The sequence below is a fragment of the Mobula hypostoma genome, chromosome 20 (assembly GCF_963921235.1).
Source record: "Mobula hypostoma chromosome 20, sMobHyp1.1, whole genome shotgun sequence".
NCBI lineage: Eukaryota > Metazoa > Chordata > Chondrichthyes > Myliobatiformes > Myliobatidae > Mobula > Mobula hypostoma.
The window spans coordinates 54,774,194-54,904,778 of record NC_086116.1 but is presented as its reverse complement, the minus strand read 5'-3'; the positions used below and the strand labels follow the sequence as shown (position 1 = coordinate 54,904,778).

Sequence of the window (130,585 nt, the reverse complement as noted above, 5' to 3'; positions counted from 1 at the left end):
CTTGGAGGAGCAAATTTGTAAGGAGATAGCAGATATTTGGAGGAAGTACAAGGTTGTGATTGTGGGAGACTTTAATTCTCCACACATTGACTGGGAAGCCCATTCTGTAAGAGGGCTGGATGGTTTGGAGTTTGTAAAATGCCTGCAAGATAGTTTTTTGCAGCAATACATAGAGGTACCAACTAGAGAAGGGGCAGTCAACAACAGGAATTCTGCAGATGCTGGAAATTCAAGCAACACACATCAAAGTTGCTGGTGAACGCAGCAGGTCAGGCAGCATCTCTAGGAAGAGGTACAGTCGACGTTTCAGGCCGAGACCCTTCGTCAGGACTAACTGACGGAAGAGTGAGTAAGGGATTTGAAAGTTGGAGGGGGAGGAGGAGATCCAAAATGATAGGAGAAGACAGGAGGGGGAGGGATGGAGCCAAAAGCTGGACAGGTGATTGGCAAAAGGGAATACGAGAGGATCAAGGGACAGGAGGTCCGGGTAGAAAGACAAGGGGGGGGGGACCCAGAGGATGGGCAAGAGGTATATTCAGAGGGACAGAGGGAGAAAAAGGAGAGTGAGAGAAAGAATGTGTGCATAAAAATAAGTAACAGATGGGGTACGAGGGGGAGGTGGGGCCTAGCGGAAGTTAGAGAAGTCGATGTTCATGCCATCAAGTTGGAGGCTACCCAGACGGAATATAAGATGTTGTTCCTCCAACCTGAGTGTGTTGGATCTGTTAGGGAATGAGATAGGGCAGGTGACGGAGGTATGTGTTGGGGAGCACTTCGGGTCCAGTGATCACAATACCATTAGTTCCAATATAATTATGGAGAAGGATAGGACTGGACCCAGGTTGAGATTTTTGATTTGAGAAAGGCTAACTTCGAGGAGATACGAAAGGATTTAGAAGAAGTGGATTGGGACAATTTGTTTTATGGGAATAGAGAAATGGAGGTCATTTAAAGGTGAAATTTTGAGGGTACAGGATCTTTATGTTCCTGTCAGGTTGAAAGGAAAGGTTAAAAGTTTGAGAGAGCCATGGTTTTCAAGGGATCTTAGAAACTTGGATTGGTAAAACAGAGGGATCTACAATAAATATAGGCAGCTTAGAGTAAATGAGGTGCTCGAGGAATATAAAGAATGTAAAAAGAATCTTAAGAAAGAAATTAAAAAAGTTAAAAGAAGATATGAGGCTGCTTTGGCAAGTAAGGTGAAAATAAATCCAAAGGGTTTCTACAGTTATATTAATAGCAAAAGGATAGTGAGGGATAAAATTGGTCCCTTAGAGAATCAGAGTGGACGGATATGTGCAGAATCAAAAGAGATGGGGGAGATTTTGAACAATTTCTTTTCTTCGGTATTCACTAAGGAGAAGGATATTGAATTGTGTAAGGTAAAGGAAACAAGAAGGGTAGTTATGGAAAGCATGATGATTAAAGAAGAGGAAGTACTGGCGCTTTTAAGGAATATAAAAGTGGATAAGTCTCCGGGTCCGGACAGGATATTCCTTCGGACCATGAGGGAAGTTAGTGTGGAAATAGCAGGGGCTCTGACAGGAATACTTCAAATGTCATTAGAAACGGGGATGGTGCTGGAGGATTGGCGTATTGCTCATGTTGTTCCATTGTTTAAAAAGCGTTCTAAGGGTAAACCTAGCAATTATCGGCCTGTGAGTTTGACGTCAGTGGTGGGTAAATTGATGGAAAGTATTCTTAGAGATGGTATATATAATCATCTAGATAGACAGGGTCTGATTAGGAACAGTCAACATGGATTTGTGCGTGGAAGGTCATGTTTGACAAATCTTATTGAATTTTTTGAAGAGGTTACTAGGAAAGTTGACAAGGGTAAAGCAGCGGATGTTGTCTATATAGACTTCAGTAAGGCCTTTGACAAGGTTCCACATGGAAGGTTAGTTGGGAAGGTTCAATCGTTAGGTATTAATATTGAAGTAGTAAAATGGATTCAGCAGTGGCTGGATGGGAGACGCCAGGGAGTAGTGGTGGATAACTGTGTGTCAGATTGGAGGACGGTGTCTAGTGGTGTGCCTCAGGGATCTGTACTGGGTCCAATGTTGTTTGTCATATATATTAATGATCTGAATGATGGGGTTGTAAATTGGATTAGTAAGTATGCAGATGATACTAAGATAGGTGGAGTTTTGGATAATGAAGTAGGTTTTCAAAGCTTGCAGAGATTTAAACCACTTAGAAGAGTGGGCTGAAAGATGGCAGATGGAGTTTAATGCTGATAAATGTGAGGTGCTACATTTTGGTAGGACTAATCAAAATAGGACATACATGGTAAATGGTAGGGCAATGAAGAATGCAGTAGAACAGAGGGATCTAGGAATAATGGTGCATAGTTCCCTGAAGGTGGAATCTCATGTGGCTAGGGTGGTGAAGAAAGCATTTGGTATGCTGGCCTTTATAAATCAGAGCACTGAGTATAGGAATTGGGATGTAATGTTGAAATTGTATAAGGCATTGGTGAGGCCAAATTTGGAGTATTGTGTACAGTTCTGGTCACCGAATTATACGAAAGATGTCAACAAAATTGAGAGAGCACAGAGGAGATTTTCTAGAATGTTGCCTGGGTTTCATCTCCTAAGTTACAGAGAAAGGTTGAACAAGTTGGGTCTTTATTCTTTGGAGCGTTGAAGGTTGAGGGGGGACTTGATAGAGGTATTTTAAACTATGAGGGGGATAGATAGAGTTGATATGGATAGGCTTTTTCCATTGAGAGTGGGGGAGATTCAAACAAGAGGACATGAGTTGAGAGTTAAAGGGCAAAAGTTTGGGGGTAACATGAGGGGGAACTTTTACTTAGAGAATGGTAGTTGTGTGGAATGAGCTTCTAGCAGAAGTGGTTGAGGCAGGTTCGATGTTATCATTTGAAGTTAAATTGGATAGATATATGGACAGGAAAGGAATGGAGGGTTATGGAGTGAGTACAGGTTGGTGAGACTAGGTGAGGGTAAGAGTTCGGCACGAACTAGAAGGGCTGAGATGGCCTGTTTCCGTGCTGTAATTGTTATATGGTTATATATGGTTACATCTTTTCTAAGATGAGGGGCCCAAAACTGTTGACAATACTCAAGGTGAGGCCTCACCAGTGCCTTATAAAGCCTCAGCATCACATCCTTGCTCTTGTATTCTAGAACTGTTAAAATGAATACTAACATGGCAGTTGCCTTCTTCACCACTGATTCAACCTGCAAGTTAACCTTCAGGGCATTCTGCACAAGAACTCCCAAGTCCCTCTGCATCTCAGATTCCTGTATTTTCTCCCCATTTAGAAAATAGTCCACACATTTATTTCTACTACCAAAGTGCATGACAATGCATTTTTCAACATTGTATTTCATCTGCCACTTTCTTGCACGTCCTCCTAATCTGTCTTAAGTCCTTCTGTATCCTAACTGTTTCCTCAACACTACCTGCCCCTCCACCAATTTCGTATCATCTGCAAACTTGGCAACAAACCCATCTATTCCATCATCTAAATCATTTATATACAGCATAAAAAGAAGTGGTCCCAACACCGGCCTGTGTGGAACACCGCTAGTCACTGGCAACCAACCAGAAAAGGATCCTTTTATTCACACTCGCTGCCTCCTACCAATCAGCCAATGCTCTAACCATGTTAGTAACTTTCCTGTAATACCATGGGCTCTTAACTAGGTCAGCTGCCTCATGTGTGGCATCATGTCAAAGGCCTTCTGAAAGTCCAAATATACATCATTCACTTCAATCCCTTTTATCTATTCTACTTGTAATCTCCTCAAAGAATTCCAACAGGTTCATCAGGCAGGATGTTTCCTGAAGGAAACCATGCTGACTTTGTATAATCTTGTCCTGTGTCACCAAGTACTCCATCACCTCATCCTTGACAATTGAGTCTAACATCTTCCCAACCACTGAGGTCAGGCTAACTGGTCTATCATGTCCTTTTTGCTGTCTTCCTCCTTTCTTAAAGAGTGGAGTGATATTTGCAATTTTCTAGTCCTCGGGCACCATGCCAGAGTCCAACGATTTCTGAAAGATCATTTCTAATACCGCCACAATCTCTACCACTACCTCTTTCAGAACCCTAGGGTGCAGTTATTTTTATTATTTACTATTGCCTTGTTTATTATTTATTGTAATGCCTGCACTATTTTGTGCACTTTATGCAGTCCTGTGTAGGTCTGTAGTCTAGTGTAGTTTTTGTGTTGTTTTATGTAGCACCATGGTCCTGAAAAACATTGTCTTGTTTTTACTGTGTACTGTACCAGCAATTATGGTCGAAATGACAATAAAAAGTGACTTGACTTGAGTTCATCTAGTCCATCTGATCTAAACGTTCTCTTAGAGTGTATCATTTATCCCATTACTGAACCGACTATAGCCAAGCACTCTCTTCATTTCAGCTATACTGCTACATCACTTTTAAAATATCAGCAAAGATCGTTTCTGCTGGCTTGGTTGAAACCATCAAACTTCGAAGCAAACTGTATACAGTCGGCTCTCCTTATCTGCGAGTTCTGCATGAGTGAATTCAACCAACCGCGAATCGGGAAAACCCGGAAGTTCTCTCTCCAGCACTCGTTGTTCGAGCATTGTTCGCCTCTCGTCTCGTTCATTCACTACTTTGTTTCTATGAAAAAATGGCTCCTAAAAAGCAATTATGTGGTCAAAGCAATTCCTCAAAGGCTAAGAGGGAGCGTAAAGTGCTCTCTCTTGCCGAGAAATTAGAAATATTAGATCTTTTGAAATGTGACATGTCACATTCCAAAGTGAGCCGTAAGGTCAGTAAGAATGAATTGTGCATTTGTACAATAAAGCAGAAATTCGTGGAACTGTTAGTGTTAGGGATGGCTGGCTGGCTATGTAAAGCGCTAAAGCCTCAAGAACTTAAAGATCACGGGAGAATTGGCATCAGTGTTCCCAGAAGAGCTACGATGGTTGCATCTGTACTGAACATGTACAGACTTTTTTTTCTTGTCATTATTCCCTAAACAATACAGTGTAACAACTATTTACATAGCATTTACATTGTATTAGGTATTATAAGTCAACGGAACAGAAACACTGAGGGCAGCGGGTCCTGTGCTGCCCTGGGTCCTAAAGTCTACCCGCACTGAGACAGGTTAAATAAGGGACTTGAGCATCCGCGTTTTTTGGTATCTGCGAGGGGTCTCGGCACCAATCCCTCGCGGATAAGGAGGGCCGACAGTACCTTTAAACCCAATGAACTCAGCAAAATTGGTACTTGTTTCTCATTGGCTATTTCATTTGCTTCAAACTATTGCTGAATTAGATCAGTATACATATTCCAGTTATCATTCATGTAATCAAATGATTATCATCACCTGTTACCCACTCTTTATGAACCCAGAAATTCATCCATTTACTGCCATTTTTTAAAACTTGTGTCTTCCCTTCCAAAGAACATGTGCTGCACTACTTATTTAAAACTCTATGTTCCTCGCTGTGTTTTATTTTAGTTTGAATGTCTTGCTGCACTTCAAAATGCTGGTAGTTCTCTCAGGTCCACTTTAAAAAAATACTTTGTTGCCAATGTTATGTTTTGTAACTTCAATACATTAACCTAATTCAAATGAAGACATAGGAGTCCGAAATGCGGATCTGTGAGGCGTGCACATGTCATGTGGTAGTGTGATGACATATGCAATCAAATTATTTAAGTCTGACAGAGTGATCAGCAGCACTGGGGCACCACAGGGGACTGTCTTGTCTCCCTTTCTCTTCACCATTTACACCTCAGACTTCAACCACTGCATAGAGTCTTGTCATCTTCAGAAGTTTTCGGATGACTCTGCCATAGTTGGATGCATCAGCAAGGGAGATGAGGCTGAGTACAGGGCTACGGTAGGAAACTTTGTCACATGGTGTGAGCAGAATTATCTGCAGCTTAATGTGAAAAAGACTAAGGAGCTGGTGGTAGACCTGAGGAGAGCTAAGGTACCGGTGACCCCTGTTTCCATCCAGGGGGTCAGTGTGGACATGGTGGCAGATTACAAATACCTGGGGATACGAATTGACAATAAACTGGACTGGTCAAAGAACACTGAGGCTGTCTACATGAAGGGTCAGAGCCGTCTCTATTTCCTGAGGAGACCGAGGTCCTTTAACATCTGCCGGACGATACTAAGGATGTTCTACGAGTCTGTGGTGGCCAGTGCTATCATGTTTGCTGTTGTGTGCTGGGGCAGCAGGCTGAGGGTAGCAGACACCAACAGAATCAACAAACTTATTTGTAAGGCCAGTGATGTTGTGGGGATGGAACTGGACTCTCTAACGGTGGTGTCTGAAAAGAGGATGCTGTCTAAGTTGCATGCCATCTTGGTCAATGTCTCCCATCCACTACATAATGTACTGGGTGGGCACAGGACTACATTCAGCCAGAGACTCATTCCTCCAAGATGCAGCACAGAGCGTCATGGGAAGTTATTCCTGCCCGTGGCCATCAAACTTTACAACTCCTCCCTTGGAGGGTCAGACACCCTGAGCCAATAGGCTGGTCCTGGACTTATTTCATAATTTACTGGCATAATTTACATATTACTATTTAACTATTTATGGTTTTATTACTATTTATTATTTATGGTGCAACTGTAACGAAAACCAATTTCCCCTGGGATCAATAAAGTATGACTATGACTAAACATGTAACTCATAATGAATTATTTTAAACAAACAAGAATGCTAAATTACCTTAAATATTACTTAAACATTAAATACAGAACAGGGAGAGAGGGTGAGAGAGGGGGTTCAGGTCAAAGGGATACGCATGAGAATTGGAAAGCTTAGAGCGATGAAAAAAACTTTGCAGAATGTTTGATAGAGGTGAAACCTTTGTGGGAGAGACAGACATTGTGTTTGGTGATCAAGAGAGATGCAGAGGTGTTGAAGAAAACTGGAACGTGGATGAGAAATAGAGCATGTATACTAGAGAGCTGGGACTGGTATCTGAAGGGGAATATCTGAGAGTAGAATAAGTGTGTGTAAGATTTGAAGCAAGATTTGTTAGAAAAATAGAAGTGTAAGCAAAAAACAGGACAGATGTAGCATTTGTGAGAGTGACGTGGAGATGACATACAAGTAATGAGCAACCATCTTTTGCCTTCTATTACCATGCAAATTTTCAATCCAATTTGCCAGTTTGCCTTGGATGTCACAGAGCTCAATTTTTTGGACTAGCCTACAATGCAGGACCTTGTCATAGGCATAATTCCAGTTCATGCAGTCAATATTTACAAGGACTTGACTAAGGCCTTTGACAAGATTTATCACTCTTTCTTCATCAGATATTTAGTTACATCTTCAAAATCCAATCAAATTGGTAAAATCAGTTTTTACACAAGCAAAGCATGCTGGCCAATCCCTGTTTTTCTAAATTTAAAGAAATCCCATTCCTTGCAATATTTTTCCAGTTAACTTCCTACTACTGATATAAGACTCGCAGGCCTGTTGTTACTGGCTTATCTCTGTTACCTCCACAGCTCCTCTTAAATAAAGGAACCACATTATAATCATTCAGTTACCTGATACCTCACCTGTGGCAAATGAGGATGTAAAGGTCTCCATCAATCCCCATTAATTTCCTTCCTTACTTCCCATAGGTGCCTAGGATACTGGACCTGGGGGTTTATCCACCTTGTCTTTCTTAGTGGTCATATGCTCCAGAACATTACGCCCATCTCACTGGACCCTCCATCTACTACCCTTTTCTTCTTAGTTAATAGAAATGAGAAGTATTCTGTTGGACTTCACCCACATCACCAGGTTCTGTGCAAAGATTGCCTCTTAGGTCCTGAAGGGGTCTTAGCATTTCCATGGCATCCCATCTTCTTCATAAACTTCCTTTGGAATTCTCTATAATCTAATCTGTGAGTGAAACTTCATAGCCCATCTTTGTCCTCATATATTTTTAAGTACTCTCTTATGCTCTCTATTCTGTTCAATGTTACAGGCATTCAGTTGTCTGTAGCCACCAAGTGTTTTTTTTCCTTGATCTCCCTTGTCATCTGGTGTCCCTAATCTTGTTCTGTGGTGTGGACTCACTTTTGGCTACTCTGGGGTTCATGTTCTGTGTGTTACTTGTTTACCTCTTTTAATTGTTTGCACAATTTGTTTTTTTTCCTCACATTGGGTGTTTGATGGTCTTTGTTGTGTGAGTTTTTTTAGTGTGATCAGAATCAGAATCAGATTTATTATCACTGGCATGTGAGGTGAAATTTTTAAACTTAGCAGCAGCAGTTCAATGCAATACCTAATCTAGCAGAGAGAGAAAAAAAAATAAAAGTAATAATAAATAAACAAGTAAATCAATTACGTATATTGAATAGACTTTTAAAAATGTGCAAAAACAGGAATACTGTCTATTAAAGAAAAAATGAGGTAGTGTCCAAAGCTTCAATGTCCATTTAGGAATTGGATGGCAGAGGGGCAGAAGCTGTTCCTGAATCACTGACTGTGTGCCTTTAGGCTTCTGTATCTCCTACCTGATAGTTACAGTGAGAAAAGGGCATGCTCTGGGTGCTGGAGGTCTTTAATAATGGACGCTGCCTTCTGAGACACCGCTCCCTAAAGATGTCCTGGGTACTTTGTAGGCTAGTGCCCAAGATGGAGCTGACTAGATTTACAACCTTCTGCAGCTTCTTTCAGTCCTGTACAGTAGCCCCTCCATACCAGACAGTGATGCAGCCTGACAGAACCATAATGCGAATCTATTATTTCTTTGTTTTTTCGACTGCCTGCAAATTGATGGATCTCTGGTTGTATGTGGTACACAAACTTCAATCATAAATGTATTTCGAACTTTGAACATATCTTTCTATTTAACCATATAAGTTCTAAAAGGAAAAGACTATCAGAAGGCCATTCAGCCCCGCAATCACTTTCCAGCATTGATTTAGATTGTGGCTCATCTATATACTTCAGCTGCAGTTAACAGCATTAGTTCCATGCCCCTTGATATTCTTTTAAATAAAATATGGTAAACCCTAATCCTTAAAGATCACACTGAATCCCAATATCCACATCCTGCTCAGGAGAAAATTTTAGGTTTCCATAATGATTAAATAGCTAGGCTGTAATTTTAATTTGCACCAATATTTCATTCCTGTTTAATGTCATAAAAGTTCTTCATATTTGATCAATATTCTTGTCAATTTCCTCAATTAGATTTTGAGTCTCTTAAACGATTAGAATTCCATCTGCCTTTACATTCAGTGGCCACTCTATTAGGTACACCTGTACACTTGCTTGTTAATACAAACATCAGCAGCAGCTCAATGCATAAAAGCATGAAGACATGGTCAAGTGGTTCAGTTGTTGTTCAGACCAAACATCAGAATGGGGAAGACATCTGATCTAATTTGATTTTGACCATGGGTTGATTGTTGGTGCCAGACAGGATGGTTTGAGTATGTCAGACACTGCTGAACTCCTGGAATTTTCACATTCAACAGTCTTTTTAGTTTACAGGGAATGGTGTGAAAAACAAAAAAAAACACATCCAATGAGTAGCAGTTCTGTGGGTGAAAATGCCTTGTTAATGAGAGAGGTCAGAGGAGAATGGCCAGACTTGTTCAAGCTGACAGGTAGGGGACAGTAACTCAAACAACCACTTGTTACAATTTTGGTGAGCAGAACAGTATCTTTGAATGCACAACACATTGAACCTTGAAGTGGATGGGCTACAGCAGCGCACGTTACAAACACACACTCAGTGGCCACTTATAAAATGGCCACTAAGTGTATGCTTCCTCTTTATCCTGTCCAGTAGCTTTCAATGTTTAGTGTAATATCCCTTCATTTTTCACAGTTTCTAGTCGCTCACCATAAAGAGCATCGCACGGCTCCCATATTGACTGAAAGGTCTACTTCTGCTCCTATTTCTTATATCTATAGTGGCCTTTGCAGATTTGCATTTTCTATCTAGTCAACACACTTCGTCATTATCAAAACAAACACAGAAAATGAGACAAACAGGTGTTTCAGGAAAATGTTAGCTTTGGAAGAGATGTTGCAGTTATGGGAGGAATAGAGTGGATTTGATGTGAATAATGGAACACCTGTGTGTGAGTATGGGAGAAATGTGAGGATGTGAGATGATATGAGGAAGAAATAAAAATGGAAAGTGCAAGAAATACTCAGTAGGTCAAGCAGATTCTCTGGAGGAGAGAAACAGATTTAACATTTCAGATCTATGACCTTTCCTGTTTGTGAAACCACTGGTGACGGAATTCCAACGATGGACTTCATCTCAACACGTCCCCAAAATCACAGCTTAAAAATGAAGGATCATCAATGAGACAGCGATGACGTGATTTTTGAGGGCCATGAGACTTTGGAGCACTCTTCCTGCAAAGGCATTGGGAGCAGACTTATGTTTTTTTTAAGGCAAAGGTTGAAAAAGATTTAACAAGAGAGAGAGTGACAAGTTACCAGAGAGACGGGAATACAGAGTAGGGGTTACGGTCAGATAGGCCATGATATAAATAAATGGTGGACCAGGCTTTAGGAGCTAAGTACCTTATTCATTCAGAGTCCTAATTCACAGAGTTGTAGAGCACTACAGCACAGAATCAGAAATCAGAAATAACCGAGGACCAAGAACTGATCCTTATTGCACTCTACTCATTATAGCTGCTATTTCCAGCCTGGAAAAGAACCTCGTTATTCTGACTTGCTCTTTTATGTGATAATTTGTCTTCAGTCCATGCTGCACACTTCAATCCATGCTCTACACTCTTACCTTGAGCCTTTTTTAATACCATGAAAATTCTTCTGCAAATCCAAATACAAATACAGGTTCCCCTCTGACTATGCAATTTGTTACATCCTCAATAAACTCTAGCAATCTGTGAAACACGAGATACCTTTCACATAATTATGTTGTCTTGGTTTAATTATATTAAACTTTTCTAAATGATTGGCCAGTTGGTATTTTCCTTGACATCCTTTCTTAACTATGTATGGTTCATCTTTCTCATGGGAACTTTCTATCCAAAGGTGAAAAATTTGTGTTGAGCATCATATACCAGCTGTTTAATTCTTTATCGACTCACCTATCTTAGCCTATTCACACCGTCTACTCTAGGCAGTAATGACTTCACATTTTGCCAGTATTTCATTTGCAGGCACTGTTTTTCTTGAAAGGCTAAGCCTCAGAAAGATGATATCCATCATTAAGAACTCCCACCACTCAGGACATGCCCTCTTCTCATTACTACCATCAAGGAGGAGGTACAGGAGCCTGAAGATACACACTCAACATTTTAGGAATAGCTCCTTTCCCTCTGTCATCAGATTTCTGAATGGATAATGAACCCACGAACATTACTTCACTATTTTGGCTCTCTTTTTGCACTACCTATTTCATGTGTTTGTGTGTGTGTGTATATTATATTTTCTGTAGGGTCCTTTGTTCTATCACAGCCTCTAGTATGTCCAGTTTGTATGAGGAGGCTGGGGGAGATGAAGATCAGGATGATACCTGTTGGTATGTGAAGATGTAGATGGTAGGTGCAGGGCAAGGAGGGGACATAGACAGTGGGAGCCTGTGTTCATCCATGTGTTGAATGGGGGGGTGGGGAGGGGAGGCATTGTTGCCTCAGCACCTGGACTGGTGTGATGAGGGGGGTGTGAACAGGAGTGCAATTGTCAAACCCATTGAAGAATTGGTTTAACTCATTAGCCCATTCATGGCTGTATTCTGAGGTTCTACAGCTGGGCTGACTGAAGCCGTGATGTTCTTCTTGCCTCTCCATACATCAGCTCTCTCCTGTATTCTTCTTTAGCCACCTTGATCTTCTCCTTTAGCTCCCTCTCACATGTTTCAATTCCTCCCTGTCTCCTGATATAAAGGCTCTCTTTTTGTGGTTGAGAAGAGCCTTTAGATCACTGATGACACATGGTTTGTTGCTAAGGAAGCAACAAACAGCCCTTGATGGTATTACAGTGTCCACACAGAAGATGATGTAGCCAGTGATGCAATCAGTAGGTCCATTAATGTTCACAAAGCACGTTCCAGTCTGTAACCTCAAAGCAGCCCCTCAAGGCTTTGATGGCCTCTGGAGACCATTGGACTTGCAGCATTCCACATTACCAATGTCTAACAGAGTCTTGTAATCATGAGAATAGCAACTGAGATGACCACTCGCTTTTAGATGCACACCACCTTTATGTATTGACTCTGATGCCTCTCTGACGCAGTCAGCAACACAATCTGCACCAAGTTCAGCTTCTTCAGTTTCTCTACCAACTAGCAACTCATTAATGTGCTGGATCTGCATATTTAAGTTTTCAATGTCCAGCACGGTCTTGTGATCATAAAAAAAGGTTAAAAAAGGACAATAACTCCTTTGGTTGGCCTCCTAGAAGCTGCTACATCCGAGTGTGCTGCCACCTATCCACTTCTCAGCAGTGTGCTTAGTTTCTGTGATTAACAAGAACACCCCTCTTCCTCTTCTTGGTTGCCTGTTGTTTTGGAACATATAGTAAAATAATCTAGAATATTGAGTTTCCAATCCTGGCCACTCTGCAAATATGTCTCCGAATTAAATATTGATCAGACTCATTTATTGTTAAATGTGAATTTAATAAATCTAAATCATTATAAATGCTACATGCTTTCCTACAAAGAAGTAGAATCTTATAATTGTTACAAACTCCAGATTCCTTTTTTGTCATGCGCTTTTTCTGCCCCTTCATGTCACAGCCTGATTTTCCTTTTCCCCCTCTCTAAACTGTACTACTGATTTATCAAACTTCTCATCATTAGAACCCACCTAATGGGTTTAAAACCATTCACTTCCCTTCATCCACAAATCCACTGAAAAACTGCTTCCTGATTTATCTCAAGGGTTGTCCCACTCACTGGATGGCCTTTCAGGTTAAAATTGAGGGCAACAGCTGTCTAACTGATATTAAATATCATATGCCACAATTATGGCCAGAGCCCCATTGAAGACCTAAAGATTATAGTAATTGCTTCTGTTGCTATGCAATGCTGCTACGGGATACTTTATGGACAACAATAAAAATGTTGACCACTCATAAAGAAACGGAAGACATGGAGTTCACTCTGTGTTCAAAACTATGGGTTGTTTCTAACTTGGGTAGCTAAGCTCCGCTTGATCAGCAAACAAGAGAAAATCTGGAAGTGTTGGAAATCTGAGAAACACACAAAATGCTGGAGGAACTCAGCAGGCCAGACAGCATCTATGGAAAAAAGTACAGTTGACACCTCGGGCCAAAATATCGACTGCACTTGCTTCTATAGATGCTGCCTGGCCTGCTGGATTCCTCCAGCATTTTGTGTGTGTTGTCCCACTTAGTCAGTAACAGGTTGCATTTTATTATTGCAGAAAACCAACTAAGCCAATTATGCTATATTATCATACTGGAGTAATAGGAAGAATATTCCATCATTAACAACATTAGAATCAAAATCAGAAACAGTTTTATCATCACTGACATACAATATGCTGTAGAATTTCTTGTCTTCAAGTTCAAGTTCAAGTTTGTTATTCAACTATATACATGTATACCACCAAATGAAACAATGTTCCTCCAGACGAAGGTGCACCGCACTGTAGATATAACTCACACACTAGTAATATTATCACTAGTAAATTAACAAATAATAACAACAGGAATTCTGCAGATGCTAGAAATTCAGGCAACATACATCAAAGTTGCTGGTGAACGCAGCAGGCCAAGCAGCATCTATAGGAAGAGGCGCAGTCGACGTTTCAGGCCAAGACCCTTCGTCAGGACTAACTGAAGGAAGAGTGAGTAAGGGATTTGAAAGCTGGAGGGGGAGGGGGAGATGCAAAATGATAGGAGAAGACAGGAGGGGGCGGGATAGAGCCGAGAGCTGGACAGGTGATAGGCAAAAGGGGATACGAGAGGATCATGGGACAGGAGGTCCGGGAAGAAAGACAGGGGGGGGGGACCCAGAGGATGGGCAAGAGGTATATTCAGAGGGACAGAGGGAGAAAAAGGAGAGTGAGAGAAAGAATGTGTGCATAAAAATGAGTAACAGATGGGGTACGAGGGGGAGGTGGGGCCTTAGCGGAAGTTAGAGAAGTCGATGTTCATGCCATCAGGTTGGAGGCTACCCAGACGGAATATAAGGTGTTGTTCCTCCAACCTGAGTGTGGCTTCATCTTTACAGTAGAGGAGGCCGTGGATAGACATGTCAGAATGGGAATGGGATGTGGAATTAAAATGTGTGGCCACTGGGAGATCCTGCTTTCTCTGGCGGACAGAGCGTAGATGCTCAGCAAAGCGGTCTCCCAGTCTGCGTCGGGTCTCACCAATATAAAAAAGGTCACATCGGGAGCACCGGACGCAGTATATCACCCCAGTCGACTCACAGGTGAAGTGATGCCTCACCTGGAAGGACTGTTTGGGGCCCTGAATGGTGGTAAGGGAGGAAGTGTAAGGGCATGTGTAGCACTTGTTCCGCTTACACGGATAAGTGCCAGGAGGGAGATCAGTGGGGAGGGATGGGGGGGACGAATGGACAAGGGAGTTGTGTAGGGAGCGATCCCTGCGGAATGCAGAGAGGGGGGGGAGGGAAAGATGTGCTTAGTGGTGGGATCCCGTTGGAGGTGGCGGAAGTTACGGAGAATAATATGTTGGACCCGGAGGCTGGTGGGGTGGTAGTTGAGGACCAGGGGAACCCTATTCCTAGTGGGGTGGTGGGAGGATGGAGTGAGAGCAGATGTATGTGAAATGGGGGAGATGCGTTTAAGAGCAGAGTTGATAGTGGAGGAAGGGAAGCCCCTTTCTTTAAAAAATGAAGACATCTCCCTCGTCCTGGAATGAAAAGCCTCATCCTGAGAGCAGATGCGGCGGAGACGGAGGAATTGGTCCTTATTCTTAATAATTTCTCCTTTTGCTCCTCCCATTTCCTCCAAACTAAAGGTGTAGCTATGGGCACCCGTATGGGTCCTAGCTATGCCTGCCTTTTTGTTGGGTTTGTGGAACAATCTATGTTCCGTGCCTATTCTGGTATCTGTCCCCCACTTTTCCTTCGCTACATCGACGACTGCATTGGCGCTGCTTCCTGCACGCATGCAGAACTCGTTGACTTTATTAACTTTGCCTCCAACTTTCACCCTGCTCTCAAGTTTACCTGGTCCATTTCCAACACCTCCCTCCCCTTTCTAGATCTTTCTGTCTCTGTCTCTGGAGACAGCTTATCCACTGATGTCTACTATAAGCCTACTGACTCTCACAGCTATCTGGACTATTCCTCTTCTCACCCTGTCTCTTGCAAAAACGCCATCCCCTTCTCGCAATTCCTCCGTCTCCGCCACATCTGCTCTCAGGATGAGGCTTTTCATTCTAGGACGAGGGAGATGTCTTCATTTTTTAAAGAAAGGGGCTTCCCTTCCTCCACTATCAACTCTGCTCTTAAACGCATCTCCCCCATTTCACGTACATCTGCTCTCACTCCATCTTCCCACCACCCCACTAGGAATAGGGTTCCCCTGGTCCTCACCTACCACCCCACCAGCCTCCGGGTCCAACATATTATTCTCCGTAACTTCCGCCACCTCCAACGGGATCCCACCACTAAGCACATCTTTCCCTCCCCCCCCTCTGCATTCCGCAGGGATCGCTCCCTACACAACTCCCTTGTCCATTCGTCCCCCCCATCCCTCCCCACTGATCTCCCTCCTGGCACTTATCCGTGTAAGTGGAACAAGTACTACACATGCCCTTACACTTCCTCCCTTACCACCATTCAGGGCCCCAAACAGTCCTTCCAGGTGAGGCATCACTTCACCTGTGAGTCGACTGGGGTGATATACTGCGTCCGGTGCTCCCGATATGGCCTTTTATATATTGGTGAGACCCGACGCAGACCGGGAGACCGCTTTGCTGAACATCTACGCTCTGTCCGCCAGAGAAAGCAGGATCTCCCAGTGGCCACACATTTTAATTCCACATCCCATTCCCATTCTGACATGTCTATCCACGGCCTCCTCTACTGTAAAGATGAAGCCACACTCAGGTTGGAGGAACAACACCTTATATTCCGTCTGGGTAGCCTCCAACCTGATGGCATGAACATTGACTTCTCTAACTTCCGCTAAGGCCCCACCTCCCCCTCGTACCCCATCTGTTACTCATTTTTATGCACCCATTCTTTCTCTCACTCTCCTTTTTCTCCCTCTGTCCCTCTGAATATACCTCTTGCCCATCCTCTGGGTCACCCCCCCTCCTTGTCTTTCTTCCCGGACCTCCTGTCCCATGATCCTCTCGTATCCCCTTTTGCCTATCACCTGTCCAGCTCTCGGCTCTATCCCTCCCCCTCCTGTCTTCTCCTATCATTTTGCATCTCCCCCTCCCCCTCCAGCTTTCAAATCCCTTACTCACTCTTCTTTCAGTTAGTCCTGACGAAGGGTCTCGGCCTGAAACGTCGACTGCGCCTCTTCCTATAGATGCTGCTTGGCCTGCTGTGTTCACCAGCAACTTTGATGTATGTTGTAACAAATAATAAGGTGCTTTTGTGATACAACTTAAAAAGTAAACCGTATAATGCCACTGGTGCTTCATGTGTGACGAGACCTAGGTCATGGCAGTGAGTTCAGCAGTCTTACGACACGAGGGAAGAAGCTTTTTCCCATCCTAACAGTTCTTGTCTTAATGCTACTTTAGCTCCTGCTTGATGGTGGGGGAAGGGTGCAGTCAAAGAGATTGTTGGACAGATGGGAGGGTTCATTGATAATACTTGGGGACCTGTGTTTTTCCTTTCCCTAGAAATTACATTGTATTGAATGTTTTGGGTGGGGGTGGGGATGGTGGGAGATGGTCCAATGGTCCTACTATCTTAAGGTTTAGGAAGGTTTAGCTTTTGTCTAAAGACCAGCTTGAAGAAGCCTCTGAACAACTTCCACCAACATATCACTCTGGAAGCAGAGGAGCCAACAGATGTGACCATCGTTATACCACCAACCAGGATGGTTTACCGTGCCATGCCATACCCCTGCTTTGTAAAGACCGTTCGCCTGGCTGTACTTCTACTCTGAGTGTGCAAGCAGCGACTAAAGACCGCAGCACCAGTGGAGAGAACTACAAAGGTATGGTTAAAGGAGGCAGAGGAGCATGTACAAGACAGCTTTGACTCAGTTGACTGGATAATATTCAGGGATTCATCTTCAGATCTGAATGAATATGCCACAGTTGTTATCAACTTCATCAAGACCTGTGTGGATGAGTGTGCGCCTTCGAGAACATATTGGACATACCCATAGCAAAAGCCATGGATGAACCAGGAGGTTTGTAGTTGGCTGAGGGCTAGACAGGCATTCAACACCAGTGATCCAGAAATATACAAGAAGTCCAGGTGTGATGCAGGCAAAAAACCAATTCTGATTGAAGTTAGAGTTGTAATTGGATGCACATCAGCTCTGACAAGGTTTCAAGGCTGTCACTTCCTACAAAGCAAAACCCAATATTGTGAATAGCTGTGATGCTGCATTTCCAGATAAGCTTGTGCCTTTTACGCATGCTTTGAAAGGGATAATAAAACCACACCTGCGTGAATCCCTGCAGTATCTGGTGATCTTGTGACCTCTGTCTCGAAGGCTGACACCAGAGCATTTTCAAGAGGGTAAACCCTCGCAAGGCGTCGGACCTGATGGTGTACCTGGTAGGGCTCTGAAAACCTGTGCCAACCAACTGGAGGGAGTGTTCAAGGACATCTTCAATCGTTTACTGCTGCAGTCGGACGTTCCCATCCGCTTCAAAAGGGCGACAGTCATACCGGTGCCCGAGAAGGTTCTTCAACAACTATTGCCCAGTAGCACTCACATCTACTGTGATGAAGTGCTTTGCGAAGTTGGTCACGGCTAGAATCAACTCCTGCCTAAACAAGGACCTGGGCCTACCGCAATTTGCCTATTGCCACAATAGGTCTACAGTGGATGCAATCTAACCGGCTCTCCACTCGGCCTTGGATCACCTGGACATAAGTAATACCTATGTCAGACTGCTGCTTATTTATTACAGCTCAATGTTCAACACAATCATACCGTCTGTACTAAACAACAAGCTCCAATACCTGGGCTTCTGTACCTCCCTCTCAAACTGGATCCTTGACTTCCTCGCCCAGAGACCACAGTCTGTGTGGATCAGAAATAACGTCTCCTCCTCACTGACAATCATCACTGGTGCACCTCAAGGATACGTGCTCAGCCCATTGTTCTATTCTCTCTACACCCATGTTTGTGTGGCTATACACAACTCATATGCCATCTATAAATTTGTCGATGACACAACTACTGTTGTTCAGATGGTGATTTGGAGGCATACAGGGTGAGGTAGATCAGCTGGTGAGTGGTATTGCAACAGCAACCTTGCACTCGATGTCAGTAAGACCAAGGAACTGATAGTCAAATTCAGGAAGGGGAAATCGAGGGAACCAGTATACACCAGTACTCTTCAAGGGATTAGAACTGGAAAGGGTGAGCAGTTTTAAAGTTCCTGGGTGTCAATATCTCTGAAGATCTATCCTGGCCCCAACATATTGATGCAATCACAAAGAAGGCATTTGAGGAGAATTAGTATGTCACCAAAGACACTCACAAATTTATACAGATTTACCATGGAGAGCATTCTAACAGCTTGCATCTCCATCAGGATCGAAGTAAACTGCATAAAGTTGTAAACTCAGCCAGCTCCATCATGGCACTAGTCTTCCCAGTGTTCAGCACACCTTCAAAAGGTGATGCCTCAAAAAGGCAGCATCCATTATTAAGAACCCATCACCATGCCCTCTTCTCATTGCTACCATCAAGGAGGTACAGGAGCCAGAAGGCACACACTCAACAATTCAGGAACAGCTTCTTCCCCTCTGCCACCAGCTTTTGAAACCATGTACACTACCTCAGTATTTTTCCTCTCTTTTTGGCTACTTATTTAATTTAATTTTTTATATATAAATAATTTACAGATTTTATTATTATGAATTGCAATGTACTGTTGCTGCAAATTTCACAACATCTGCCAGTGATATTAAACCTGATTCTGATAGTGTTGCTCAACAATTTCAAATATTTTGAGGAAAATGTAACAAGAGAATATTGCATTTCAACTTAACTCCAATCCCAGGAAAACTAGCACAAGTACTGACCCTGCCTGAAATCACATTGATCAGTTTGTCCTGGCAGGACATTACCTCTCTCATCATTGCCCTCTTTGGCAATATTTAGTCAAATTATTAACCAGTTCCTTTCTCTGCCATATCAATGCTTATCACCCATCAAAAGAGTTTTATTTATTTGTAAAGAGCATCAGTAAAACAGATTATCTAGTCATTAGCATATTCCTAAGAGCTCGCTGTGGGCATAAGAAAACAGAAGTAGTCCATTGTTCCTGCTCCATCTTTCATGAAAATCATGATTGAACTTTACCTTTAGTATCACTTTCCTGTAATAACCCAATATCAACTGATTCCTTCAATATCCCATTTGCATACATACTTGCAAAGGTAACTCTGCTCAAATTCCTTACTTGTTTGCAAAGCACTGTTGGATGCCCTGAGTTTAAAAACAGCAAAACTATAAAATATAAGCGACCATAAGAGATACCAGCGGAATTAGGCCATTCAGCCCATTGAGAATGTTCCATTTCATCATGGCTCATCTATTTTCCTCTCAACTCCATTCTCTTGCCTTCTTCCCATAACCTTTCACGGCTTGACTAATCAACAATCTATCAATCTTCGCCTTAAATACACCCAAGGACCTGGCGTCCACAGCCACCTGTGGCAACAAATTTTACAGATTCACCACTGTCTGGTTAAAGAAACCCCTCCTCATTTTCATTCCAAAGCAAATCCCCCTATTCTGAGACAGCGTCCTCTGGTCCTGAACTTCCCCAACATAGGAAACACTCTTTTCAACTCCGCTCTATCGAGGCCTTTCAACATTATATATACACACTTTGTAAATAAGACCATAGGAGCAGAGTTAGGCTATTTTGCCCATCGAGTCTACTCCACCATTCAATCATGGCTGATTTTTTTCTCCACCCCTCCTCAGCCCCACTACCCGCCCTGCTCAACCATAACCTTTGATGCCATGGCCAATCAAGAACCTATCAAGCTCTGCCTAATGACTTGGCCTCCACAAATTCACCACCCTTCGGCGAAAGAAATTTCTCTGCATCTCTGTTTTAACTGGACGCCCCTCTGTTCTGAGGCTTGTCCTAGACTACCCCACCATGGGAAACATCTTTTCCACATCTACTCTATCGAGGCCTTTCAACATTAGGTTTCTTCTCATTTATTTATTCTACCAAAGTGCATGACCATGCATTTTCCAACATTGTATTTCATTTGCCACTTTCTTGTCTATCCTCCTAATCTGTTTAAGTCCTTCTGCAGCCTTCCTGTTTCCTCTACGCTACCTGCCCCTCTACCAATCTTGGCAACAACACCATCTATTCCGTCATCTAAATCGTTGACATACAGCATGAAAAAAAGCAGTCCCAATGTTGAAGGGACTAGATAGGGTGGAAGGGGAGAGGATATTTCCTATGGTGGGAGTATCCAGAACTGGGGGGCACAGTCTCAAATTTGAGAGGTGACCCTTTAGGACAGAGGTAAGGAAGACTTTTTTTAGTCAGAGAGTAGTGAATCCCATATCATGAAGACCCTGGAGAGACTTGTTCTGGAGCTGCTCCGGCCTATGGTTAGGCCACACTTAGATCCCCTCCAGTTCACCTACCAGTCACATATTTATCTGCCAAATCATCCCGATTCTACCCTCACTGGCGCGAGGCACAGGTAGCAATCCAGAAGTTTCTAGCCTGGAGGTCCTGCTTCTCAGCTTTTTGCTTAGCTCTCTAAATTCTCTCTTCAGGACCTCTTTGCTTTTCCTTCCTATGTCACTGGTACCAACATGTACCAAGACATCAGGCTGCTTCCCACCCCCCCAAAATGCTGTGGACGCGATCCGAGATGTCCCTAACCCTGGTACCTGGGAAGCAACTCACCATCTGGTGTCTTGTTCATGTCCATAAAATCTCCTGTCTGTTCCTCTGACTATTGAGTCCCCTATCACTACCACTCCCTCTTCTCCTTCTTTCCTCTGTACCACGGGCCCATGCTCAGTGCTTGTAGCCTGGTCTCTGTGGCATTCCTCTGGGACGTCATCTCCCACAACAGTACACAAAACAGCAGTTCTACTCTCTCGCTCTCAGAATTCCAGGTCCATTGGTATGAGGAGGTGTCACAGCTGGGTCTTTCCTTGGTCGCAGTGGATGGCCGTGATTTCTTCTGTGACTTCTAATGCCCTTTTCTCGCTGTGAAGCTTTATAGAACTGCCTTCCTGGCCATTGGATCTCACTGTAGGCTTCATTTGCCCATCCGCTGGAGCTGACTTTACATGGTTGGACAGGCTGGTCCCTATCTCATGATTGTATGAGATCCGCCGTCTACCCTCACCTGGTTTATCCCACCTGTTGAAGCGGTGTACAGGAGTGTGGCCACTGTCACATGCAAACAGCTACTTGGAGCCACAGATGTGTGCAGATTGTCTGATGGAGACAAAATGTAATATTGAGAATGATTGTCAATACCTTCAAATTCTTCATAGTTCCTAACTTGTTGAAGAAGTGAAATGGTTTCATTTTCACTCCTGGCTCTTTGGTGTTACCAAGCCTGATGTTTGAAATCACAGTGAGCAAAATAGTTCTGAATTGTCTTACTGGTTATTTGTCGCCAACTATCAGTGACAAAAGTCACTGCTTTTTGATCACAATCACATGCAACTGATGCTATTTAAATGCTGTTCGCACTAAGCATGGTGCAGTGTCTAATAGCCACACAACTGCATGAGTAGCACGCTGGTTAGAAACTGTACTGGGAAGATAGAATCTCTCTGTCAAGATATACCAAGAGTGTTTTAATATTTTTCTCATTGATAACAATCTTGTGATCTTTTAATTGCATGATGTACTTCATTTTAACTTAAAACTTCTGGAATATTTTTGTTAATGTACAATGTATATGCATGTGGATATTTCCATTTTGTATGCCTTGTTCCTCCATTTGCTAATTTTTCTTTTGTACATTATTTCTGTAAACTCAGGATTATTGTTTCTTCACAGTTGAGATTAAATTGGAACTTTAATTTGTATCTTGTGTCTTGTTCTTTTGAAGTTTGCTTTTTGAAACTGAGATACATATTATGTCCTAGTTTGTGTTGGAATGGATTGGCAGGTAACTCACTGATATTCTGCTCACTGATTCTTGGAATTTTCATTCTCTCCCAATTGTTGCGGACTTATTTTCAGGTCCTTAATTAATGTTAACATTAGGAGAATGATATTGCCTATGACCTTATTAACAGAGAAGCTGCAATCTGTTTTAGTTCCTTTCCAAAAGACTCTCTGTCCATCTGAGGACTCTTTTTGTCTGACACTTTATTTCTTTCACTACTAACACCTTGTGCAGACTCTCATTTTTATAACTTTATGGCAATATCTCTGTTTCTGTTTGCCAGCTTCAACACATTCCCTTTAATTGTCTTTTGATGCTATCTCTCTTTTTTCAAAACTCTGTCTTCTGGTTTTCTTTAGTTATGCATGCCAATCTCTCCCTCTCTCCCTCCCTCTGCCTGCCCATCTGTCTGTCTGTCTATCTGTCTCTCTCTCTCTCTCTCTCTCTCCCTCTCTCTCTCACACAGACACACACAAATGTGGTTTTGATTATTCATATATATCTCAATTTCAAATGTTCAAAGGTTTATTACCAAAGTATTCGTCCCTATACAACTCTGTATTCTCCACTTAGCCATGTGAAACCCCGGTTTCCTTGGGCTGCATATGTCTAGGGAATAAACACTCCGGACCCACTAAACCAGTGAGATTGAGACGGCTCTCTCACCCCAAACCCCGGTTTGTGTGGTGCTGTGTAATTTGTTACAACTTGGTGCCAAGAAATAACAGACAGCACACTGTATAAGATTAAAGGAATGATATCTATGAATGTTAACATAACTAAAGGGTTAGTAAAGAAAAGAAAGAGAAAAGACAAAAAGGGCCCATTATAATTAAACAGTCAAATGTGCACAACTTGGATCTAAACTCTTCCAAAAGTCATATTCACAGCTCCTCGGTAGATCTCCCCACACCTTGCTCCTTCGAATCACTGTCCCCCACCATGTCGAATCTTACAACAGGTTCTCTCAAGCGTCTTCTCTCTTCATCTCCCACTGAACCAAGAACAAACTCCCCTGATTGGACGGCTCACATTCCAAAGTGCCCGTTATCACTAACCATAACCCAAACACTGCTTCTACAGAAAGACCATTACGTTAGCAGTGAAACCTTTTCACATGAAAGAAAGAAAGAAGAAAGAAAGAAACAAAGAAAGAGAGAAATATCAAACTCCCCCCGCCATACAAAATGGAGCAGGAACATTACCCCCAAAAGACAACCCCTCCCTGCACAAAAAAACTAACAGAACATCGACCTCCAAACACCCTCCGCTTATACAACAAAAGGGAAAAGGAACAGGCAATGAAAAACACAGAATATAAAAACCATATGCCTGAAAAAAGTCCACAGTCCAGAAACGCAATGGTCTAATCATAAGTGCAGAACCACTGTACCATCTTACGATATCATCCACATTCATTGAAAGAGAGGGACACCACATGAGGCAGAGAGGCTACCTGCCTGCCACAGCGAGACACACCGCGATAGGCCGCTCACAGACTCCTTCTCGGCAGCGAACAAAAGGCAGGCAGTCGTGCTGAAACTCTTTGCACTCACCTTGATACCTAAATCTTCCCTGACACTTTTATTGGCGATTAGTGGACACTTTAAATGGTGAAATGGAGTTGAACATCGGTTTATGTCCCATCTTGAAGTTTCTTCGCTTCAAGGCAGTCTGAGTAGAGACTCGCTTTCTGGAATCTTCTGGGAGACAGCAAAGTGCTGGATGACTCAAACAATTTTCAAACTGTAAATCAGAGGTTCTAACACTCCCAGAAACACATTTAAGGTGAAAAACAGCCATAAAAAAAGTAAAAAAGATATTATCGTTTACTATCTGGATGATGTCGACTGAGGGAGCATTATACACTGGCAACATCTTGGCCAGAAGATGATGATCTCTTTTGAGATTAATAAATGAGTCTTTCCTTTCATTTGCTTCTTATCTGCTTTTCCTTTCTGTTTCTTGGTTTTGGTTTATGTATAATGTTAGGACAACAAAGAAATGGTCACGGGAGGCACAGGAGCAGCTACAGATTGTTTTGAGTCAGTGGATTGGCCCATGTTCAAGGACTCATCTGTGGATCTGAATGAATACAGCACGGTTGTCATGGACTTTATTAAAATAGTTGTAGACAAGTGTGTCCCAACAAAATTATTCAGTTTCCCACAACCAGAAGCCCTGGATGAACCTGAACATGAGATCTCCTGAGGGCCAGTCACCAAGAAAGTTACAAGACGTCCAGGTATTATCTCTGGAAAGCCATCTCACAGGCGAAATGCCAAATCCGAACTAATCTTGAATCAATGAAGGATGCTCAACAGTTGTGGCAGGGCTTGAGCTATCACCTCTTACAAAGTTAAATCAAGTGACGAGTGACAACAGGGCTTTGCTTCCAGATGACCTCAGTGTCTTCTTTGCTCATTTGACTGTCAAAACAAGGAGGAACCATCACAAACTCCCACAGCCCTCGATGATCCTGTAATTCAGTCTGAGGCTGAGTACTAAGGACCTGTGCTGATCAACTGGCTGGAGTGTTTACTCAGATCTTTAACCTCTTGCTTCAGCACTCTGAGGTATCCACCTGCTTCAAGCAGACCTCACTTATACCGGTGCCTAAGAAGAACGCATTAACCTGCCTCAATGATTATCATCCAGTAACAGTTACATCCAATGATGAAGTGTTTTGTGAGGTTGGTGATGAAACATATCAGCTCCTGCCTGAGAAGCAGCTTGGATCCACTCCGATTTGCCTACCGGTGTAACAGGGCCACAGCAGATACCATCTCATTGGCTCTTCACTCAACACTGGAACGTCTGGACAACAAAGATGCAGACATCAGGAACCTCTTTATCGAATACAGCTCAGCATTCAATACCATCATCCCTCAAAACTAACCAATAAGCTTCAAAACCTTGGGCTCAATACATCCTTGTGCAATGGATCCTTGATTTCCTTACTTGCAGACCCCAGTCAGTTTGGACTGGCAGCAGCATCTCCTTCACGGTTTCCGTAAGCAAAGGTGCACCACAAGGCTGTGTGCTTAGAGCCCCTGCTCTACTCACCTTACACGTATGGCTGTATGGCTAAGTGTAGCTAGCTCCAATGCCATAATCAAGTTTGCTGACAACACCACTGTTGTAGATTGAGTCAAAGGTGGTGACAAATCAGCGTATAAGAGGAAGATTGAAAATCTGGCTGAGTGGTACCATAACAACTTCTTACTCAAAGTCAGCAAGAACGAAGAGCTGAACATTGACTTCAGGGGAGGTCGTTGAACCAGTCCTCACTGGAATTTCAGAGGCGAAGCGGTTCAGTACTTTAAATTCCTCGTTGTTATTGTTTCAGAGGACCTGTCCTGAGCCCAGCACGTAAGGGCAATTACGAAGAAAGCACAGCAGCGCCTCTACTTACCTAGGAGTTTGCAAAGATTCAGGATGACATATAAAACTTCGACAGACTTCTTTAGATGTGTAGTGGAGAACATCATGCAACTTCATTTGCCCCATCATTGAAATGTTTCCACAACTTATGGACTCACTTTCAAGGACTCTTCATCGCGTGTCTTGATATTAATTGCTTACTTATTTATTATTATTTATATCTTTTTGTATTTGTGCAGTTTTTTGTCTTTTGCACACTGGTTGAATGCTCAACGTTGTGGTCTTTCATTGATTTTATTATGGTTATTATTCTATTATGAATTTATTGAGTATATCCACAAGAAAATGAATCTCAGGGTTGTATATGGTGATATATATATACTGTATTTACCTTGATATTAAATTTACTATGAATTTTGAGAAATTGTCCTCCGTCATTCCCTTGCTCTTCCATTCCGTCCTCTCCACTCATCTAATTCTGCCAGAATTTATCTTCATTACTCTCATTTTTGGGGGGTTTATTTCCATGGAGTAAAAGCAGCAGTGACAGTTCTTCACTGTGTGCAGACTGGCTACAGATGATGCCTGTCATCCCACTGTAAGGCAGTCAAAGCCAGGTCATGCTGATTTCCCATTTTCGGGCAGTTCCAAGATGCTGAGTGACAGATGGGCAGTCACCTTTTCCAATACAGCAGTAATTTCTTCAAATTATGTTTACAGTGACCTTGTAATAACATCACCAGAAACAGAAAATATAGACCTCTGGGTGCTTCTACATGCTCACTGCCAATGAAGTACTACTGAATTGTATTCATCACTCTGAAAAATACAACAAACACTTTACACACAGCCAAGTTCTATAATTAGCAAGCAAGCAGGCCAATCATCAAAAACACTGATTGACAAGACGCCACACAAGAGGCTGCTAAACAAGAGCCCACAGTATAACAGGAAAGATGCTACCATGGACAGAAGATTGGCTGATTGGCAGGAGGCAAAAGAGTGGAATAAAGGAGCACTTTCTGGTTGGCTGCTGGAAATTAGTGGTGAGCTGCAGGGGTTGGTGTTGGGACTGCTTCTTTCCATGTTGTATGTCAATTATGGAATTGGGCTCTGAGGCCCAGTTTGTGGGTGATGCAAAGATAGGATGAGGGGCAGGTGGTGTGGAGGAAACAGGGAGTCTGCAGAAGATCTAGATAGATTAGGAGAATGGGCCAGGAAGTGGCAAATGGAATACAGTTTCGGGATTGTATAGTCATATACGTTGGTAGAAGGAATAAAGGCAGAGACTATCTTCTAAATGAGAAGTAAATTCAGAAATAGGAAATGCAAAGGAAATTGGAGGAGTCTTAATGAAGGATTCACCAGAGGTTAACTTGCAGGTTGAATTGGAAGCAAGGAATGTAAATACAATGATAATATTTATTTATTTTTGAGAGGACTAGAATATAAAAGCAAGGATGTAATGCTGAGGCTTTATAAGGCATTGGTCAGACTACGTTTGGAATATTATGAGCAGTTTTGATCTGTGAAAGGATGTGCTGGCATTGGAGTGGGTCCAGAAGATGTTTATAAGAATGATCACAGGAATAAAAGGATTAACATATGTGAAGTATTTGATGGCTATGGGCCTGTACTTACTGTAGTTTAGTAGAATTAGGGGGATTTTCATTGAAACCTGTCAAATATTGAAAGGCCTACAGAGAGTGGATGTTTCCAATAGTGGGAAAGTCTAGGACCAGAGAGCACAGCTTCAGAAGAGAACAACATCCCTTTAGATAGATAGATAGATAGATAAATACTTTATTGATCCCTAGGAAATTACAGTGTCACAATAGCATTACAAGTGCAAAGTTATACAAATATTAGAAGAGTAGTAAGAAAGAAAAAATAAAAGTTACCTCAAACAGTCTAACAGGCGAGGAGTCATCACTTCCCCGGCTATAGGATGACTCATTATAGAGCCTAATAGCCAAGGGTAAGAATGACCTCATATAGTACTCTTTGAAACAGCACAATTATCTTAGTTTATTGCTAAAAGTGTTCCTCTGTTCAGCCAAGGTGGCGTGCAGAGGGTGAAAAACGTTGGTAGAATTGCCAGGATTTTCTGTAGGTCCTTTGTTCTACCACAGCCTCCATTGTGTCCTATTTGACTCCTATAACAAAGCCAGCCTTTCTAAGAAATTTATTGAGCCTGTTGGCATCACCCATGTTGATGCCATTGCACCAGCACACCATTGCATAGAAGATTGTACTGGCGACAGCAGACTGGTAGAACATGTGAAGGAGAGGCCTGTGTACTCCAAAGGACCTCAGTCTCCTCAGGAAGTAGAGGTGAATCTGGCCCTTCTTGGACACAGCCTCTGTGTTGCTTCACTCAAGTCTGTCATCCAGGTGCACCCCCAGCTACTTGTTGGTCCTCACCACATCCATGTCGTCACCATCAACAGTAACAGGATGCAATGCAGGCTTGGTCTTCCTAAAGTACATCACCATCTCCTTGGTCTTATTGATGTCGAGCTGCAGATGATTCACCTTGCACCATTTGACCAAGTCTTCCACCAGGGCCCTGTATTCATTCACCCCTCCTCCCTTTACACACCAAACTATTGCTGAGTCATCAGAGAATTTCTGCAGATGACATGACTCAGTGTTGTATCTAAAGTCTGAGGTATACAGGGTAAACAGGAAGGGAACCAATACAGTCCCCCTGTGGGGCTCCAGTGCTGCTTATAACCATCTGTTTAGAACAGAAATGAAGAAGAAATGTCTTTAGCCAGTGTGTGGTTAATCTACGGATATCATTGCCACAGACAGCTTTGGAGACCAATTCAGTGGGTGTATTTAAAGTGGAATTTGGTATGTTCTTGCTTGGTAAGGACATCAAAAGTTACAGGGGAAGGCAGAAGAGTGGGACTTTAGAGAAAAACAAATCAGCCAAGATGGAATGGCAGAGCAGATTCAATGGTCCAAATGGCCTAATTCTGTTGCTATGTCTTCAGCTCTTATGGCCTTGATTGAAGGATAATGATCCTGCAGGGCACTAAGAAGGAGTTCGCTCATGGTCTATGAAATAGTGCTATGTCATTATTTACATCCACAAAAGAGAGAGAGAGAGGAGCTAAGATGAACTTCTGATTTGCAAACAAGTATTTCTGAAGTTACAATGCAAACCCTTACAAGTAACAGTTATTTTATCTTCCAGGTAGCAGCCTCATGATCTCTCCTTTTAGGGAAAACTGGTTTGGCGATTGTGCTCATGAAGAATCTAACAACTATACGCACAGTACACAAAGCACAGATAAGCACATTTGGGCCACATAGTTCAATACTCTACTGAGTGGTGATTGGACTGTACCTTGAGCATTGGCTAGAAACACCCATTAAGAAACTACAGTAACTCAAGATTCTTAGGAACATCCTTCTATTCCTGTGGGGGCCTTTGAGAGTTCTCCTTGGAGTTACCAGGAACTACACTACTTAGAATAGACATCGCAGGAAAGGAACATTTGATCCAAACAGTTCATGAGAGCAATTATGTTCAACTCAATTCTTCTCTTCTCCTTCCTTATCACCCGATGCCAATTTTCTTCTCCCTTAGCTGCTTTTCTATCTTCTCTTTCAATACATCCTTATTATTTATTTCAATTATCTCCTCCGATAACGATTCTGCATTGTCACCCGTCCGGATGAACATATTTCTTCTGAATTCTTCCTTTTTCTTTGGTCATCTTTTATTACTGACATGGATGGTCCTTAGTTTCTTCCTTCCCAAAAGTGAAAGAGTCTTCACCGTGAATATTTTGTTACTGCCTTTCATTATTTCAAGTCTTCTATTTGGTCCCTTCAACTTTTTTTTTATTAAGGGAAAAGAAACTAAGTCTGTTCATATTTTCCTGAATAGTATAGTCTTGCAGACAGATCTGATTTTATTTGGTAAACCATCTTCATATCTTTTTCCATGCTTCTATACTCTTCTTGCTGAACAGAATAACAGCAGAATATATGCTGCAATTATCTCATCAAAAGTTCAATGGAAGATTAACATATTGCATGAGAAGAGGCCCAGCAGTTACAATGGCGAGTTATAAAGACTGACATGCCTTTTTTTGGAGAGGAGAAAGTTGGGGTGGGCGGGGGGAGGAATTTGACAGTATTTAAATAATGACAGGACTGGGCAAATGGATAGTAAAAGGCACTTCTCATTGGTGGAGATGTCAAGGACTAGAAATCAGAGATATTAAATAAAGGGAAAGAAAATTAAGAATGAGATGAGGGAAAACTTACTTATGGTTAGAATCTGGAATGCTTTGCCTGAAGACCATATTCTAATTCACACAATTCAGGGAATGTCACATCATTAAAACAAAACTTGCTCTTGGGGTGTTGGGGATACTGTGGAGGGCTCTCAGAAGTTACAGCGGGACATCGATAAGATGCAAAACTGGGCTGAGAAGTGGCAGATGGAGTCCAACCCAACTAAGTGTGAGGTGGTTCATTTTGGTAGGTCAAATATGATGGCAGAATATAGTATTAATGGTAAGACTCTTGGCAGTGTGGAGGATCAGAGGGATCTTGGGGACCAAGTCCATAGGACACTCAAAGCTGCTGTGCAGATTGACTCTGTGGTTAAGAAGGCATATGGTGCATTGGCCTTCATCAATCATAGGATTGAGCTTAAGAACCGAGAGGTAATGTTGCAGCTATATAGGACCCTATCAGACCCCACAGAGTACTCTGCTCAGTTCTGGTCACCTCACTACAGGAAGGATGTGGAGACCATAGAAATGGTGCAGAGGAGATTTATGAGATTGTTGTCTGGATTGGGGAGCATGCCATACGAGAAAAGGTTGAGTGAACTTGGCCTTTTCTCCTTGGAGCAATGGAGGATGAAAGTTGACCTGATAGAGGTGTATAAGATGATGAGAGGCATTGATTCTGTGGATAGTCAGAGGCTTTTTCCCAGGGCTGAAACGGCTATCACAAGAGGGCACAGTTTTAAGGTGTTTGGAAGTAGGTACAGAGGAGATGTCGGGGTAAGTCATTTTACGCAGAGAGTGGTGAGTATATAGAATGAACTGCCGGTGACGGTGGTGGAGGCGGATATGATAGGAGCTTTTAAGAGACTCCTGAATATCTACATGGAGTTTAGAAAAATAGAGGGCTATGGGTAACCCTAGGTAATTTCGGCACAGCATTGTGGGCCAAAGGGCCTGTATTGTGCTGTAGTTTTTCTATGTTTCTATGTTTTGTAATCAATGAACTTTCTTTAATGCATTTTTTGGTTCCTGCTGATCTATCCTTCAATAGGTAGATTTAATGTCAGAGAAATGTATACAATATACATCTTGAAATTATATTTCTTCGCAAAAATCCACGAAAACAGGAGTGCCCCGAAAAATGAATGACAGTTAAATGTTAGAACCCCAAAACATCCTCCATCTCCCCCCTCCCACACATAAGCAGCAGCAAAGCAATGACCCCCTCCACCCCACCAGCAAAATGTATCGGCACCCCTACCGAGCACTCAAGCGTGCAACAAAGTATCAATAAAGACACAGACTTGTAGTACCCCAAACACTACTCATTCACCCGGTAATTTGGCACACCACAGGTTCTCTCTCTCTCTAATAAGGGAAAAAGAGGTGTCCTATCTCACAGCGAGAGGGGAAACATAACAAAACAACTCGCTGATTTATGGTGTTAAAGGTCTGTTGCGTCGCTTTTTCCGAGCTCCGTGCCCAAAGAACTCAGGTCTCTGGGCACACAGGCAGCAACCAGCTCGCTGCTTTCGATATTCCGTGTACTCCCCCGATACATCAGGTGGTAGCACTGGCCTTGAATCCGTCTGCCTCCACAGCCACGAAACTCCACGAAAATCCAGCACCTTGAAATTGCGCTCGTCTCCCAGGGCGATAGAAGTAGAGCTGTTTCCGAAGAAGCAAGCATTAGGCGCCATCATCCTCCTTTCCCTTTGGTGGAACTATACAGTACTGTGCTAAGGTCTTAAGGCACATGTATATAGCTCGGGTGCCCAAGACTTTTGCACAGTACTGTATTTGTCAACGTGAGTCTGTAAATCTGGTGGGAGCAAAGGAGGTTGGGAGTGGTGAGGGTGGAGCTCTGGAGGAGGGTGTGGAACAGGTGGCAGAGAAGGAATGCCAGGGGCAGGAGCGGAGGGGGAGCAGTGCTGGTGCAGACACATCCAGTCCTGAGACACCAGGCAAGGTCACTTGATTCCAAATAATTGGTCTATTGATTATTACAGAATGTCTCTCTAATGCTTCCGGTTCCCGCCCCTCTCCCTTCCCCTTTTCTCAACCATGATTCCCCTCTCTCTGCCCTCTCCCCACTCTCAGTTCACAACAGAGACCCGTATCAGAATCAGGTTTGTCCTCACTCACATGTCATAAAATTCATTTATTTTTGTGTGGCAGTACGGTGCAATACATAAAATTACCACAGAACTTGCAGAAGGGAAACTATGAAGGTCATTAGGAAAGTAAAAAATGAATTATGAAAGGAAGCTGGCGACTATACCAAAGAAGATACTAAAAGCTTTTTTAAGTATATAAAGGGTAAAAGAGAGTTGAGGGTAGATATAAGGCCTATACAAAATGATGCTGGAGATATTGTAATGAGAGATGCAGAGACAGCAGAGGAACTGAATGCATATTTTGCATCAGTCTTCACAGTGGAAGGTATCTGCAGTATACCAGACATTCAAGAGTGTCAGGGAAGTGAAGTTTGAGCAGTGAAAATTAAAACTGAGAAGGTGCTCAGGAAGCTTAATGGTCTGAGGATGGATAAGTCTCCTGGACCTGATGGAATGCACGGTCGGGTTCTGAAGGAAGTAGCTGGAGAGATTGCAGAGGCATTAACAATGATCTTTCAAGAATCGATAGATCCTGACATTGTACCAGATGACTGGAAAATTGCAAATGTTACTCCGCTATTTAAGAAAGGTGGGAGGTAGCAGAAAGGAAACTATGACCTGTTAGCCTGACATCAGTGGTTGGGAAGTTGCTGGAATCGATTGTTAGAGATGAGATTACGGAGTACCTGGAGGCACATGACAAGATAGGCAAAAGCAAGCATGATTTCCTGAAAGGAAAATCCTGCCTGACAAAGCTACTGCAATTCTTTGAGGAAATTACAAGCAGGGTAAACAAAGGAGATGCAGTAGACATGGTGTACTTGGATTTTCAGAAGGCCTTTGACAAGGTGCCGCACATGAGGCTGCTTAGAAAGATAAGAGCCCATGGAATTACAGGGAAGTTACTAGCATGGGTGGAGTATTGGCTGGTCGGCAGAAAACAGTGGGAATAAAGGGATCCTATTCTGGCTGGCTGCCAGTTACCAGTGGAGTTCCACAGGGGCCGGTGTTGGGACCGCTACTTTTTACAATGTATGTCAATGATTTGGACTACAGTATTAGTGGATTTGAGGCTAAATTTGTCAATGATACAAAGACAGGTGAAGAAGCAGGTAGTGTTGAGGAAACAGAAAGCCTGCAGAAAGACTTAGATAGTTTAGGGGAATGGGCAAAGAAGTGGCAAATGAAGTACAATGTTGGAAAGTATATGGTCATGCACTTTGGTGGAAGAAATAAACGGGCAGACTATTATTTAGATGGGGAGAGAATTCAAAATGCAGAGATTCAAAGGGACTTGGGAGTCCTTGTGCAAGATACCCTAAAGGTTAACTTCCAGGTTGAGTCAGTTGCGAATAAGGTGAATGCAGGGATGTGATGTTGAGGCTCTATAAGGCACTTGTGAGGCCACATGGAGTATCGTGTGCAGTTTTGGGCTCCTTTTTCAGAAAGGCTGAAATGGGAATATTTAATCGTATCCATTGAGAGTACTGCTGCTACTCGAGTCGCACCTAGGTGCCCCGGAAGTAGTAACGTATCCTCTTCCCTGACAATCAACACTGGCACACCTTAGGGGTGTGTGCTTAGCCCACTGCTCTACTCTCTGTATACACATGACTGTGTAGCTAGGCATAGCTCGAATAGCATCTACAAATTTGCTGACAATACAACCAGTGTTGGTAGAATCTCAGGTGGTGACAAGGGGGCATACAGGAGTGAGATATGCCAACTGGTGGAATGGTGCCGCAGCAACAACCTGGCACTCAATGTCAGTAAGACGAAAAAGCTGATTGTGGACTTCAGGAAGGGTAAGATGAAGGAACACATACCAATCCTCATAAAGGGATCAGAAGTGGAGAGAGTGAGCAGCTTTCAGATCTTGAGTGTCAAGATCTCTGAGGATCTAACCTGGTCCCAACACATTGATGTTTTCATAAAGAAGGCAAGACAGCGGCTATACTTTATTAGGAGTGTGAAGCGATTTGGCATGTCAACAAATACACTCAAAAACTTCTATAGTTGTACCGTGGAGAGCATTCTGACAGGCTGCATCACTGTCTGGTATGGAGGGGCTACTGCACAAGACCGAAAGAGGCTGCAGAAGGTTGTAAATCTAGTCAGCTCCATCTTGGGCACTAGCCTACAAAGTACCCAGGACATTTTTAGGGAGCGGTGTCTCAGAAAGGCAGCATCCATTATTAAAGCACCCAGGGCATGCCCTTTTCTTACTGTTACCATCAGGTAGGAGATACAGAAGCATGAAGGTACACACTCAGCAATTCAGGAACAGCTTCTTCCCCTCTGCCATGTGATTCCTGAACGGACTTTGAAGCTTCGGACACTACCTCAATTTTTTAAATATACAGTGTTTATGTTTTAGCACATTTTTTAATCTATTCAATATACGTAATTGATTTACTTGCTTATTTATTATTATGTTTTATTTTATTTATCATTTTTTTCTCTCTGCTAGATTCTGTATTGCATTGAACTGCTGCTGCTAAGGTAACAAATTTCACGTCACATGCCGGTGATAATAAACCTGATTATGATTCTGATTCTGAAAGGATATACTGACATTGGAGAGGTTTCAGAGAAGATTCGCGAGAATGATTCCAGGAATGAAAGGGTTACCGTATGAGGAACGTCTGGCAGCTCTTGGGCAGTATTTTCTGGAGTTCAGGAGAATGAGGGATGATTCCGTAGAAACATTCTGAGTGTTAAAATGCCTGAACAGATTTGATACGGCAAACTTATTTCCCATGGTAGGGGATTCCAGAACAAGAGGGTTGAAGGGCATCCATCTAGAACTGAGATGCAGAGAAATTACTTTATTCAGAGGGTGGTAAATCTGTAGAATTGTTGCCATGAGCGGCTGTGGAGGCCAAGTCACTGGGTGTATTTAAGGCAGAGATAGATAGGTTCTTGATTAGCCAGAGCATCAAAGGGTCAAAGGGTATGGGGAGAAGGCGGGGGAGTGGGGATGACTGGAAGAATTGGATCAGCCATGACTGAATGGCGAAAAGAACTCAACAGGCCAAATGGCCTACTTCTGCTCCTATAGTTTATGATCTTATTGTGCAAAAGTCTCAGGCACCCTAGTTAAGTGTGTTAGTTAACTGATATATTTATATATATATATATATAGAGAGAGAGAGAGAGAGAGAGAGAGAGAGAGAGACATAGAAACATAGAAAATAGGTGCAGGAGTAGGCCATTTGGCCCTTCAAGCCTGCACCGCCATTCAGTATGATCATGGCTGATCATCCAACTCAGAACCCTGTACCAGCCTTCTCTCCATACCCCCTGATCCCTTTAGCCACAAGGACCATATCTAACTCCCTCTTAAATATAGCCAATGAACTGGCCTCAACTGTTTCCTGTGGCAGAGAATTCCACAGATTCACCACTCTCTGTGTGAAGAAGTTTTTCCTAATCTCGGTCCTAAAAGGCTTCCCCTTTATCCTCAAACTGTGACCCCTCGTTCTGGACTTCCCCAACATCGGGAACAATCTTCCTGCATCTAGCCTGTCCAATCCCTTTAGGATTTGATACGTTTCAATAAGATCCCCCCTCAATCTTCTAAATTCCAGAGAGTATAAGCCTAGTTGATCCAGTCTTTCATCATACGAAAGTCCTGCCATCCCAGGAATCAATCTGGTGAACCTTCTTTGTACTCCCTCTATGGCAAGAATGTCTTTCCTCAGATTAGGGGACCAAAACTGCACACAATACTCCAGGTGTGGTCTCACCAAGGCCTTGTACAACTGCAGTAGCACCTCCCTGCTCCTGTACTCGAATCCTCTTGCTATGAATGCCAGCATACCATTCACCTTTTTCACCGCCTGCTGTACCTGCATGCCCACTTTCAATGACTGGTGTATAATGACACCAGGTCTCAATGCACCTCCCCTTTTCCTAATTGGCCACCATTCAGATAATAATCTGTTTTCCTGTTTTTTCCACCAAAGTGGATAAGCTCACATTTATCCACATTAAATTGAATCTGCCATGAATTTGCCCACTCACCTAACCTACCCAAGTCACCCTGCATCCTCTTAGCATCCTCCTCACAGCTAACACTGCCGCCCAGCTTCGTGTCATCTGCAAACTTGGAGATGCTGCATTTAATTCCCTCATCTAAGTCATTAATATATATTGTAAACAACTGGGGTCCCAGCACTGAGCCATGCGGTACCCCACTAGTCACTGCCTGCCATTCTGAAAAGGTCCCGTTTATTCCCACTCTTTGCTTCCTGTCTGCCAACCAATTCTCTATCCACATCAATACCTTACCCCCAATACCGTGTGCTTTAAGTTTGCACACTAATCTCCTGTGTGGGACCTTGTCAAAAGCCTTTTGAAAATCCAAATATACCACATTCACTGGTTCTCCCCTATCCACTCTACTAGTTACATCCTCAAAAAATTCTATGAGATTCGTCAGACATGATTTTCCTTTCACAAATCCATGCTGACTTTGTCCGATCATTTCACCGCTTTCCAAATGTGCTGTTATCACATCTTTGATAACTGACTCTAGCATTTTCCCCACCACCGATGTTAGGCTAACCGGTCTATAATTCCCCGGTTTATCTCTCCCTCCTTTTTTAAAAAGCGGGGTTACATTAGCCACCCTCCAATCCTCAGGAACTAGTTCAGAGTCTAAAGAGTTTTGAAAAATTATCACCAATGCATCCACTATTTCTTGGGCCACTTCCTTAAGCACTCTGGGATGCAGACCATCTGGCCCTGGGGATTTATCTGCCTTCAATCCCTTCAATTTACCTAACACCACTTCCCTACTAACATGCATTTCCCTCAGTTCCTCCATCTCACTAGACCCTCTGTCCCCTACTATTTCCGGAAGATTATTTATGTCCTCCTTAGTGAAGACAGAACCAAAGTAGTTATTCAATTGGTCTGCCATGTCCTTGTTCCCCATAATCAATTCACCTGTTTCTGTCTGTAGGGGACCTACCTTTTTCTTAACCAATCTTTTTCTTTTCACATATCTATAAAAGCTTATCTACATATATAAAATTCCTTTTATTTAGGCTTTAGCTGAGATGATCTGGTGGTTATTTGTGACCTTCTAGAGCAAGGGTTCCCAAACTGGGGTCCACAGTCCACTCAGTTAACGGTAAGAATCCATGGCATAAAAAAGATTGGGAACCCATGTTCTCTAGGGAATTGTTTAAACTTATGATAGAGAAAAATGCAAGCAGCAAGGACCAAGGTTGGAACTCCTGCTGGAGTGCTGGCAAGAACATCTTGCCTATGTGACTTCCTGATGGTCCATAAGCATTCTATGATTCTATCATCTCTACCTTCCACTTCCATACTTTCAGAAACAAATCAAAATATTTGTTTTTTTTATTAATGCCTTATTCACCTGTCACAACTTCTGGTGATTTTTGTACAATATTTGCGCTCCCTGTTCTTTTTGCTCTAGAACCCCACTTTGATTCTCATTTCCTTCTCAGAATACTTCACATTCTGCCTCAGGACAGCGCTTTGGCACAGTAGTTAATGCCGCCTCCTCCCTTGACTCATGGTCGCCCCTGAATTTAGCTGCGGCCCATGTGAAACTTTTATGTTGTCCTCTTCACCACATGGGTTTTCTCTAGGTGTTCATTACCTCCCACATTCCAAAGATATGCTGTTAGGTACTTAGTGCAGGTACATGACTAAAGAATTAACAATTAAGAAAAAAAAATTTAAAAACATTGATTTCTCTAACTTATAATTTCTCCCAACACTCCTCGCTTTTTCCACTCCATATTCGAGTGATCCTTAGTCCTTCTCTTCTACTCACCTTCTCACCACCTCCCACTGGTCCCCCCTCCTCCTTCACTTTCTACCATGGTCCTCTGTCGACTCCTGTGAGATTTCTTCTTTGGAACCACTATCCTCTACCACATTTTTAAATCATCTCCCCTCCCTATCACCTCCCTCACCTGGTCTCACCTAGCAGCTTGTACTCCTTCCTTGCTCCCGATGTCCTTATTCTGCCCCCTTCCTTTCCATATGACATAGGAGCAGAATTAGGCCATTTGGCGAGTCTGCTCCACCATTCAAATGTGGCAGATGCTTTTTTTCCCTTCCTCAGCCCCGCTCCCAGGCCTTAAATACACCCAACAACCTGGCCTCCACAGCTGCCTGTGGTAATAAATTCCACAAATTCCACTGGCGAAAGAAATTTCTCAGCATCTCTGTTTTAAATGGATGCACCTATATCCTGAGGCTGTGCCCTCTTATCCTAGAGACCCCATCATGGGAAATATCCTTTCCACATCTACTCTGTCTAGGCCTTTCAACATTCAAAAGTTTTCAATGAAGTCCCACCTCTTCCTTCTAAATTCCAGCAAATACAGATCCAGAGCAATCAAACATTCCTCGTATGATAACCCTTTTATCCCTGGAATCACCCTTGTGAACCTCCTCTGAACCCTCTCCAATGCCAGCACATCTTTTCTTGGATGAGGAGCCCAGAACTGTTCACAATACTCAAGGTAAGGCCTCACCAGTACCTTATAAAACCTCAGCATCACATCCCTGCTTGTTTATTCTAGAGCTCTTGAAATGAATGTTGTTGTTTCACTTGCTTTCATCACTAGCAACTGTACTTGCAGGTTAACCTTCAGCGTGTTCTGCACAAGGGCTCCCAAGTCTCTTTGCATCTCAGATATTTGGATTTTCTCCCCATTTAGAAAATAGTCTGCTGATTTATTTATTCTACCGAAGTGTATGACCATGCATTTTCCAATATTGTATTTCATTTGCCACTTTCTTGCCCATTCTCCTAATCTGTCCAACTCCTTCTGCATCCTACCCGTTTCCTCAGCACTACCTACCCCTCCACCAATCTTCGTATCATCTGCAAACTTGGCAACAAAACCATCTATTCCACCATTGAAGTCATTGATATACGGCATAAAAAGAAACAGTCCGAACACTGATCCCTGCAGAACATGACTAGTCACTGGCAGCCAAGCAGAAAATGATCCTTTTATTCCCACTCGCTACCTCTTACCAATCAGCCAATGCTCTAACCATGCCAGTAACTTTCCTTTAGTACCATGGGCTCTTAAACTTGGTAAGCATCTCATGTGTGGCACCTTGTCAAAGGCCGTCTGAAAATCCAAATATACAATATACACTGCATCCCCTTTATCTATCCTACTTGTAATCACCTCAAAGAATTCCAACAAGTTCATCTGGCAAGATTTACCCTTAAGGAAGCCATACTGACTTTGTCCTACGAGGGGTGATTGATAAGTTCATGGCCTAAAGTAGAAGGAGTCAAGTTTAGAAAACCTAGCACATTTATTTTTCAACATAGTCCCCTCCTACATGTACACACTTAGTCCAGTGGTTGTGGAGCATACGGATCTTGGACCTCCAGAAAGCATCCACAGCAGGTGGTGATAGATAAATTCGTGGCCTAAGGTAGAAGGATATGGGTTATACAGCTCTCGTTACATGCACATGCAGTTCAATGCTTTAAGTGATTATGCAGAAAGTTTGAAGTTAATATCTCCTTCTACCTTAGGCTACAAACTTATCAATCACCCCTGATCAGTCCTGATTAAGGGTCTCTGCCTGAAATGTCGACTCTTTATTTCCTTCCATTTACGCAGCCCAACTTGCTGAGTTTTTTCAGCATTTTGCGTATGTTTCTAAAGAATTAAGGGGAGTTTTTGTGCAAGTGAAAGGAAATAGGTTGCAGGGTTAGAGAAATAAGAAAAGGAATGGCAACAGACATAAAAGTTGCTGGTGAACGCAGCAGGCCAGGCAGCATCTCTAGGAAGAGGTGCAGTCGACGTTTCAGGCCGAGACCCTTCGTCAGGACTAACTGAAAGAAGAGTGAGTAAGGGATTTGAAAGTTGGAGGGGGAGGGATGGAGCCAAGAGCTGGACAGGTGATAGGCAAAAGGGGATACGAGAGGATCATGGGACAGGAGGTCCAGGAAGAAAGACAAGTGATGGGGGGGACCCAGAGGATGGGCAAGGGGTATATTCAGAGGGACAGAGGGAGAAAAAGGAGAGTGAGAGAAAGAATGTGTGTATAACAATAAGTAACAGATGGGGTACGAGGGGGAGGTGGGGCATTAGCGGAAGTTAGAGAAGTCGATGTTCATGCCATCAGGTTGGAGGCTACCCAGACGGAATATAAGGTGTTGTTCCTCCAACCTGAGTGTGGCTTCATCTTTACAGTAGAGGAGGCCGTGGATAGACATGTCAGAATGGGAATGGGATGTGGAATTAAAATGTGTGGCCACTGGGAGATCCTGCTTTCTCTGGCGAACAGAGCGTAGTTGTTCAGCAAAGCGGTCTCCCAGTCTGCGTTGGGTCTCGCCAATATATAAAAGGCCACATCAGGAGCACCGGATGCAGTATATCACCCCAGCTGACTCACAGGTGAAGTGTTGCCTCACCTGGAAGGACTGTTTGGGGCCCTGAATGGTGGTAAGGGAGGAAGTGTAAAGGCATGTGTAGCACTTGTTCCGCTTACACGGATAAGTGCCAGGAGGGAGATCAGTGGGGAGGGATGGGGGGGACGAATTGGACAAGGGAGTTACGTAGGGAGCGATCCCTGCGGAATGCAGAGAGAGGGGGGGAGGGAAAGATGTGCTTAGTGGTGGGATCCCGTTGCAGGTGGCGGAAGTTACGAAGAATAATATGTTGGACCCGGATCCGGGCTGGTGGGGTGGTAGGTGAGGACCAGGGGAACCCTATTCCTAGTGGGGTGGCGGGAGGATGGAGTGAGAGCAGATGTACGTGAAATGGGGGAGATGCGTTTAAGAGCAGAGTTGATAGTGGAGGAAGGGAAGCCCCTTTCTTTAAAAAAGGAAGACATCTCCCTCGTCCTAGAATGAAAAGCCTCATCCTGAGAGCAGATGCGGCAGAGACGGAGGAATTGCGAGAAGGGGATGGCGTTTTTGCAAGAGACAGGGTGAGAAGAGGAATAGTCCAGATAGCTGTGAGAGTCAGTAGGCTTATAGTAGACATCAGTGGATAAGCTGTCTCCAGAGACAGAGACAGAAAGATCTAGAAAGGGGAGGGAGGTGTTGGAAATGGACCAGGTAAACTTGAGAGCAGGGTGAAAGTTGGAGGCAAAGTTAATAAAGTCAACGAGTTCTGCATGCGTGCAGGAAGCAGCGCAAATGCAGTCGTCGATGTAGCGAAGGAAAAGTGGGGGACAGATACCAGAATAGGCACGGAACATAGATTGTTCCACTAAGAAAAGGAATGGGATTGTTTGGATTGCTCTGCTGAGAGCTGGCATGAACCTCATGGTCTGAGTATCTTACGACTGTTTGATAATGTCTAACAAATACTTAATCACCTATCTAGGTGCCCTTGCTGCAAGTTTATCAATATATCCTTTTAATACGCTGTAGTCCTCCATAAATCTTATCCCTCCCAATTTGACATTATTTACATATTTAGAAAATGGGGGTTTCATTCAATGTGTGAATCACTAAATCAAATCTGGAACCACACTGGCCCCAGGAATGACCTATCTCTCTTACTCTGAAAAGATGATATTCCCCATTGTGTGTCTGTACAACCAGATTTCAAATAAATAAAGGCACACAATTGGAGAAGTTAACATGTATATTCACTTTGGGGAGAGATGGAGAGAGTGAGAGAGAGAGAGAGAGATAGAGAGAGAGAGATAGAGAGAGAGAAACAAATCAATGTGCATGCGAGGTTCTCAGTCAACAATTCGTGTTAAGGGGAGCCACTGCGCTAAAAGAAATAGATCCATACATCACACTTCCTCTCCCTTTAGATTAATATAAAACTATATGTAACAAAATATTCAACTTCCCTTTCGCAAACCTTATTCAAATAAACATGTTTGCACAATACAGTGTTTTCTTGATTTTCTCTTTTTAACTAACCGTCCACAACTAACTTCACTATACTAAAGATTCAGTCTTTTCGGTGGTGCTCTGTTTCTTTCAGGGTGGTACCTCTGGACCTGTGGAGTGGCATCAGGTTTGGTAGATGTCTTGTGAAAGACAATTTCCTCTGTTGTAGATATCACGTTACTGTTAGTGACATGATCATCACTGAGAGGTAAGTCCGGTGGCTATAATGTGTCCATCTTGTTGGATGCAGTTGACTCAGGTGTGTTCTTCAGCTGAACACCCAGTGTCTGGTCCATATGATGTCTCCATGTATCATCTCCAGCATCCACTGTGTACATTAGTGTCCACTTACAGCTATCTTACCGGGTGTCCACTTGTCTTCTTGGTAATCACGTGCTAGACCTCCTGTCTATCCTCAAAACTCCTTGTTGATTCACTTGGCAACTAGCTGAACTTTTTCTTCTGCACTTCCCTCCATAGGTCTGGTTTCAGGTCTATGTGAGATCTTAGATTCCTGCTCATGAACAGCATTGCAGGAGTTTGATTTGTTGTATACTGATACACAAAAAGGAAGTTGTCCACCTTGTGCTATAGAGAAATATCCTCCTTGTCGATAGCTTTAATGGACTTCTTGAAGGTTTTGATAAACTGTTCAGCTAACCCATTTGTTGCTGGGTGGTGAGGAGCTGACTTGAAATGTTTGATGCTATTTTTCTTCATGAATAGTCTGATTCCTTCTGACTTGTATTGTGGTCCGTTGTCACTCACAATTTGATCTGCTAAGCTATTTCTGGAGAAGATAGTCCTCAGTGTGGAAAACAGATTTTTTTTTAAGGTGGTTGACTTTATTGGTTTGACTCCTGGCCACTTCAAATGAGAATCCACAGCAATCAGAAACATAGAGTCCATGAAAAGCCTAGAAAATGTCAATATCCCTCTTTACCATGGTGAAGATGGTCATTCCCATGGGTCTAACATGCCTGTGCCTATCTATTCCCATAGCTCCGGGTAAGACTCTTCATCTTGAACTGTACTCAGGTGTCCTTCATGCAGATTCTGGTGCTCAGTTTAGAAGGAACCAGAATATGAGATGCACACATCAGCGCTCTTTGACATACAGACAGTTAGTGCTATCTCCTGAGAACTCTGGAAACATAGAATTACCATGAGCTGGCTGTCCTTGCATGGCAATGTCATAGACTCTTGACAATGTTGTGTTATTCCTTGCCTCTCTTTGTATTTCAGTATTTATTACCAGCAGCTGGTCCACAGCTCTGTTGGGTCACAGAATGAAGACCTCTTCTTCAGTTGTCAACAGTGGAAGACGTGACAAGCCATCAGTATTAATGTGTTTTTTTGGTACCCTTGAACTCTATGTCATAAGTGTGGGCTCCTTGGAAAACTGCCCAACATTGCAACCAGGTAGCAGACATCACTGGGATTCCCCTCCTGGGACTGAAAATGGACATAAAGAGCAGGTGGTCTGTTACTAGAGTAAACTTTTGTCTGTAGAGGTAGTGGTGGAACTTCTTTATTCCCAATACTAGACTAATGGCCCCTCGGTCGATCTGTATGTACTTGCGTTCTGCGCTCGTCAGTGATCTTGAAGCAGATGCAATTGGACATTCAGATCAGTCTTTCATAGTGTGTGCCTATACGGCACTAATGCCATAAGGGAAGGAATCACACACCAGTCTGACGGGCAGCGATGGGTCATAATGGGTAGCAGTTCATAGAATGTTATTGGTCCCTTTGTTTCCTTGAATGCTCTTTCACATCTTTCTTACCATTCTCACTTTGCTCCTGTCTGTGCATTCAAAGGGGGCAGCACAGCAGCAAGGTTTGGGAGAAACGTGTCATTGTAGTTTACAAGGTCAAAGTATGACCTGATTTGTAACACAGTTTCTGGTTTGGGTGCCTGCAGCACTGCTTCAATCTTCTTTTGTGTCTTATGTAAGCGATGCTTGTCAATAACATATCCACAATATGAGATTTCATTCTTGAAAATCTCACATTTGTCTTTCCTTGCCCACAGACCATAATCACTTTACCAAGGTTCTGGAGGTGCTGTTCATCACTGTTGCCAGTCACAAGGTAACATTGTGTTCCTGGGATATCTTGGAGAACTTGGTTCATTACTCTTTGCCAAATTGCAGGAGCTGATTCAATGCCAAAGATGAGACGATTATAATGGAATCGTCGTTTGTGTGTGTTGATTATGAGAAACTTCCTGCTTGACTCCTCAATCTCCAATTGCAGGTAGGCTTGCGACAAGTCAATCTTTGAAAGCCTCTCCCCGCCTGGCAAAAATGCAAAAACTGTGTTGTATTCGCAGCACGAGATGCTCACTTTGAAACCTCCAAATATGTCAACATCTCCAACCTTCTCTTTCTTAATCACCAAGACAATAGGCATAGCTCAATCACTCCACGCAACCTTGGAGAGAATGTCAGATGCCTCTGAGCTCTGAAGTTCAGCATCCACTTTAAGAAGCAGTGTGCAAGGGACAAGACATACTTTACGGAATCTTGGTGTTGCTGCCACATCCATTTCAATTTTAGCCTTCATGCCTTTCAGTTTACTAATACGCTTCTCAAATACCTTCTCAATAGCATTAAGCAGCTGTGACAGTCTCTGGTTGGTGCACTTGCCTGTTGATGACACATTGAGAGTTTTGATTGGGTTCCAGTCTAGTTGGAGTTTTCTCAACCATTCTTATTTTCAGAAAGCATTTGATAAGATTCAAAAGATTCAAGATACAAAAAACTTTATTGTCATTCTAACCATACATCAGCTCTGCAGGGCAGAATGAGACAGCGTTTCTCAGGGGCAGTGCAATCATAACATAACAAACACAACACTAAATAATAAACATAACAATAAATAGTAAAACACAACAGCCACATGTCAGTTAAAATCAAGTTATAAGAGTCCAGTGCAAGTTAAAAGTGTCCAAAGCAGAGTCAGGTGGAGCAGCTATTTAGCAGTCTGACTGCCTGTGGGAGGAAGCTGTTTAGTAGCCTTGTGGTTTTAGTTTTGATGCTCCTGTAACGTTTGCCTGATAGCAGAAGAACAAACAGTTCATGGAGAGGGTGTGAGGGGTCTTTAATGATGTACCGTGTCTTCTGGAGGCATCGACTCTGAAAGAGGTCTTGGACAGAAGGTAGGGAGACCCCAATAACCTTCTCTGCTCCCCTAACCACCCTCTGCAAGGCTTTTTTGTCGACAGCACTGCAGCTGGAGTACCAGGTTGTGATGCAAAAGGTCAGCACACTCTCAACCACGCCTCTGTAGAACGTAGTTAAGATGTTAGTGGGGAGTGATGCTTGTTTAAGCTTCCTCAGAAAGTGCAATCTCTGCTGGGCCTGTTTCACAATCCCAGTGGTGTTCCTGGACCAGGTGAGATTGTCCAAGATCTGCACCCCAAGGAACTTGATGTTTTCTACTCTCTCCACTGTGGAGCCGCTGATGCTGAGGGGTGTGTGCTCAGGCTGAGACCGTCTGAAATCAACGATCATCTCCTTGGTTTTGGTGACATTAAGCATCAAGTTGTTATCCCTGCACCAGCTCTCTAGGTGTTTGACCTCCTCCCTGTACATAGTTTCATCATTTTTGCTGATGAGCCCCACCACTGTGGAATCATCTGCAAATTTAATGATCAGGTTCTCCTTGAATCTGGCTGCACAGTCATGTGTTAGCAGTGTAAACAGCAGTGGGCTAAGCACACAGCCTTGTGGGGATCCAGTGCTCAGTGTGATGGAGTCAGAGATGTTCCTGCCAACACGGACTGACTGTGGTCTCTCTGTCAAGAAATCCAGAATCCAGTGACACATGGCAGTGCTAAGGCCAAGCAGCGACAGTTTCTCCACTAGTCTCTGTGGGATGATGGTATTGAACGCTGAACTGAAATCAATGTACAGGATTCTGGCAAAAGTGTCTTTGTTGTCCAAGTGAGAGAGAACTGTGTGCAGTGTGGTGGATATTGCATCCTCCGTAGAGCGGTTTGGACAATAAGCAAACTGTAGAGGATCCAGGAATGAGGGGAGGCTGGCTGTGATATGAGGCTTGACAAGCCGTTCAAAACATTTCATCACTATGGGGGGTCAGGGCAACGGGACGGTAATCATTCAGGTGCCAAATACGAGGCTGCTTAAGATAAAATCCTATGCCATTAGGGAAAGATACTGGGTTGGATAGAGGAATGGCTGACAGGCAGGAGGCAGTGAGTGGGAATAAAAGGGGCCTTTTCTGGTAGGCTGCCAGTGACTGGTGGTGTTTCTCAGTGGTCGGTATAGGGACCGCTACTTTTCACATTACTTGTCAATGATTTGGATAATGGAATTGATGGCTTTGTTGCAAAGTTTGTGAATGATACAAAGATATGTGGAGTGGTGGATTGCTGAGGAACCAATGTGATTGCAGCAGGACTTAGACAAATTTGAAGAATGGGCAAAAAAGTGGGCAGATGGAGTAGTGTTGGGAAATGTACGGTAATGCAGTTTGATAAAAGGAACAATAGAGTGGACTATTATCTAAATGGGGAGAAGGTTCAAACATCAGAGGTTCAGAAGGACTTAGGAGTCGTCATGCAAGACTACCAGAAGGTTAATTTACAGGTTGAGTCTGTGGTAAAGAAGGCAAATGCAATGTTGCCATTTCTTTCAAGGGGAATAGAATGTAAAAGCAAGGAGATAATGTTGAAGCTTTAGAAGCACTGGTCAGGCCGCACTTGGAGTATTGTCAACAGTTTTGGGCCCCATATCTCAGAAAGGATGTGTTGTCATTGGTGAGTCCAGCAGAGGTTCACAAGGATGATTCCAGGAATGAAGGGGTTAACATATGAGGAGCATTTGGCAGTTTTGGGCCTGTACTCAGAAGAATTTAGAAGATCTCATTGAAAGCTGCTGAACGTTGGAAAAACTAGATAGAGTGGATATGGAAAGAATCGTAAACACAATCTTAGGGCCTCTGCCCCTTCCCTCTTCAGTCCTGACAAAGGGTTCCGGCCCGAAACGTTGACTCATCGTTTCCACGGATGCTACCCGACCTGCTGAGTTCCTCCAGCGTTTTGTGAGTGTTGCGTAGATATGGAGAGGATGTTTCCTATGGTGGGGGTATCCAGACTAGAGGATATAGCCTCAAAATTGAGGAGCGACCTTCAAGAGCAGAGGTAAGGAGGATTTTTTAAGCCAGAGAGTAGTGAATCTGTGGCATTCTCTGCCACAGACTGTGGTGGAGGACAAATCCACGGGGATATTCAAGCCAGAAGTTGACCATCTCCTGATCGGTCAGGGCATCGAAGGATATGACGAAAAGGCAAGTTATGGGGGTTGAGGGGATCTGGAATCAGCCATGATGGAATGGTAGAGCAGACTCGATAGGCTGAATGGCCTAATTCTGCTCCTATGTCTTATAGTCTATTCATGTCCGAAAGGTGCTGTCCCTCCACTTTTCAACACATAGAGCTCCAACTGTTGTGTTTTGCCTCCGTAGGTCACATTCGCTTTCAGTTTGCCTTTGGGAGACACTTTTTCACCTGATTAGGTCTTTAGCATCACCAAGGTATTTTCTAACGGTAGCTAAGTCTGTTGTAATCAGCCGCTGAAATTACAGACAAAGCTGACCCTGTACCCAGCTCAATTTTCAGTTCTACACCAGACATATCTGTTGTGATCCACATGATTTAGCGATCTGCATCAGGAATGATATTTAGTTCTAGGCATGACAGCTCACCTTTATCAGACTCTGTGTCATCTGATTCAGTTTCACAATCAGTCCCTTATTGCATTTGTTTGGTTTTGTATTGGAAATTTTTCCCTCTGTATGATTTTTCTCTTTGTGCTTTTTGTCTGACTTGCACACTCTCTCTACGTAGCCTTGTCAGTGGCACTTTCTGCAAACTTTTCCTTTGAACCAACAGTCAATTGCCTTATGGAGAATTTGCCACACAATAACATTTTTAGCTCTCTGCACCATTCAGGGACATTTTGAGCATTTCACATTCTAAACTTGTTTTGTGTAGTTCTGCCGCATCCTTTGCTGCAGTCTCTAACAATATTGCAATGGTCAAGATACGTTCGAAGGTTAGGTCTCTTTCTGACAGTAGCCTCTTTTGAGCACTTAGACTGAGTGTGGTACATACCAGCCAGTCCCTTAATGCATCAAAAAGTCCATCTCCAAAGTCATAGTATTGGGAAAGTTGAGAAAACAAATGCTTTCATCCTTCGACTGGTTCCTTTTGTGAAATCTAAATATCTCAGCTGTTATTGACTGGTTCCTTTGGTGAAATTTAAATCTCTCAGCTATTTTGCACTCAGGTGACTGTAAAATTTCAACAATTTTGTTGCATGTTTTGCTTGCTGGCTTTTCCGGAGTTAGTAAGTTGTGTAAGAGACTGTACGTTCTAGCACTCATTAAGCTAAGAAGTGTGGAGACCATCTTTACCTCAACCACGTTGTTAACATTACAATACAGTTCAACCCTCTCGATATACGATTCCGAGTTCTCATTAGCATTATTAAAATTCGTCAACTTTCCCGACTAAGGATATCGGCACATTATTTTAACGTTAGTTTTGTTTGTTGTGTGTCTTTCACTGTGTACAGTGCACTGTTACTCAGGTACCTTTTTCTAGCATCCATGACTGCCTTCTCGGTATTGGTCCACACTTCCCCCTCACCCTTCCTCCAAACTGTTGTCTTGTAACCGTCAGTGCAGTTGATGATATTTGCTGACATTTAGATTCATACTTGTTGCCTAATTATTGTGCCCGTACAAATACGTATCAAATAAATAAAGGCATGCACTTGGAGAAGTGTGTGTGTGTGTGTGAGAGAGAGATCAATGTGCATGCGTAAGTTATCAGTAAATAATTAGTGCTAAGGGGAGTCATTGTGTTAAAAGAAATAGGTCCATACATTACACACATCATCTCTGATTTCTGTTTACAGCCTGATTCTACATTCTGATATTCAGATATTAATTAGTCAGTTATGCTTCAACTTATAGAAGGTGCTTTAGAAATATAAACGTAGTGTATAAATACAATCTTATGTACTTTATTTACACTTTATACTTTTAGCGGTTCACAGAATTCAGGAAATGTCGCGTCAGTCAAACAAAACTTGCTCTTTTAAAATTAATGACCTTTCACCTGTGAATTTTCGTTTCCTACTATTCTTTCGTTTCTGGGAAAAGGTTATTTTTGTTAAGACTTGTCTATGAATTTTATTATGCTGTCATACGTAAAATTCTTAAGTACTACCCAATCCTACATACATTAAACCAGGGCTACTCTGCTGGACATTATTTGAAGTGTCCAATTCGCATCCATCAACTATACCACAAACATTGTTTAATGAATTATAAAGGGTATAAATTGCCCAAGAAATGAAATTAACGGGAGCTGTTGCATTTCCTGGGTGGGCACATAATCCTCTAAAATCCCTAGGAATCTCCGAGGGCCCCGATTTCCATCCGGCGTCGGTGGGAGGAAAGGACAAAACCCTGCATCAGGATGAAGTGCGGACTATCTCTTCCCTCCTACAGACGCTGCCCGACCCGCTGAGTAGTACTAGCCCCACCACGTGTCTCCACAGAAACCAATGTGCTCACCTTACCACAGCGGCGGCGGCGATCGGGCGCCTGCGCACAATTGCCCGCCTGCAGCCGGTGCGCGAGCACGCCGAGTGTGGCGGCACGTTCGGGGAGCGTGCGCGCGCCCCAGGCGGAGGCTCGTACCCGAGCCAGTGGCCTGGCGCCCGCCCTCGGTCTCCCCGCCCCCCTCCGGGCTCCGCTCATTCACTCACTGCTCCTCTCCTTTCGTCTCTCTGCAGCATGGCCGATTACCTGATCAGCGGCGGCACCGGCTATGTGCCCGAGGATGGCCTCACCGCACAGATTCTCTTCGCTTCTGCCGACGGACTCACTTACAAGTAAGAGTTGTAGCGCCCATGGGTGCTTCCCGGCGAGACACGTTGCAGAGCGGGCGGATGCAGTCTGTGACCCATGCTATCAGTCCCCGCCCCACGGCGCCAGGACCTCGTTTTCTGCCCGAGGAGAGCAGGACCACACCAGTCGGCTCCGCCACCCATCCAGTCCTCTCAACAACGTTCCTATCCTCAGCCCCACCCGCGGATCCCCTCCACCCTGTGATTTCTCCCCGTGACCCCCCCACGTGTGACCCTCTCCCTGACAGCCTTTCCCGCCGAATCTCCTCCCCCATGATCCCCCTCCTGCGATCTCCCTCCTCTGAACCCTCTCCAGTGATCCCCCTCCCCTGTGAACTCCTCCCCAGATCCCCCATCCGCCGCGATCCCTTCCCCTGATCCCCCATCCCCCGTGATCCGCTCCCCTGATCCCCATCCCTCGTGATCCACTCCCCTGATCCCCTATCCCCCATGAACTCCTCCCCTGATCCCCCATCCACCATGATCCACTCCCCTGATCCCCCATCATCTGCTCCCCTGATTCCGCCTTCCCCCGTGAACTCCTCCCTGGATCCCCATCCACCGTGATCCCTTCCCCTGATCCCCCATCCACTGTGATCCACTTCCCTGATCCCCCATCCCCCGTGATCTGCTCCCCTGATCCCCCATCCCCCGTGAACCCCTCTCCCATGATCCTCTCCTCTGTTATCCCTCTTCCCAGGAACCTCCTTCCCCATGGATCACCCCCTCCATGATCCCTCTCCCCATGAACTGATCTCAGGATCCCCCTTCCCGAGATCCCCCTCACCCTTGAAACAACCTCCCCCATGATACCATCTCCCTTGAAACCACCTCACCTGTGATCCCGCTCCCCATAATCCCCCTCACAGGGATATCCCTCTCAAGTGGTCCTCTCTCCCGTGATCCCCTTCCCCATCCCCCAACCTTCTCACCGCTTCATCCCACATCCCCCACCTCCTCCCACCCCAACCTGACCCCCTGTAACCCCATTGCCTGTCCCCATCTGCTCTCCGACCCCCTCTTCAATCCACCCCTCTACCCCTGACCCCAATCCCCTGTCCCTCTCACTCCTCCAACCCCCACCGAGAGCTTGCTTTGGATGCATAACTTTGAGACCCAAGTGTGCGTGCCACTAATTGAGTATGTTGTGAACCATCTTTATTGAGAGACGTAATTGTTTAAAAGTTTATCACATGTTCAATGTTGAAAGGTTCATTTTTAGTTTGACTAGAATGATGATAAATTAATTTGAGGTAATTCAATAAAAGATTTCATTTGCTGTATTTGGATAAATTGGATTCACAAGAACTTTTAATGATCAAAGATACGGGCTGGGGTTGGTGAAGGGTTGCTCCAGTAAGGGATGTGGCCTGAGGAAGAGGTTGGGAAAGATTTCATATATTAGTTGGAAGATAGACTGAAGAAAATAGAAATACTGAACTTGTAGTAATCATATTAGAGCAATTACTGATAATTGCACAGTGACATGTTCTCAATTTCCCACAAATTGAAGTCAGAGCTGTCTTTCCTTGCACACTTGCAATTTTTCTTCTGAACTTCTGATGAATGTCATGAATTTCCTGCTAGTCAGTCTTATAATTCCCAATTTTGTAAAAACAACTAGCATTTATATTTTGTTTTTCACAATTACATGATGTGTTTGGACTTATAAAGTCAGTTATAATTTCATAAGCATAGCAACTTATTCAAGGCAAGTTACTAAAAACAATATAGAGTTGATGAGCAAGTGCTTTGTTTTTACTCAAACACGAAGAGGAAGCAGGATCTCCCAGTGGCCACACATTTTAATACCACGTTCCATTCCCATTCTAATATGTCTATCCACAGCCTTCTCTACTGTCAAGAAAGATGAAGCCACACTCAGGTTGGAGGAACAACACCTTATATTCCGTCTGGGTAGCCTCTAACCTGGTGGCACGAACATTGACTTCTATAACTTCCGTTAATGCCCCACCTCACCTTTGTACCCCATCCCTTATTTATGTATTTTTTCTCTCTTTTTCTCCCTCTGTCCCTCTCACTGTAACTCCTTGCCCATCCTCTGGGCTTCCCCTCTCCCCCTTTCTTTCTCCCTAGGCCTCCCATCTGTCCCATGATCCTCTCATATGCCTTTTGCCAATCAACTTTCCAGCTCTTGGCTCCATCCCTCCCCCTCCTGTCTTCTATCATTTCGGATCTCCCCCTCCCCCTCCCACTTCCAAATCTCTTACTATTTCTTCTTTCAGTTAGTCCTGACGAGGGGTCTTGGCCCAAAATGTCGACTTCCTTTTCCTATAGATGCTGCCTGGTCTGCTGCATTCACCAGCATTTTTTATGTATGTTGCTTTGTTTTTGCTGGTGCTTATTGAGGAATGAATTTTGGCCAAATGATGACACACTGAGATTTCTTGCATCCACTTGAGAAAGTAGAATAGACCTCAGTTTAATGCCTTGTCTTCAAGTTTAAGTTTATTGTCATAGAATACACACACAGGTAATGTATACCATGAAAATTAGTTTTTCGCAGCAGAGGTTCAATATTGTTACAAACGTGACAAGTATCAGTTAACATAAACTTATTTTAACATAAATGTAATGGCGTTACTGCTTGTTGAGAGAAGGAAAAGCATAGTCTGAGGTAGTGTTATGGGTATTTAGAACTAGGTAGCAGTGAGGAAGAAGTTGTTGTTGAACCTTGAGATTTGGCTGTTAAGGCTCCTGTACATCTTGTCTGAAAGGCAGTATTTAAGAAGAGGATACGTCCTGGATGGTGGGCATCTTTGATGATGGATCTCACCTTTTTGAGACCTTGTCTTTTGTAGATGCCCTCGATGGTGGGAAGAACTAAAAAGAGATGGAGCTTGCTGATTCCACCAGTCACTGTAGCCTCTTGTGTTTCTGTGCATGGAAGTTTCCATACCAGGCCATGATGCAACTAGTCAGAAAGCCGGATCTCCTTAACTTTATAAGAGAGTAAAGACATTAGCATGCCTTCTTATGCTGAGCCCATCTGTGCATTGTGAGATGTCCTCACAACAGTGTGGTACTTCCCCCGCTGATATACCGGGCTAGATTTTTGTATTCTTTCCTGGTATCGAATGTTAACCAACACAGTCCGAATAATGGAATGCTTTGTTCTCAGGAAAGTGTTAAAATCTGAACAGATTACTTTCCATTGATGTGAGCATCAGCCTTTCTCATTATTGTTCCCTTCCAGACTATTGTGCAGATCAAATTATTGTCCCGGTTATGTCTTGGTTACTTTGTGTACCAGCAAATGTAGTTAACAATTCACATTCCAGATTAACACTTCCGTGTTATCTATGATTTTAAAAGTTCAAAATAGATTTATTATCTAAGTACATTTATGTCACCATATACAGCCCTGCGATTCATTTTTTTGTGGACATACACGGTAAATCCAAGAAATACAATAGAATCAGTGGATTATTGTATCCAACAGGACAGGCGAACAATCAATGTGCAAAAGACAACAAACTGCAAATACATAAAAAAGCAATAAGTATTGAGAAAATGAGATGAAGAATCCTTGGAAGTGAGTCCATAGGTTGTCGAAACAGTCCAGTGATGGGCAAGTGAAATTTTCCCCTCTGGTTCAATAGCTTCCTGGTTGATGGATAGATAGGTTATTGATCCCAAAGGAAATTGCAGTGTCACAGTAGCATTACAAGTACACAGATATACAAATATTAGAAGAGAATTAAGGAAGAAAAAAATAAAGTTACCTCAAACAGTCTAACAGGAGGGGTCATCACTTCCCCGGCTATAGGTTGACCCATCTGAGAAGCTGATGGCTGAGGGTTAGAATGATGTCATATTGCGCTCTTTGGAGCAGCACGATTATCTTAGTCTTAGTTGAGGGGTAATAACTGTTCCTAAACCTGGTGGTGTGAGTTCTGAGGCGCCTGTACCTTCTTTCTGACGGCAGCAGTGTGAAGAGAGCAAGGTTTGTGTAGTGGTGGTTCTTGAAATGAATGCTTTTCAGCAGCAGTGCTCCCTGTAGTTGTGCTCAGTGGTGGGGAGAGCACTTATGCAAGAAGCTTGTGCATTAAATCCAAACATACCTGCCCCTTGAAGATATTGTTCCAGAACAGTTGTTTTCCTCGGTGCATACCTTTCCCACAAGAACCTCCAGTGAATCTGCAGGAAGTTTTGTAGGTTTTATTGACAAACGTTTGTATAAATTAGGCTTTAAGACAATAGCAAGTGGTTGTATTTTGTGAGTTGATTTCTGAGAATGGGGACAAGGTTTCGCCTAAAATCTGTAAAATTTATTACTTAATCTACAAGCATGATATTTGGACCATTTTTGTTTTGTCCATTTAAAATACTGTTTGAAGTAATTCTCATTGATATGGCTGTGCCAACTAGATTGCCAGTGAGAAGATGAGTGACCCAGTGGCTCAGCTAGTAATGCTATTGCCTCCATCTCTGAGGTTCAGTCCTCACCTAGGTAGAATTGGCATATTGTTCCTGTGTCTGCTGGGGGTTCATGCTCATCTGCAGGTTAACCTTTGAACTTAGGGTGGGGCGAGCTTTAATGAGTACTTGCAACACACTGGTGGAAGTAGAGTTAGCTACTTTGGCTGGTCCACAAGATGAGCAAGCCTAGATAATGACGTGATTCGGACAAAGGCCTGGAAAGGTACAAAAATGAGATAGATTACAACTGGTGGATAGCATTTGAGAAGTATCTAGACGAACCCTTGAATCGTCAAGTGTCATCACCTTGAAGACTAAGCCAAGTACTGCAAGATGGGATTCATATGGACAAATGCCCATTGGTCATTGTGGAGATGGTAGGCCAGATGGCCTGTTTTCCACTCTGACTGAGATGTGTGAGCTGGTAGGGAAATTGACTTCTTTCAAATGCTTTTCCTGTGTATTTGAGAAGTAAACCCTAAGGGAGTTTGATAGGATTGTGAGAGTCTGAAATGGGATTAATGTGACTGGATGCTTGATGGTTAGTGTGGAGTCTATGTTCCAAAAGACCTGGTGCTGTTCATTGTGGTGCAGATGATCAGACAGGTGGGACATTTGAGTTAACGAAAATAGCCTGCGCACGTCCACCCTGATAAAGTATGAAACTATACCTGGTACTCGTTTCAAAGTTGCTGGTGAACGCAGCAGGCCAGGCAGCATCTCTAGGAAGAGGTACAGTCGACATTTCGGGCCGAGACCCTTCGTCAGGACTAACTGAAGGAAGAGCTAGTAAGAGATTTGAAAGTGGGAGGGGCCCTTTTTTTCTTTTAGATTGTGATAATCTGCAGTGTATTGAAGAATGTAATTATTCTGCTCTCAATCTGTGTATGTGTTTTGTTTTTGAGATTTTTTTATATCTGTCTTAAATTGTCTAATCACCAATGTGCTGAGATAAAGTATTGATCTGAAGTATTGGCCTCATCGAAGGTGGCGATGAATTAGCATGCAGGAGGGAGATTGAAAATTCCCTCACTGAGTTGTGTCATAACTCAGTGTCACCAAGACCAAGAAACTGATTGTAGACTTCAGGAGATGGAAACCAGAGGTCCAAGAACCAGTCCTCATCAGAGGTGGAGAGGATTAGCAACCTAAATTTTTGGTTGAAAATTCTGAGCTACATAAGACACTAGTCAGGTCGTACTTAGAGTATTGTCAATAGTTTTAGGCCCCTTATCTCAGAAAGAATGTATTATCATGGGAGAGAGTCCAGAAGAGGTTCACGAGGATGATTCTGAGATTGAAGTGGTTAACATATGAGGAGCCTTTGGCAGCTTTAGGCCTGTACTCACTGGAATTCAGAAGAATGCGTGGAGATCTCGTTGAAACCTACTGAATGTTGAAAGGACTAAATAAGTTGGGTGTCGAGTAGGTGGGGTAACCAGAAATAGAGGGCATGGCTTCAAAATTGAGGGGCAACCTTTTAGAAGAGAAGTAAGGAGGAATTTTTTTTAGCCAAAGAGTGGTGAATCTGTGGAATGCTCTGCTACAGACTGCGGTGGAGGCCAAGTTATGGGTACATTCAAAGTGGAAGTTGATGGATTCCTGATTGGTCAGGGCATCAAGGGATATGGTGAGAGGGCAGGTGTATGGGATTGAATGGGTGTATGATGAACAGACTCGATGGGCTGAATTACCTAATTCTGCTTCTATGTCTTATGGTCTTACTAGAGATTTTATGTCAGAAGTGATTGTAAATTTTAGTTGTGAATAATGTGTGTTCTGTAATCTCTGCAAAACATAGATTTTTTTTAAAACTAGAAAATAATCTGTATTTTATTTCAAGACTGTGAGGGAATAGAAGCAGATGGGAAGGGGCACCACTTTGAAAACCCCACAGTAGTGATGTGGTAGCATCAAGCCTGTGGTTTTAAAAAGCTGAAGACTGTAGCAATTAGTGAAAACAAGACTAAGGTCCCTGATTAGTTTTATTGATGTGCCGTTTCCCATAGCTCTGCCTAAATCTGCTCTTTAAAAACACTCATCTCTTTAGGAAGCTGCATTTGAATCTTCTTCTAGCATCCTCTGGCAGAACATTAGAACTTGGTAATGCTGAATCCTCTTTGCCTCCCCATAACTGCACTGCTCATAGTGATAAGGACAGATTTTTGTGGTTATTTTGATCTTGGTTTTATAACAATAAGTGGCTAGAGAACGTTGTAAATTGAAGGTTACTACATTACAATGTCCCTGAGTTTCTTAATGTTTTGAACAATGCAAATCATTTTATAATTACCAGTTCAGTTCTGCCTCCTGAATCTGTTGAATTTAATTCTTTGCCATAAACTTATTCTTTCCAAGTACCTCATGGAAATCTTCACCCAAGTCCACACTACTTGACACCCTGGCGTGAGTTGTTTTTTTTTCCCTTCTTGGAGAGTCAGGATAGTGATTGGTGTGGCTCCATCTGGCAATGTTGTAGTTCCAACACATAACGTGTACCCCACAAAAGTTTTGTTGTTCTCAAAGGTGAGTCACAGATTCTCATCCTGTACCTGTAGCACTCATAACTGCATTCACGAGGGGAAGAAACGATCTCTTCAAGTTCAATCCCAGCTAAAATTATGTCCTTCTACCATATCTCCAGAGCAAGAGCAATCTCGGTGTATCCAGCTGTTTTTCTACCCATGTCATCACTTGCCCTCGTTCTCATTTTCCTTGATCTTCTCACTATTGACTGCCATACTAAAGACAGTCAAGTCAATATTCTTCTGTCTTATTCCCAGAACAGGTACATACAGTATAGCATGGACTGGATGAAGAGCGGCTATGAGCGCCTCCTGAAGCATTAATACCACCATCACCCATTTGGGTTGAAAATCTCAATTTGTTGTTGTGTGCCATGGTAACGTAGCATGGCACTATTACAGCTCGGCATTCTGAAGTTTGGAGTTCAATTCCTGCACTCTCTGTAAGAATTTTGTATGTTCCCCCCGTCAATGAAAAGACATAAGAGTTAGTAGGTTAATTGGTCATTGTAAATTGGCCTGTGATTGAGTTAGTGTTAAATAGGTGAGTTGCTGGTGGTGCGGCTTGTTGGGCTGGAAGGGCCTTTTCCACACACTATCTATAATTAAAATTATAAACAACGTTGATCACTTGAGAGGGGAACTGACTCCCAGGGACGACAGCGTACACAGTCCTGAATTTGCCACTTATTTGCCCTAATGAACCTCAACAGTTAACAACCCTATCAATTTGTGATCAATTATGCAATGAATGTTGAGTACACTGGCTTATTGCTTCTGTCAGCAGCAAACACTTTGATCACAGATGTTGGAGGACCTTGTCGGAAAGCCATTTCAGCAGCGGGCAGCTATGATTTGCTGTTATTAATTGGATGTTTGTTATCTGTTGTGAAGATACTGATCCATTACAGTTCCTTTTCTCAACCTGCTACAGTTTGTTAATGGAGCAAATCTCTTCAGTTGAGGATACAGTTAACTTGTGCCTTCATTACATACTTCAACATTTGGGCTCCCTCAACACCTATGTGAGAATCTTGTTTGTGGAGTTTAGCTCCACCTTCAACACTGTTGTTCCAGATTTGCTCCACAGATAGCTAACCCAGCTAGCTGTACCCTACAGTATCTGTCAGTGGATCACAAACTTCCTGGAAGGAAGCAATATGTAAAGCTTAGCTCCTATTTATTTGATCCAATGTGGTTCTTTCATCCCTCTTGTTTTTACTTTATACAAAAGACTGTACCTCCACAGGCAAATCCATTAAAATCCTAAACTTTGCAGATGACACAACTGGAGTTGGTTTCATCTCTAATGATGATGTGACCTGCTATCAAAGAAAGGTAGACTACCTTGCATTGTGAAACACTGATAGCAATTTGGAACTTAATGCTATCAACAGTGAAAATGAGGATTGACTCCCGCGCCCCCCCCCCCCCCTTTGGAAATTAATGGTCAGGCTCTGTCCATGGTTGAGTCATTCAGACTGCTGGGGTCTGCCATTACCAATACATTGAAGTGGGACAAGTACATTACGCTCATTACTAGGAAAGCCAAGCAGAAATTGTTCTTCCAGTGCCAGCTTAGGATGTATCCTGATGAATTTTTACTTAACCATTATTGAGAGTGTTGTGACCACCTCTATCACCATTTGGTTTCTGCTGCCTCTTCCCTTTCCAAGTTCAGGTTACAGTGAGTGGTCCACTCAACAGAGGACATTGGCGGTTGGCTACCGACACTAAAAGACCTGTTCATCACCAGAGCAAAGAAAAGCGCTGAAAAATTCCTGCTGACTCCACCCACCCTAACAGTCACCTATTCACCAAATTGTCATCAGGGAAATGCTAAAAATCCATCATCACCAGGACTATACGTCATCTCCAAAGCTTCTTTTCTGTAGATATTCAGCTTCTCAACAAAACTCATTCAGGTGTAATTTCCTAACTCCCTGCACAACATCTGTTAAATGGTCTTTCCTGCTCTCCTTGTTCTGTTGATACTTATTTAGTCTGTTTGTATGTTCACATTTCTTTAAGTTTGAATATTGATGTTTGCGCATGTGACCGTTCTGCTAATTATTGATTGCTCATGGCTGTTTGCACTGTTGTCTTGTAAATTATTGGTTGCTATTGTCTAGTCTGTTATGGTCTTGTACTGTGTTTTAAGCTTGGCACCAAACCACAATCAATTCTGGTATGTTTTACATACTGGCAGTAAAGTTATTTCTGATAATGACACTAGTCACAGAAGTTCACACGGTGTATTGGGAAGATGAACGTGCTTAGCAAAGAAAAAACATTTATTTTGGTTCCAGACCTGGCCTTGACTGAAAATTTTGTGTTTGTGTTTGGGATGAGTGCTGAATCCTGTGGCTGTGAATTCCAGCCTTTTGGTAGATTCTGTAGTTAACAGCCCATGTGCAGAAGGCTAACATCCTGCTGTAGCCAATTCAACACCAAATCCATGTTAACGTTCAATGTAGAACTAAGGAAGTTTACACACTTCAATCCACAATACTAAGGGAATGTTGCACCCTCTGGATGCTGGTACTTAGAGGATGTTATGCACTTAGGACCCTGGTGAGGAAGTGATCTCAGCCCTCTTTTACACCTTGGTTCTGTGGTCTTTGGTAACACATTTCCCTCTACATATGTGTGCATTGCTGTTCTGCTAACATGCATGGGCCTGGGCTTCAGGCATTGCTTTTGTGTAGGAAAAACTGGGGCTGTCGGACACTGCTGCACTGACCGTCATGCCAGAAAATTTCTAGCAACCATGTACTCCAAATCTGCCATTTTTGCTTGCAGCTCAAACCCGTAGTCAGTGACTTACATGCAAGCAAATCAAGCATCTGTTCTGTGTACAGTAGGAACCCAAAAGATACAATCAGATGAATGATTCATTTGTCAGATTTTAGGAAGAATGATAAATATGGAACCTAGGAACCTCACTGCTCTTTTGGATAGTTCTATGGAATTTATAACATTCAGTTGAGAGAGTAGACAACAGGAATTCAGTGTTCCCTCTGTATAGCTATAGTATTAGCCTGGATTGCATTGTAGACTCCAGTGTGGAGGAAGATTTGAACCCTTAGCTTGATTAAATCATGCACTTGGTATACTTGCTTTATCACAGTGCCCTTGCAGAGTTAGATTCATTCTGAGTCTAAACCTGCTCCTTCACTTTCTTCATATTTCTCTCTTTTGTGAAGCTCATCTACCTAGGCTTCTGGACACAACGGATCTTCATTTCAAAACTGCAAGCTTATTCTCAAATTCTCCTTCCTGTCCTCCTATCTACTGATACCTCCACCTCTCCAATATCTGTGTACTGATAGTGATTTGGGCATTTCCAGTTTTCCTTATTCCATTATTTCATTATTCCACATGTGCTAAAACTGCCACTACACCTCCTCCCTCACCACCATTTTGGACCCCAAACAGTCCTCCCAGGTGAAGCAACACTTGTGAGTCTGTTGGGCTTATCTGTTGTATCCACTGCTCTCTGTGTAGCCTCTACATCAGTGAGATCCAACACAGTTTGGAGGACCTTCGCTCTGTCTGCTGCAAAAAAGCAGGATCTCCTGGTGACTACCCATTTCAATTTGACTTCCTGTTCCCATACAGACGTGTCTGTTCATGATTCTTCTACTGCCTTGACGATGCCAAACTCAGGTGGGGGAGCAACTCCTCATTCCATCTGGGTGGCCTCCAACTTGATGGCATGAACACCTGATTTCTCTAACTTCCAGCAATTACTCCCCTCTTCTCCTTCTCTTTTTTTTCCATTCTCCATACTGGTTACTCTCTCGCCCGTTTCCTTTTCCTCATCTGTCCATCACCTCCCTCTGGTTCCTCCTTTAATCCATGGTCCATTGCCCTCTCCTATTAGATTCCTCCTTCTTTAGCTCTTTACCTCTTATTGCTATCACCTCCCAGCTTCCTGCTAGGACTTCACCACCTCCCCCCCCCCACCTGGTTTTATCTATCACCAGCTTGTATTCCTGATATTCAGATTTCTGCACCTTTCCTCTCCAGCCCCGATGAAGGGTCTCAGCCTGAAACATCAACTGTTTATTCCACTCCAGAGATGCTGCCATCCAGAGATCCTTTTCATTTCGTTATTCACAATTTTTCTCTGTTGTCTTTGAGAGTTTTTCAAAGCTTGTTCTGCTTGTCTTGTACTGTGGGTACTGGGTGCAATGTCCTTGTACAAGCCCTCACAAATTCTTCCTGCAAATGATGTCTGATTGGTTTAATTTTTTTCTTGTTATCTTTCCCCATTTTTTCTCTATACAGTGACTTCCTGATTCTTCCCGGTTTCATTGACTTCGCTGCAGATGAAGTGGTGAGTTAAAAGTCCTACATTTCCAGTCAGGTGCAAGGAGCAGGACTGGTGAATAATGAAGTCAGCCAACATTAGGGGCGGCATGGTAGCATAGTGGTTAGCGCAATGTTTTACAGTACCAGTGACCCGCGTTCATTTCCCATCACTGCCTGTAAGGAATTTTATATTGTAGGAATGTTAACAAAAATCAACACGAGTGAGTTACTTCTAATGTACACTTTATTACCCACAAACAAATAGATAGATAGATAAATATACTTTATTGATCCCGAGGGAAATTGGGTTTCGTTACAGCTGTACCAACCAAGAATAGAGCATAAATATAGCAATACAACAACCACAAACAATCAAACAACAATATGCAAACTATGCCAGCTGGAAATAAGTCCAGAACCAGCCTATTGGCTCAGGGTGTCTGACCCTGCAGATGGTGACCTATCAGAAAAAAAACGCACTCCCAAAATGTAATAACGTACAACGTAACTCATAACATACACGGCGAACTTAACCCTTAACAATCTGGGTGAATGCTACCTAATGAAATTAAGCAGCCCCTACACATGCACCCCACCTCCTCCCCCAGAATGCACCCTAGCAGACAATGTCAGGCGAGCAGAGGCCCGCAAAACTCAGCCGAACGCACTCCTGTTTTCATGGGCTAGTGTTGAGGAGGAAGAACGAACAGTCAATATCAGAAGGTCTGGAGGTGAGAGGCTGGTGCCTCTGTGGGGGTTGTGCTACATCCATTGGAGAGTCCAGGTCCAAATGGGCAGGTTAGCCGATCCACTGAAACACTGTCTGGAATTCCAAAGTCCAGCATAAAAACTTGTCCCCTGCTTCTGTCAGGTGGAACGGGCCATCATAAGGTGGTCGCAGGGGGCCCCTAAGTCCATCATGATGCACAAACACACATTTCGCCTCCTACAGACCCAGCAACAGACTGCGGCAGGCTATACTGCGTTGTGGGCACTGCAACAAAAGATTTGGTGCTGTCCATAAAAGCTGACTGCTGCTGTGAAGCGGACCATGGGACCGCGGATGCTGGGAGAAACTCTCCCAGCATCCACAGGGGTTGCCTGAAAACCAGCTCTGCAGAAGAAGGCTGAAGGTCATCCTTAGGGGTTGTCCTCAGGCCCAACATGACCCACGGCAGTCTGTTCACCCAACAACTGTTGCTGAGGTATGCAGGCAGAGCGATTTTCATTGAACAGTGGAACTGCTCGTACAGGCTGTTGACCTAAGGGTGAGAAGCTGTGGTCCAGTGCGTTTTGACCCCCAGGTCACAGGCAACCACACACCAAAGCTCGGATGTAAACTGCTAAAAAGATACCTGATGGGATGCCAAACTGAGCAATTCACGAGCCAACGAATGCCTGCGTTGGATGACAACGGCATTGCTTCTGGTCAGCATGCGGGATGGGGACAATGGGCCAAGTAAATCTACGTTCACGTGGTCGATATGCTGCTGAGGTACTGCAAGTACTAGGCCAGCCCCTGACATCCTTCTTAAGCCCATGTCACACAAACTTTCCTGTCACCAGTTTCTGCGATGCCCTCCGGCCCAGGTGAGAAAGCCCATGGACCACATTGAAAGCGTGCCCTAACTAGCCTGGGTCGCCCTATTGATACATCACAGAGTAGTGAAACGCTGCTGTCACCGAAAGCAACGTCCACCAATTTCAGCCCTGTGTCTGCCGAATGCAGCGCCCGCACACTCGGGTCCAAATCTGATCTGCTGCCATCTGACTGTTGTCCACACCCAAGTGGACAGCACCAGTGAAGGACCAGGAAAGGCAGTGAGCCACAGGGTTCTGCATCCCCGCGACAGGCTGGATGTCTGTAGTGAGCATTGAAATAAAAGAAAGATGGTGCTGCTGTCGAGCAGACCAAGGTTCAGAGACATTAGCCATGGCGAATACTAGGGGCTTATGATCCACAAAAGCCGTAAGTGAACAGCCTTCTAGGAGAAAATGAAAATGCCACACTGCCGTGTACAGGCTGAGAAGCTCACAGTCGAAAGTGGCGTCCTTGTGCTCGCAGGGGTGAAATCAACAGCTAAAAAAGGCGAGAGGCTGCCAAAAGCTATTGACCAACTGCTTATGCACCACGCCAACCGTGCAACCCGACGCATCCCTGGTGAGAGCAATCGGCACGTCGGAAGGGGTGCACCATCAGCGCTGCATTAGACAATGTCTGCATAGTGTCCGAGAATGCCTTGGACCTTTCTTCCATCTGCTGCACTGATTCCCCGTGGGGGAATTGCCCCTGCTGCACTGATTCCCCAGGGAGGGGGGGAGAATTGCCCCTGCTGCACTGATTCCCCGCGGGGGAATGGCCCCCGCTGCACTGATTCCCCGGGGAGGGGGGAGAATTGCCCCTGCTGCACTGATTCCCCGCGGGGGAATTGCCCCTGCTGCATTGATTCCCCGCGGGGGAATGGCCCCCGCTGCACTGATTCCCCGGGGAGGGGGGAGAATTGCCCCCGCTGCACTGATTCCCCGTGGGGGAATTGCCCCCGCTGCACTGATTCCCCGGGGAGGGGGGAGAATTGCCCCTGCTGCATTGATGCAGCGTCCGAGGAAATCAACCATTGACCGTCCAAACTGGCACTCGCCGGGTTGATGATAAGACCATGCTAAGGCATTCAAAAAGGGTCCTTAAGTGTAAGAGATGTTAGTGCTTAAAGGAGCTGGTTACCAAAAAGTCATCTAGGTAAACAGAACAGGAATGACAAATTCCTGCAAGCACTGTCCTTGAGGCACTGAAAGGTATGTGCCACGTTCTTCAGCCTGAATAGCATTCAAAGGAACTCAATCAAATCAAACTGTGTAATAACAGCAACGTTAGGAATGTCACTCGGCTGGACAGGGACCTGGTGATAACCGTGAACAACGTCCACCTTTGAGAAAATAACTTTCCTGCCAGGTGGTCAGAGAAATCCTGCATGTGCAGGATCAGGTATCGGTCAGGGGTCTTGGCGTCATTGAAGTGGCAGTAGTCGCCACATGGACGCCCCCTGCCCCCTGCCCCCTGATTTTCACATGATGTGGAGAGGGGAGCCCGTGGACTGCTGGACTGCCTGACGATGCCCAGGCGCTCCATGGCGTCAAACTCAGACGGCGACGGCTAGCTTCTCCAGGTTAAGGTGCCTGGCGGAGGTGTGAACGGGTGTGCTGGTGGTGAGGATCTGGTGCTTCACCCGTGCTTAGCAGTGGAAGAGCTGAAGGTAGGCTCGGTCAGGTCCGGGAACTCAGCGAGGAGGTAGAGGAAGTTGTCGGAGGTGGAAAGGGTGCTGGACAACTTTGAAGTGCTGGTGGTGCTGGATGTGCTGGAGAGGGACTAGAAAGTCTGTGTTGAGGCATCTACTCTGGACATCACCGGGAAGGCTGTTGGTGCAGAGGAAGTCGGCCCCAGCAGGGGTATGGACACCACCGCCAACACAAAGTGCCAGCGGAACTTCTGCTTGCCAAAGCACAATGCCATCTTGCGCTTACCAAAAGTCTCGATGGCGCTGCCATTTGCAGCCTCAAAAGACAGTCCCTATTCCCCAGTTCATATGTCCAACTTAAGACGCGGGCAGGACACTCACTTGAGCGCCTGTGTCACAGAGGAAGTGGCATCTGGAAACAGTCTGTAACTGCCTGACCTGCCGATGGCCATAGCAGCTAATGGGCAATGGCCGTTCCATTTCTCAACACCTTGAACCCCTAGGGTGGGTGGTGCTTCTTAGCTCTCGACCTAAATCTCTCGTGGTAGAAACACAAGGTAAGAGGCTATCGTTGAGCCCTGGCAATTGTATCATGTTCAGGAGGTGGCAAAGTTGTCCAGCCGCACGGTTGCAAAAGCTCTCTTGGTGATAGAAAACACCTTGTCAGCCTCTTGCTAGAGCCTGGAAGTCTTTGAGGGGAGATCGAGCCAGAGCCGACTGCATCTTGCCTGGTAATTGTTACAGGAAAAGCTCTTTGAAGATGAAAAATGGCTCATGTCCGCCAAGGAGGGACAACATGTGGTCCAACGACTCCAACAACCTGAAGTCGCCTAAGCCAGGCAGTGAGAGGAGCTGACGGGCACGCTCAGACTTGGAAAGTCCGAAAGTCTCTGGAAGGAGTTGCTTAACGGTATTGTACCTGCCAACTTCCAGGGATACTGTAAGACACTCATCACCCTGGTCACCATAGAGCTGTCTAACGCTGCAACAATGTAGTAGTATTTCGTGTCGTTTTGCGAGAGTCCCCGCACTGCGAACTGGGCCTCTGCCTGAGAGTGTCGACAAAAATCAACATGAGTGTAATTACTTCTAACGCACTTTATTACCCGCAAACAAATGGCAACATGATATATATCAGAAAAAACACTGCCCCCAAAACATAATAACTTACCACATAACGCATAACATACACGGCGAACTTAACCCTTTACAGTCTGTGCAAAATCTGCGTAATGACCTTGAGGGTTTCCTCTAGGTGCTCCGGTTTCTTCCCACAGTCCAAAGATATACTGGTTGGTAGGTTAATTGGTCATTGTAAATTGTCCAGTGATTATGGACAGCATGGCTCGAAGGGCGGGGCGGGCCTGTTCCGTGCTGTATACCAATAAATGAAATAAATTAGATCTGCAGAATACTATTAGAGAAATTGGAAGTCTAGGATAAAGGCTGATTTATACTTCTGCGTAGGCTCTACGCCGTTGTGAGCATTTATACTTGTGCAATGGTGTGTGTGCATCGCTCTGCAATTCACTGCCAAAACGCTAGTTGGCGGGGTTTCTATGCCACTGTGTTAAGTTTCTTTGTGTACTTCAAACAACGGCGGCTGAAACTGAGCGCATCATGTTGGAGTTGGAGCTAATAAATGTTGAACAAGCGTTACTTTTATTGAAATTACAGCAACGCAGAAAAGAGAGAAGACGTCGGAGGAGATGGTGTGTACGACCATTGAACGGATTGAGGCAGAAGGAGGGTGAATTTTCTGTGCTTGTCCGGCCACTGAGAGATATGGACGAGGAAATGCATTTCGAATATTTTCAGATGTTGGCAGGCAGATTTGACGATTTGATGAGAAGAAGCAACCGAAAATGTGAAGCTACCAAGTGGACCAATCACAGTTGTTGCGGTCTGCATGGCTGCGACGCGTAGTTACATTTTTGGGGAGGTGCGCGTCAGGCTACGGTGTAGAGTACGCGGCTACGCCGTTCCTACGGTGTAGATTCAACGCAGAAGTATGAAAATTGGCCTTAAGACTCAGTGCTTTAGCTTCCAGTCTGTAATTCACTCGAGGGTATCCTTTTATTGGATTCAGCTTATAATTTGTTTTTCCCAGGGTTCAGATCATTTCCCCAATCCTTAACCTATTGATTTGATTGATTGAATGTATGTGTGTTATTTTATACATAAACTTCTAAATCCCTAAATTAAACTTTGGCTGATAACTAAGTCATTTCAGGTTTTTAATTCAGCAATGTACTTTATACTTTATTGTCGCCAAACAATTGATACTAGAACGTACAATCATCACAGCGATATTTGATTCTGCAGTTTCTGCTCCCTGGATTACAAATATTAATTATTAAAGATAGTAAAAATTAGTAAATATTAAAAATTTAAATTATAAATCATAAATAGAAAATAGAAAATTGGAAAGTAAGGTAGTGCAAAAAAAACCGAGAGGCAGGTCCGGATATTTGGAGGGTACGGGCCAGATCCAGGTCAGGATCCGTTCAGCAGTCTTATCACAGTTGGAAAGAAGCTGTTCCCAAATCTGGCCGTACGAGTCTTCAAGCTCCTGAGCCTTCTCCTGGAGGGAAGAGGGATGAAAAGTGTGTTGGCTGGGTGGATCGTGTATGGGGTACAGATTGCATGATAAAACAAGTAGAGCTGATTCAGACAGATTGTATCTCACCAACAGGACCTGACTTCTGCTCTCACCAAAAAAATTACCCTGAAGACTCCCCTTGTCTCCTCTCCCATGGATACCGTTACAGAATCCAGTATGGCAATTGCTATGGGGGTGAGTATCAAGAAAATAAGACTACACTATTTTCTTTATGGGTGTAACATTAGCCAGTAGAAACAGTGGTTGCCAAAGGGAAAATAATTTTATGCATGAAATGGAATGTGAACATTTAATGGGTATTGGAATCGGAGTCAGTATCATGAAAAATAAATTGCACTCCTTGAGGAACAAAGCAGGGGAGTGATCTTAATTGAGTAATAGTAATAACTTTATTTATATAGCACCTTTCATACATTAACTTGCAGACTCAAAGTACTTTACATAGATTGTAAACTAAATCTATGTAGTCATAACAGTATGAGACAAAATTAAAAACCGTAAGTTTCTGCAAACAACTGTTCAACTACAAACGGAAGTTTCTTGTGAGTTCTCTTTTGGATCTATTACTGATCTCTAACAACTGAAATTCATGCAAATTTTACCCTATTAAAATCATTCTTAATCCAGAGAAAAGATCCCCTGACTGCTTGGATTTAAGAAATTATCTTCTCTATCTGGGTATCACTCTTTAATCTTTATCACCTCCCGGTGCTGTGATAATCATTCTTGTAATATGAAGACCAGAACTGTGCACAGTATTATTCTCAAGGTTTGAGATATTTTGGTGATTGTCTGCCTTGTACTGACAATTCCCATTCTGCAGTTGCTTCTTATAATGCTAGCTTTGCAAAGTTACAGACTATTAACGTAAGTTATTAACATACACTGTTAATTACCCCTAGTATGTAGATGTATGGGAGAATCTGGAGGGAGTTTTGGGAATATGGAGAGAATAGTGATAGTGTAGCTATAGCATGAATGGGTGCTTAGTGAACAGAGTGAACTCACTGGGCCAAAGGAATTGTTGCAATGTTGTTTGGGTGTAAATTAACCCAGATTTCTACTCTGACTTGTCCTGGGCTCCCATGTTCAGTTTGTGCAAGAAGAGCTATAAATTTATATAGGGATCCAAGAATGTTTGATGGGACAGAGTGGAGGGAGCTTTATTCTGCATTCAATATCTGCTGTTTTTGCAAACGGAGCAGTTTAGAGTGGCTATTTGTCTATCTAAACTGCACATTACTCCTCTGAATGGAGGCATAGCATGGCAGGTTGCATTCAATGATTACTTGACACATGATAAATCTGATAGTGCTTTCATATTCTGTCATTTTCCTTATAGTTAATGGGTGGAATTGGATTCATCCATCACAACTGCACCCCGGAGTTTCAAGCTAACGAGGTCCGCAAAGTCAAGGTAGGCTCCACTTGCGTGTTTGTATGGTTCACTTTATCATGACTGGCTTTTCAGATTTAGAAGAGTTGAAATTAGTTGTAAGATAGTTGCTCATTTTATTGATTTAAATGAGGATTTGCTTAAACATATTTAGCTGTACTACTGCTGCATTGTTTATAGTGAGTTTAGTGTGACAGAAAATAACTGACACAAGGGGTTCTGCAGATGCTGGAAATCTTGAGCAACATATAACAAGATGCTTGAGGAACTCAGCAAGTCAAGCAGCATCTACGGAGGGAAATAAACAGTCGACATTTTAGGCCAGTGTTCTTCATTAGGACTGGAAAGGAAGCACACAAGCCAGAATAAAAAGGTGGGTGGAGAGGAAGGAGTGCAGGCTGGCAGGGGAAAGGTGAGAACAGATGAGGGAGAAGGTGGGTGGCTGGGGCGGGGGGATGATGTGAGAAGCTTGGGGGTAATATTGGGCAGAGGTAAAGGGCTGAAGAAGAAGGAATATGACAGGTGAGAACAGTGAAATAAAGGGAAGGAGGTGGGAACTCAGTGACGGCAGGAAAATGAGAGCGGGGAGGAGAGAGAAACGTTGAGAGAGCCCACAGAATGAGAGGAAAACAAAGTTAAGGTGGTTGAGGGGAAGGAACGGAGAGGAGTGGTTACTGGAAGTTGGAGAAAATAATGTTCATGCCATTATGAAAATAACTGATGTTCTCTATCATACTCCACCATAAAAAATCTGTACCTTTAGTTTGCTGAGTTGCACTTTTGTGTCTTGGTTTGAAACAAGGGATTCAATTTCTTGCCAGAATGTGTAGATAAATCCAGGCTGACATTTCCAAAGAATATAAGGGATAGCTGAGAGTCTACAAATACTACAGGTCCATGATTTTTGTTTCCTTCTGATTTATCCCTCATGAGTAGCTCTCTGCTTTTTGTATTTTTTCTCTGAAATTTTCACATTTCCTTTTCCTATCAAACTATATATCACTGATGAAATTGGTGGTCAAAATTTGGTGTCACAGTTGCGTAGAGGTTAGTGTAATGCTTTACAGCGCTAGCGACCTGGATTCAATTCCCACTCTGTCTGCAGGGAGTTTGTGTGTACTTTCAGTAGCCGTGTGGGTTTCTTTAGGGTGCTCTGGTTTCCTCCTACAGTCCAAATACGTAGGTTAATTGGTCATTGTAAATTGTTCTGTGATTGGAGTAGGGCTAAATAGATGGGTTGCTGGTTAGGCCAGAATGGCCTATTCTGCTCTGTATCTCAAAATGAATAAGTATTCTTTGTTCATAAAATCACTCTGAAGATATCCGTTTTCACAAATGATTGTTGTGACCTCCCATTCCCATTCCAATATCCATGGCTTCCTCCACTGTCGTGATGAGGCCACACTTAGGCTGAAGGAACAACACCTTGTATTCCGCTTGGCTACGATAGCATGCATATTGATTTCTTAAACTTCCAGTAATGCCCCCATTCCCACCCTCCTTCACCATTTCCCATCTCCTTACCCACCCATCGGCTCCCTCTGGTGCTTCTCCCACCTTTTCTTTCTTCCATAAACCTCTGTCTCTTTCATCAATCAACTTCCTAGCTCTTTACATCATCCCTCACCCTCCTGGTTTCACTTACCACCTTGTGTTTCTCTCTCCCCTCCCCCCACCTTTTAAATCTACTCCTCAGCTTTCTTCTCCAGTCTTGCCAAAGGGTTTCAGCCCGAAACGTCAACTGTATTCTTCCTAGATGCCACCTGGCCTGCTAAGTTCCTCCAGCATTTTCTGTGTGTTGCTCGGATTTTCAGCATCTGCAGATTTTCTTTCGTTTGTGATTTTTTTTTAAAAGCATGATTTTGTTTTTGGAGGCACTTTCAGCTCCTCAGGCTTGCTCTGCATTCTAAATAGACATGACTGATTACATTTTGTCCCCTTGCCTTAGCTCCATTTCTCTTCTTGCTAGGTTATATACTGTTATTAAGGCATCTGTTCATCTTGCAAGACCATGGATCTGCGCCTGGAAAGTCTTCACTCTCCAGGGTGCAGGCCTGGCCAAGGTTGTATGGAAGACCAGCAGTTGCCCATGCTGCAAGTCTCCCCTCTCCACGAGACCAATGTTGTCCAAGTATTGGGCATTAGGACCCATACAGCTTGACACCAGTGTCGTCGCAGAGCAATGTGTGATTAAGTGCCTTGCTCAAGGACACAACACGTTACCTCGGCTGGGGCTCGAACTCAATGACCTTCAGGTCGCTAGTCGAATGCCTTAACCACTCGGCCACGTGCCCAAATGGTTAAGCCCTAGTACTGTTATTACTAGGTTAAGAAACTGCAGGAACTGTTCAGCAGAGCAGGTAGCATCCAGGTAAAGAGAAATAAAGTTGATGTTTGTAGTCAAACTTACTCTGTTCCTTCTTCCGTAGTTACTGTGGACCTGTTTTCTGATTTTATTGTAGCTTTTATTTTCTTGAAACCACTTGAATTGAAGGGGGGAACCTTCCAGCTTCAAGTAGTTTTTTTTTGCTGAAGAGTTTAGAAGAATCAGGAGGGAATCTCATTAAAACCTATTGGAAATTGAAGGCCTAGATAGAGTGGATGTGGAGAGGATGCTCCTATTGTGTGGAAATCTAGGACCAAAGGGCACAGCCTCAGAATACAAGGACATCCCTTTAGAACAGAGATGAGGAATTTCTTTTAGCCATGGATAGTGAAATTGTGGAATTCATTGCCACAGGTGACTATGGAGGCCAAGTTATTGGATATATTTAAAGTTGAGGTTAATAGGTTCTTGATTAGTCAATACTAAAGGTTATGTGGAGAAGTCAAGAGAATGGAGTTGAGAGCAAGAATGAATCAGCCATGATTAAATGGTGCAGCATACTCGATGGGCTGAATGGCCTAATTCCTGTCCTTTGTCTTATGATCTTCATTGATATGGTGCCAGGGTGCATATTGGGGACCATCTTTTTCTGCCCCATTAACCTGTCTTCCCATAACCCAGTGCCATTGCAAGGATATCTTCAGATGAGGCTGTTTTCAATCCCATAACCTTGCCACTTTCCTATCTATGTGCAGTTTATGTCTTTGTCTTGCCTCTTGTAGAAATTTGAGCAAGGCTTCATCACAGACCCGGTGGTCATGAGCCTCCACCACACAGTCGGAGATGTCTTTGAAGCCAAATTACGGCATGGTTTCTCAGGAATTCCAATCACAGAAACAGGCAAAATGGGAAGCAAGCTGATGGGGATCGTCACATCGCGGGACATTGACTTTCTTTCTGAGAAAGATTATGACATTGCCTTGAATGAGGTATAAAATTTACAATGATCATTATAAATGGCATATTATGCAGGCCAATGAGGTTGAAAGAGCTGTCTGTTTCTTACTCAGTACTACACATGCAGGATTAATTGCCTCTGAAGTCAGAAGACTGTGGGTATAATTACTACGACAGAATTTTCACCTGTTGATCTCTAAGGTAAACTTAAGGATAGACATAAAAGGAGCATTATGAATTATTCTTGTAGTTGAGGTCTATATTTGTCCTTTGTCTGTTTGTTATTGGCTCAGTGCAGTGACGCAGCTGGTAGAGCTGCTTCCTCAGTAACAGCAACCTAGGTTCAGTCCTAACCTGTTTGTGGAATTTGCCAGTTCTCCCTTTGAACAAGCATGTTTGCCCCACATTCAAAAACATGCTAATTAATAGGGTAGTTGGCTACAGTAGATCACCCTAGCAGTGTTGGGGAATGGTAGAACCTGAGGGGAGTTGATGGGAATAAAATTGGATTATTGGGAATGAAAGCTGGTTGTCACCAATGGTCAAAGGACTTATTTTTGTGTACATGATATATCATCATTTAAAAATTTAAAAAATACAATTATCTGGTCATCTTTATATCGTTCGTTGTTCATTGGTCCTGTTTACAGTTACTGTTGTATAGATTTGCTAAGTATGCTCGGAGGAAAAAAAATTTCTCAGGATTGTATGTAGTGATGTGTATGTACTCTGTTAATGAATTTTTATTTCGGACTTTGTACTTTGACTGCAGAATGAGTGTTGGTGCCAGACAGGGTGGTTTGAGTATCTCAGACCCTGTTGATCTGGGATTTTCACACACAACAGTTTCTAGAGTTTACAGACAATGGTGTGAAAAACAATTTTTAAAAAAATCTAGTAGTGAGCGGCAGTTCTGTGGATGAAAATGCCTTGTTAATGAGAGTGGTCAGAGGAGAATGGCCAGACTGGTTCAAGCTAACAGGAAGGTGACAGTAACTCAAATAAGCACAAGTTACCACTGTGATGTGCAGAAGAGCATCACTGAACACATAACATGTCAAACCTTGAAGTGGATAGGCTATAGCAGCAGAAGACCATGAACATACACTGTGACCCCACTTTGTTAGGTAGAGGAGGTACCTAATAAAGTGGCTGTTCCATGTGTAGCTGTGCCTATTACAAGAGGTGAAGTGGAATCTGTAGGAGATATGGGGCCCTGTAAAGTGTATGCAGTCACTCAAGTGTTGCCTTTTCCATGCTCAGGTGATGACGAAGCGAGAAGACCTGGTTGTTGCACCAGCTGGTGTGACCCTCAAGGAAGCCAATGAAATTCTACAACGTAGCAAGAAAGGTTCGAATGTTATATTTCTGCGCTCGTTGGATGGGGCAATGAGGTTGCTCTGGGATGGACAGTGGGTGGGGCTGATTTCCTGTATGAGAGGAATGTCCTTCGGTACTGATGAGAGGTTCACTGAAAATGATGTGAGGTCTGTGGAGTGGAGAAAGTCCATGGATATCGTGTGATTGGTTGAGAGGGGTGGATGTCCATGGGGAATACAGTATGTGAGATGGGGAACTTATTTATTGAGATACAATGCGGAATAGGCCCTTTCATCTCTTTGAGCCACACTACCAAGCAACCTACCAATTTAACCCTAGCCTATTTATTGGGACAATTTACCGTGACCAATTAACCTACTAACCGGTATGTCTTTGGACTGTGGGAGGAAGCTAGAACACCTGGAGAAGACCCACATATTCCACATGGAGCCTGGACAGACTCCTTACAGATTTGTGGATATGTTGCATGGAGAGGAGGAACAGGGGCAATTATGATGGCACTCTGTCCACAGGAGTAGGAGGCAGGATGCTAGTATGGTTTTTGCTTTTCCTGTCTTGGCTGTGGAGCCCAGCCTCGTGGCTTGAATTTTTTTTAATCCTTCTATCTTTCCTTCAGGGAAGTTGCCTATCGTTAATGACATGGATGAGCTTGTCTCAATCATTGCACGAACAGACTTGAAAAAGAACCGAGATTACCCATTGGCGTCGAAAGATTCACGGAAGCAGCTGCTCTGTGGTGCAGCCATTGGAACACGGGAGGATGATAAATATCGGCTGGACCTGTTGATGCAGGCAGGGGTGGATGTTGTTGTCTTGGTAAGAACAAAGTGGGAACTTGTAGTCATATGCCCGCTGGAGCTAGGTGGTCAGCCTGGAGCCCTGAGATCAGGCTCCATTCATATGCATTCACTCAACAATGACTCACTGAGTCAGTGGGTCACACCCTGCTCCCTGAAGCCAATGTTCATAGGTGAAGTTCCACTGCACAGCCATTAACTTCAATGCAGGTCTGCACTCCAGTGTGAGACTGACACAGTGCTGTGCTTGTAGAGGTGACCTCATTCAGATAAGATAGTAAAACCACAACCCTGTTTTCATTTTCTGGTGACTGTTAATTATTTCCCTTTGAAGGGGTTTGTAATGTTTATTTGCCATTGTTTACAGGATTCTTCCCAAGGAAACTCTGTGTTCCAGATAAGCATGATTCGATACATAAAGCAGAAATACCCAGAGTTGCAGGTGGTTGGTGGGAATGGTAAGTGAAAATCAGCACTTTATCCTCTTCTGACCCACCATCAGATCATTAGTGTTAGATGGCTGAATTGGTAGCATAGCAGTTTGCATGTTATTACAGTGTCAGCGATCTGGGTTCGTTTCCACAGCTGTCTGTAAGGAGCTTGTCTATTTTCCCCATGACCTTATGGGGTGCCTCCGGGTCCTCCCACATTCTAAAGATGTACCGGTTAGTGGCTTAGCGACATGGGTGTAATTGGGTGGCACAGGATCGGCGGGGTTACCATGTTCTAAATAAGAATAAATAAATAAATTCAGAGTGACGTTTCATTGTAATACTAACGAAGATTGTACATGGATACGGCTAAAATGTTTCTTTAGGCCAAATATTCTTTTCTTGTCCTTCTATAGCTCAGTGAGCAAAGTGACCTGATCGCTCTCACTCTCTCCTACTCTGTTCGTTATGAAGCCAATGAGGACATCCCCGTGTTTGTCAGTGAAGGGGGTTACTGTCTCCTACTTTGTGGGCAGCTCGGGTCATTAGGAGACCTGATGGTTCATTCACTGTTGAGTACATTGCTTCTTTTTTGTCTTCACAGTGGTAACTGCTGCACAAGCCAAAAACCTGATTGACGCTGGAGTGGATGGTCTACGGGTTGGGATGGGGTGTGGCTCAATCTGCATCACTCAGGAAGGTACGTCTGGGGCATGCACTTGGAGAGGCGCGGTGAGGGACTAGTTGGGATAGCAGAATACATCCAGCTTTCCCTTAAACAGGGATCCAGATGCTTTCCAAGCTTAATGAAACTAACGTGCCCAAATTGGGTTCTTTAGTGCTTGAGAATCTTGTTTTCAGTAGTTTATTTCACAGCAAACAGCCGGATATAATTTAGAATAGCTGATGCAGAAGAAGCAAAGTGCTGATAGTTGGTGACTGGGATATGATGCAAATCTTCAGCCTGCTCCACCATCATGTTACATTGCGCCTAATCTGTAGCAACTCTAGCATTTTTTACCTTCGTTCCATGTTCTTTACGAAGCAGATCTGTCGACCTCAGTGTAAGGAGTTCCAGTTATTTATCTCTGCTCCATGTTCTGTTTGCCCCATTCTCATCAGGGAGGAGGTTACATAGCATACTCGCTGGGACCATCAGAATCAAAACCAGTTACTTTCCCCAAGCAGTAAGGCTGATCAGTACCTCCACTCATTAACCCACCCCTCCACAACTTTCAACCACCATTACTTTATCAGCTCCTGTCAGAGTCGTCTTATGTAGACTCTCCTGTGCCAAGCGTCACTATGGATGTACAAATAATGTATGTATAATAAGCTATCTTATGTATTTATACTTATTGTGGGTTTTATTTTGTTGTATCTAGAGTAACAATTATTTTATTTTCCTTTATACTTGGGTACTGGAAATGACATTAAACAATCTTGAACTTGAATTTCTTAATCAAATAAGATCTGTCAACTTCAGTGTAAGAAGTTCCCATTGACCCCTCGGAACTGTGACCCATCCAGAACTCAACTGCCATTCCTGTGAGACCTAATCTTTAGGCTGGTGCCTTTTTGTTGGCAGACTCCTCCATCAGATCGCAAGATGCCCTCTACCACCTCTGTGAAATCCTTTTGCCATCTTAAAACATGTCAGTTGGATCACTTCTCAACTTCGAGTGTAAGCAATAAATACAAGCTTACTTCAACATTCAACAGGATTATGATTAATCTGTTGGCCCCAACTCTATTTTCCCATAACACTTGGTTCCACTTTGGTGCAAAAATCTGCCCATTTCTCTGGGATAGAGAATTTAAAAGATTCACGGCTGTTTTGAAAATAAATTCCTAATCTTTGATTCAGATGTTGAGACAATGCTTCCTTTTCCAGCATTTGAATATTTTCAAAATTCAAGTTTATTGTCATTCAATTGTACACATGTGTACCCCCAAACGAAACAATGTTCCTTTGGACCAAGGTGCACAACACAGTACATATAACTCACACATAACTTGGTGGTGGCAGGTAGTCTTTGTGTTTCAATAAGATCCTGTCTCATTTCTATAAGCTCTGTGAAACAGGCCAATCTGCTCTGTTTTTCCTTACAAAATAGCATTTTCATCTCGGGAATCAATCTCTGAGATTGAAATTTGTGCAACTATGCAGGGAAATAATGGGAGTGGGAATGAGACTAATAGGATTGCTCCCCTGGTATCTGATATGGCCGTCACGGACTGAGTAGCCTCTTCGATGCCATTAAATATATAAGATCTTAAGAATACTTAAACCTCCCTCTGAACTCTAACACTTAACCATGCACAATTTAAATTGCCTACTTTTTTGTTTTTCCTATCACAGTGGATGTGTTCTCACTTTCCTGTCATCTTAGTACAAAGGAAAACAAGGCAAATTTATGAAAACTGTCCTCATAATTCAAACAACAGGAATTCTGCAGATGCTGGAAATTCAAGCAACACACATAAAAGTTGCTGGTGAACGCAGCAGGCCAGGCAGCATCTCTAGGAAGAGGTGCAGTTGACGTTTCAGGCCGAGACCCTTCGTCAGGACTAAGGGTCTCGGCCTGAAACGTCGACTGCACCTCTTCCTAGAGATGCTGCCTGGCCTGCTGCGTTCACCAGCAACTTTTATGTGTGTTGCTCATAATTCAATCCTTAAGTTGTTAGTATAATTCCTAGGGAAGTGGGTGCAGTTCTGCTATAGGGCAATACTGCAATTGGCCTGAGTGTGCTGCTGCCCTCTGGTGGTCATCAGCATTGCAGGCAGGCAGCAATGATTGAGGATTCTCATCTTTCCACTCGAGATACTTCTCGTGGCAACACCTAGCACATTGTGATGAATGCTGGCCTTGGTGGAGCAGTTGTGGGGCAAACCCCTCATCTGGGTACTTAAAGCCTTTTGCCTTCAGAGTCTGGTAATTTAGTTTGTGAGTTATTCTTCCTAGAATGTGGGTACCTTTGGCATGGTCACCATTTAGTGTTGATCCCTAGTTCTGTGGAGGTTCAGTAACCGGATAAATAAAACTAGAGTTCTACAGTACCGTCCATGCCTGAGGCAATGCATGTACCTCGTGTTTTGTGGTTATAATGAAGTTCAAGAATGCGGCCCGAGTCTGAATGGTTAAAAGTTCAGTTTCCTTGATATCCTCAGGAATTGAGGACACGGGAAGGAAAGGCTTTTGAAGTAATCCTGAGGTACATATATTTAAAGTTGTAATAAACATTTAGTCCTAATGAGATGGAGGAGTAAGAGTATTTTTTACTGAGATGAAGGATCAGCCATAATTGTATTGATTTGGAAAACCAGCTTGAGGATTGAGTGACTAACACCCACTCTGGTTTTCTGTGTTTCTGTTATATAATTTAGATTACATACACTGAAGTCATTGCTGGAAATGATGGGAACCGAGTCCCATGTCAGGAGTGCACAGCAACTGAATGTTTCTCGTTACTCTATCTAGTGTCAGGTTTGGAATTGTTTAACATCAACTTGCATTGATGTGAAGTGGCAGTAATCCCAAACTGTGACCTGAATCAAGTATCATTCTATCTTCTTCTGCTAATCAAATGATTTTTTTTTTTAGGTAAGGTTAGACACAACTCTTTCTATCCACCTGTCCTAGTGCCTAGTGTCACCTGGGCTGCACTTTATCCAGGAGAGCAGCCTTGATACAGTGCTAATGTCTGTGTACAGTAGGTGACATGAGAGAGAATCGGATCTGGTTGATAATCTATTATTTGTTTCCATTACAGTTATGGCATGTGGCAGACCTCAGGGTACAGCAGTATACAAAGTGGCAGAATATGCTCGTCGCTTTGGTGTTCCAGTTATTGCTGATGGTGGAATCCAGACGGTCGGCCATGTGGTGAAGGCTCTGGCTTTGGGTGCTTCAACAGGTACCATGTCAATATTATATACTTGTCCGTGTTTTGGCAAAGCTTGCCATTAAAATAAATGCATAAGATTTATAAAGTTTTAAGATTGATTTTTGGAATGCAGGTGTCATTGACAAGGTTGTTATTTATTGTCCGTCCCTATTTGCCCTTGAAAATGTGTGAGCCACTTTCAACTGCTGTAGCTCCTGTGGTGAAGGGGCTCCCACATCATTTTTGAGGAAGGAACTTCAAGGTTTACATTTAGCAATGGTGGAGCAGTTACATACTCCAAGGTGGAGATAACGTGCAACTGTGCAGCTGATGGCCTTTCAGTGTGCGTGAAGCCATAGAACCATAGAAACTACAGCACAGAAACAGGCCCTTTGGCCCTTCTTGGCTGTGCCGAACCATTTTCTGCCTAGTCCCACTGACCTGCACACGGACCATATCCCTCCATACACCTTCCATCCATGTATCTGTCCAATTTATTCTTAAATGTTAAAAAAGAACCCGCATTTACCACCTCGTCTGGCAGCCCTCGTCCCTCGTCCATTTATTGATAGAAGTCACAGGTTTCTGTTGTTGCGTTGGAAGTCCAAGTGAATGATCACAATGCATATTGTTAATGGTACACATTGTTGCTAGTGATGGAAGAAATGAATTTTTAGGGAGGTTGCAAGCTTGCTAACCACATGTGTGTTCCGGGTGGGACTGAGCTGTCAGCCTGAGGTTCCCACTTTGGAGCTGTCAGATCTGTTCAAAAGTGAGAAGTAAGTTAATTATCAAAGTATATCTATGTCACTATATACCACTCTGAGATTTATTTTCTTGTGGGCAAACTCAATAAATCCAAGAAATATAATAGAATCAATGAAAGATCACACCAAACAGGATGGACATGCAAACAATGAAAAAGACAACAAACTGCAAACACAAAAGAAATAGTAATAAATAAGTAAGCGATGAATATCAAGAACATGAGATTGAATTAAAGAGTGACTGGCACAGATCGAAGAAGAGTTAACCAACTTCAAAATCCGCAACCAATCCTCTGTTATCAGGATCATGTTAAGCTCTCTCTCCCAATCTTGCTTAATCTTAAGTGAAGGGTAGTTGTGCTGTTGTAACAATAAATTATAAATTTTCCCAATAAAACCTTTCACTAAAGGGTTCATTTTTAAAATAACATCTAACAGGTCAGAATCCTGTATATATGGAAAATTACTTAAATATTCTTGTAGAAAGTGTCTGACTTGAAGATATTGCAGGAAATGTGAATACGAGAGAGAGTATTTCGTCACTAATTTCTCAAAAGACATCTATTGGCCATCTTGGAACAGATCCATGAAGGAATAATGCAAACAACAGGAATTCTGCAGATGCTGGAAATTCAAGCAACACACATCAAAGTTGCTGGTGAACGCAGCAGGCCAGGCGGCATCTCTAGGAAGAGGTACAGTCGACGTTTCAGGCCGAAGGGTCTCGGCCTGAAACGTCGACTGTACCTCTTCCTAGAGATGCTGCCTGGCCATGAAGGAATAAGCTCCTTTATTCCTCCAAAGAAGAAAGGTAGGATCACTTAATGAAGGTTTAAATAAATAATTTTGATAAATTAAACTAATAAGTTTAAGTTTTTTGAGATTAAAAAAATTAGGAAACTGGAACCAAATTCGTAATGACTGCTTAATCACAGGATATAAATTTATATTAGCAATTTTGGCCAGTTGTACAGGTAGAGAAGCTCCTAATAATGAGGTTAAGTGAAACTTTCACAGCTTTCAATTCCAAATCAGCCCAAGGTGGTCTTTCATTTTTATTAGCCCAATATAACCAAACTCACATAGGACATATATTAACAGCCCAATAATACATTCTCAAATTATGCAGAGCAAGACCTCCATCCTTTTTTAATTTTTGTAAATGATAATTACCAATTCTTGGTCTTTTATTATTCCAAACAAAAGATGAAATAATAGTCAACCTGATCAAAAAATTTCTTAGTTAAAAAAATAGGGATATTTTGAAATACATATAAAAATTTTGGTAAAATCATCATTTTAACTGCATGATTTCGGCCAGCTAACGAAAATGTAAGTGGATTCCATCTACAAAATAATTGCTTCATAAAATCCACTAAGGGAACCCAATTAGCTTTATAAAGGTCTTTATGATTTTTAGTAATAATAATACCTAAATATTTAAAAGAGTCCGTAACTCTAAAAGGAATGTCATCATATATAGAAGCAGAATCATTTAGGAGAAATAATTCACTTTTACGAAGGTTTAGTTTATATCCCGAAAACTTTCCAAATTCGTTTAATAGTTTCAATAAGCTAGGAATAGATTCTTCAGGATTCGAATTATAAACTAGCAGATCGTCAGCATAAAGGAGATCTTATGAATAGTCCCATTTATGAAAATTCCATGGATGTCTTTAGCTTCACGAAGTGCAATAGCCAAGGGTTCCAGCACCAAATTAAATAACAAGGGACTTAACGGACACCCTTGTCTCGTGCCCCGCGAAAGCCGAAAAAAAGATCTGCAATTATTGGTAGTAACAGTAGCAACAGGGCTTTTATATATCATTCTGATCCACTTATTAAAATTAAAACCAAAGCTGAATTTCTCTAAAATGTTAAATAAGTATTTCCATTCAACTCTATCAAATGCCTTTTCAGCATCGAGAGAAACAACACATTGGGGAGTCTTAGAAAAGGATGAATATATAACATTTAACAGTCTCCGAACATTAGAGAAGAAATAACGGCCCTTTACAAAACCTGTTTGGTCCTGAGAGATAATTTTAGCTAGAATATTCTCCAGCAGATTAGCCATTATTTTTGAAAGAATTTTAGCATCCATATTTAATAATGAAATAGGTCTATATGAAGCACAGTCAGTAGGGTCTTTATCTATCTTAAGAATTAAAGAAATAGAAGCTTCATAAAATGTAGGAGGTAACTCTCCTATCAAAAAAGAATCTTTAATCATTTCCAACATATATGGAGAAAGCAATTTTTCAAATTTTTTATAAAATCCTACAGAATAACCATCCAGTCCAGGAGCTTTACCACATTGCATTGAAAAAATAGCTTTCTGAATTTCGTTTTCAGTGATAGGAGCATCAAGAGTTTGTTGATCTTCAACAGAAAATTGAGGAAAATTGATCTTTTGTAAAACGGCATTCATTTTAGAAGGATCAACTGGAAACTGAGATTTATAAAGTTCAATGTAAAAGTCTTGAAGATTTTTATTATTGTCTTTATAATTACATGCTAAACTACCGTCTCCCTTACGAATTTTTAAAATTTGTCTTTTAGCTCTAGATGCTTTTAATTGAGATGCTTATTATTTTTATCTCCAAACACACAAAATTGACTTTTCAATTTAAGCAAATTTCTTTCAATAGGATAAGTTAATAATAAATTATATTGTGATTGGAGTTCAACCCTTTGTTTGAATAAATCAATGTTAGGAGAGATTGCATAAATATTATACAAGTCTTTAATTTGCTTTAAAATCTTATCTAACTCTGTTTCTGTCTGTTTTTTAAGCTTAGCTAAATAGGAGATCTGACTGCGCAAATATGCTTTAAATGTGTCCCATATAATCAATTTCGACACATCTCCTGTATTATTAAAAAGAAAAGAATCTTTTATCTGAGTCTCAATAAATTGACAAAATCCGAACTTTGTAATAAATTTTCTGGAAAACGCCAAGGCAAATTTGCAGTAACGACATCATTCAATTCAAAAAGCTAAGCTTAAAGGTGCATGATCCGAGAGAACGATAGCATCATGTTCACATTTCTGGACTTTGGACAAAAATCGAAGATCAGCTATAAAATAATCGATTCGCGAATATTTTTTGTGAACATGTGTAAAAAAAGAGAATAATCTCTATCATTAGGATGCAAATGTCTCCAATCTACAACCAGGCCATAATCAATTAAAAAAGAGTTAATAAGTGATGCAGAACAACTCAGAAGCCACTGATTGGTTGAACTCTTGTCAATCAAAGGATTTAAACAACAGTTGAAATCACCATCCATTAACAACATATATTCCATTTAAATCCAGCAATAAAGGAAATACATTTTTAAAAAAAGAAGGATCATCTACATTAGGTCCATATAGATTAACCAGGACAATTTTTCTATTACAAATTGTTCCTTTAACAATTAAAAATCTACCATTAATATCTGACACAGTTGTCTTCTAAGAACATGAGATAAAGAATCATTGGAAGTGAGTCCACAGGTTGTGGAACAGTCCAATGATGGGTCGAGTGTCTTGCTTGACAAATCTGTTAGAGTTCTTCGAGGAAGTAACAAGCAGGGTAGACCAAGGAGAGGCAGAAGATATCACTTACATGGATTTTCAGAAGGCATATGATAAGGTGCCATACATGAGGCTGCTTAACAAGATAAAATCCTGTGGTGTTGCAGGAAAGATAATGGCATAGATAGAGGAATGGCTGACAGGATTGAGACAACGAGTAGGAATAAAGGGGGCCTTTTCTGGTTGGCTGCCAGTGACTACTGGTGTTGCTCAGGGGTCAGTATTGGGACTGCTACTTTTTATATTGCTTGTCAGTGATTTGGATAATGGAATTGATGGCTTTGTGGCAAAGTTTGCAGATGATACAAAGATAGGTAGTGGGGAAGCAATGTAAATACATCAGGATTTGGACAAATTGGAAGAATGGGAAAAAAATGGCTGATGGAATACAGAATTGGGAAGTGTACGATAATGCATTTTGGTAAAAGGAACAATAGTGCGGACTGTTATCAAAGTGTGGAGAAGGTTCAAACAGCAGAGATGCAGAGGGACTTGGGAGTCCTTGTGCAAGACTCCCAGAAGGTTAATTTGCAAGGTGAGTCTGTGGTAAAGAAGGCAAATGCAATGTTGGCATTTATTTCAAGGAGAATAGAATATAAAAGCAAGGAGATAATACTGAGGCTTTATAAGACACTGGTGAGCCCTCACTTAGAGTATTGTCAACGGTTTTGGCGTCATATCTCAGAAAGGATGTGTTGTCATTGAAAAGTGTCCAAAGGTTCACGAGGATGGTTCTGGGAATGAAGGGGTTAACATATGAGGAGTGTTTGGCAGCTTTGGGTCTGTACTCACTGGAAATTAGAAGAATGCAGGGGATGTCATTGAAACCTACTTAATGTTGAAAGGACGAGACAGAGTGGATGTCAAGAGCATGTTTCTTCTACTGGGGGTATCCAGAATTAGATGGCACAGCCTTAAAATTGAGATGCGACCTGTTAGAACAGGGGTAAGGAGGAATTTTTTTAGCCAGGGAGTAGTGAATCGTGGAATGTCCACCACAGACTGCTGGAGGCCAAGTCAGTGGGTATATTTAAGGCGGAAGTTGATCATTTTCTGATCGGTCAGGTTATCGAAGGAAATGCCAAGAAGGCAGTTGTATGGGGTTGAGTGGGATCTGAGATCAGCCGTGATGGAATGGTAGAGCAGATTTTATGGACTGAATGGCCTTATTCTGCTCCTATGTCTTTGGTCTTGGTTAAGATCACTGGTGAGTGTAACACCATAGATGTGTCACAAAGGATGTCCTCACTGTGAAAACTTGATAACACTTGTAATGGTACAGATGCATCTGCTGGAGGATGGATGGATGTAGATAATGTTAAATTGGTTTATTCCTTGTGTTCGCTTGCTCTATATGCCTAACATCCAGTCTGGTAACGTACCTTCAGCACTTAGCCAACTGAGGCCCTCTCCCAAAGTACGCACTGTGCATTGCAATGTTCAGTGCTTCTTTCAAGTGTTGTTCAACATGGAGCTGCAGTGTGTCATCGTCTTGAGAGATCAGTGATAGTGAGGAAGAGGTTTCCTTACCCAGGTTTGACCAGATTTCATGATATCCAGGGAACTAACAGGTCAGTTGGGGGTGTCACTGTGGCGTTGCAGTTAGCACTACACTATTAGAGTTTGGGGCATTCCGACATCAGTAAGGAGTCTCCGTATGCCCTTCCTGTGAACACATGAGTTTCCTCCGGATGCTCCAGTTTCCTCCTGCAGCCCCAAAGACCTACTAGTTAGTAGGTTAATTTGTCATTGTAAATTGCCCTGTAATTAAGCTAGGGCTAAATAAGACCATAAGACATAGGAGCAGAATTAGGCTATTTGGCCCATCGAGTCTCCTACGTCATTCAATCATGGCTGATCCTTTTTTTTCCCTCCTCCTCAACCCCATTTCCTGGCCTTCTCCCCGTAACCTTTGATGGCCTGTCCAATCAAGAACCTATCAATCTCTGCCTCAAATATATCCAGCGACTTGGCCTCCACTGCTGCACGTGGCAGCAAATTACAAAAATTCACTGCCCTCTGGCTTAAGAAATTTCTCTGCATCTGTGTTTTAAATGGATGCCCCTCTATCCTGAGGCTGTGCCCTTTTGTCCTAGACTCTCCCACCATGGGAAACATTCTTTTCACATCTACTCTGTCTAGGCCTTTCAACATTGAAAAGGTTTCAGTGAGATTCTCTGCCCCCCCCCCCCCCCCACCACCCAGTGAGTACAGACCCAGAGCTATTAAACATTCCTTGCATTTCCGGAGTCATCCTTGTGAGCCTCCTCTGGACCCTCTACAATGCCAGCTCATCTCTTCTAAGATGAGGAGCCCAAAAATGTACACAATGCTCAAGGCGAGGCCTCATCAGTGCCTTATAAAGCCTCAGCATCACATCCCTGCTCTTGCATTCCAGACCTCTTGAAATGAATGCTAACATTGCATTTGCCTTCCTCACCACTGGCTCAACCTACAAGTTAATCTTTAGGGTGTCCTGCACAAGGACTCCCAGGTCCCTTTGCAGCTCAGATTTTTGGATTTTCTCCCCGTTTAGAAAATAGTCCACACATTTATTTCTACTACCAAAGTGAATGATCATGCATTTTCCAATATTATATTTCATTTGTCAACTTCCTTGCCAATTCTCCTAATCTATCCAAGTCCTTCTGCAACCTACCTGGCCCTCCACCAATTTCCGTATCATCTGCAAACTTGGCAACAAAGCCATCTATATCATCATTTAAATCATTTATATATAGCATAAAAAGAAGTGATCTCAACATCAACCCCTATGGAACACCACTAGTTACTGGCAGCTATCCAGACAAGGATCCTTTTATTCCCAGTTGCTGCCTTCTTCCAATCAGCCAATGCTCTAACCATGTTAGTAACTTTCCTGTAATACCATTGGCTCTTTACTTGGTAAGCAGCCTCATGTGTGGTACAAACAGCAGGAATTCTGTAGATGCTGGAAATTCAAGCAACACACATCAAAGTTGCTGGTGAACGCAGCAGGCCAGGCAGCATCTGTAGGAAGAGGTGCAGTCGACGTTTCAGGCCGAGACCCTTCGTCAGGACTATCTGAAGGAAGAGTGAGTAAGGGATTTGAAAGTTGGAGGGGGAGGGGGAGATCCAAAATGATAGGAGAAGACAGGAGGGGGAGGGATAGAGCCAAGAGCTGGACAGGTGATAGGCAAAAGGGGATACGAGAGGATCATGGGACAGGAGGTTCGGGAAGAAAGACAAGGAGGGGGGGAGACCCAGAGGATGGGCAAGAGGTATATTCAGAGGGACAGAGGGAGAAAAAGGAGAGTGAGAGAAAGAATGTGTGCATAAAAATAAGTAACAGATGGGGTACGAGGGGGAGGTGGGGCCTTAGCGGAAGTTAGAGAAGTCGATGTTCATGCCATCAGGTTGGAGGCTACCCAGACGGAATATAAGGTGTTGTTCCTCCAACCTGAGTGTGACTTCATCTTTACAGTAGAGGAGGCCGTGGATAGACATGTCAGAATGGGAATGGGATGTGGAATTAAAATGTGTGGTCACTGGGAGATCCTACTTTCTCTGGCGGACAGGGCGTAGATGTTCAGCAAAGCGGTCTCCCAGTCTGCGTCGGGTCTCGCCAATATATAAAAGGCCACATTGGGAGCACCGGACGCAGTATATCACCCCAGTCGACTCACAGGTGAAGTGTTGCCTCACCTGGAAGGACTGTTTGGGGCCCTGAATGGTGGTAAGGGAGGAAGTGTAAGGGCATGTGTAGCACTTGTTCCGCTTACACGGATAAGTGCCAGGAGGGAGATCAGTGGGGAGGGATGGGGGGGGACGAATGGACAAGGGAGTTGCGTAGGGAGCGATCCCTGCGGAATGCAGAGGGGGGGGGGAGGGAAAGATGTGCTTAGTGGTGGGATCCCGTTGGAGGTGGCGGAAGTTACGGAGAATAATATGTTGGACCCGGAGGCTGGTGGGGTGGTAGGTGAGGACCAGGGGAACCCTATTCCTAGTGGGGTGGCGGGAGGATGGAGTGAGAGCAGATGTACATGAAATGGGGGAGATGCGTTTAAGAGTTGATAGTGGAGGAAGGGAAGCCCTTTCTTTAAAAAAGGAAGACATCTCCCTCGTCCTAGAATGAAAAGCCTCATCCTGAGAGCAGATGCGGCGGAGACGGAGGAATTGCGAGAAGGGGATGGCGTTTTTGCAAGAGACAGGGTGAGAAGAGGAATAGTCCAGACAGCTGTGAGAGTCAGTAGGCTTATAGTAGACATCAGTGGATAAGCTGTCTCCAGAGACAGAGACAGAAAGATCTAGAAAGGGGAGGGAGGTGTCGGAAATGGACCAGGTAAAATTGAGGGCAGGGTGAAAGTTGGAGGCAAAGTTAATAAAGTCAACGAGTTCTGCATGCGTGCAGGAAGCAGCGCCAATGCCGTCGTCGATGTAGCGAAGGAAAAGTGGGGGACAGATACCAGAATAGGCACGGAACATAGATTGTTCCACAAAGCCAACAAAAAGGCAGGCATAGCTAGGACCCATACGGGTGCCCATAGCTACACCTTTAGTTTGGAGGAAGTGGGAGGAGCCAAAGGAGAAATTATTAAGAGTAAGGACTAATTCCGCTAGACGGAGCAGAGTGGTGGTAGAGGGGAACTGATTAGGTCTGGAATCCAAAAAGAAGCGTAGAGCTTTGAGACCTTCCTGATGGGGGATGGAAGTATATAAGGACTGGACATCCATGGTGAAAATAAAGCGGTGGGGGCCAGGGAACTTAAAATCATCGAAAAGTTTAAGAGCGTGCAAAGTGTCACGAACATAGGTCGGAAGGGATTGAACAAGGGGTGATAAAACAGTGTCGAGGTATGCAGAAACGAGTTCGGTGGGGCAGGAGCAAGCTGAGACAATAGGTCGGCCAGGACAGGCAGGTTTGTGGATCTTGGGTAGGAGGTAGAAACGGGAAGTGCGGGGTGTGGGAACTATAAGGTTGGTAGCAGTGGATGGGAGATCCCCTGAGCGGATAAAGTCGGTGATGGTGTGGGAGACAATGGCCTGGTGCTCCTTAGTGGGGTCACGATCGAGGGGTAAATAAGAGGAGGTATCCACGAGTTGTCGCTGTGCCTCGGCAAGGTAGAGGTCAGTACGCCAGACTACAACAGCACCCCGCTTATCGGCGGGTTTAATAATAAGGTTAGGATTAGTGCGGAGGGAGTGGAGAGCAGAGCGTTCCGAAGGAGTGAGGTTGGAATGGGGACAAGTGGCGGTGAAGTCGAGACGGTTGATGTCCCGTCGGCAGTTAGCGATAAAGAGATCCAGAGCAGGCAGAAGACCAGAGCGGGGTGTCCATGAAGAAGAGGAGGGTTGAAGACGGGAGAAGGGGTCATCAGTGGGGGTGGAAGAGTCCTTGCCGAAGAAGTAGGCTCGGAGACGGAGACGGCGGAAGAAGAGTTCAGCATCGTGGCGAACACGGAACTCGCTGAGGTGTGGGCGAAGGGGGACAAACGTGAGGCCCTTACTGAGAACAGAGCGTTCTGCCTCCGACAGTTGAAGGTCGGAGGGGATGGTAAAGATCCGGCACGGATGAGAGCTGGGATCAGAGGGCGGAGGGGGGAGGGTTGGGGTGAGAGGAAGATGGAGCCTCTGAGGGCCCAGGAGTTGACGGTGGGATCTGAGGAAGACGGGGCTGCGGAGTGGTGGTGGGGGAAGGGGAGACGGGAGTCACAACAGCAGCACATAAAGACCCGGCCTGGAGTTCAAGGCTGGCGTCGCAGTTGGTGGTTCCTTATTTGCTGTGAAGGTGTCCATAGTCGTTGCTGGAGTCCGGGTTTTGAATATGCCCTGAGGTGTTGGAGCCGGCGAGATCAATGGCAGGGGCCGCAATCTGAAGTTCATGCCTGCTAGTTTCAGGGCCAGCAGGCTCTGGAGTCCATAGATGTAGGATTTTGCGATCTTTGCCTAACATGACAAAGTCAAAAAAATGGCGATTGCAGGCGTGAATCCGACAGAGGATGAAATAACGGGTAGGACCATTACAGACGGTGAAGAAAGTGCCCCAAAGGTGTGGAATGGTCTGGGATAGGGACACCAAGTACCTCCTCATGGCGGAGAGCGTCGCCTTCAGAGCTTGACGGGAGAAGCGGCGAGAGGCAGAGTCAATAAAATGTGAGTACCTGGGATCCTCAGAAGGTCCAAATTGAGAGGCTCGGAAACGAATCCTAAAGCCAACTGGAGTCAGTTGGCGACGGAGGCACGTTCCAAGAAAGGATATATGGCTGTGATAGCGAGTCTCAGTCAAAGTGTGGTCGAAAAGTTGAAGAGCCTAAGAAATTACAGATGGGGAGCAGTGAGAGATGGTTTCACTGAACTCCCGTCGAAGAGAGGATCTAAACTTCTTCGGTGTAGGCATCACCGGAAGAGGCTTCGCAGTAGTGAATTTAAACGCAAACAACAGGAATTCTGCAGATGCTGGAAATTCAAGCAACACACATCAAAGTTGCTGGTGAACGCAGCAGGCCAGGCAGCATCTGTAGGAAGAGGTGCAGTCGACGTTTCAGGCCGAGACCCTTCGTCAGGACTATCTGAAGGAAGAGTGAGTAAGGGATTTGAAAGTTGGAGGGGGAGGGGGAGATCCAAAATGATAGGAGAAGACAGGAGGGGGAGGGATAGAGCCAAGAGCTGGACAGGTGATAGGCAAAAGGGGATACGAGAGGATCATGGGACAGGAGGTCCAGGAAGAAAGACGGGGGGGGGGACCCAGAGGATGGGCAAGAGGTATATTCAGAGGAACAGTGGTACCTTGTCCAAATATACAACATCCACTGCATCCCCTTTATGTATCCTACTTGTAATCTCCTCAAAGAATTCCAATAGGTTCGTCCGTCAGGATTTTCCCTTAAGTAAACCATGCTGACTGTGTCACCAAGTACTCCATCACCTCATCCTTAATAATTGACTCTAACATCTTCCCAACCACTGAGGTCAAGCTAACTGGTCTATAATTTCCTTTCTGCTGCCTTCCTCCTTTGTTAAAGAGTGGAGTGACATTTGCAATTTTCCAGTCCTCCTTTGGAAGATCATTTCTAATACCGCCACAATCTCTAAAGCTGCCTCTTTCAGAACCCTAGGGTGCAGTTCATATGGTCCGGGTGACTTATGTACTTTTTGGTCTTTCAGCTTTTTGAGCATCTTCTGCTTTGTAATAGCAACTGTACCCACTTTTCATCCTACACACACCACAACATCTGGCACACTGCTAGTGTCTTCCACAGTGAAGACTGTGGGTGGTGGTTTGCAGGTGGCACTGGTTTAAAGGGCCAGAAAGGCCTGTTCTATACTAAATAAAATAAATTAACATTGTTTCAGTGTTACTCCCTCTGGCCTCTATATCTGCTAGCTCCTCTGGTGGATTTGATGTTGGAACAGGGATTATGATGAATGTTTCTGTTACGTAGCCAATACCCATAGAATCGGGCCTTAAAATCATCAGCAAGGAGTTGCTTGGCTAGCCTGTAGGACAGCTCTCCAAATAAAAATGACACCTCAAATATTTGTGAGAATATATTTATTTTTCTTTTAAGAGGATGAGGAAGTTGGAGTTTGGGCAATAAAAGCCGAACATGAATTTTCAGGAGGAGATCATGGAGAGTTTAAAGAAGGCACAATACTTGAATAAAGAGAATCGTTAGCAGAAGCTGTTAAGATTAGGCCAGGATGAGGTTAAACCTTTACAGAAAAGGATTTTATGGACTAGGGATCATTTAATGGATAAGATGAACTTTGAAAGAAATCAGTAACAATGCAAATTAAGTATTGGGCATTGGAGAAGCATTGGGGCTTCCTTGGCATGGCAGGCTCAAAGTACCAGGTGTATCCAAACAGATATCTCAATTGTTTTGACAGTCTGTTTGGAGGAGAGGGTGAAAGGATTTGTAGGGATGACGCTTAAGGAAACAGCAAAAGATCAGTGGTTTGTGTACTAGCGTGATTCTGCAGTACTGATACAACCCTGACTTCATTTCTCATAGATACAGGATCTATCATTAGGATTTGGCAGATTGCATAAAAGCTGGGTCTTGCTATGTAATTCCTTCCTGTGGGAATGTTTGATTTGGACCCCTAATTTTCTGTTGATAAAGTCAACTGTTATACTTAAACACTTTTTTGATCATTTTATTCAAAGAACAAAAGAAATGTATGGAAATGATGACATTATGGAGTTGGGTCTGAAATGGTACGTGTGATACAGGGGGTGAAATAGCCTTTCCTCTTCCAGTTCCTCTCTGATGGTGTTAATACTTTATATTTAACTTGGGGTCTACGATTACCCTTCATGTGCATTGAAGCTAAGGTGGGATAATAACAGAAATCTCACCAAGGAATGCTCAATGTTGATGTCAATTCTTTCTGTATTTTCTGTTTCCACTCATCCTCACTTTCACATTCTTCAATCTTTCTCTCTCACCATTCCCTCTCAGTGATGATGGGTTCATTGCTGGCAGCTACAACAGAGGCCCCAGGCGAGTATTTTTTCTCTGATGGAGTGAGGTTGAAGAAATACCGTGGCATGGGGTCATTGGACGCAATGGAGAAAAGCACAAACAGTCAGAAACGATACTTCAGGTAAGTTTGGGACCAGGAGGCTACAGCAGCGTGAAGTCATTTCTTCTGAGGTCAGGTGGATTCCCATCTTCCTCCCTATTTGAAAGAAGCTGTAACGTGTATGCACTGATATATTTTAATTTCATTGCCAAATGTAGGTCAATTATAAAACAAAATACAATACTAATTGGTTGAAAAACCCGAAGAACTGACACATTTATATCAAGCTAAATTTGTCCATCTCCAATACAGCCAGGTCCTCTCACCCTGTGTGAATGCCAGTTTTATTTGAAAATGACCTGGTTTGGGTGATTGTTAGTAAAATTCTACCTTATGTTGTGCTTACTTTGCCCTGAGTTACAGAGGCAAATAGTATTACCTCCTTCTAGACCCTTTATGGTCTTATGGTCTTATTGATTACAGGCTGATTATAGTAGGCAGGAGAATTGTGCCCTCATCTCAATGCACAGGGCATTTTAGAGGATTCCTGTTCTCAGTACTGATCCTGTCATGTCTTGTTCAGTGAAGGTGATAAGGTGAAAGTAGCCCAAGGAGTTTCAGGATTAATTCAGGACAAGGGATCAATACACAAGTTTGCACCTTACTTGATAGCAGGAATTCAGCATGGATGCCAGGATATCGGAGCCAAGAGCCTCTCCATCCTTCGGTAAGTTTGCAGTGTGTTTATTTTCCATTCACCATTGTTTCACTGGTAAGGTGGAAGGATCCAAGGGGAAATTGTTTGAGATTGGGAAAAGCCCCTGTAGGAGAGGCAGTCATTCTAAGGCTCCAATTAAACATAGAACAGTACAGCACAGTACAGGCCCTTCAGCCCACAATGTTATGCCAACCCTTACACCCTGCCTCCCATATAACCCTCCACCTTAAATTCCTCCAAATTCCCCTGGGGAAGAGGCGCTGGCTGTCCACTCTGTCTATTCCTCTTAATACCTTGTATACCTCTATCATGTCTCCTCTCATCCTCCTTCTCTCCAAAGAGTAAAGCCCTAGCTCCCTTAATCTCTGATCATAATGTATACCCTCTAAACCAGGCAGCATCTTGGTAAATCTCCTGTGAACCCTTTCCAATGCTTCCACATCCTTCCTGTAGTGAGGTGACCAGAACTGGACACAGTACTCCAAGTGTGGCCTAACCAAAGTTTTATAGAGCTGCATCTTTCCTTGCGACTCTTAAACTCTCTCCCTCGACTTAAGAAAGCTAACACCCCATAAGCTTTCTTAACTACCCTATCTACCTGTGAGGCAACTTTCAGGGATCTATGGACATGTCCTCCAGATCCCTCTGCTCCTCCACACTACCAAGTATCCTGCCATTTACTTTGTACTCTGCCTTGGAGTTTGTCCTTCCAAAGTGTACCACCTCACACTTCTCCGGGTTGAACTCCATCTGCCACTTCTCAGCCCACCTCTGCATCCTATCAATGTCTCTCTGCAATCTTTGACAATCCTCTACACTATCCACAACACCACCAACCTTTGTGTCGTCTACAAACTTGCCAACCCACCCTTCTACCCCACATCCAGGTCGTTAATAAAATTCAGGAAAAGCAGAGGTCCCAGAACCGATCCTTGTGGGACACCAGTAGTCACAATCCTCCAATCCGAATGTACTCCCTCCACCACGACCCTCTGCCTTCTGCAGGCAAGCTAATTCTGAATCCACCTGGCCGAACTTCCCTGGATCCCATGCCTTCTGACTTTCTGAATAAGTCTACCGTGTGGAACCTTGTCAAATGCCTTACTAAAATCCATATAGATCACATCCACTGCACTACCCTCATCTATATGCCTGGTCACCTCAAAGAACTCTATCAGGCTTGTTAGACACGATCTGCCCTTCACAAAGCCATGCTGACTGTCCCTGATCAGACCATAATTCTCTAAATGCCCATAGATCCTACCTCTAAGAATCTTTTCCAACAGCTTTCCCACCGCAGACGCAAGGCTCACTGGTCTATAATTACCCGGACTATTCCTACTACCCTTTTTGAACAAGGGGACAACATTCGCCTCCCTCCAATCCTCCGGTACCATTCCCGTGCACAATGAGGACATAAAGATCCTAGCCAGAGGCTCAGCAATCTCTTCCCTCGCCTCGTGGAGCAGCCTGGGGAATATTCTATCAGGTCCCGAGGACTTATCCATCCTAATGTATTTTAACAACTCCAACACCTCCTCTCCCTAAAGCCAACCTATTTTCCTACAGTGTACTTTCTTTCATTGTTCCTATATTTTTCTCAAGTAATTTGAATCTTATTGTTTACCCAGCTGTGTGGAAACGTTTTCTCATGGTACTATAAACCAGTGTGAGTGTGGGGCAGCTTGATGGATGACCCTGTTTTTCCCAAGCAGATATAGAATCATAGAACTATACAGACTCTTCGCCTTAACTTGTTTATGCCAATCAAGGTGCCACCCGAACCAATCCCATTCATTTGCCTTCGGCTCATATCCATCTCAACATTTCCATTCCACGTACTCTCCAAATATCTTAAACATTGTAACTGTACTTGCCTCTACCACTTCCTCTGGCAACTTGTTCTACATACCCACTAGCCTCTGTGCTCTGGTCCCCTTTAAAACTTTTCCTCCCTCACCTTAAACCTTTGCTCTTTAGTTTCAGACTCCCCTACCCGGGGACATAGAGAACGTATTTGGAAACAGAAAACCCTCAGCACAATACAGGCCCTTCAGCCCACAAAGTTGTGCCAAACGTGTCCCTACCATAGAAATTACTTTGGTCACCCATAGCCCTCTAGGTTAGATTAGATTCAACTTTATTGTCATTGTGCTGAGTACAGATACAAAGCCAATGAAAGGCAATTAGCATCTGACCAGAAGTGCAAAAGAATAGTATTATTTACGGAATAACTGCAAATAAAAAGTAGGTGCTACAGAATACAAATATAGAAGTACTGAGACAGTCCAATATGGGTGCAATACAAGTCAAGTCACTTTTTATTGTCATTTCGACCATAACTGCTGGTACAGTACACGGTAAGAACGAGACAACATTTTTCAAGACCATGGTGCTACATGAAACAATACAAAAACTACACTGAACTACATAAAACAACACAAAAACTACACTAGACTACAGACCTACCCAGGACTGCGTAAAGTGCACAAAACAATGCAGGCTTTACAATAAGTAATAAACAAGCCAATAGGCACAGTAGAGGGCAGTAGGTTGGTGTCAGTCCAGGCTCTGGGTATTGAGTACTGCTTAGCGCTGTGATGTGAGGTTCAGCAGGGTCACAGCCTCAGGGAAGAAGCTGTTCCTAAGCCTGCTGGTGCAGGACCAGAAGCTCCTATAGCGCCTACCAGATGGGAGGGGAGTAAAAAGTCCATGGTTAGGGTGAGATGCATCCTTGATAATGCTTTTCGCCCTGCCCAGGCATCGTTTATGGTAGATGTTCTCAATGGTGGGCAATTGGGTGCTGATAATCCACTGGGCAGTTTTCACCACCTGCTGGAGTGCTTTGCGGTCCGATATGGGACAATTGCCATATCACGCTGAGATGTAGTTGGTGAGTATGCTCTCAGTGGTACAGTGGTAAAAGTCCATCAGTATCCTGGGACAGAGGTGAGCTTTCTTGATGTTTCGCAGGAAATAAAGGCGCTGTTGTGCCTTTTTGATCAGGATGGAGGCGTGCAGGGACCAGATGAGATCCTCGGAAATGTGGACACCGAGGAAATTTTTCTAAGCTCCATGTACCTATCTGAAAGTCTCTTAAAAGACTCTATTGTATCGGCCTCCACCACCGTTGCTGGCAGCCCATTCCACGTACTCACCACTCTCTGCATAAAATAAAAACAACAACTTACCCCTGACATCTCCTCTGTACCTACTCCCAAGCAGCTTAAACCTGTGTCCTTTTGTGGAAGCCATCTCAGCCCTGGGAAAAGCCTCTGACTATCCACACGTTCAATGCCTCTCATCATCTTATACACCTCCATCAGGTCACCTCTCATCTTCCATCGCTCCAAGGAGGAAAGGTTGAGTTTACTCAACTTGTCTTCATAAGGCATGCTCCCCAATCCAGGCAACATCCTTGTAAATCTCCTCTGCACCCTGTCTATGGTTTCCACATCCTTCCTGTAGTGAGGCGACCAGAACTGAGCACAGTATTCCAAGTGGGGTCTGACCAGAGTCCTATATAGCTGCAACATTACCTCTCGGCTCCTAAATTTAATTCCACGATTGATGAAGGCCAATACACCGTATGCCTTCTTAACCACAGAGTTAACCTGCGTGGCTGCTTTGAGCGACCTATAGACTTGGACCCCAAGATCCCTCTGGTCCTCCACACTGCCAAGAGTCTTACCATTAATACTATATTCTGCCATCATATTTGACCTACCAAAATGAACCGCTTCACACTTATCTGGGTTGACCTCCATCTGCCACTTCTCAGCCCAGCTTTGCATCCTATCAATGTCCCGCTGTAACCTCTGACAGCCCTCCACACTATCCACAACACCCCCAACCTTTGTGTCATCGGCAAACTTACTAATCCATCTCTCCACTTCCTCATCCAGGTCATTTATGAAAATCATGAAGAGTATTATTCAAATGGGGAGAGAATTCAAAGTTCTGAGATGCAATGGGACTTGGGAGTCCTCGTGCAGGATACCCTTAAGGTTAACCTCCAGGTTGAGTCGGTGGTGAAGAAGGTGAATGCAATGTTGGCATTCATTTCTAGAGGAATAGAGTATAGGAGCAGGGATGTGATGTTGAGGCTCTATAAGGCGCTGGTAAGACCTCACTTGGAGTACTGTGGGCAGTTTTGGGCTCCTTATTTAGGAAAGGATGTGCTGACGTTGTAGAGGGTTCAGAGGAGATTCATTGGAATGATTCCGGGAATAAGAGGGTTAATATATGAGGAATGTTTGTCCGCTCTTGGACTGTATTCCTTGGAGTTTAGAAGAATGAGGGGAGACCTCACGGAAACATTTTGAATGTTGAAAGGCGTGGACAGAGTGGATGCGGCAAAGTTGTTTCCCATGATGGGGGAGTCTAGTACGAGAGGGCATGACTTAAGGATTGAAGGGCGCCCATTCAGAATAGAAATGCGAAGAAATTTTTTTAGCCAGAGGGTGGTGAATCTATGGAATTTGTTGCCACGGACGGCAGTGGAGGCCAAGTCATTGGGTGTATATAAGGCAGAGATTGATAGGTATCTGAGTAGCCAGGGCATCAAGGGTTATGATGAGAAGGCGGGGGAGTGGGACTAAATGGGAAAATGGCGGAGCAGGCTCGATGGGCTGAATGGCCGACCTGCTCCTTTGTCTTATAGTCTTATAGTAAGGGGCTTTTTTCTATCTTAGGTCACAAACTTATCAATCACCCCTCGTAGAAGACAGATAAGAGCGGTCACCACTGGTCACACACACAGCTCCAATCTGAGAAGCAACCTTGTGACCCATACGACCAAGCCAGTTTAGTATCTTCGTGGATCATGTGATTCAACCCTCCAGTCCAATCTATCATGTGGGGCCTAGATAATGTCTATAATCTTTCCCCTGTCAATCCTCTTGGTCGCCTCTTCAAAAAAAACTCAAATTAAATCTGTGAAACATGATTTCCCTTGCACAAAGCTATGCAGACTGTCTCTTATAAGTCCCTGCCTTTGCAGATGTAGCTAGATTCTGTCTCAGAATCCCCTCCAGTAACTTACCCACCTTTCAGTTTAGGTTTACCACCCTATAGTTCCCTGGTTTGTCTGTGCAGCCTATCATAAAGGCACAATGCTAGCCACTTTCCAGTTTTCTAGTTCCTTACCTGTAGGTAATAAGGATATAAATATTTTTGCCAAGGTCCCAGCAAATTCTTCTCAGTCTTCCACAATGCCCTAGTATAGACTTAATCAAGCCTTTGCGGTTTATCCACTTTTATGTGGCTTATGTGGATCTGTTTCAGGACATCACTGTTTTCTTCCTTCAGTTCTCTAGTTTCTATAGCCTTCTCCATGGTAAATACAAATGAGAAGACCACCATTTCCAGTAGCTCCACACTGGACAATACATTGTTCCTTAAGATGGTCTGTTTGGCTCTTAATCTACTGTTATAAATCTTACATTATATGGGGATAAGATTTAATGTAGTGGGGCATTGAGCATGCAAGAAAGGGAGACTGGTTATCGGATTCTCAACACTAATGGTTTAGATTGTATTATAATGTTTTGGAGAATACATCTTGACTACTTAATTCACTTTGTCTATATCACTTCTCATTTTTGTTCTCTCTGTCGTTTTTCCATCTGAACTATTTCTTCTACCTGACACTTCATAATCTGATTGCATGTTACCCATTTTTCAGATCAATGATGTACTCAGGGGAGCTGAAGTTTGAGAAGAGAACAATCTCCGCTCAGGTAGAAGGTGGTGTGCATGGTCTGCATTCGTAAGTCTCTCAACCTGTCTCCATTTTTTTCTACTTAGACTTCATTTTTGCTTTTAGTGGTGGATTAGTTGCAGCCCATCCTCACGACCATTTCATCATGTCACCTAAGATAGAATGGCAGAGTTATAAAAATGATTTCCCTGAACCAGGCAAGATTGAAATATTTGAGAAGTTCCCTGTGATTAACTTGAGGGAAATATACAAATGTTTAACTCATTATCAAGCAGCAGTTTGTCCTTGTTCTCCTTGTCTCATAAGCACTCATTGGCACTGAAGAACTAAACCTTTAACAATCCACCTTCCTCATTATGATAGCCTTTTCACCCGCACACCTTCTGTACTTGTGGGCGTCTGCTACCCACTGAGGCTTCTCAACATCACCCTCTGCTCCCTCACCACGTCCCCTCGTCCCCTCATCCTCTGCTGATTGGCATGCCCTTTGCCCACCCTATGTTTACCAACCTTGTCCACTACTCCCTGGCATGCCTGCCAACCCTTGCCCCCTGCTACTTGGCACAGTTGCTGCCCACCCAGATTTCATAGCCTTGCTGTCTGCTCCCTGGCACTTGTCCCCTGCCCTCTAGTGTTCTCACCTACCTTAGCTCTCACTGGCACAACTACCTATTCTGGTTCCTTGATGTATAGGTGCCCACTGTTACCCTTCCTGCCCTGTCTTGAAATGTATCTCAGTACAAAAATAAATTAATTCCAGTCACCAATTTGAACACTCTGCGATCCTGTGTATTGTAATGTTAACTAGTGTGATGCTGGTTGGCAAGAATATTGATCAGAACTTTCTTGATGGACTGTTCCTGCTCTTCTTCAGATTGTGTCATGGTAAACATGAACTTTAGTAAGGCATTTGAGAAGGTCCCGTACATGAGGCTGATCAAGAAGGTTCTGTTGCTCGGCATTCAGGATGAGGAAGTACAAATGTTTGTAAATTGGATGAGATAGTGGCTTTGTGGGAGAAGCCAGAGTGGTAGTAGAGGGTTGCCGCAAGGGTCCTTTGTTATTTGTCACCTATATCAATGATCTGGATGATAATGTAGTTAACTGGATCAGCAAATTTGTGGATGACACCAAGATTGGGGGCGTAGTGGCCTGTAGAAGGATCTGTATCAGCTGGAAGAATGGGCTGAAAATGGCAGATAGAATTTAATGCAGACAAGTGTGAGGTTTTGCACTTTGGTAGGACCACCCAGGGTAGGTTAACCTGTGAACTGAGGGGTGTGGTAGAACAAACGGTATCTGGGAACACAAGTCCGTAATTTATTGAAAGTGGTGTCATGTGTAGATTGCGTCATAAAGAAAGCTTTTGGCAATTGGCCTTCATAAATCAAGGTATTAGTAACAAGAATGGGATGTTATGTTGAAGTTGTATAAGATGTTGGTGAGGCCTAATTTGGAATATTGTGTGCAGTTTTGGTCACCTACCTAAAGAAAAGATGTAAATAAAGTTGAAAAGTACAGGGAAAATTTACAAGGATGTTGCTGGGTCTGGAGGACCTGCGTTGTAAGTAAAGATTGAATAAGTTAGGACTGTATTCTTTAGAACTGAGAAGAATGAGAGGGGATTTGTTAGAGGTATACAACATTATAGGGGGTTAGGGTAAATGCAAGCAGGCTTTTTCCACTGAGGTTGGCTGGGACTACAACCAGAGGTCATGGCTTAAGGGTGAAAGGTGAAAAGTTTAAGGGGAACATGTGGAGAAACGTCTTCACTCAGAGGGTCGTGAGGGTGTGGAATGAGCTGCCAGCGCAAGTGATCCACGTGGGTTTGATTTCAACATTTAAGAGAGGTTTGGATAGGTACATGGATAGTACGGTTATGGTCCTGGTGCAGGTCAGTGGGAGTAGGTGGTCTAAATTGTTTCTGCATGGACTAGATGAACTGAAAGGCCTGTTTCTTTGGTGTATTCTCAATGACTCTATGAGTAGGTTAGATCTGTGTAACAGGAAATAGGGAGCATCGGTTTAACATCTTTTCTTCACTAAGTTAACAAATTTCACGTCATATGCTGCTGATAATAAACCTGATTCTGATTCTGATGTGATGGGCCCTATCTGGGCAGATGGGCCTCGTCAGCCGTGGTTAATAGCTTATCTAGAAGAAGGAAAACTGATTTCAAACCCCCGCTGCCTTGCTGCTATATCCACTCATGGGCGGGCTGTGGGAGTGAATCCGGAAGGTAAGTCCGGAGCCAGAGTCCCTAAAGGCAGTTCAACGCTGACTGGCAACTCCTGTGATGCTGCTCGTGCGAAACTGTATCGGTCTGTGCTACTCCTTGTGATCCATCAGCTGCATGGAGAGGGAGAGCCTGTTCCATGGGCAACAGCTTGCTCTCCATATCGCACAGCAGTGACTTGCGTATCAACAGATGGTGTTAGCACAGACAGCAAGGATGCAAATCTGTGATCAACCCTGACCAATGGAGAGCCTCAGTGTGCACCCCAGTCTGATAGATTTTGTTCCCTTGTTTGCCTCTTGGGAGAATGCATCTAGCTGAGTCCTGAGTGAAATATAATCTGATTTCCACCCCATTCTAAATTCCACGAAACGAGGGAAGAGATTGCTGAGCCTCTGGCTAGGATCTTTAAGTCCTCCTTGTTCACGGGAATGGTACCGGAGGATTGGAGGGAGGCGAATGTTGTCCCCTTTTTCAAAAAAGGCAGTAGGGATAGTCCGGGTAATTATAGACCAGTGAGCCTTACGTCTGTGGTGGAAAAGCTGTTGGAAAAGATTCTTAGAGATAGGATCTATGGGCATTTAGAGAAACATGGTCTGATCAGGGACAGTCAGCATGGCTTTGTGAATGGCAGATGTATCTAACAAGCCTGATATAGTTCTTTGAGGAGGTGACCAGGTATATAGATGAGGGTAGTGCAGTGGATGTGATCTACATGGATTTTAGTAAGGCATTTGACAAGGTTCCACACAGTAGGCTTATTCAAAAAGTCAGAAGGCATGGGATCCAGGGAAGTTTGGCCAGGTGGATTCAGAATTGCGTTGCCTGCAGAAAGCAGAGGGTCGCGGTGGACGGAGCACATTCGGATTGGAGGGTTGTGACTAGTGGTGTCCCACAAGGATTGGTTCTGGGACCTCTACTTTTCGTGATTTTTATTAAAGACCTGGATGTTGGGGGGTAGAAGGGTTGATTGGCACGTTTGCAGACAACACAAAGGTTGGTGGTGTTGTGAATAGTGTAGGGGATTGTCGAAGATTGCAGAGAGACATTGATAGGATGCAGAAGTGGGCTGAGAAGTGGCAGATGGAGTTCAACCCAGAGCAGTGTGAGATGGTACACTTTGGAAGGACAAACTCCAAGGCAGAGTACAAAGTAAATGGCAGGATACTTGGTAGTGTGGAGGAGCAGAGGGATCTGGGGGTACATGTCCATAGATCCCTGAAAGTTGCCTCACAGGTAGATAGGGTAGTTAAGAAAGCTTATGGGGTGTTAGCTTTCATAAGTCGAGGGATAGAGTTTAAGAGTTGTGGGGTAATGATGCAGCTCTATAAAAGTCTGGTTAGGCCACACTTGGAGTACTGTGTCCAGTTCTGGTCTCCTCACTATATGTGGAGGCATTGGAAAGGCTACAGAGGAGATTTACCAGGATGCTGCCTGGTTTAGAAAGTATGCATTATGATCAGAGATTAAGGGAGCTAGGGCTTTACTCTTTGGAGAGAAGGAGGATGACAGGAGACATGATAGAGGTGTACAAGATTATAAGAGGAATAGATAGAGTGGACAGCCAGTGCCTCTTCCCCAGGGTACCACTGCTCAGTACAAGAGGACCTGGCTTTAAGGTAAGGGGTGGGAAGTTCAAGGGGAATATTAGCGGAAGGTTTTTTACTCAGAGAATGGTTGGTGCATGGAATACATTGCCTGAGTGAGTGGTGGAGGCAGATACACTAGTGAAATTTAAGACACTGCTAGACAGGTATATGGAGGAATTTAAGGTGGGTTACATGGGAGGTAGGGTTTAAGGGTCAGCACAACATTGTGGGCCGAAGGGCCTGTACTGTTCTATGTTCTTCTGGGAACTTTCTTGATCTGAGCCAGAACATTTGATGTAAGCTCTTTGCAGGTTGGTGTTGGTTTCTCAAACAGAACTGAGGATGATGGCCAAGCATGACTGTTGTGGAGAGCCTGAATATCCCTAGGCTAATGTAATTTTGAGCCGGTGAATGGTTTATATGTACAGGGGAGCAATCTGGTTGGTGCCCAGATTCAATTCTGGTTTGTGGTGGTGAACGCAGACTTGACAGGTGGAGTGTCTCTTTCAGTCCAGAAAGGAAAGGATAGAAGTTGTTCAGCGTCAGCCCCGTTCCTTTGCCTCTCCTGTAGACGACATCTCTGCTGTCTGCTGTAGTGCATGTATAGAGTCTGGCAATCACCTTCAGCTCATGCACATAATAAGTCAGGGCCACTGTCTGTGAGGTGTAATAGGTTAAATTCTCTTGCTTCTTGAACTCGTTAACATTTATTCTGTGTTTGTCTGTACTGGGCAATGCTGTCTCCACTTTTGAGAAACCTTACAAACTCAGGGCCTTGACTATAATATGAAAGGAGCTGCTGTGTGCTGGGGCATGTGCTGTTCTCACCTGATGTACTATACTAGGCAGTTACATGTGAAACTAAAACTGTATTTTGCCATGATGGCTGTTATATCCACACATTTTTATTTTTCTTTCTCTTTTTTTGCTCATGCAATCGCGTATCAGATACACATTTTTGCCATGTAAGTAAACCATTGGAATCAACTGTTAATTAATAGATTAATAGCATCTTAAGTTATGTCTGCCACAGAAAGTTACTCAACAATCTGCCCAGTTGGCGAATGTTTGGTAACCACAGATTGATGTTTGTGGCCTGAATTTTGGCTCCGTGCTGTGAATTTCTGGATGTGAAGATCTCACTCGGTAAAGTCCTGTGCAAAAGTTACAAGTGTCATGAAAGACCCTGGGGTTACACAGTCATGCAGAGGGTGGCTTTGCCACTGGTGTAGTCTGTCAATTGGCTTCAATGCCCAAAGGACTCTGGCATGTTAACGTGATAGGTGTTGGAATCTCGGCTATTAACATGAATACCCATTGAGGATTCAGTATTGTGTGTCCATGTGAGCTCCGGAGAAAGCCAGCAGCACCTTTTCAAGGTTCTTTTCCAGCAAGCCTCATCCTGAGGTGAAGGCTATTCTTGTATCTCGCAGTGACTGCTGTAATCTCATTCCTTACATAACATTACCTTTGGATCATCTGGAAAAGCTTAGAATAAATTACTAAACCAGTGACCACTTATTATTCTAGGGGCTATGGGATTTCCTACTGTAATGCAGGACTAAAAACTCTACCACATACCAACTATAAGATACCAATCCCCCATTTTCATCCTTCACCACCTCCTCTGTCTCCTACAGACACTGTCACTCTCTCCATTGCGCGTGCTCACACACACACCCTGGTCCCCCTGTCAATTTCTGCTTAATTGCATATCTTCTTATTTCTGTCTGTTTGACTAAGGCTGTTGAGGCCTTGATCATTTCCACCCTATCCCAGCACTTCCTTCAACATCTTCCTTTTCTTCAGTTGTCATAAGGAGAGCCCTCCCTCCCTGATCTTTGACCAAGGTCCTCCTATCCCATTCTCATCACGTCCTCATTCTGCTTCCATCCTGTCCCATCCTTTCAATCCCTGAGACACCCTGTGGTGCCCTTGAGCTCCAATCAGTGTCCCCGACCCCTATCGTACAGTGTCATTGCCCCTCCTGGAATTTCCACCAAGCCCTGTCTTCTGCCAGGGTTCTTAACAATGATTCTGGGCTGTAAATTGCAACCAAAATCCTATGGCCACTGGCCAGACTAAGGTCAGCTGCTTTCTCTATTTAGAGACAGTATATTTCTGTTAGCAAAAAGTGCAGTGATCATTTGGTTACCTCCCATGTAACTGACTCTTGCTATGGGAACCTGTGACAGAAATGATCAGTAACATCCCAGTTTAATTCACTGATGAGTTAGGATATCAGTGCCATTTGAACTCTGGACATGTGTCCTTTTAAGAGTGCCCAGCATCATACTTGTGTGGAGGTCTAAGGGGACGAAAAGAGGAAGAAAAATAACTTACATAGGTGATACCTTTGATACCATCAGATCATCTCCAGATGTTATAAAGCCAAAGGATTTCTAATATATAATCATTGTATAGGCAGAAACATCAACCTCCAGATGCCAGTGCACTGAGCGACTAGTTGTTTGACCAAATGTTTAGGGTGAGGGGTGAATAACTGAGGGGTAACTGCTTGGACAATGGAGGGGAGATTATAGAATGAATGATCTTCCTGAAAGGAATTGAGTGTGCTGATTTTTTTTTTCCCTCTTCCAGTTACGAGAAGCGACTTTACTGAAGATGGGAATGTTGCTCACCAGACCATGGCTCCCAATGTCCCTTCCCCATTGGCCATCAAGCAGCAAAGGCACCCATGACCATCTAGACCATCTTCTGCCTCTGACATAGAGGCAGCTGCCCCGCTTTGCGCCTCCTGGCTTGTGACGCACAATTTTTTTTACTTTATTTTGGACTTTTGTAACCTGAGCTGTGAAGAATAGAATCTGGGAGAAAAAAAAAATCAATGCAACAGTGGCCTCATCCAGTGAGACTGTGAGCTATTAGTGTGATGGTCACTATGTGCTTGCTATTTTCCCGAATCCCGGAGCCAAGCCTGGTGTCCAGCTTTTACAAGAGGATTTCTCTTTGATGGTTTCACTCAACAGATTGGACAATAAGTTTATTTTTGTCATCAGAATTGTTTGTGTTTCTGCTTTAATTTAAAAAAAAATACTAATTTGGGTGGGGGAAAAGCATGATTTTGTTCAGTCCAAGTGACCAGAAATGTCAAAAGGCAAATATGGAGTGAATTGTTAACATTGTGTCCTTGTCAAAAAAAGACAAATGCTGCAAGAACTCAGCCAGCCTAGCAGCATCTGCCACAAGGTCAGCTAAGTCCTTCCATCCTTTCTGTTTTTGTTTCAGATTTGTGCTTTGTACAGTTTTATATGTTATACGTGTGTCCTTGTCACTTCCTGCGGTTAATGCATCACTGTAACTGATGGAAATGACTTTGTTTTAATCTCCTCCCTGTTACACAACAAAACATGATAGGATGGTGGGAAAGAAGGGCACTGTGAGCTTTGGACAGAAGCTGGAAATGATTCATTGTTTCCAGAGGTTTGCTGAGCTTCCAGTATACAATGCATCATGTATTTGAAGTCACATCATACCATTCAAGTATGGAAAAGGGGAGTTGTGGACACTCCCTACACCTTGTGGAGCATGCCATTGACTGGCTTTGCTACAGCTGTGTGGATGTGTCCTTTGGTGACCTTGGGCTAAGCTTCAAGGGCATGTTCCAGTTTTATTGACTTGACCCCAGCAAAATCCATCAGAATAAATTGCCACCATGTGACTCACCTGTTTTTGTTCATTCAAGTTCTTCACACTTACCCATCCTTTATCTATCATCCAGTAATCTGATACTCAGTTACAAGTTCTCAGGCCAAACACTAAGATACTTTGGTGTATTAGCCCCAAGTCTAGGCTAGGCAATCTGGGCAAAGGGTAGCTGGAAGAACTCTGGGTCAGAATTACTCCATTCCTGATGCTTACTGTTGGACAAAGCTATGAGAAATAATTTGCAATTCCATGCCTGTAAAGAAGAAAACACTTACTGTGAGGTGGAGCAAATGGAATAAATGCTTTTGATTTTGACAGTTTAAAAAATTTTTTTCATTTAGACAGTCAGTAAATACAGCCAAATGTTGATGTTGAGAATCCCTTTGGGTTGCTGAAAATATTCTGGAAATTACAGTTCACAGCATTGTACTGCTAAATAAGTGCTATAAATAGAAACCATGAGCTCTGGAAATTTGAAGTGATAAGCAGTTAATGTAGTGAAACACATTTGATAGCATCTTTCCAGGTCTTCTTGAATTCAGCATCTTTGGATTGCAGCCTAATTCCATTTAACTCAACGGTTTTACTTTGAGAAGCCACAGGCAGCTTGTGCAGGACCTGAAAAGAGCAACAGGAAAACTATTCTGGGCAACTGTAGAAGAAGCTTAAACTTTAAAATGTGTAAAAGGAAATAGAATGTGCTGTTTTCTTTCACAACTCTATCCTGTTACCTTAAAGAATTAGGCCATTCAGCCTGTCGAGTCTGCTCCACCATTCCATCATGGCTGATCCCGGATCCCACTCAACCCCATACACCTCCTGCCTTCTCGCCATATCCTTTGATGCCCTGACCAATCAAGGAATGATCAACTTCTGCTTTAAATGTATATACTAACTCGTCCTATACTGCATTATGTGGCAGAGCATTCCACTGATTTACTTCACTCTGGCTAAAAAAAAGTCCTCCTTACCTCTGTTCTAAAGGATCGCCCCTCAATTTTGGGGCTGTGCCCTCTATTTCTGGACAACACCACCATCGGAAATATCCTCTCCACATCCACCCTACCTAGTCCTTTCAACGTTCGGTAGGTTTCAATGAGACCCCCCTGCATTCTTCTAAATTCCAGTGAGTACAGACCCAAAGCTGCCAAACACACCTCGTATGTTAACCCCGTCGTTCCCGGAACCATCCTTGTGAACGTCCTCTGGACTCTCTCCAATGACAATACATAATTTCTGAGATAAGGGGCCCAAAACTGTTGACATTAAGTGCAGCTTGACTAGTGTCTTATAAAGGCACAGCATTATAGAAACATAGAAAACTACAGCACAATACAGGCCCTTCGGCCCACAAAGCTATGCCGAACATGTCCTTACCTTAGAAATTGCCTAGGGTTACCTATGACCCTCTATTTTTCTAAGCTCCATGTACCTATCCAGGAGTCTCTTAAAAGACCCTATTGTATCCGCCTTCACCACTGTCGCCGCCAGCCCATTCCACGCACTCACCACTCTGCACAAAAGACCTACCCCGGCATCTCATCTGTATTTATCTCCAAGCACCCCAAAACTGTGCCCTCTCATGCTAGCCATTTCAGCCCTTGGAAAAAGCCTCTGACTATCCACACGGTCAATGCCTCCCATCATCCCACACACCCCCACCAGGTCACCTCTCATCCTCTGTCGCTCCAAGGAGAAAAGGCCAAATTCATTCAACCTATCCTCACAAAGCATGCTCCCCAATCCAGGCAACATCCCTGCAAACCTCCTCTGCACCCCCTCCACGGTCCCCACATCCCTCTCATAGTGAGGTGACCAGAATCATTACCTCCTTGTTTTTATATTCTACTCCCCTTGAAATAGATGCCAACATTGCACTTGCCTTCTTTACCACAGACTCAATTTGTAAATTAACCTGGGAGTCTTGCACGATAACTCCTAAGTCCCTCTGTAACTCTGATGTTTGAACCTTCTCCCCATTTATATAATAGTCCGCACTATTGTTGCTTTTACCAAAATGCATTATTATACATTTCCTAACACTGTATTCCATCTGGCATTTTTTGCCCATTCTAATTTGTCTAAGTCCTGCTGCAATTGCATTGCTTCCTCAGCACTACCAACCTCTCCACCGATTTTCACCAGCAGCCAACCAAAAAAGGCCCCTTATATTCCCATTTGCTGCCTCCTGCCTGTCAGCTATTCCACCACAGGATTTTACCTTGTTAAGCAGCCTCATATTGGCACTTTATCAAACGCCTTCTGAAAATCCAAGTAAATGACCTTCCCGTCCACTCTGCTTGTTACTTCCTCGAAGGACTAACAGATTTGTCAGGTAAGATTTCCCTTTACAGAAACCATGCTGACTTTGACTTATTTTATCATTAGTCTCCAAGTACCTGGAAACTGCGTCCTTAATGATAAACTCCAGAACTTTCCCAACCACTGAGGTTAGGCTTTTGCCTTCCTCCCTTTAAGAGTGGAGTGACATTTGCAATCTTCCAGTCCTCAGGGATCATGCCAGAATCAAGTGATTCTTGAAAGATCATAACCAATGCATCCATTATCTCTTCAGCAACCTCTCTCGGGACTCTGGGATATAGTCCATCTGGCCCAGGTAACTTATTCACCTTAAGACCTTTGAGTTTGCCTAGCACTTTTTCCTTTGTAATAACAATGGCATTCACTCTTACTCCCTAACACTCATGGACCTCTGGCACACTGCTAGTGTCTTCCACGGTGAAGACTGATGCAAAGTACCCATTACGTTCATCTGCCATTACTTTGTCCCCCATTACTACCTCACTAGCATTGTTTTCCAGTGGTCCAATATCATCTCTCACTGCCCTTTTACTCTTCATATAACTGAAAAAACTTCTGGTGTCCTGCTTTATATTATTGGCTAGTTTGCCCTCATCTTTCATCTTTTCCCTTTTTGTTGCTTTTTTAGTTGCCTTTTGTTGGATTTTAAAAGCTTCCCAATCATCCAACTTCCCACTTGTGTGCTCTTTCCTTGTCTTTTATGCAGTCCTTAACTTCCTTTCCCAACCCATTTGAGAACAACTTCCTCAGTGGGACATGTCTATTTTGCACTTTGTGAACTACTCCCAGATACTTCAGCCATGTCCATTCTGCTGTCATCCCTGCTCCAATCTTTCTCCAATCCACTTGGGCAAGTTCCTTTCTCATGCCTCTGTAATTCCCTTTATTCCGTTACAATACCGATACATGTGAGTTCTGTTTCTCCCTCAAACTGTAGTATGAATTTAGTCATATGATCACTGTCTCTTAAGGGTTCATTTACATTAAGCTCCCTAATAGATTTGGGTTACTACACAACACCTAATCTAAGATAACCTTTCCTCTAGTAGGCTCAAGCACAAGCTGCTCTAAAAAGCCATTTTGTACACATTCAAAACAAATGGGTCAGCTGGTGTATTATCTCAGTGCTTGTTATGCATATATTTGCTTCTATATTTCCTAGTATAGAGTTGTACATCAAAGTTCTAGGATGACGTAATCTTATAAAGAGCAAGAGGATAAGACGTGAAAGAATGGGACCTATCAAGTGTGACAGTGGGAAAGTGTATGGAACCAGAGGAAATAGCAGAGGTACTTAATAAATACTTTACTTCAGTATTCACTATGGAAAAGGATCTTGGCGATTGTAGTGCTGACTTGCAGCAGACTGAAAAGCTTGAGCATGTAGATATCAAGAAGGAGGATGTGCTGGAGCTTTTGGAAGGTATCAAGTTGGATAAGTCACTGGGACTGGATGAGATGTACCCCAGGCTACTGTGGGAGGCGAGGGAGGACATTGCTGAGCCAGTGATGATGATCTTTGAATTATCAATGGGGACGGGAGAGGTTTCAGAGGATTGGAGGGTTGCGGATGTTGTTCCTTTATTCAAGAAAAGAAATAGAGATAGCCCAGGAGATTATAGACCAGTGAGTCTTACTTCAGTAGTTGGTAAGTTGATGGAGAAGATCCTGAGCGGCAGGATTTATGAATATTTGGAGAGGTGTAATATGATTAGGAATAGTCAGCATAGCTTTGTCAAGGGCAGGTCGTGCCTTACAAGCCTGACTGAATTTTTTGAGGATGTGACTTAACACATTGATGAAGGAAGAGCGGTAGATGTAATGTATATGGATTTCAGCAAGACATTTAATAAGGTACCCCATTCAAGGCTTATTGAGTAAGGAGGCATGGGATCCAAGGGGACATTGCTTTGTGGATCCAGAACTAGCTTGCCCACAGAAGGCAAAGAGTGATTGTAGACAGGTCATATTCTGCATGGAGGTCGGTGACCAGTGGTGTGCCTCAGGGATCTGTTCTGGGGCCCTTACTCTTCGTGATTTTTATAAATGACCTGGATGAGGAAGTGGAGAGATGGGTTAGTAAGTTTGCTGATGACACAAAGGCTGGAGGTGTGGATAGTGTGGAGGGCTGTCAGCGGTTACAACGGGACATTGATAGGATGCAAAACTGGGTTGAGAAGTGGCAGATGGAGTTCAACTCAGATAAGTGTGAAGTTGTTCATTTTGGTAGGTCAAATATGATGGCAGAATATAGTATTAATGGTAAGACTCTTGGCAGTGTGGAGGATCAGAGGGACCTTGGTGTCCGAGTCCATAGGACGCCCAAAGCAACTGTGCAGGTTGACCCTGTGGTTAAGAAGGTGTACGGTGTATTGGCCTTCATCAACTGTGGAATTGAATTTGGGAGCCAAGAGGCAATATTGCAACTATATAGGACCCTGGTCAGACCACATTTGGAGTACTGTGCCCAGTTCTGGTCACCTCACTACAGGAAGGATGTGGAAGCCATAGAAAGGGTGCAGAGGAGGTTTACAAAGATGTTGCCTGGATTGGGGAGCATGCCTTATGAAAACAGGTTGAGTGAACTCGGCCTTTTTTCCTTGGAGCAACGGAGGATGAGAGGTGACCTGATAGAGGTGTTTAAGATAATGAGAGGCATTGATCGTATGGATAGTCAGAGGCTTTTTCCCAGGGCTGAAATGGTTGCCACAAGAGGACACAGGTTTAAGGTGCTGGGGAATAGGTACAGAGGAGATGTCAGGGGTAAATTTTTTACTCAGAGTGGTGAGTGCGTGGAATGGGCTGCTGGCAACGGTGGTGGAGGCGGATACGATAAGATCTTTTAAGAGACTTTTGGATAGGTACATGGAGCTTAGAAAAATAGAGGGCTATGCGTAAGCCTAGTAATTTCTAAGGTAGGGACATGTTTGGCGCAACTTTGAGGGCCGAAGGGCCTGTATTGTGCTGTAGGTTTTCTGTGTTTCTATAAATCCCTATTGTCTCATTTTTGACATTAATACTAAAATATGAATTGTGCAATTGCCCAAGACAATTAAGGTATGCTGGTCTGTCTTTCCCTGTGACTCCATATTCAAATCTCTTCTCCATCTTCACTGGGTCATCAAAGTAGGTACAGTAATAGGATGGCTAAGAATGTTAGTCATGATCTGTGCAATTAATCTAGAGTGACATACAGTACTTAAAATCCGTGGGTTAATGGAAATGAGTTGACTCAGGGAATGGGTTCGAGTTTCTTGTGGGATTTCTTGTCAGTTTCTAACCCAGGGGCATAATGGATTCTATCAAATCAAGCTGTCTTCTAAGTGGAACTCATGAAGTTTTAGACAAATGCAGAACAAGCCATTTCAGCCCAGCAATACTTTATGAAGTCATTCCCTATATTTTCTCAATAGTCCTTCAGAATGTACCATTAAATAACTTGGTGCCAGTTATTTAATTTGCTTCCACCTTTCTTTCTGGACGTACATTTCAGGTTATATTGGTTTATTATTGTTACATGTACCAAGAAACTGTGAAAAGCTTGTCTTGCATACTATTCATACAGACCAGATCGTTACACAGTGGATTGAGTTAGAATAAGGTGAAACAATAACTATGCAGAATGAAGTGTAACAATTCCCAAAAAATGCAGTGTAGGTAAACAATTAAGTGCAAGATCATAACAAGGTGGATTGTGAGGTCGAGAGTCCACTATCATAGAAGGGGTCCATTAAAGAGTTTAATAGAGAGGTGGAAGCTGTCCTTGATCCTGGTGGTAGATGCTTTTAGGTTTCTGCTATCTTCTGCCTGATAGAAGCGGGCAGAAGAGAGACTGCTTGGTCTTTGATTATGCTGGCTGTTTTACTGAGACAGTTAGAAATGTAGACAGTCCGTAGGAGAGCGGCTGGTTCCTGTGATGTGCTGAGCTGTGTCCACAACTCTGCATTTTTTTTGTGTCACATGCAAAGCAATTGCCATACCAAGCCATTATGCATCCAGGGGGAATGTTTTCTATGGTGCATTGATAATAATTGGTAAGAATTGACAATGACATGCAAAATTTCTTTAACCTCCTGAGGAAGTAGAGACATTGGTGAGCTTCCTTGGCCATGGCATCAACATATAACATCTGGCTACTTTTTGTTAAAACAAATGAGTATCTCCTTGTTTTGCTGAATGTGTTTATTGAAGGAATGTTCCATGTCAATTAAAACACTTCCCCTTTTTTATCCTACAATGCTTGCACTAAATCTTTCTCTAACCTCATTTTAGTGTACATTGGATTCTGGTTAATTGGGGCAGCTGCTTATTCGAGCACAAAAGAACAAAAACAAATCGAGAAATAGCTGGGTTCCCTTCATTTTTCTGAGGCACCTTGCTGCTTAATTATTAGTGGAGACTGTTACTGAATGAGTTCTAACTGGCAGGCATGTGCACTTGTGTGGCCATTCCACACGACACTGTGCTTAGAGTGAACAGTTTTTAAATAGCATCAGTTATATGTGTTTGTGTTCAAAAAGCAGTGATTTTTGTCACTGATAGTTGATGAGAAGTAAGCAGTAAGACAATTTAGAACTGTTTTGCATACTGCAGTTTCAAGCTTTCAGACTTAGAAATGCCAGAAATGGTTGAGAGTCAAAATAAAACGATTTCACTACTTCAACAAGTTAAGACCTACAAAGAATCTGAAGGTATTGACAATCATCTTGAATGTTACAATGAAAGTGAAGATTTGGAGGATGAAATCATCAATGGCATTGTATGAAGGCAGTAGATTTACAGTCAATCAAAAGAACATGGCAGCTTACACTGAATTCTTCCAATAAGAATTCCATATGGAATTGATCCCCATAGTTTTATAGTACCGTAGTAGTATTGATAGTGTTCTAATATGTCTTGTATTTTATTTGCATACATAATTCGTTATTCAGTTAAACAGTAGTTTTGCTTTTATATACCCGTTAACTATTTCCATGAAAATTTGGCTAATTGAGACAGCCACTTAATTGAGCCAAAATCTACTGGTTCTGATGAATCCCAATTAACTGTAATCCACTGTATATGAATATGAAGATATCTTTAGGAATGGTGCATGCATGCGGTACATTGTTACACCAATCACTCACTACCATAACTGTTGGCTATCTTCAATAAAGGATGCAACACATAAAATACAGGAGGAACGTTTTGGGCCAAGACTCTTCGGCAGGACTGGAGAAAAATCTTCATTTTTTTTCTCCTGGCCTGCTGAGTTCCTTCAGCATTTTGTGTGTGTTCTACAGATTTGCTCTTGTTTGCTTTCAATAAAGGATGCTTTGTTGGTAGCTCTCTCCATGCTGATTGCCTTAGAGGAGAACACAAAGACCTTAGACCAGAAGATTTAGGAGCAGAAGTAGGCCATTCGGCCCATCACATCTGCTCTGCCATTCAATGGCTGATCCATTTCATCCAGTCATCCCCACTCCCTTGTTTTCACCCCATACCCTTTAATGCCCTGGCCAATCAGGAGCCTAGCTATTTCTGCCTTAAATAAAAATCACTTGGCCTCCACAGCCACTCGTGGCAACAAATTTCACAGATTTGCCACCCTCTGACTAAAGTAATTTCTCTGCATCTCAGTTCTAAAAGGATGTCCTTCAATCCTGAAGTCGTGCCCTCTTGTCCTAGAATCCCCTACCATGGGAAATAACTTTGCCATATCTAATCTGTTCAGGCCTTTTAACATTTGGAATGTTTCTATGAGATCCCCCCCTCAAGCTTAAAGAAACATTATTATTGAGTTTGGGGTATTGTTCCTTGTGGAAGTAGCAGGGTAGAAATCAAACATGAGATATGACACAGGGAGTTCACCATGTAAAATGGCAATGAGGTCAGACAGCAGATACAGTGGATATATTAGTGTACTAGAGAGATCGAGGCCACTTGTTCTGTATGTGGGGTGAGTGGCAATGCTCCTGAGAATGAACAGTATCACTGAGACCCAGGGAGAGGGAACAGAACAGAGGAATGCAGTCATGCATTTAAAGAGGGTAACCTTGTTGCTGACTACAGTCAGCAATGCATAAGGACTTTGATGAATTTATTAGGAGAATGCAGTTCATTCCCCTAGTATGTACTTCTGGAGTTTATAAATAAGGCCAGATTGATATATGATCAGACTAAGGACACTGGTAAAGAGGTGCAACGTCAGGACCCGTTTAGAACATGTGCTGTATGATCATTAGTGGGCTGGTTGATGAGGGAATTCAAATAAAAGAATTTGATAAGGGAGACTTTTGAAGTGGTATGCAGAAGTTTTTAATGGAGATGACTTGTGAACATGCAAGACAACTTAATCTGGAATATAATTCTGGAGTGTGGATGAAGGCTTCAGGAAGAAAACAACGATGGCAGCTTCAGGGTCACTTCCTTTACCACTGCTTCCTATCACATGGTCTCAGGAAACGACTGGATGGAATGATTTGAATCATTGTCATCCTGGGCATATAAGCAATGCTTAGAAGTGAATTTTTGACTAATGACTGTCATGTGATTCCTTCAACAATGGAGATATTCGGCAGTGAGACAGCAACTACTTCTAGAGAAAAAATCTCCAGATCGAAAAAGGCATATTGGTGGCCATTTCTGAAGTTACTAACTTCAATAAATTTCATTCTCTGCACAGACATTTCACTTTAGGCATTGACTCTAAACCACTGGCAACCTTTAGGAGAAAGTTAATAATTCTGGTAATTGTTACCAGTCTGGGGATATTGTCTTAATGCAGTTGGACTACAAGCTATCAATGTGGAATACTACTCTGGATGCACTGTCTTAGCTGACAAAGTCCAATGATCTGTTCTGACAAAGGGTTATAGACCTGAAATGTTAACGGATCTTTTCATAGGTGCCACCTGACCTTCGGAGCTTTCAAGTACCTGCAGTTTTTGTTTCTGATTTCCAGTATCTGCAAACACGAGAAAATCTGCAGATGCAATTCAAGCGTAAGGGGTTTCTTCTTTTATGTTACTGTTGAGGCTAATCAAAAAAATGGCTTCTTTGTTATGTTAGAATAAAATGGCTTTTCTGTAATAATAACTGTGATGTAAGGAGTTCTCTCTCTCTCTCTCTCTCTCTCTTTCTGCTTGTTTGGGTTATATTACTGATAAGAGCATTGTATTCATTTGTTAACCAATTGGGATAGATGTTATTCTTTCTTGTGTGTCTGTAAGCTATTGTTCGTGGGCTTCGGAGCAGAAGGCGATGGGGACAGAGAGAGGGGACATGATGCTGTAAGCTGGGCGGCGGGACGGACCCCAAGCGGCAGTCCGAGGCCTAGGGTGTTCGGCGAGGAGAGGAGACAAAGACAGACTAGTGTGGAGCGTCTGGTCAACCACCGTGGTTGGTCCCGGGCGGTTGGAAGGGATCGAATGGTGGAAAGAGGACTCTGTTAATTGAACTCCAACTGTTGTGCACGAAGTGGTTGAACTTTGATAAGTTTGGCGCCTTTTATTTTCCTTTTATATTTTAGCTCTATTAATTACATAGTTCCAGTAAGATCTATAAAGTGCAATCGTTTAATCGCATATGGTGTATTGTCTGTTATTTGGCAGGGTAGGGTACATCACACAGCATCCATGCAAACTTGATTACCCAGTTTGGCGGGGCCGAAAGCTACCCCCCCTAGATGAAAGCGAGCCTGAGGCTTACCAGTGGACTACAGAAGCAACACACACAAAATGCTGGTGGAACGCAGCAGGCCAGGCAGCATCTATAGGAAGAAGTCCAGTTTACATTTCGGGCCGAGACCCTTCATCAGGACCAACAGACTGGCCTGCTGCATTCCACCAGCATTTTGTGTGTGTTGCTTGTTCAGTATCAGCAGTGTGTTTTAATTTTCAATATGTAGCATTCCTTTGTTTTAATGGAATTCGATGTATTTTAACATCCTCACTATACCTGTATCTGCCAACTAATGGCGAGGCTAAATGTTCTGTCCAGGCAGTGAATGGGACAATGAATCACCAGTTGGCATAGTTTCAGCTCATATACAGAATCATCCAATATTTCACCACAGGCAATTCCAGGCGAGCTGTACAATGCCAAAACCCCAGACAGTCCAGGTGGAAGAAAAGGTGTACATATGATGTAGTCAAGAGATGACTGCAACAAGGAAAACTAAGTATGCTCTAACCACTAAGTTCTGGAAGATTAGCAAAATGTTCCTCTCATCACAGCGCTAAGCAGTATTGCATCTGTATTGTACTGTCTCGGTACTTCTATATTTGTGTGCTGTAGCACTTTTTTATTCGCAGTTATTTTGTAATTAACTCTATTCTTTGCATTTCTGGTCAGATGCTAAATGCATTTCATTGGCTTTGTATCTGTACTCGGCACAATGACAATAAAGTTGAATCTAATCTAATCTAAAATGAAGCCCTGGGAGATTGCAGAAGTGCCCGAGTCAATACTAGATAGGTGAAAGGTTCTTCAATGGTTTGGGATATACGTGCTCTGTCCATACAGATGGTCATTAACAAATTGAGCCTGGTATTGACTAACAGGATTGGTTGTGTGATATAAACAATATACAGGAGAGGAAGGCCATGTGCCCCCTAAAACCTGTTTCACTCTTTAATAAGATAAAGACTGATTTCACTGATAGATTCTTTATTGATTCCAAAGGATATTATAGTGTCACAGTAGCATTACGAGTGCACAGATGTATCCAAATACTAGAAGTAAGAAAGAATAAACAAAACTTCTGTTAACAAAGTTAGTAAACAAAATTTAGTACCGATCAAACACAAAGTAAGCAAAGATCTCGAGGCTAGTTGCCGCCTTTATTTAGTGAATTCATGGGAGCCGTTCTGCACAACCGCCAATGGAAGGCTACAATTCAAATTAATATAGTAAATATAATCACACTGGGTCAACCAGTCTCCAGAGACTGTTTCCACAATTTACTCAACATTAGCGCCTATACAATTATTCCTCATTGATCAGAGTGCCAAGCAATCACCATACATCAAAGTTGCTGGTGAATGCGGCAGGCCAGGCAGTATCTCTAGGAAGAGGTACAGTCGACGTTTCGGGCCAAGACCCTTCATCAGGACTAACTGAAGGAAGAGCTAGTAAGAGATTTGAAAGTGGGAGGGGGAGGGGAGATCCAAAATGATAGGAGAAGACAGGAGGGGGAAGGATGGAGCCCAGAGCTGGACAGTTGATTGGCAAAAGGGACTGATTTCATTGATAGATACTTTTTTTGATCCCAAAGGATATTTATAGTGTCACAGTAGCATTACAAGTGCACAGATGTATCCAAGTACTAGAAGAAAGAATAAACAGAACTTCTGTTAACAAAGTTAGTAAGCAAAATTTAGTACCGACCCTTTTTCTCCCTCTGTCCTTCTGACTATATCCATTGCACATCCTCTGGGTTTTTTCCCTCCCCCTCCCCCTTTCTTTCTCCCTGGACCTCCTGTCCCATGATCCTCACATATCCCCTTTGCCAATCAACTGTCCAGCTCTTTGCTCCATCCCTCCCCCTCCTGTCTTCTCCTATCATTTTGGATCTCCCCCTCCCCCTCCCACTTTCAAATCTCCTACTAGCTCTTCTTTCAGTTAGTCCTGACGAAGGGTCTCGGCCTGAAACGTCGACTGTACCTCTTCCTAGAGATGATACCTGGCCTGCTGCGTTCACCAGCAACTTTTATGTGTGTTGCTTGAAATTCCAGCATCTGTAGAATTCCTCATGCCGAGCAATCACATTGCCTTTCAAACGATTAGCGCCTATACAGTCGGTTCCTCATTGATGACGTGATCTATTGTTAGTACGAGGAAGGTAGACCTATTCTGTTTTTTTTTACAAGCTCTCCCCATGCTTCCTTGGCTCTGCATTCCTGTCTATGATAACCACTCAATATAGTACACACAAAATGTTGGAGGAACTCAGCAGGCCAGGCAGCATCTATGGAAAAGAGTACAGTCGACATTTCGGTCGAGACCGTTCGTCAGGACTGGAAAAAAAATGAAGGGTCTCGGCCTGAAACGTCGATTGCACTCTTTTCCATAGTTGTCGCTTGGCCTGCTGTGTTCCACCAGCATTTTGTATGTGTTGCTTGGATTTCCAGCACCTGCAGATTTTCTCTTGTTTATGATAACAACACTCACCCTTTTGCTGTTCTGTCTCAATTGACTCTCTGATATTTATGACTCCACAGTGCTAATTTTTCCCATATAGGGGAAATAAAATTCTCCACATACAGCTTGTCAAAATTTCAGTCGAGTCACCTAGTTTAGCAAATGCAAACTCAGCGTGTCCAGCCTTCCCTCATAACGTATCCCACTCATAGTGTGCACTAGTCTAGTAAACCTTTCCTCAATTGTTTTCAACATTTCAACCTCACACTTTAAATAAGGAGTTCAATGTTACACAGCAGTACATAACACAGAGAACATTGCAGTACAGTACAGGGTATTCTGCCTGTTGACCCGTTAAGGCATTCGTCTAGTGATTTGAAGGTCACTAGTTCGAGCCTTGGCTGAGGCAGCGTGTATACCCTTGAGCAAGGTACTTAACCACACGTTGCTCTGCGACAACACCGGTACCAAGCTGTATGGGTCCTAGTGCCCTTCCCTTGGACAACATCGGTGGCGTGGAGAAGGGAGACTTGCAGCATGGGCAACTGTTGGTCTTCCATACAACCTTGCCCGGGACTGCGCCCTGGAAACCTTCCAAGGCACAAATCCATGGTCTCATGAGACTAATGGATGCCTATTATTATTATTATTATTCTGCCCGTGATGTTGTTCTGACCTTTTAATCTACCCCAAGATCAACTTAACAGCTCCCTTTTTCTTTCGTCCCTATCTAACAGTCTTTTAAGTGCCCCTAATGTGTCTGATTCTACCACCACACAGTGCATTCCATGGTCTGTGAAAAACAAGAATCCTCCCATACTTTCTTCCACTCATCTAAAATTTATGCCCTCTCATATTAAACATTTCTTTCCTGGGAATGTCTCTGGCTGTCCACTCTATCGCTGCCTCTTATCATTTAGGCCATTTGGCCCATCAAGTCTGCTCCATCCTCAGCCCCACCAATCACTGGCCTTCTCACTATAACCTTTGATGCCATGTCCAATCAAGGACCTATTAATCTCTGCCATAAATACACCCATGACCTAGCCTCCACAGCTGCCTGTGGTAACAAATTCCAAAAATTCATCACCCTTTTGTAAAAGACATTTCTCCCCATCTCTGTTTTCAATAGATGCCCCTCTATCCTGAGGCTATGACCTCTTGTCCCAGACTCACCCACCATGGGAAACATCCTTTCCACATCTACTCTGTCTAGGCCTTTCAACATTTGAAATGTTTCAATGAGATCCCACCCCACAATCCTTCTGAATTCCAGCGAGTAGAGACCCAGAGTCATCAAACGTTCCTCACATGATAACCCTTTCATTCCTGGAGTCATCTTTGTGGATCTCCTCTGAACCCTCTCCAAAGCCAGCACACTTCCTTAGATGAGGAGCCCAAAACCGTTCACTATACTCAAGGCGAGGCCTCACCAATACCTTTTAAAACCTCAGCATCACATCCCTGCTCTTATATTCTAGACCTCTTGAAATGAATGCTAACATTGCATTTGCCTTCCTCACCATCGACTCAATCTGCAAGTTAACCTTTAAGGTGTTCTGCACAAGGACTCCCAAGTCCCTTTGCACCTCAGATTTTTGGATTTTCTCCCCATTTGGAAAATAGTCTGCACAATTATTTTTTCTCCAAAGTGCATGACCATGCATTTTCCAACAGTGTATTTAATTTGCTTTCTTGCCCGTTCTCCCGATCTGCCTAAGTCCTTCTGAATCCTACTTGTTTCCTCAACGTGACCTGCCCCTCCACCAATATAGGTATCATCTGCAAACTTAGCAACAAAGCCATCTATTCCATCATCAAAATCATTGATATACAACAAAAAAAGAAATGGTCCCAACACCAACCCCTGTGGAACACCACTAGTCACTGGCAGCCAACCAGAAAAGGATCCTTTTATTCCCAGTCACTGCCTCCTATCAATCAACTAATTCTCTAACCATGCTAGTAACTTTTCTGTTGTACCATGGGTTCTTAACTTGGTAAGCAGCATCATATGTGGCACCTCATCAAGGCTTTTTGTAAATCTAAATATTCAACATTTACTACATCCCTTCTCTCTATCCTACCCTGTAATCTCCTCAAAGAATTCCAACAGGTTCATCAGGCAAGATTAGTGTGTTGAATGGGCTGCCGAGAATGGTGGTGGAATCAGATACGATAGGGTCTTTTAAGAGACTCCTGGAGAGGTACATGGAGCTTAAAAAATAGACAGCTATGGTTAACCCTAGGTAATTTCTAAAGTACGTACATGTTCGGCACAGCATTGTGAGCCGAAGGGCCTGTATTGTGCTCGAGGTTTTTATGTTTCTATGTTTCTATTTACCCTTAAGGAAACCATGCTGACTTTGTCCTAACTCATCCGGTGTCACTAAATACTTGTCCTTAACAATTGACTCCATCATCTTCCCAACCACTGAGGTCAGGCTAAAACTGGTCTCTAATTTTCTGTTCTGCTGCTTCCCTCCTTTCCAGTCCTCCAGATCCATGCCAGAGTCCAATGATCCTTGAAAGATTATTACTAATGCCTCCACAAACTCTATTGCTCCCTCTTTCAGAACCCTAGCATGCAGTTCATCTGGTCCGGTTGACCTAGGTACCTTTAGGTCTTTCAGCTTTTTGAGCACCATCTCACTTGTAATAGTAACTCCACTCACCTCTCTTCTCTGATACCCTTCAACACCTGGCACACTGCTAGTGTCTACCACAGTGAAGAATGATGCAAAATACTCATTGAGCTCATCTGCCATCTCCTTGACCCCCATTATTATTTCTCCGGCCTCATTTTCTAGCGGTCTTAGATCTACTTACATCTCCCTTTTATTTTTTTATATACCTGAAAAAACTTTTTCCTTCCACCTTGATATTGTTTGCTAGCTTGCTTTCATATTTCATCTTTTCCATCCTAATGATTCTTTCAGTGGCTTTCTGTAGATTTTTCAAAGCTTCCCAATTCCCTGTCTTACCACTAATTTTTGCTTTGTTGTATGCCCTCTCTCTTGCTTTTACCAGAGCTTTGACTTCCCTTGTCAGCCACAGTTGTACTGTTTTGCAATTTGAGTATTTCTTTGTTGTTGAATACTTAAGACCGTAAGATTATATGAGCAGAATCAGGCCGTTTGTCCCATCGAGTCTCTCCATCATTTCATCCCGGCTGGTTTAATTTTTCTCTCAACCTCAATCTCCTGACCCCCCCCCCCCAGTATCTCTTCATGCCCTGACCAATCAAGAGTCTATCAAGCTCTGGCTCAAACATGCATAAAGGCTTGGCCTCCACAGTCTATCCTGCACCAGAAACACAAGCCACTGCTTCTCTGCTATCATCCCTGCCAGCATCTCCTTCCAATTTACTTTGGCCATGTCCTCTGTGATTCCACTGTAATTTCCTTTACTCCACTGAAATACTGCTATGTCAGACTACTTTCTCTCTATCAAATTTCAAGTTGAACTCAATCATTTTGTGATCCACTGCCTCTTAAGGTTCCTTTACCATAACCTTCCTAATTGCCTCTGGTTTATTATATAACATCCAATCCAGTATAGCTGATCCCCTAGTTGGCACAACGATAACCTGCTCTAAAAAGCCATCTAGTAGGCATTCAGCAAATTCACTCTCTTAAGATCCATTACCAACCTGATTTTCCCAATCTATCTGCATGTTAAAATCTCCCATGGCTATTGCTCTTTTGACACACCTTTTCTATTTTCTGTTCTAATCTGTACTCCACATCCCAGCTACTGTTAGGAGGCCTGTATGGAACTGCCAGCAGGGTCCTTTTACTCTTGCGATTTCTTAACTGAACCCACAAAGATTCAACATCTTCTGATCCTTATGTCACATCTTTCTACTGATTTGATGTCATTCTTTACCAGCAGAGCCACACCACCCCCTCTGCCTACCTTCCTATTCCTCCAATCCAATGTGCAACTTTGTGTAACCTCAACTCTCAATTACAACCAAGATATCTAGCTGCTCCCACCCCCACCTCCAAAATGTTGTGGATGCGATCCGAGATGTCCCTGACCCTGGCACCTGGGGGCAACATACCATCCGGGTGTCCCGTTCACCACTCACATCCACAGAATCTCCTGTTTGTTCCCCTGACTATCGAGTCCCCTATAAATACCACTTCCCTCTTCTGCACCATGGACCCGTACTCGGTGCCAGTAACCTGGTCTCTGTGGCAATCCCCTGAGTAATCATCCCCTACAACAGTATCCAAAAGAGTATACTTGTTATTGAGGGGGATGGCGACAGTGGTGCTCTGTGCCAGCTGCCTATTCAACATCCCATTCCTTCTCCTAACAGTCATCCAGCTACCCACCTCCTGCAATTTAGGGGTGACTACTTCCCTGTAACTCTGATCGATGATCTCCCACACTCCCGTACAAGCCGTCTCTCATCCTTCTCCGCTTCAAGAAGAAAAACCCTAGATCTCTTCATCACTCAATTTTTCCTCATAAGATATGATCTCTAATCAGACAGTATGCTGCTAAATCTCCTCTACAACTTTTCTAAAGCTGCATCCTTCCTATAATGAGGTGACCAAAACCAGATAAGAACAGTACCTTTGATATAGTCTCACCAGGGTCCCACATGACTGAAGCATACCTTCCTAATCCTGTCTTCCATTCTGATTAAAGTATGACTATGACTATGACTACTATGATTGAGCTAACTGATAAAATGCTCTTTGTTTTTCTAACTACTTGCTGTATGTGTATACTAGCCTTTTGAGAATCATGCACTTGGACTCCCCTATTTCTCTATACCTCAGGGCTCATGATGGACAGGAGATCTGAAGCCCAGTAGGTGAAAATAAACCCATCATCTTCTAAAAGTTGAAGGTATCTCAGAGATTAAGAATACCTGCACATCAAATGAATTTATAGTTGATTACTGCTAAGTACTTTAACTATTGTCAAGGCACCTCTACGTAAATGATTATTGAATGTATTGTTGAATACATGCTGATGATGATAATTCACTTTGGTCTGTTTTGCTTCATGAAGGGTAAGTAAAGCTACATGTAAGTTCTCCCCAGCTTGTAGAAATCCAACCTCATGTAAACCCTTCCATGAATTTTTAAGGAACTTTTCAAGCTCGGAAAGCTTGACCATGTCTTATGGTCTTATGGAAAGTTAGTTAATGAAATGAAAGCATCTTCAAGAGTTATGGAATAGGGGCATCAGCTAATTATTTAAAACGATAACCAGTCTTAAAAAGATGTTTCCTGAAAACTCCTTGACACTATGTTAAAAATGCAAACTGCAGCCACTGAAGAGATTTGGTTTGGAAAATAACAAGGCAATCTCCTCCATTGTCACTTGTATTGGTGGTGGTTGTCTGTCATGTCCAACAGCGACAGGAAGCCTGCGTGGGAAAAGCCATTGCATCTGGGGAATTCCACTTTCTCAACCTCAGAAGTCCAAGTCCACCAAAGGAAACATCCTCTCCACATCCGCCCTATCTAGTCATTTCAACATTCAGTAGGTTTCAATGAGATCACCACACATTCTTCTAAGTTCCAGTGAGTACAGGCCTAAAGCAGCCAAACACTCCTAAAATGTTAACCCCTTCATTCCCAGTATCATCCTCATGAACCTCCTCTAAACACTCTCCAATGACAACACACCCTTTCTGTTGACAATACTCCAAGTGCAGCCTGACTAGTGTCTTATAAAACCTCAGCATTATCTCCTTGCTTTTATATTCTATTCCTCTTGAAATAGCCCATAAGACCACAAGACATAGGAGCAGAATTTAGGCCATTTGGCCCATTGAGCCTGCTCCACCATTCAATCATGGCCTTTCTTTTATTCTCCTCCTCAACCCCAGTTCCTGGCCTTCTCCCTGTAACCTTTGATGCCACGTCCAATCAGGAACCTATCAATCTCTTCCTTAAATAAACCCAATGACCTGGCCTTCACAGCTGCATGTGGCAACAAATTCCACAAATTCATCACCCTTTGGCTAAGGAAATTTCTCCACATCTCTGCTTTGAAAGGGTGCCCCTCTATCCTGAGGCTGTGCCCTCTTGTCCTAGACTCTCCCACCATGGGAAACATCCTTTCTACATCTACTCTGTCTAGGCCTTTCAACATTCGAAAGATTTCAATGAAATCCCTCCTCATCCTTCTAAATTCCAATGAGTACAGACCCAGAGCCATCAAATGTTCCTTGTATGATAACTCTTTCATTCCTGGAATCATCCTTGTGAACCTCCTCTGGACCCTCTCCAATGCCAACACATCTTTTCTAAGATGAGGGGCCTGAAACTGTTCACAATACTCAAGGTGAGGCCTCACCAGTGCCTCATAAAGCCTCAGGATCACCTCCTTTCTCCTGTATTCTAGACCTCTTGAAATGAATGCAAATATGGCATTTGCCTTCCTCTGCACCAACTCAACCTGCAAGTTAACCTTTAGGGTGTTCTGCACAAGGACTCCCAAGTCCCTCTGCATCTCAGACTCCTGGATTTTCTCCCTGTTTAGAAAATAGTCTGCACACTTATTTCTACTGGCAAAGTGCATGACCATGCATTTTCCAACATTGTATTTCATTTGCCACTTTCTTGCACATTCTCCTAATCTGTCTTAAGTCCTTCTGCATCCTAACTGTTTCCTCAACACTACCTGCCCCTCCACCAACCTTCGTATCATCTGCAAACTTGGCAACAAAGCCATCTATTCCATCATCTAAATCACTGATTTACAGCATAAAAAGAAGTGGTTCCAACACTGACCTCTGCAGAACACCACTAGTCACTGGCAGCCAACCAGACAAGGATTCTTTTATTCCCACTCGCTGCCTCCTACCAATCATCCAATGCTCTAACCACATTAGTAACTTCCCTGTAATACCATGGACTGCTAACTTGGTAAGCAGCCTCATGTCTGGCACCTTGTCAAAGGCCTCTGAAAGTCCAAATATACAACATCCTCTGCATCCCCTTTATCTATCCTACTTGTAAGCTCTTTCCACTTAGATTAGGAGAGATAAATACGAGAGGACATGGCTTTAGGGTGAAAGGGGAAAGATTTAGGGGGAACTTCTTCACTCAGAGAGTGGTGGGAGTGTGGAACGAGCTGCCATCTGATGTGGTAAATGCAGGCTCACTCTGAATTTTTAAGAACAAATTGGATAGGTACATGGATGGGAGAGGTCTGGAGGGTTATCGACTGGGTGTGGGTCAATGGGTCTAACGGAATAAAGTTTCGGCACAGACTAGAAGGGCCAAATAGCCTGTTTTCTGTGCTGTAGTGTTCTATGGTTCTATGGTTGTAATTTCCTTAAAGAATTCCAGCAGGGTCGTCCAGCAGGGTTTTCCCTGAAGCAAACCATGTTGACTTTGTACTATCTTGTCCTGTGTCACCAAGTACTCCATCACCTCATCCTTAACAATTGACTCTAACATCTTCCCAAACTCTGAGGTCAGGCTAACTGGTCTATAATTTCTTTTCTGCTGCCTTCCTCCTTTCTTAAAGAGTGGAGTAACAGTTGTAATTTTCCAGTCCTCTGGTACCATGCTAGAGTCCAATAATTTTTGAAAGATAATTTCTAATTCACCACAATCTCTAACGCTACCTCTTTCAGAACCCTATGGTGCAGTTCTTCTGGTCTGGGTGACTTATGTACCTTTAGGTCTTTCAGCTTTTTGAGCACCTTCTCTCTTGTAACAGTAATTGCACTCACTTCTCTTCCTTCACACACTACACCATCAGGCACACTGCTAGTGTCTTCCACAGTGAAGACTGACAAAAAAAAACTCATTTCATTCATCAGCCATCTCCTTGTCCCCCATTCTTATTTCTCCTGCCTCATTTTCTAGTGGTCCTATATCCATCCTCATTTCTCTTTTAATTTTAACATACTTGAAAAATCTTTTACTATCCACTTTGATATTATTTGCTAGCTTGCTTTCATATTTCATCTTTTCCCTTCTAATGATTTTTTTTAGTTGCTCTCTGTAGGTTTTTAAAAACTTTCCAATCCTCTATCTTCCCACTAACTTTTGCTCTGTTGTATGTCCTTTCTTTTGCTTTTGCAATAGCTTTGACTTTCTTTGTCAGCCACGGTTGTACTATTTTACCATTTGATTATTTCTTCATTTTTGGAATACACATGTCCTGCACCTTCCTCATTTGTCCCAGAAACGAACACCATTGCCGCTGTGCTGACATCCCTGCCAGCAGCTCCTTCCAATTTACTTTGGCCAACTCCTCTCTCATACCATTGTTAATTTCCCTTACTCCACTGAAATACTGTTACATCAGACTTTACTTTCTCCCCATTAATTCCAGGGATGGCGGGAATGTCATATGTTGAAAGATTGGAGCAACTGGGCTTGTATACACTGGAATTTAGAAGGATGAGAGGGGATTTGATTGAAACATATAAGATTATGAAGCGATTGGACACGCTAGAGGCAGGAAACGTGTTCCTGATGTTGGGGGAGTCCAGAACCAGAGGCCACAGTTTAAGAAAAAGGGGTAGACCATTTAGAACTAAGTTGAGGAAAAACTTTTTCACACAGAGGATTGTGGATCTGTGGAATGCTCTGCCTAAGAAGGCAGTGGAGGCCAATTCTCTGGATTCTTTCAAGAAAGAGTTAGATAGAGCTCTTAAAGATAGCGGAGTCAAGGGATGTAGGGGGAAGGCAGGAACAGGGTACTGATTGCGGATGATCAGCCATGATCACTGTGAATGGTGGTGCTGGCTCGAAGGGCCGAATGGCCTACTCCTGCACCTATTGTCTATTGTCTATCAAATTTCAAGTTGAACACAATCATATTGTGATCACTGGTTCCTAAGGGTTCTTTTACCTTAAGCTCCCTAATTGTCTCCAGTTCATTACGTAACACCCAATCCAGTATAGCTGATTCCCTCATAGGCTCAATGGCAAACTGATCTAAAAAGCCATCTCTTCGGCATTCAACAAACTCACTCTCTTGAGATCCATTACCAACCTGATTTTCCCAATTGATCTGCATGTTAAAATCTCTCATGACTATAATAACATTGCCCTTTTTACTCGCCTTTTCTATTTCCTGTTGTAATCTGTAGTCCATCTCTCAGCCACTGTTGGGAGACCTGTATATAACTGTCATCAATGTCCTTTTACCCTTGCAGTTTCTTAACTCAACCCACAAGGATTCAACATCTTCTGATCCTCTGTCACATCTTGCTACTGATTTGCTGCCATTCTTTACCGGTAGAGCCATACCACACCCTCTGCCGACCTTCCTATCCCTCCGATATAACATGTAACCTTGGACATTCAGCTCCCAACTACAACCATCCTTCAGCCACGATTCAGTGATGGCTACAACATCATACCTGACAATCTGTAATATTGCAACAAGATCACCCACCTTATTTCTTATACTACACGCATTTAGATACAACACCTTGAGTACCATATTTGCTATCCTTTCTGATTCTGTACCCCTAATGATTTGATACTCAGCCTGTTGGCTGCAACTAAGCCCCATCATCTGCCTGCCCTTCCTGACAATCTGACTGCACACAATATTTACTTTTTTACCATCTGTCCTATCCTGAGTCCCTTCATACGGTTTCCCACACCTGACAAGTTAGCTTAAACCCTCCCCAACAGCTCTAACAAACCTGCCCGCGAGAATATTGGACGCCTCGGGTTCAGGTGCAACCCGTCACTTTTGAACAGATCATACCTCCTCCAGAAGAGATCTCAATTATCCAAGAATCTGAAGCCCTGTCTTAAAGAGTGGAATTGCATTTGCAATCTTCCAGTCCTCTGGGCCCATGCCAGAATCAAGTGATTCTTGAAAGATCATGCCCAATACATCCGTTATCTCTTCAGCAACGTCTCTCAAGACTCTGGGATGTAGTCCATCTGGTCCAGGTGACTTATCCACCTTAACACCTTTGAGTTTTCTTAGCACTTTTCCCTTTATAATAGTAAAGGGAAAAATCACTCGCTCCTGCTCCCTTACATTCATGGGCTGTGGTATACAGCTATTGCCTTTCATAGTAAAGACTGATTAAGTTCATCTGCCATTTTGTTGGATTTTAAAAGCTTCCCAATCATCTAACTTCCCACTTTTTGCTACCTGATATGCCTTTTCCTTGGCTTTTATGCAGTCAATGACGTCCCTTGTCAGCCACGGTTGCCAACCCCTGCAACTTGAGAACAACTTCTTCTGAAGTTCTTGGCATGCCTTGTCAGGGGCACTGTCATACCGTTCCCTCTCCACAGAGCGTTGCAGTACCAACCTTCCTGGCTATTGGATCTCACTGTAAATCTCATCTGCACAGTCTGACAGAGGTGACTTTGCATGCTGGGACAGGCATGTCCCTAACTCACCAGAGTATGAGGCCATTGGCTACTCTCACCTGGTTCAGCCCACCTGTTCAAGTGGTGTACTGGGATGTGACCGCTGTCACGTGCAAACAGCTCCACAGGTGAGAACTGTGAACCTTATAAAATGCTTCATCTGTTGATATTTTAAGGCCATTGAAATTAGCCATTGGATTGGGATGATTTGATTTTGTACTAATTTAAATTCATAGGATAAGGCTATAAATAAATGTTCACAATAACTGACCCCACTCAAATTGTTTGTTTCTGAACTAATGGAAAGTGGATTGAGAAGCTGTAAGGTTTTGGATTTCACCAAGAGATTACAAAAGCTGTAGCTTTGAACAGTCACCCCTTGCCAATTTTTTAACAGGGGTGATACGCCAGATAGAAAATATTGTTTACAATCAGTATATAATCATGAAACTGAATTCAGACATACTTAGTGAACAAATATATAAAGGATAGACATCTTAGTTAGCCTTCATCAGAACTTATCTTCAATAGATTGGATGTTACCTGCTAGATTATTGCCAAGCAATGAATATTAACAAATTTCATTTATGTAATTTTCTTAGTGATAAAACATCCCATGGTGTTTCAAAGGGATAATTACCAAAGAGAAATTGAGAACAGTGTATAAAGTGATATTATCAGAGAAACCAAAATCATTCCTGTTAGTATGTCAGTATAGTATGTGTATTTAAAGAGCTTGTAGGTGTGAATCTGTTTCTGTAAGGAAGGGTGTTTAGAATCTGAGTTTAAATCTTGATCAGGTTGTCACTTGTCCAATTGTTCTGTCGCTATCAAATGCACAATCTATTGGATCAGTGCCTCTGCTGACTCGGTGTGTATTGGCTGAAGCTAATCCCTTGTCATATTATTTTAAATTAGGTCAGGTCATCGCTTCTTAAAGGAGAGCTGTTAGTTAAACCTACAAGGGGACCCCACCACCTCTGAAATTTTCTTTGTCTAGTGACTGATGACACTTGAAATTTGAAGTGTCATTCAGAAAGTTTGAATCTTATTTGTATTGTAACTTGGATCTCTGATATTTCTCTGTGCCCAACCTTCACGCTCTTCCATCCCCCAGTGTCTCCACATAAACATGGACTACAGTTGTTTCTTCTTGGAATACAGTCAGTGTTTGAACGATGTGCCATAGAGCTTTGGTGTAGACACTGCTTCACATCAAGACTCACACATATGGTGTAAAGACCTGCTTGGTAAAGAACAGAAAGAAAGGAAATCCTTAGAATTGCCTCTCTGTTGTACAGAGACACTCCCAAAATTTATCAAATCAAAATGAACCTAAACAATGTTACTTTAATGGATTCTGCGAGTTCAACATCTGGTCCCTGATTTGTACATGGAGACAAAGAGGAAAGTGTTAATCCTGAGAGAGAAATGTTTCCACATTTACTTGTTCAGTTCATACTTCTAATATAACTTTTCAAAACACATACTCTGCACTATCATAAAGATCAACAATTTCTATATCTATAACATCAGCCAACTCTTCTCCTGCCTTAGCATATCTGCTGCTGAATTTGTCATAGACACATTTGCTGGTTCTGAATTTTGCCATTCTAATTTTTTCATGGCTGGCCTTATTTCTTTCGCCTCCGTAATCCTAAGACCTGAGACCACCTAAAACTTTTCTGCCCATCTCTTCATTCAAATCTATGTCTTGTTCACCCACACGCCAATCCGCACTGGCTCTTGGTGCAGTTGTTGAGGCCTTAAACTCAGATTTCCCGAAACTGAACCTTTCTGCTTTCCTGGTGAAGGGTCTTGGCCCATAACATTGACTGTTTACTCTTTCCTATGCTGAGTTCCTCCAGCATCTTGTGTATGTTGCTTTGGACTTCCAGCATCTGCAGATTTCCTCATGTTCGCTTTCTGCTTCCCTACTTTTCTTTCCCCTTTTACACAGCCATTAGAATCTATTTATTTGTACTCACTGTTGTTTGTTAGCTCTAATATTTTCCTATGTGATCAGCTGCTTACTCAGTGAAGTTAACATTTGTTACTGTACCAAGTTGCAGTAAATCAGACTTTGAGTTATAAAGATTCTAGTCAAATCTGAATTGATGTAGAGAGATGTTACTGTGGATCTCAATCAGAGTTACAGAATTGCACAGTGTGGTGGTATCTTCTCGCCTTATGTTACTGGAATCTAAACGCGCAATAAGTGTGTCTGATTGCCTCTTATCGCTACCTGAGTAACTGCTTCCATAGCAATGCCCTCTCGTTCCATTCTTCAGCTTTCAACAAATTCTTTTCTAACCTGAACACTTCTTTTAAAAATGTGTTCTTTCTGCCAAAACATGCAATTTTAAATTGTGGGGACCTGAAAAAAATCTTCCAGATTAATTCTCCAAGGCCACCTCTTCTATAAACTGTCTTGTGATGGGGTTACTCCATTTAGCAATCCCAAACTCTACAGACTAGTAATTCCCAAGTTTACAGGTAGAGGGATTCAAGATTACAAAAAGTATTACAAAATAAGGTAAAATTATTTCCATAGGCAAGCTTTCAGTATCTAGGGGTCGTAGATTTAAGGTAATTGGTAAGGAGGAGACATGTTTTACCTAGCAAGTTATTATCATCAGGAGTGCACTATCTGGAGAATCAGGAGAAAGACAATCATGTAGTGATTATCATTAGAATATTGGATATATTCTGATATAAGTAAAAAAAAAAGACTTGCAGGGAAAGAAAACAAAAATGGTCTTACTTGTGAGATAGCACATAATTGATGGGAAGAAAAGCCTCCTGTGTTGCTTAGCCCTGTAACTCTATGAAAATGGAACTTGATTATTTTCATCTAATTTCCATTTACGTCCCTTCTCCTAACCACACATTTCTGA

The 130,585-nt window shown here is 43.3% G+C and overlaps 1 protein-coding gene across 3 annotated transcripts; it reads left to right on the top strand.

Moving 5' to 3' along the window:
• The first annotated feature begins 49,563 nt into the window (after nucleotides 1-49,563).
• LOC134359541 (inosine-5'-monophosphate dehydrogenase 1) lies at nucleotides 49,564-115,596 on the top strand. 3 transcript variants are annotated; one of them, XM_063072954.1, is made up of 15 exons: nucleotides 49,564-49,823; nucleotides 61,100-61,148; nucleotides 67,052-67,153; nucleotides 68,322-68,396; nucleotides 71,484-71,690; nucleotides 72,922-73,009; nucleotides 73,616-73,815; nucleotides 74,164-74,254; nucleotides 74,832-74,927; nucleotides 78,002-78,145; nucleotides 90,909-91,053; nucleotides 91,556-91,699; nucleotides 97,377-97,460; nucleotides 102,187-102,203; nucleotides 103,840-112,499. In XM_063072954.1, the coding sequence occupies exons 1-15, from the start codon at nucleotides 49,726-49,728 to the stop codon at nucleotides 103,938-103,940; spliced, it is 1,641 nt and encodes a 546-aa protein (XP_062929024.1). In that variant the 5' UTR covers nucleotides 49,564-49,725; the 3' UTR covers nucleotides 103,941-112,499. The 3 variants fall into 3 exon arrangements, with proteins under 3 accessions (XP_062929024.1, XP_062929026.1, XP_062929025.1); XM_063072956.1 differs by having other exon boundaries at nucleotides 49,565-49,823; nucleotides 97,377-97,431; nucleotides 103,840-115,596; XM_063072955.1 differs by lacking the exon at nucleotides 102,187-102,203 and having other exon boundaries at nucleotides 49,568-49,823; nucleotides 103,840-112,498.
• The last annotated feature ends 14,989 nt before the right edge of the window (nucleotides 115,597-130,585 follow it).

Excerpts from the sequence above, each read along its gene's own strand:
- LOC134359541 (XM_063072954.1), top strand. The coding sequence starts at position 49,726 with ATGGCCGATTACCTGATCAGCGGCGGCACCGGCTATGTGCCCGAGGAT. Across the intron at positions 49,824-61,099 it reads GCCGACGGACTCACTTACAA|TGACTTCCTGATTCTTCCCG; the intron begins GTAAGAGTTGTA and ends TTCTCTATACAG. Across the intron at positions 78,146-90,908 it reads GGCTTTGGGTGCTTCAACAG|TGATGATGGGTTCATTGCTG; the intron begins GTACCATGTCAA and ends ATTCCCTCTCAG.